General features: G+C 45.2%; 1 protein-coding gene across 1 annotated transcript; it reads right to left on the minus strand.

The window, feature by feature from the left end:
* Positions 1–6,563: 6,563 nt before the first annotated feature.
* Positions 6,564–83,587, minus strand: LOC121003659 (protoheme IX farnesyltransferase, mitochondrial). The gene is made up of 7 exons (XM_040435521.1): positions 83,496–83,587; positions 69,774–69,907; positions 68,780–69,068; positions 67,941–68,065; positions 23,795–23,865; positions 11,515–11,747; positions 6,564–8,861 (listed from the first exon to the last, which is right to left on the minus strand). Exons 1-7 carry the CDS (start codon positions 83,500–83,502, stop codon positions 8,446–8,448), a joined length of 1,275 nt encoding a protein of 424 aa, XP_040291455.1. The 5' UTR covers positions 83,503–83,587; the 3' UTR covers positions 6,564–8,445.
* Positions 83,588–144,179: the final 60,592 nt, after the last annotated feature.

Raw genomic sequence — 144,179 nt, forward strand, 5'->3', positions numbered from 1 at the left:
GCAGTATTTTGTGCTGCACTGTGGTATTTGGTTCTTCTGGGGCGGTATTTTGTGCTGCACTGTGGTATTTGGTTCTTCTGGGGCGGTATTTTGTGCTGCACTGTGGTATTTGGTTCTGATGGGGCAGTATATTGTGCTGCACTGTGGTATTTGGTTCTTCTGGGGCGGTATTTTGTGCTGCACTGTGGTATTTGGTTCTTCTGGGGCAGTATATTGTGCTGCACTGTGGTATTTGGTTCTTCTGGGGCGGTATAATGTGCCACAACATGGTATTGCTGGCCCCACTTGTGTTGGCCCTGCCTTCTGTCATTTTGGACCAGACTACAAATTTGGGCCACTCTTATTTGTTCCCAGGGCCACCTTAGCTTCCCAGTCCGCCCCTGCTGACTATTATTAGCTTGATGCCCGTGGCTATTGTGGCATTGGGGTTCCTCAGGCTTACCATCCGGCTGATCGGATACATGGGACTAAATGAAATAGCAGCAGGAATGATCGTAAGAAGTGAAGAAGCGTTCATGGGTGTGTTCGTCGGGTCCGGTAGCTGACGGTGTAAACGTCCTTAAGCAGAAATCGTCTCGCTATATTATCGATAATTACTGGCTGAAATTTTCTGATCGAAAAGGACCCATGTATTCTGCAGACAAGGGATTGGCTCCAAAGTCAGTTGGAGTTCAGCCTCTGGGACCTTATTATTCCAGACCATCTGGAGGTTCCACATTAAAGAGGACCTTTCATCTGGCAAAACATTGTGAACTAAGTGTCCTAATCTGTATAGCGGCGCCCAGGGATCTCCCTGCACCTACTATTATTCCTGGGCGCCGCTCCGTTCTCCCGTTATGTCCTCCGGTATGTCCGGTCACTTGGTTATAGTAGGCGGAGACTTAGGGGACTTGGTTATAGTAGGCGGAGACTGCCCTTGTTCTTCTGGGCATCTCCTTCTCCCAGGCTGTAGCGCTGGCCAATCACAGCGCAGAGCTCACAGCCTGGGAGTTTTTTTTTCTCCCAGGCTGTGAGCTCTGCGCTGCGATTGGCCAGTGCTACAGCCTGGGAGAAGAAGACGCCCAGGAGAACAAGGGCAGTCTCCGCCTACTATAACCAAGTGACCGAACATACCGGAGGACATAACGGGAGAACGGAGCGGCGCCCAGGGATAATAGTAAGTGCAGTGAGATCCCCGGGTGCCGCTCTACAGATCATGACACTTAGTTCACAATGCCAGATGAAAGGTCCTCTTTAAGCTGAGCATTGGGACTACTTTTCTTTGGTGCCACAGGTTCCTGGACCATCAGATGCTGGAGCTGAAGAATCTGGATTCTTCTCTTTCTATACAGTATATACATTTTTTTTTCATGTTGCGACTTTCCGTCCCGTCTTTCCAGCTCTGTTTTTCATTTAAGCGTTCACCGATGTGCCAAGTTCTGCACTTGAAACAGCTGCTGGAAAAAGGTGCTGTGTATAATGGACTATTCCAAAAATTACAGACATGCCGCGCTCTGTTTAACCTCTCGCTTGCCAGCCAGACATAAGTAGAATTTTTTAAATGTGTGGGACGGTTTTATAAGACTTCTGCTCGGAACCGATGTGTAGAGCATCATCCGCATAGAGTTCAGTGAGAGGTAAGGGAGCAGATGAACTCCATATAGGAACACGGGGCCTGTGCACCGATCGCAATCACCAAGGCCACCCAGACTTCTGTACCTGCTGCGGAATCTAACCCCGGCTGAACTCCAACCAGACACAGAATGTTTAGTTCTCGAAGTTTTAATTGAAATCACCTTACCGTGTAGAAGAACATCCTCTGAAGATTTAGTGATACTTTCCCACAAAACCCAAAGAATCTCTAGATATGAAATCAACGGCAAGTTAGTTTGTAGTCGGGATCTCATATGGATAAAGAGCCACAGAAGACACCATCATAGTCTGGACAATTCTCATAGCCCTCCATAATAATGCAAAATCAGGGATTTCCTTTATTCTGTCATATCTGCTGGCTTACGCTTTGGACTACAACATTTTGGGTGATGTGGTCCAAACCCGAAGAAGACTTGCACCCACCATGATTACTCACAGAGGAGTGCAGTCCACTGCATTTGTATACAGGTCCTTCTCAAAAAATTAGCATATTGTGATAAAGTTCATTATTTTCTGTAATGTACTGATAAACATTAGACTTTCATATATATTAGATTCATTACACACAACTGAAGTAGTTCAAGCCTTTTCTTGTTTTAATATTGATGATTTTGGCATACAGCTCATGAAAACCCAAAATTCCTATCTAAAAAAATTAGCATATTTCATCCGACCAATAAAAGAAAAGTGTTTTCAATACAAAAAAAGTCAACCTTCAAATAATTAAGTTCAGTTATGCACTCAATACTTGGTCGGGAATCCTTTTGCAGAAATGACTGCTTCAATGCGGCGTGGCATGGAGGCAATCAGCCTGTGGCACTGCTGAGGTGTTATGGAGGCCCAGGATGCTTCTATGGCGGCCTTAAGCTCATCCAGAGTGTTGGGTCTTGCGTCTCTCAACTTTCTCTTCCCAATATCCCACAGATTCTCTATGGGGTTCAGGTCAGGAGAGTTGGCAGGCCAATTGAGCACAGTAATACCATGGTCAGTAAACCATTTACCAGTGGTTTTGGCACTGTGAGCAGGTGCCAGGTCGTGCTGAAAAATGAAATCTTCATCTCCATAAAGCTTTTCAGCAGATGGAAGCATGAAGTGCTCCAAAATCTCCTGATAGCTAGCTGCATTGACCCTGCCCTTGATAAAACACAGTGGACCAACACCAGCAGCTGACATGGCACCCCAGACCATCACTGACTGTGGGTACTTGACACTGGACTTCAGGCATTTTGGCATTTCCCTCTCCCCAGTCTTCCTCCAGACTCTGGCACCTTGATTTCCGAATGACATGCAAAATTAGCTTTCATCCGAAAAAAGTACTTTGGACCACTGAGCAACAGTCCAGTGCTGCTTCTCTGTAGCCCAGGTCAGGCGCTTCTGCCGCTGTTTCTGGTTCAAAAGTGGCTTGACCTGGGGAATGCGGCACCTGTAGCCCATTTCCTGCACACGCCTGTACACGGTGGCTTCCGCAGGTCCCCCAAGGTCTGGAATCGGTCCTTCTCCACAATCTTCCTCAGGGTCCGGTCACCTCTTCTCGTTGTGCAGCGTTTTCTGCCACACTTTTTCCTTCCCACAGACTTCCCACTGAGGTGCCTTGATACAGCACTCTGGGAACAGCCTATTCGTTCAGAAATTTCTTTCTGTGTCTTACCCTCTTGCTTGAGGGTGTCAATGATGGCCTTCTGGACAGCAGTCAGGTCGGCAGTCTTACCCATGATTGCGGTTTTGAGTAATGAACCAGGCTGGGAGTTTTTAAAAGCCTCAGGAATCTTTTGCAAGTGTTTAGAGTTAATTAGTTGATTCAGATGATTAGGTTAATAGCTCGTTTAGAGAACCTTTTCATGATATGCTAATTTTTTGAGATAGGAATTTTGGGTTTTCATGAGCTGTATGCCAAAATCATCAATATTAAAACAAGAAAAGGCTTGAACTACTTCAGTTGTGTGTAATGAATCTAAAATATATGAAAGTCTAATGTTTATCAGTACATTACAGAAAATAATGAACTTTATCACAATATGCTAATTTTTTGAGAAGGACCTGTATAGGACAATCCTCATGTCTGTCCTGAGTTAAGGTGTCCATCACATTTTTTGACTTTGCGCACAAATAATACTGGCCATGTAACTAAAATAAGGCCCCCTCCTGATGACATCATCAAACACCCTGTCCAGTGGCTGCACTATTGCAAGTCCACTCTCCAGGGACCCGTCCTTTCCATGGCCTTCCACTAAGGAAGATAGGCCCTTTTTTCCAATGTATTCACACTTTTGGATTCGGCTAAGTCATGGCAAGAGCGGCTCCGAGCCTACGTTGTATGTTCTTGTTGGTCGCCTGGTAGAAGCGCGATTACTGCACTGGTGAAATGTCCTTTCCACCTGTAATGATGCGTTAGTCTATGATTACTGACCCATAGGGCATTGATACCCAACCTGCGGCCCTCCGGCTGTTGCAAAACTACAACCCCTAGCATGCCTGGACAGCCTACAGCTATTAGGGCATGCTGGGAGTTGTAGTTTTTCAACGGCTGGAGGGCCGCAGGATGGAAATCCCTGCCATAGGGTGAGGACATAATACAGATGTGACTATATATATCCCCCTCCCCATGCCGGGCCTGGCGTATGCTGAACACATGAACTCCATCCGTCAGCAGCCGTGTCACATCTGTTTGAGTCTTGTCTCCACTGCAGGCCATTAACATTACAATGGACGGTCCTTTGTGTCCTATATGGCAGGTCAGGGAGGACGAGGGCTGACCTGGCAGTTCAACTGACCGAGTTCAGCTTGGTGTCAGCAGATGTGTTAACATGCCACGATGAGAGCTCTATAAACGGGAGGCGGGACACGCTAATGTGTAATAGATGGGACAATGGGGTCATGCCAACCTGGGGTAGAGTCCCCTCTGTGGAGATGTATAGTACGGGTAGATCGATTTGCTGAGTGGTTTCCATATATTTACATAGGACTCCTCATACTCTATCTGTATTTAATAGTATATAATGTAGTAGATATGTACAGACTAATACCGGGTTTGCATAGATGGTTATCACAGCGCAGCATGCAGCATTATTCCTCCCATCCAAATGATGGACTGGTATGAGCAAACCTTGGAATACGTTGGGTGCCGTTATGGTTTCCGTCGTAAAACTTCCAGCTGTCCTTTTTTGTGACTTGGAGGGTAAAATAATTGAGCGCAGACTATTTCCGATAACCAATCATTGATCTCGGAGACCATGACCGGGGAGACGCTCCACAGCATACCCTGCTCTGGTCATATAAATGGTCCTTCCAGGAGCTGAGAAATCTTCTACTTGGCCAAGTCCTACACTAAAACAAAGGTCCACCCCACATACAGGTCCTTTCTTTTGGGTGCAGGCTATCCATACAATAGGAGTCGGTGACATCACTAGGTTACAGGTGATGTCATCAACAGGCAGTTTATGCTTTCTAATTATGACCATTGTGGTACGCCTGGCAGAGTCCATGCTCTCTAACAATTTCTAATCCTGAAATTAGTTTACATTTAGGAAAAATTGCGCCAAATTTTTTCATAACATATATCATATGACATCAGACACTTCTCTTCCTAATAACACATCATGGCTGAGGTACATGTACACCAAGAGATAGCGCACGTCTTGAATGAATCGGACACAGGTAGGTTGGCACATTTTCCATCATAAACCCCATGCCGGGAGGACTGTTAGCGCCATTCATACCCATCTTCACTACTACTCCCATTATTACAAGTTTAATCCCCATGTGTTGGCTCGGAAGACATAGCCGTGGAATGAACCCCAGCGCTCACATGGTTATATTATTATAGTCCGGTATTTATAAGGCGCGTAAAATCCGTTGGCGTTCCCCCAGTATTACAGCCAGCAGCACATAACTGAGTGCTAAAAGTATGACGCCCCCATCTAACTACTTACAGTATGGGGGGGGGGGGTTGTACTTTATAGGCGAGGGATTTCATCCAAATGACCCTTTCACCGTCTACGAAAAACGATGACGCACCGCTCATTAATATCATATTATGAGCTGCAGGTCATGCCATAGCTGGCCGTGCAGACATCACCTGCCCCTGCACCGCTCCTCTGACTCCATCCTCAGGACTTGCGCAGGGATGACTGATCGGTTACGTTTGTTACAATGTATCAGTGCAGGTAAAATGTATTCTATGTGAGGATTCTGTAGACTGGGATACAGTATTACGTCTGTAGGGCTTTTCAACATTTGGGTGCTTCCATTCCTTGAGAGCAAGCACAAAATTGAAATAGAAGTGTATTAGAAAGTTGCAGATCTCTTCATGATACAGGGATAGAGCTTTACTCCTGGACATCCTCCTATCAGGGGTTAATGCTGAATGATCCTCCTCTGTACACTCATTCTGTGAACCCTCTGGACCGTTCAGGAGCCTAGAGGGGATTCAGTTTATACAAGGGTTCAGCACTGAAGGGGGATCCATGGGGGTGGAGGGGTTTGGTGAGTGACATAGTGGCAGGTAATGAAGGTGCTGGTTAGTTTTATGGTCGGTAGGTCCCCCCGCCGGTATGATGAAAGTGCCCACCGACAAGGCATCGTTATAGGGTGTGCAGGGTAACCTACCTGTGATTTGTGCTCGGTGGACCATGGCCTCTCTCCATCAGCACATCTACAGTGTATACATTACTGCCCTCCCTGGCTCCACAGCCTGGCAAGCTGGCTATCATGGTGACGTTCTCTGGCATGAGCATGTAGGCAGGGGGCACTGATGGGGTTTTACATGGGCCTTGATCACAGGTAAGGCCCCCGAATTTAATATTGTGTAGATGAGTGCGGGACAAAGCCTCACATTGTGTCTACACGTCTTACTGTAGGTCTAATGGAGGAGGTTACAGCAGCAAACAATCTGCAGGACCCACGTGGAGGAAATAAAAAGCAGCAAAACCGGAAGAGTTTTATATTTTTTTTTTATAATCAAAAGCAAAAATGTCCAGAACAGAGCGATATCTTACAGTATCTGAGATTGTGTTCAAGTACAGAGCCCCATAGGCCGAGTCCCTGTATACGTAAGGCAGGTTCAGAACGGAAAATAATGGCGGCTGACTGGATGTTCGCACCAGATACTAGATGGTAGAAGATCCTGCGGCATCACCCATCCTTGCATCATTTAAAGGGGTTGTCCAGGGGGGCAAATGTCTTTAGACTATAAGAAGGGATATTCACACCCGTTTACCAGATCCCCGTTGCTCTTTGCTTCCTGGTCCAGTCTCACCACACAGGATAGCCCGCAGACCCCTGCTCAGCTGTTCACTGCAGGCATCTCCAAGTGCTTCCTGGGTGTCAAGACCAAGGCAGAAAACAGAGACCAGCAGGGACCTGGTGGTAAGCACCGGCTGAGCATCCATCACTGGACACCCCCCTTTTATTTCCCTGGGGGCTCAGACAGCCGTATATTTTTTGCGGTCCGCAAAAATGCGGTTTCGTTTTTTTTGGAGTCAGTTCAGCATGTCCATAAAAAAGAATTAGAAAAAACTGATTGCGTACCGCATTTTTGTGGACCCATAGACTTCAGTGGCACCACGTCCCAATTTTCACTGACAAGTATAGGACATGTTTTATTTGATTTGGGGGCCGTGGAATGGAAGTGTGCTGTCCACATGATTTGGGGCCCCATAGAAGTGAACAGGCCCGCATCTAATCCACAAAATTGCGGATGAGATGCGGAAAGCAACATACGGCCGTCTGAATGAGCCCTAAATATATCTAAATGATGATGTCATCAGTAAAAGGGGAGTTCCACTAACCACTAGCTTGAATGTTTACCTGTATGAGGTAGATGGCAGCAACTTGTCATTTATGGGAGAGTCGGAACTCGGGATTATAAAACCTTAAATGTGGATTCACAATTTTACGCCACAAACAAATCCGTTGGTGAAATCCGTGGCACTACAGATCTGGTGACGGATTTGTCCGTGGCGTAAAGTAACGAGTCCACCCTAAAGTATAAAAACTAAACCGTGGATGATGCAGCAAGGTATTCTGAATGGAGTGCGGCTCTTGTCTGCTTGCAATATGTCACCCGGTAGCGTCCTATGTCATCACCACAGAGTGAAAAATAAATTAGATCTATAAAGCAACATGAAGAGGTCATCTTCTCCTGGTCGTGAGGTGTACAGAGCGATGAATAAGGTCTAATGAAGTGGACATCCAGCAATGAGAAGAACACTGAGAGGAAGTCATGTGGATGTCACCTTGTGGGATCTAGAGAGCAACATGAAGAGGTCATCTTCTCTTGGTCGTGAGGTGTACAGAGCGATGAATAAGGTCTAATGAAGTGGACATCCAGCAATGAGAAGAACACTGAGAGGAAGTCATGTGGATGTCACCTTGTGGGATCTAGAGAGCAACATGAAGAGGTCATCTTCTCCTGGTCATGACGTCTACAGAGCAATAAATACAGTCTAATGAAGTGGACATCCAGCAATGAGAAGAACGCTGTGAGGGAGTCATGTGGATGGCACCTTGTGGGATTGTGTCTGGTTTTCTCTCTCTCAAAATTTCTTGCTATGATTCAAATTCTGAGTTTCTCGTAGACGATGCGTGAGGATCTCAGGAGAAGATGGAAAGTGTTGTTCCCAGTGGACGGCTGAAGGGTTCACTAACTTTCACCGAGTGTCTTATAATGGGTGTCCCTTCTTAGTAATCTCAGGAAGTAAAATTGGCATCCCCATCGACACAGTTTGATTTGTTGTGGACACCGGAGAAGATTTGTCTCTTGGTAATCGTTTTACAGTAATGCCTGATCACAGCTCCTTCTAGGAACCTCAATTCTCAGCTTGGGTTTTGGATGACCTCTGATGGCTCTTTCTTCCCCACTACAGACTTTTTGCAGGTCAACATGAGTAGCAGAAGCGTGGGCAGATGCCAGAGGCTGCAGAAGAACAGTTTCCTGGCACTGTTACGGTCTGCGTCCCGGTAGAACCTGTAGCCTAGGTAGGAGATGTACAAGTTGACCGGAAGGGAGATGATGGGGAAGTTCCATGTGGTGACGTCCAAGGCAGGGGCTAGAGTGGATAGTCCTATGAGCCCCAGGCAGTGGCGCAGGGCCACGCGGCGGCACATGTCCGGATGCGTGACAGACATCATCCGATACCCTCCTCTGGAGTAGTCTTCACGGAGGTTCCAGCTCAAGGCATTGAAGTGAGGGAACTGCCAGGAGTAGAGGATGGCACCCATCAAGAGGGCTCCTGCAACACAAAGAACATAGTCAATAACCTGGAGGGGTCAAAATGTGATAATGGTTCTAGCGTCTGTGGTACTGGGGATCTGCTGCTTCATATAAATTCACTGCAATGAATATGTAATGCCCCCCTCCTCTCCTGCAGATTATGGCTCTCCTGATATTGTATCAGGTCTTATACGGCCACCATGAGCCTTATAAAACTCCCATAAAACCGAATGCTTACGATGTATGGAAATGGCCATTACCAGAACAATAGATCTCTTCTTCCAGCCGGCAACACAATTAATTTTACACGGGGACTTCAGACTGCGAGCCTAATGAATACAGTCCCAGCCCGAGGGCTCGGCGCTCAGAACATGTTATTTAAACAGTCTGTAGAAGAGGCCTCGAACGTCGCTGCGAGTAAACAGGGGGCCGGGCGAGGAGCTGAGAAAATAAATGGTACGACGGGGGGCTCCATCATTCATTCAGCCGAGGATGTTTGTTTCTTTGATACCTAAACAAATCAAAGTGACCCCACAGGAAGGGCCCTTCCACTGCGGGTCCCCGGCATCACGTCAGTGTTTAGAAGAGGGGTGACAGCTATGAGGCGCTGCCTGAGAGTGACAGCTTAATGTTTTAAAGTGTCACCGGGAGAGGTGGGGGAGAGATGGATGTGACCGAGCGCGGGAGGCACATGTTCCTGTGGGGTGCAGAAAAGGTAAAGGGCAGGCGTGACCAGTGGGCACTACAATACAAATATCCCTAGAATATGCCATCACCGTCAGATAGGTGTGGGTCCCGCACACACCTCCATCACTATGGGAGTCCCCAAAACAGCCTCACTTAGCTATTTTTGGAACTTCCATGGCACTTTGAGGAGCCCGGTGTGGATCTCAGGGGTAGGACCTGCACCTATCTGACTCTGATGGTATATCCTAGCGATATCCCATCAAAGTCAGAGATGAGACAAGCCCTTTAAGAAGACCACTTTGCAGCTCTTCAAGTCTGGATACCTGACATCTCTGGTCATTGGGACACGGGCCGTCACCTTCCAGTGAAATGAACGCGAGAAGAAGAAACGGCAAATGCTCGGCGTTGGTTACTTCTGTTGTTCTGCTCCGTTTTGGTCATGGGGTCTGGTATTTTTGATAGAATCTGCAATGAAGCCTCCAATGCAGATGTGACCCTGGCCTGAATGATTGTGTTTAGCTCTTATCATTCACGCTGGGGGAAGCATAAGGTGCGGGGAGCAAGACATGGTGGCCATGACCGCACCTCATAGGTACTATCACACCATATATTACATAATACTACCAGAACCAACCCGTCTCTCCCAGTGACCAGAGAGATCAGTCTTTCCTTTATGGGGCATTTATCTACCTATAGTACAGGTGTGGGGGTCCCCATATCGCCTGCTCTGGAGGTCACACAACACGCTAGGACACACTCGGGCATGTGTGATCTACACCACTCAGTCCTGGTTTCCATACACAGAATATGAGGAGCTTCTCTCTTCTCTCAGAAGCCGTTTGCCTGTCCTCTATTATGTGAAGAGCCGCACTTACCCGCTGTGTCTGATTGAGCTATTGACAGAAGGTCAGACGAGGGGACGGGGTACACAATGCCCACTGATTAAGAGAGGAGCTGCCCGAGAGGCCGGATCTGTACAGTCTAGAGGATGATGAGGGGAGTCTCGTATACAGAGTCACGGAAGACGTGAGACATGTTGGATATATACAGGAGGGGGGCCGGTGAATACGTGCATTGTGTTAAGGGCCACTTATGTATGTTTGTTATGAGGTTGGTCCCCGGCTGTTGGTCTACACAATTAAAGCCTTTCCTATGAAATTAGTATCTGCACAATTAGCCCCCCGGGAAGCGCCGCTGCAGGAGGGTCTTGGGGAATTACTGCGGATGAGCAGTAATGGTGATTAGATTCTGAAGGCCATGGCTGACCGGGGAAGAGTCCGCGCTCCTACTGGGGTCATTGTGGAGGATCATTTTGGGCTTTTTGTATTGACAGGTTCCTGCGGCTCTCCAGCTGCTGCAAAACTATAACTCCCAGTAGTTAGAGCTGGAGACAGCCCATAGGCTGACTGGACATGCTGGGAGTTGTAGTTTTACAACAGTGGCAATGTCACATGTAAGAGCCTACTTCTGTACTCAATGAGAGATTTAAAGATGTAGTTGTCTCATACTCCAATCACAGCCAGAGCTGTATTTAGGAGGTGGCTTTACTGAAAGAAACCTCACCTCTAGTAATCTCAGCTCTCGTAGAGCCGTATTCACAAATGTAAGCTGCTGCAGCCCGAGTGCTGCTGGGATATCAGCAGGATCCTGAGTGCAGCTCTGGATGTAACTGGAGTACATATAATATCAGTGCAAGACAAATAAAGCAAAGTACACATGAACCTGGTCCAACATTATGTGTGGATCTGTAGAGCTGCCTGGTTGTCAGATGATAGACTTAGGTTCTTCTCTTTGGGGGCAGAGGTTGTCCCCAGCAGGATATAGGCCTATCCCCCCGGTACCTCCTCACATACAGGATTTCATGTGGCAGAACAAGGGTCAATATCAAGAAATGGAGAATAACAGACTAAGCCGAGCAGCGGGTGCCCAATCATCAATGCTCAGTGACATCATCAACCCTCAGTCTGCATTATGACATCACTCACCAGCGTCCAGGCTGCCAGTCGCTGCTGTCCAGCCCATGATGGGTGGGATAGCGCCCACCACAGAACCCACCCAGGTATTGGCAATGCTGAGCCTCTTCATTGGGGTATAACAGCAGGTGTAAAGGAAGATGTTGAATGCACCAAGCGCTCCGGTCAGCGGGTTCACCGCAAGGGTTAACAAGGCGATCCCAGGAATAGCGCAGGCAGCAGCGAAGGAGACAGCGATGAGAGGGCTGTGGAGAGACGGAGACATTATATATACGTGAGGGTAATAATACAAAGATTCACCCCCCTGCTACAACTGACCCTGCAAATCTTTTGTAAGGAGTGAACGCCCTCCACCATACCTCCACGTACGAGAGTCACGGGGACTAGGAGGCATCGGCCCCGCATGTAACAACAAGGGACACATGAGATCCTATGTAAGAAGCAAGTGCCCTCCACCGTACCTCCATGTATGAGAGTCACGGAGACTAGGAGGCATCGGCCCCGCATGTAACAACAAGGGACACATGAGATCCTATGTAAGAAGCAAGTGCCCTCCACCGTACCTCCATGTATGAGAGTCACGGAGACTAGGAGGCATCGGCCCCGCATGTAACAACAAGGGACACATGGGATCCTATGTAAGGAGCAAGTACCCTCCACCGTACCTCCATGTATGAGAGTCACGGAGACTAGGAGGCATCGGCCCCGCATGTAACAACAAGGGACACATGAGATCCTATGTAAGAAGCAAGTACCCTCCACCGTACCTCCATGTATGAGTGTCACGGAGACTAGGAGGCATCGGCCCCGCATGTAACAACAAGGGACACATGGGATCCTATGTAAGGAGCAAGTACCCTCCACCGTACCTCCATGTATGAGAGTCACGGAGACTAGGAGGCATCGGCCCCGCATGTAATAGCAAGGGACACATGGGATCTTATGTAAGGAGCGAACGCCCTCCACCATACCTCCATGTATGAGAGTCACGGAGATTAGGAGGCATTGGCACCGCATGTAACAACAAGGGACACATGGGATCCTATGTAAGGAGCGAACGCCCTCCTCCATACCTCCATGTATGAGAGTCACGGGGATTAGGAGGCATTGGAACCGCATGTAACAGCAAGGGACAAATGGGATCCTATGTAAGGAGCGAACGCCCTCCTCCATACCTCCATGTATGATAGTCATGGGGATTAGGAGGCATTGGCACTGCATGTAACAACAAGGGACACATGGGATCCTATGTGAGGAGCAAGTACCCTCCACCGTACCTCCATGTATGAGAGTCACGGAGACTAGGAGGCATCGTCCCCGCATGTAATAGCAAGGGACACATGGGATCCTATGTAAGAAGCAAGTGCCCTCCACCGTGCCTCCATGTATGAGAGTCACGTGGATTAGGAAGCATCGTCCCCGCATGTCATAGCAAGGGACACATGGGATCCTATGTAAGGAGCAAGTACCCTCCACCGTACCTCCATGTATGAGAGTCATGGGGACTAGGAGGCATCGGCCCCGCATGTAACAGCAAGGGACACATGAGATCCTATGTAAGGAGCGAGCGCCCTCCACTGTACTTCCATGTACGAGAGTCACAGGGACTAGGAGGCATCGGCCCAGCATGTAACTGCAGAGAACATACAGGATCCTATGTAAGGAGCAAGCGCCCTCCACCGTACGTCACAGGAGACAAGGACATGGGATTTCCACAATCCATTATAATCCTCAGAACAAATAAACCATCATCTTGCTCAGTAATACAATGCTTCTGAGGCCGGGCACAGATCTGCTCCAGACTATGGGACCCCGCTCACGTTATTACTCCCCATACGTAATCAGCCATACAGTATTCATCAATCATGTGCAACCAAACTGTATAATCTGGAGCAAACTGCAAGCTGGTGCATGTGGCATTGTATGTTTGGTATAAGGTTAGCCCACCTCATGGCTGTCATACATGCATTCTGTGCCAAGAATAGGCGTACACCCAAATATGGACCAATCTGATGCATGGGCTTGAAAATGGTGGCCATCACTAGTGTCGTACTACGTTTCGGTGCTATCATTTGCAAGGCGTTCTCATGGCAGTTAATGGTGCTCTCCTCCGCGACTTTGGCATCCTCATATACTGTGGCAATTCAGTCTAAGAAATGGTCACGACCTTTATAGTAAGAAATGAGTGTTTCCGTTACCAACGACAACACCCGATACATGCAGCTTTCACCTACATCTAGCCATGGACTCATCGAAGACCTCGAGAAATGTTCCCAGAATTTCACACAAATCTGTGTAAGAGATTTCTACCTCTTGACCCCCCCACTCACAGGTTGTTCTCAGCGATGGAGGAGTCTTATCGGATGTGAAGTCTCGGAGATGGCTGCTCATATGAACTGTGACCTGTAACGTAAGGAGTTGGCCCCGGGCTCTGAGGCACCTTTAATGTAACACCTGCGCTCCGCACAGATGAAATGTTACTCCATTCGCGTCAGTCTGACGGATTTCTACAGCAATTGCATTGGGCTCTCGCCTCGCAGTTTGGCAATCACGCTGGTCACCTCTGAGGGCACGGCACGGGCAAGTTACTATATATCTAAAAAATGTGCAGCTAAGGTAATCTAGAATGGCGTGAGGAAATATAACAGAGATCTGCTCTATTGATTACATCATATGAATGACGTCACTGATGAACGTTAACCATAAGTCATGTCATGTAGAAGATCCATCACATCTATGGTAATATCTTAGGAGATAGGTGGGCCATAGACAGCACAACCCAACGACCGGGCAGGAATCAAGATATGGTAGGAAGTGGTCAACCATAACTCTAATGCACACCCTGAATGGCACAGAACAGTCTACCATCCAAGAGGTCCTCCGGCCAGTATCTAGACCTCATGGGTAATAGACTGTTCTGTGCCATCTTCTCATTCAGGGACCAGTTAAAGGATGGGATGGGGCATATTCTAGTGATCCAGTCCAAGGCATGGTCTCTGACTGATCAGATGGTCATGATGTCCCCTCATTACTGACCTATGAGGCCACCAATACTACCATTCGAATGGCATTTTATGGTAGGCCAATAAAATAACTCAGCTCCTCTGGAACATCTGTACGCAGAACGTAGTCCTCCACATTTCAGTCATACGTAACACTCATCATCCTCGTTGTTGCGCCAACATAGTACGTCATAAAGTTCTAAAGAAAATGGAGACTGGACGTTTCCCGCATCACGAATCACATTATTGAGCTCAACTTCTGCTCTTATTGCGTTTCGAAATGAAATTATCCTGCAGTGTATCTTGTTATTGGCGCCACCATTTAATGAAGTTACCGCAGAAGTGATCTGATGAAGCTTTATTAGTCTTATGTATAGCTGGGTGTTTAACAGCGATGGAAGGGGGGCCCAAAAATGATAAACAACTGCGTTCAGTTCAATTTCCATTTTAATTAGAGATGGCTTTGTGAGTCTCGGGGTCGATATGTATAATATCTAATTACAAGAGAAATTGCGGCGTCTGGCGGAGCTCCTACCAAACGAGAAGCTGCGTCCGCCGCTGAGGTCGAGACTAATATAAAAAAAAAAAAATCACAAAGTTAACAAGCAATGAGGAGATGTTATCGGCGCTAATTCCACCATCACCGCTCTTATATCATCCGGACAAGATGATGATTCCCGTCTTATCTCCTTAACAGCTTCATTAAACCCTGGACATCTATCACCAGTTAATGGCAGGATTTCTACTGCTCCGGACACCCAGGTAGAGGATGGACGGGGCATGTTCTAGTGATCCTGTAAAGTCCAAGGTCTCCGGATGATCAGATGATGGTGGTGTCCCCCCAATACTGATCTATGGGGACAACCACTGACATGACCCTGTCCACACACTCCCAATACGACCATTCAAAAGTCATCTTATGGAACCTGCTGGAACATCTAACAGGATCCAACATGAGTGATCCTGAGAACGTTAGCATCTGCTACACATCATGTAGCAGAAATGACTGCAGAACAAGTGGGGCCCTTAAAGGAGAACTCCACTTATAAAACACAATTTTAAATGAATCCATCTAAACATGTAGCAACTCTAGAAACCCTTTACTTCTCCGGGAATGAGTTACATGAGTCGTCCTCCACCGTGATCTACTCTAAACTGTGGAGAGTCGGGAGCTCCTCATACATACGAAGCAGGTTGGGCCGAATAGTCTAATGTGTATGGAGGCCTGTACACTCAGGTGTGAAGAGCCTCCAACAGGGCATTATACAAATCAGGTGCCAGGATCGGGAGCCTTCTCTCTTATAATAGTACAGTTCCTGATATGTCTTTAGTAAGATGAGGTGGAGGTCCAGCCCTGGTGACATAACTTACCTGCACACTTCAGAAGTGAAGATGAAAGCCATGAGAACATCTGTGTAACCTGAGTGGCCACTTACTGCAGTGAATAGACAATCTGTATTGTCAGGTCTTTATTCCTCCATTGTGTGTCAAATGCTTCTCATACGCAGCGCTATAGTCAACGACTAGTCAAACAGCCGCTGGCGTTATCTACCACAGCTTGGAAAATTAAAGGGGTCACTGGGGTTTACAAATACCCTTTAAGGGCTAGGTCCTCAGCCCGTTATCTAGGAACACCTCCAGCTCTGTTCAATATTGAGCTCAGTCTCACTGCCCTGTGCAATACTGGACATAGCCCACATGACAGGGTGGCGCTGTTTCTAGGTTAAAAGAAATAAAACGACAATTAGAAACTCTTTCCCGAACTCTGGTTATTATACAACTCTGCAGACGTCCGCTCCTCAGCACAGGAGATGTATCTACGGTATATCAGACCTGTAGGTGATGTCGTCAGACCTGTCACCGGCACACTAGTGTCATCATTGGCTTATATTTAGATACCAAACTTAAAACTATTTAAAAAATAAAATAAAAACTGCCCCCCCCCCCCCCAGGCTCCAGGTGCCATGTCTCAATTACCTAGATCATTAGCTGTCAGCAGTGAGTGATCATCAGCTCTGCTCCCCGTCAGCGCAGTAATACATCTCTGACCACTGCTGCCACCACCCTGTTTACAAACCCAGCAGCCATGTGTCACTGGCCGAGGTCAGAGCTGTCCACCAGGGGTCACAGGGCGGCTAGTTAAGGGTCTCTGTATAGACTGGATGGATGATTAGGAGAAGATCTCCACTCCTAAGGATTGGTAGAGCAGAAGTACACCCAGATCACTGCTAAGCAGAGGGCACCCGAAAGTGGACATCAGTGTCTCCTCACCACACACCCAGCGGTAACTTCCTACTGACCCCCAACTTATCCTTCAAGAAGGCACAAACCCAAATAATCATATTTCACTGAGACAATTTCCTACATAAAAGTATCCTAAAAACCTGAAATAACCTATAAAAGAGGAAACAGAACCAATCCATGAATTCACCAAATTATCTACCGCTCAATGGAACAGACACCCTGAAAAAGATAACCAGTTACGTTCTTATACGTAGAGGGCAGTATTATAGTAGTTATATTGTTGTACATATGAGCAGTATTATAGTAGTTATATTCTTGTACATAGGAGCAGTATTATAGTAGTTATATTCTTGTACATAGGAGGCAGTATTATAGTAGTTATATTGTTGTACATATAAGGCAGTATTATAGTAGTTATATTCTTGTACATAGGAGCAGTATTATAGTAGTTATATTCTTGTACATAGGAGGCAGTATTATAGTAGTTATATTCTTGTACATAGGAGCAGTATTATAGTAGTTATATTCTTGTACATAGGAGCAGTATTATAGTAGTTATATTCTTGTACATAGGAGGCAGTATTATAGTAGTTATATTCTTGTACATATGAGCAGTATTATAGTAGTTATATTCTTGTACATAGGAGCAGTATTATAGTAGTTATATCCTTGTACATAGGAGGCAGTATTATAGTAGTTATATTGTTGTACATATGAGCAGTATTATAGTAGTTATATTCTTGTACATAGGAGCAGTATTATAGTAGTTATATTCTTGTACATAGGAGGCAGTATTATAGTAGTTATATTGTTGTACATATGAGCAGTATTATAGTAGTTATATTCTTGTACATAGGAGCAGTATTATAGTAGTTATATTCTTGTACATAGGAGCAGTATTATAGTAGTTATATTCTTGTACATAGGAGCAGTATTATAGTAGTTATATTCTTGTACATAGGAGCAGTATTATAGTAGTTATATTCTTGTACATAGGAGCAGTATTATAGTAGTTATATCCTTGTACATAGGAGGCAGTATTATAGTAGTTATATTCTTGTACATAGGGGCAGTATTATAGTAGTTATATTGTTGTACATATGAGCAGTATTATAGTAGTTATATTCTTGTACATAGGAGCAGTATTATAGTAGTTATATTCTTGTACATAGGAGGCAGTATTATAGTAGTTATATTGTTGTACATATGAGCAGTATTATAGTAGTTATATTCTTGTACATAGGAGGCAGTATTATAGTAGTTATATTGTTGTACATAGGAGGCAGTATTATAGTAGTTATATTGTTGTACATATGAGCAGTATTATAGTAGTTATATTCTTGTACATAGGAGGCAGTATTATAGTAGTTATATTCTTGTATGTAGGAGCAGTATTATAGTAGTTATATTCTTGTACATAGGAGGCAGTATTATAGTAGTTATATTCTTGTACATAGAAGTAGTATTATAGTAGTTATATTCTTGTACATAGGAGGCAGTATTATAGTAGTTATATTCTTGTACATAGGAGCTGTATTATAGTAGTTATATTCTTGTACATAGGAGCAGTATTATAGTAGGTATATTCTTGTACATAGGAGCAGTATTATAGTAGTTATATTCTTGTACATAGGAGGCAGTATTATAGTAGTTATACTCTTGTACATAGGAGCAGTATTACAGTAGTTATATTCTTTTACATAGGAGCAGTATTATAGTAGTTATATTCTTGTACATAGGAGGCAGTATTATAGTAGTTATATTCTTGTACATAGGAGGCAATATTATAGTAGTTAAATTCTTGTACATAGGAGCAGTATTATAGTAGTTATATTCTTGTACATAGGAGGTAGTATTATAGTGGTTATATTCTTGTACATAGGAGCAGTATTATAGTTATATTCCTGTAAATAGGAGGCAGTATTATAGTAGTTATATTCTTGTATATAGGAGCAGCATTATAGTAGTTATATTCTTGTATATAGAAGTATTTTATTAGTTGAATAAAAATAGAAGAGCGGTTTCAGAACCTGTTTAGACTCCCTTGTATTAGACTCCCAATACGGTATTCAGTAATGTTTATTGCATGCGGCTTTCTTTCATACTTACAGTATCTGTACTTAATAATGAGAACCCTCTACTCTACATTTATAGTCCTTCACATACAGTTGAATATGAACTTACTCAGCATTTCCCTCACTGATCACAGGGAAGCCTAGCAAAGCAGTTCCCTGTAATGAGCCTATTTATGCAGTGGCTTGTATTCTAGACAACCCCTTTAAGTGTCTGCAGGGTAGCAGACGGCATATTAGCAGCCTGTATGTTCCTGATACATATGATGAAGCTGCTCCCGCTAACACCTCTGACTCTGCACTGTCATCTATCACCTCCTCGGCGGTGACAAACATCTGCTCCAGACAGAGCTGAACAGAACATTGAAATGAGGGCACAACGTGCCGCTCACCCCGGGCATCATCCTACCCAGTCATCCTGACAGGCGGAGGATGAGAACAGTAGTAGTATAAAATCACCTGTGCTGCTGGATTACAGATCACTGGTCTCATATCATGGGTCATGGAGTTTGGGCAGTTCCCCCCTTTATTTCACCCCTATGCCTGCAGACGTGATGGCCTATATAAGACGAGAGGGTCAGTGCTGGTATTTGGCCTCATCATTCTTACCCCCTATAGACAGAACACATTGGGGATCCTCATACCGTCCATGGTCCTGCTCCTGCCCCTCCTTGCAAGCAGATGGAGAAGCTTTTAGCTGAAATCTAGCATGACTCCGTCATTGTATCCTGTCCATCTGCACTGCCTGCTGATGTCAGGGTGGTGCGCTCCTAGATTTATAACCTGCATACAATGAGTTAAACCTCTCACAATGGACGGTGCAAAAACGTTCAACCGGTGGAGAGCAAAGCATTAGAGGGACCGCAGCAGAAGATACTGGGACCTCAGGGTGAGATGCAGCAAAATAGATGGTAGTGACAGCATTGAGGCATAAGGCACTAAGAACCTCGAGCCTCCACGATGTTCCTGGCTGTATTGTGAGCCTCTGGGTGCATTGTAGGTGCACCTCGCTTCAATGTGTAGAACAGACCCCTGCAGCAACCTGGCGATGCCGCCGCTGCCGCCTTGGAAAGCCTTGACATTTCGAAGCACGCGAGCCCCCGCTTTTCTAGGTATACAGCGTGTCACCAAGAAAATATATAGAGGCGGCTCTGATTTTATACCCCGGCCGCTCTCTCCCCCCTCGCTGCATTTCTACTTGTATAATCTTTAGCCAACTTCAATACAGAGCGAGTGAAAGGTGACCTGTCAGAAATATATATTTCGCTAGGAGAACAGGGCATTTATTATTAGTTTTCAGTCTGCAGAAATGAGTCGCTGAAGTTTAAAACACTTCTGACCCGTCACGTCGCAGGAGAACGCAACGTGTAATTCCAGAACTGCATTCACGAACCAGGAGGATCAGGATGAACAAAGGGAAAGCTCTGGATGTGTACAGAGTGATCATTCTACTATGTAATTTTTCAGGGGAGCCCTTGTTTATTCTTTGCCCCCTCCCCCCATTGTGTATTGCAAAGTACGAGCCCCCATTTATGTTTGTGACAGATTTTCAATAGGATCCAAGTCCGATAAAAGGATCAGTCTTACGATGCCGCAGCCAATCTTTGTCACAGCCACCGCAGGATGGAACTTGTGGAACTTTTCCTGACCTGTCGACAAGTGAGATGATAGATTGATAGGTCATTACACAATGGAGGGGGGAGAGCTGACCTTGCCTGTGTCGTGATCCCAAGTAAACATGCCTGACCCTCAGGAGGGTGACTCCAATTATCTGAATTCTGAGGAGGGAAAAATGAAAATCTGCAAAAACGAAAGACGAATTCCAGTTTTTCCGCTTTGGGATCGCTTGCTGTAAGTGTATGGTGGGTGGTCTGGGAACTCTGTGCATTTACAACACAAGTTCAATCCAACTGCAAGTAAATGGGAAGCTGAATGTTGAAGGCCCACTGCCAGAATTGTTATCCACTGGCTGGGCAGCTGATCCATGGTGGAGCAAGAGAGTCAGATCCAGACATGGTGGAGCAGGAGAGTCGGATCGAGACATGGTGGAGCAGGAGAGTCGGATCCAGACATGGTGGAGCAGGAGAGTCGGATCCAGACATGGTGGAGCAGGAGAGTCGTATCCAGACATGGTGGAGCAGGAGAGTCGGATCCAGACATGGTGGAGCAGGAGAGTCGGATCCAGACATGGTGGAGCAGGAGAGTCGGATCCAGACATGGTGGAGCAGGAGAGTCGGATCCAGACATGGTGGAGCAGGAGAGTCGGATCCAGACATGGTGGAGCAGGAGAGTCGGATCCAGACATGGTGGAGCAGGAGAGTCGTATCCAGACATGGTGGAGCAGGAGAGTCGGATCCAGACATGGTGGAGCAGGAGAGTCGGATCCAGACATGGTGGAGCAGGAGAGTCGGATCCAGACATGGTGGAGCAGGAGAGTCGGATCCAGACATGGTGGAGCAGGAGAGTCGGATCCAGACATGGTGGAGCAGGAGAGTCGGATCCAGACATGGTGGAGCAGGAGAGTCGGATCCAGACATGGTGGAGCAGGAGAGTCGGATCCAGACATGGTGGAGCAGGAGAGTCGGATCCAGACATGGTGGAGCAGGAGAGTCGGATCCAGACATGGTGGAGCAGGAGAGTCGGATCCAGACATGGTGGAGCAGGATAGTGGAGTCCGGACAGGTGAGGAGTAGGAGAGTCGGATCCAGCCTTGGAGGAGCAGGAGAGTCGGGTCCAGACATGGTGGAGCAGTAAAGTCAGATCCAGACATATGAAATAAAAGGAGAAGTTGGATCCAGAATTGGTGGAGCAGGATAGTGCAGTCCGGACAGGTGAGGAGCTGGAGAGTCAGATCCAAACATGGGAGGAACAGGAGATTTGGGTCCAGACATGGAGGAGCAGGAGAGTCAGGTCCAGATAACCAAGGAGCAGGAGAGTCAATCCAGACATGCAAGAGTGTCAGGTCCAGATTTCAAGGAGTAGAAGAGATTGGTCCATACTTGTGAGAGACAGGAGAGTCACGTCCAGACAGTTGAAGGAGCAGATGAGTTGGAACCAGACATGGGAATAGCAGGACAGCTGAGTCTAGACATGGGATGAGCAGGACAGCTGAGTCTAGACATGGGAAGAGCAGAAGAGTGATGTCCAGACATGGAGAAGCAGGACAGTTGGGTTCAGACATAGAGGAGTAGGACAGTTGGGTTTAGACAGGGAGGAGCAGGACAATAGGGTACGATAGAAGGGGCAGGAGAGTTGGGTCCAGACTTCGAGGAGTAGGAGAGTTGGGTCCAGACATGTGAGGAGCAGGAGGATTGGGTCTAGATGTGATGCAGACAACAACTCTTTGTATCAAGGATGGGACAGGTGAGCTGATTTTTTTCAAGTTCACCCCCATTTACCATCTCCCACAATGCAGGAGACGTGCAGCCTCCATACAGAAGGTGGCAGGAGCTAGGAGCTGCCTTGGTCCTTCTAATAACCATCCTTGTAATTAACAGTCGGCGTCAATGAAGCATTCAGCATGTATGCAAACCGTAGCCCGGAGGAGCAGCAGTAATGCTACATGCAGCCATTTTCTCCTTCACCTCCTCCGAAAACAAATGGAAAATCAACCGCCCCAGGGTCTGCGGGTAACAGGCATGCTTTATTGTAAATTACCCCCGGTGACGCTCTCCTGTGATACCTCCAGTAACGTAACCAGATTGGTTTTTTAATTGTTAATACTTTTATGTCACATGCCCGGAGGAAGAGCATAAGAATAATGAGCCCAGAAATAAGCCCCTAATGTGGGGGGAGAGGGGCTGCCAGACAATGAGGCCGGTACAAACAACCCGCAGGCTACACGGTGTACACTGCATGGAGGTAAATAACGTTTAATCCCTGCCTTTCCATTGTCCACCGTGTTCAAGATCTCTGCTTGCTGTCCGCTTTACTGGATCTCCCTGGTCAGGAGACGTACACCTGTGTCGAATGAACATGGCCAGGAAGGTTTTCAGCTTCTGGATATGAACCAGAGTTTTACATTGTCTGACAGCAAGCAGAGATCTTGAAAAAGAGGAAGCTAGCACAAAGTGTATTAGAAAGTTGCAGAATTTTTCATTATAAACGTCCTTCAGGCTTGTGGCCTGTACAGCGGTGGAGAAGAGAGGACAACAGACTGCAGGCAGGATTATTATTGCCCGGCAGATTCACGTATGGGGACGACGAGCTGCATCGACCACCCAGGATACATGGCAGCTCTCCGCCTGCACTTGCCAGTAACTTTCCGTCCTGCTGCCAATTCCAGCCTGAGTGCTTTTATTGGCCGGGAATGTCCAGTGCGTCTCAATAAATACGGAAATATGAGTCTCACAGCAGCAGCGCCATGAAGGCTTGATCCCTCTCTACAGGTACCCTGCCCCGAATGCCCCCAGATCCGGGGAATTAACCCCCGACGTCAGGCCCTAATAACTCAGGCGGCTCTGTCTCCCTATAAGGGGACGGATTAGTTTCAAAAATTTGCCCTAAAATACAAACTATTCTGTGCATAGTTTCTGATCTTCCCCCCCACCGATCAGGAGGACACCATGATTCATGAATGGACTGGTGATTACCTATGGACTGGTGAAAAAAGTGCTGCCGCTCTCCGCCAGCATCTAACGTGTATGGGGGCATCCTGACTTTTCCTTGATGACATATCGGTGGCAAATAGGATTGAGGATGTTGGATTTCAACTGCTCGATCCTTTTTTTCCTGGGGGAGATGCCTCCTCCTCTCCCCGCTCCGGACACATGCCTACTCAGCGGAGCATACATGTGTATGGTGGTGGGGGGGTAAGAGCTGGACAGGTATCTCATAGGTATGGCCGGCCTCAGCACCCCGTGACTCTAGGACTGTGTCGGACACAACTATTCTCTCCGCTCCAGCTGCAGCCTCTCTCATGGTGTTTGCAAATGAGGACGCACAGTGCGTCGGGCGTCGTATTTCGCCTCTTACCTGATCTGTCCTCGCACCAGGGGGCGGCTCTTTGTCCTGTTCATGTTCGAATCAAACGGCACCTCGAAAAACTGCAAGTGAAAGAGACAATGAGGAGGTGAGTGACGTACGAGATCGCTGCCAAACCAGATTCTTACCGCTTCACGCGGCGCCACCGTCAGGGGTCACGTGACTATTCTTCAGGACAATTTCACCTTGGAAAATGTTTGCACAATAAATTTCACAGGTGCACGGGACACAAAGAGACAAAATAAACTGCAAGGCCCGTCCCATCAACACGTCCCAGTGCGGCGGTCGCACGCTGCATTGCCTCCCAATGACGCCGCTTAATCCTACACACCGCGGGCGGCTGAACCTGACAACATGAAGAAGAGGTGACACAAACATGGAGAACAAGGGCCCTGATGAAAGGCGGCACCGCCGGGGGTTAATGCAGGCCCTGAGCAGCCATGTCCTACTTTATGATCAGCTATGGGCAGGTGAGGGGCGACCATTGTGAAATGCTCATCCGTCAGGGCTGGAGGCGGCACGACCACTGATCTCGTAGGCACGCTGCATATTACCGAGGCAACACAACCTGCATCGGCAGGAACCCTAGACTGCCATACTCGCTCCTTGGGGGATCCCAAGTGTCTCTGTGTGCCGCCATACACCCTGGACATGTGTCCGACAACATGCTGAAGCTAAGCCGTTGTCTGTTTCCAAGGGCAACAAGCAAAACTTTGAAAATAAAGGCAGTATCTTATTTGTAAAGTAACGTCACTGGGGGTAGTGCCACGTGGCAATTCTTAGCCCATGTTCCAGTCTTGCACCCTCTTAAGACGCTCTTCTGCAATAGGTGGTCTTTGGTCCTCAGATACTCTGTGCTGCTGGGAGACCCTGTAACTCTCAGTCTGTGACCTCCATAAGACCAGCACACTCCTCTCCTGAAATACTCTGTGCTGCTGACGATCCTGCTCCTACTACTGTGTTCCTCTGTCTGTGGCCTCTCACAAGGTCAGTGAACTTCTCTCCTCAAATACTCTGTGCTGCTGGGGACGCTGCTCCTTCCACTATGTAATCTCAGTCTGTGACCTCCCACAAGATCAGCACAATCTTCTCCTGAAATACTCTGTGCTGCTAGGAACCCTACTCCTCCCACTACATTCCTCTCAGTCTATTTTTCTCCATTTCCTCCCTGTCACATTCAGCCCCGGCCTCTAGAACATCATCATCTCATCAGAGGTCAGATCAAGACTGGCAGATGTGCACCCTTAAATACTCTGTGCTGCTAGGTAAAGTCATCTTTCAATAAATGCACACAAGTGTTGCTAAAGTCCATTCATTTACTACAAAAGCCCCTAAAAGGGGTCCAGTTTTCAAATCCCATTTCCACTTACCCCAATAGTGACTTCTGACTAGACCCTGGACGAGAGGTTGCAAAACATCCCATGCTTTGGGGGACCCAGCACGCCTGTCTGTGATTTCAGTAGTAACTGCAATACTTTATTCCACCTGCGGAGGCGCTGCTGGGAAACTAAACACTTGTTGCCAAGTTTCCCTTAGGTTTTGTGCCATGGGACACATTCAGCCTATTGTTATGGGATCACTAAACTGGACATCCCCTTTAAGGGCCAGGTTTGATAACTGAAGCCCAATGTGTCTCTCTGGGAAACGTCCTATGGGGGTACATCCATAGACTATACAAGGGGCAGATGTGGGGGACACACATTAACCTGCAGAGGCGTATTCTGATCCTGAACCTGTACAGGGGGCCGCGCTTCAGTCGCCCCCTATGTCACTATATGAAGGCACACGGTTCTGCTTTGAACCCCGCGGCCACACACCGCCATCCCGCGCGTGTTCACAGCTCCGCTGCCCTCATTACACCCTCTTCCTAATGAAAGGGCTGCATTCTGCATGAATTCGGTGACATAAAAGAGACACACAAAGCACTAATTACACCGCAAACGCCACATCAAAGGGTTAAGTAAGGCCGGCTCGTCATTAAGCAGGATTCATGCCCATGCTGGCTGCACATTTCTTACAGTACGGGACGCCTGCTGCCCCTGATGATGGCTGGGGCCCGGGGCCGAATACAGGGCTACATTGTATCATCAAAACCACCATATACAATGCGATGTATCACATCTGCCCTTTTCCATCCATTTTTATGGCTCCTATGGCGCCGCTGTTCTCTGCGCGGGTTTGGAACTGGGATATAGTATTTCCTAACACTGAACTGATCGTGCGTACAACAGGCGACATCTCTATTGTATCATCCTTAAAGGGGTTGTCTCATCTGAGGCATGGGTGGCATATTGCTAGGATAGGTGTGGGTCCCACCTCTAGGACCTACACTTTTCTCCAGAACAGGACGGAGCATGCGCGGTGTGCTGTCCTTTCTATGGGAGTTCCGAAAATAGCAGAGCGAGTACTATGAAAAGAGAGCACACCGCGCAAACATGGCCGCCGCTCCATTCACTTCTATGGGGCTGCCGGAGATAGCAGAGGCAGCACTAGCCCATTTTTGTCACCCCCCATAGAAATAAATAGAGGGGGACCGCGCATGCGTGTCTGCTCTCTGCTCACTTCAGGTGGCCCGTTCTGGAGATAGGGGCGGGTCCCCACTTATGTGACCCTGGTTGGCATAGCCTACCGATATGTCACCAATGTCTAAGATAAGACAACCCCTTTAAGACCACCTTCCACTGCTATTCCATAGTCAGAATACAGGCTGCCCTCATCAGAGGCCTGTACTCTGCAGTGGTAACAGAGCCGCTGCTCTTTATTACGACGTATATCAGGGGATTCATATTCAGGCCTCTCCTTAAAGGGGTATTCCCATCAACAGTTTTCATACTTACCTGCGGCGAGCGCGACGTTCACTTCCTGGATTCGGCTGGGCGGGCTCAGGCAGCTTGATTGACGTCTTCTCCCAATGTCCTGATCGCGCACGCCGCCGCGCATGCGCCATGGTGACTTATTCCTGGCCTGTATAGTACAGAGCCGGCGTGTGCGTTCGCGGCTCTGTACTATACTGGCCAGGAAGAAGTCTTCATGGCGCACGCGCGGCCCGGCCGGGAGAAAATCTTCAGTCTTCTGTGGAAGCGCGGCCACAGGATTCGACAGGCGAGAGGTGGCGGTAACCAGGGGAGACGAAAGACAACAATCAGGTAAGAGGGGACTTATTTTCTCAAAAAGGGAGAAAAATGGACGATTTCCACCAGAACAAAAAAATTTAATTTGTTTGTTTTTTGGTCCTTAAAAAGGGTTGTCTGACCCCAAAAGCAAAATTTTATTAGGGCTGGTAAAAGAAGAAACACATTCATCTAGTAGTCACCGCTGCTCCCCCGTGGACCATAAGGTACCATGTTCTGTTTGTGCACGTGACATCAAACTTGCGTTCCACAGTGGAACAGACGGAGCAGGGATGAAAGCCTTGGTGCTGAAACGGAGCATCGGTGACTAGAGGAGTGTCTTTTTTATTTTACACACTTTCCTGCCCCTGATTAACTTTACTTTTGAGGTTCGTCAACCCCTTTAATAAAGGTCTTTTGTCCACGAAAGAAAGAAAACTCCCGGAATGAGGTCATCGTCACGTAACGGCCAATATGCACCATGTTGCAGGTGGCTCAGTGGTTCGCTCTGGTGCCTTGCAGCTCGGAGGGTCTTGGGTTTAAATGTGACCAAGGACAACATCTGCATGGAGCTTGTATGTTCTCCCTATGTTTGCATGGGTTTCCTTCCACACGCCAAAGACATTGTGAGCTCCTTTGGTGACAAGGCGATCATTCCTTCAATGGTTGTTCAACCATCAACCTATTTCTCTACCAGACACTACGGATATTCTTGAACATCTAGCTCTGGAAGTGACTGACAGCCCTACATCCATCCACAGGGAAGCTCCGACTTCTCTGAGGAGCAGCGTATGTCTACGAGAGAGAACTGTCTCGCCTTTGGGTTCGACGTTGATTCTCGTAAAGTAATCAGAGCTGGTGTCAGACACTGGATGCTATTAAGATAAAGAAGTCGCGTTACGAGCCGCCTCTTCTCCTCTGATGGAATCTTGTTAATTGGGAACGAGCACATATTGGATTTGTCTGGCCGAGAGAAGAAGGGCCATTGATTGGTACCTATGCTCCCTATCAGAGTGTCACAGGTCTAATTAACCTCTCTAATGTGACACTTCCGTCTCCAGAATGGCGCTTATTTACACCGAGGTGATAGGTCCCGGAGCGCGGCCTCGCCTGCCCGCCCCAGTCTACAGATCTCACTGCAGCTGCCTCGAAGAAGAGCAGGAGATGCGAGAGAAACCGGCTCCATTATACTGAACCAGGAAGGAACCGAGAAGCCACACACAGGACTAGTTAATAGGGCGTGCCGGCGATAATTAACACCAGATGCAAGTGTTAATTGGGGGTTTCCCTCCTGGAACTGAGAGGCTTGGCGATCCGCTAAGAACAGCAATCTGCGCACGTCCGTTCATAATGCTGATTGTAGGGGATGGAAACAACGAACCGGGGTCACACCACATGCACGAGTAACCGTATATTAACTCCGCGTTCCCTAATTACCTGAACGTGACTGATCTATACCTGGATCATCAGATCACTGACTCACTAATGCAGACTGTAAAGACGTCTTAAGTGCAATTCCCTTCTGGGGGAGACAGAAAGGAAAAATACCTTCTGAGTCTACACAACGAGTAGAACTACTTTGCTTCACTCACTGCTATGCTCGCCGGTCCTGATGGGACTGTATGTCATTTATGTCTCCTCTGGCAGTCCGTGCGCCAAACTGAAATCTATGGCAGCTGCTGTAACTTTCAGTCATTATTTACACTAGTTCCTGGCATAAATGATGTTGAATGAGCCGGGGTCAATGGTCCGGCCCACGGACTCAATATAACAGGGGAGTACGTGGCCACTGCCATGGTTATGGGGTTAAAGGTTCCTTCTTGTAAGAAACAGTATAACGGGGATACACCCGGTCTCAGCCATGGTTATAGGGTGAGAGGTTCCCTCTTGTAGGACACTATATAACGGGGGTAAACCCAGTGTCTGCCATGGTTATAGGGTGAGAGGTTCCCTCTTGTAGGACACTATATAACGGGGGTAAACCCAGTGTCTGCCATGGTTATGGGGTGAGAGGTTACCTTTTGTAAGACACAGTATAACGGGGATACACCCGGTCTCAGCCATGGTTATGGGGCGAGAGGTTCCCTCTTGTAAGACACAGTATAACGGGGATACACCCGGTCTCAGCCATGGTTATAGGGTGAGAGGTTCCTTCTTGTAGGACACAATATAACGGGGGTAAACCAAGTGTCTGCAATGGTTATGGGATGAGAGGTTCCCTTTTGTAAGACACAGTATAACGGGGCTACACCCGGTCTCTGCCATGGTTATAGGGTGAGAGGTTCCCTCTTGTAGGAAACAGTGTAACGGGTAGGGTTGTCCCGATACCACTTTTTTAGGACCGAGTACAAGTACCGATACTTTTTTTCAAGTAGTCACCGATACCGAATACCGATACTTTTTTTAAATGTCATGTGACCGTTTTGGGGGATCTGTGGATCTGTGGATGACGCACTGTCATGTGGGGGATCTGTGGATGGCACTGTTATGGGGATCTGTGGATGGCACTGTTATGGGGGATCTGTGGATGGCACTGTTATGGGGGATCTGTGGATGGCACTGTTATGGGGGATCTGTGGATGGCACTGTTATGGGGGATCTGTGGATGGCGCTGTTATGGGGATCTGTGGATGGTGCTGTTATGGGGGATCTGTGGATGGCACTGTTATGGGGATCTGTGGATGGCACTGTTATGGGGATCTGTGGATGGCACTGTTATGGGGGATCTGTGGATGGCACTGTTATGGGGGATCTGTGGATGGCACTGTTATGGGGGATCTGTGGATGGCACTGTTATGGGGGATCTGTGGATGGCACTGTTATGGGGGATCTGTGGATGGTACTGCTATGGGGTGGGATATCTGTGGATGGCATTGTTATGGGGTGGGGGGATCTGAGGATGGCATTGTTATTTGGTGGGGGATCTGTGGATGGTGCTGTTATAGGGGATCTGTGGATGGAACTGTTATGGGGAGGATCTGTGGCTGACACTGCTATATGTCATCCACAGATCCCCCTCATAACAGTGTCCCCCAATACACCGGGCCCCGCCGCTCACCGAAGTATTTATAAACGTGAATCCTTATCCTGTTGTTAAGTTGAACTAACGCTGCCCTCTCCCATGTTCCCCTGTATCCCCCTGTATCCCCACAGCACTTACTTAAGCTTCCATAGCAGGCAGAGCGGACGGCACCAGTAACGTCACTCACTGACGTCGCGCGCCTGCTCCGCCTGCTTCACTCATAAAGGGGGCGGAGCAGGCGCTCTACGTCAGTGAGTGACGTTACTGCTGCCGTCCGCTCTGCCTGCTATGGAAGCTTAAGTAAGTGCTGTGGGGATACAGGGGGGACATGGGAGAGGGCAGCGTTAGTTCAACTTAACAACAGGATAAGGATTCACGTTTATAAATACTTCGGTGAGCGGCGGGGCCCCGCCCATAGTTACGCCCATAGTATTCTATTTATGTATCGGGGCGGGGTATCGGCGGCTGAGTACCGCCGAGAAAACTTGGAATCGGTCCCGATACCGATACTAGTATCGGTATCGGGACAACCCTAGTAACGGGGGTACATCCAGTCTCTGCCATGGTTATGGGGTGAGAGGTTCCCTTTGGTAAGACACAGTATAACAGGGGTACATCCAGTCTCTGCCATGATTATAGAGTGAGAAGTTTCCTCTTGTAAGACACAGTATAACGGGGATACATCCAGTCTCTGCCATGGTTATAGAATGAGAGGTTCCCTCTTGTAGGACACAATATAACGGGGGTACAACCGGTCTCTGCCATGGTTATAGGGTGAGAGGTTCCCTCTTGTAAGACACAGTATTACAGGAGTACACCCGGTCTCAGCCATGTTTATAGAATGAGAGGTTCCCTCTTGTAGGACACAATATAACGGGGGTACATCCAGTCTCTGCCATGGTTATGGGGTCAGAGATTCCCTTTGGTAAGACACAGTATAACAGGGGTACACCCGGTCTCTGCCATGGTTATGGGGAGAGAGGTTCCCTTTGGTAAGACACAGTATTACAATAGTACACTCGGTCTCAGCCATGTTTAAAGGGTGAGAGGTTCCCTCTTGTAGGACACAATATAACAGGGGAGTATCTGGTCTCTGCTATGGCTATGGGGTTAAAGGTTTCCTATTGTAGGACACAACAGCAGGGGCACACCCCTCTCCTTTGGTTATAGGCAGACACCAGGTCTCAGCCATGGTTATAGGGTGAGAGGTTCCCTCTCATAGGACACAGTGTAACGGGGCACACCCCCCTTCTTTGGTTACGGGGTGAGAGGTTAGGCCGGAGTCCTCTCTAAGTGTTTGTTTATGGACTTTATAAACAGTGTCCCTCGGAGGGCACTCCGTGTTTCCCCTCACACTCACCATGCTGTCAGTCCAATGACCTGTCCACAGCAATACCTTCAACACACAGATAGCGGAGAGATGGGAACCAAAAAGTTCAAAAGCAGAGCCAGAGCTGGAGGGTGTTACTCCATATCATACTTCAAGTGGATGGAGATAAGGCTGCGATACCTCAAGAGGAGTGACATGATATAAGTATGTGACCCCTGCCAAACATCCTACTCCTCAACGCCTCAGACATAACATCTAAACCAGTAAGAAACGTACTGAAAAAAAGAGCTCTGCTCTGAGGAGTCCAGCAGCGGACTGGACAGCCACCTGTGCTGCACGAGGCAGGAGCCCTCACATGTCCTCACTCTTTCTGTCTCGGGATGGGTTTTCAGCTTCTCAATTTAGATGAGAACACAGTCGTTTTCTCCGATTAAAGATTTGAGAATCAGTTCTGCATCAAAACCAAATGTCCAAGTCTTGAAGTGAAATGTAGAACTGATTTATATTTTATAAAAATGAATCTGAATCCTGTACTGATCCTGAGTTACATCCTGTATTATACTGCAGAGCTGCACTCACTATTCTGCTGGTGAAGTCACTGTGTACATACATTACATTACTTATCCTGTACTGATCCCGAGTTACACCCTGTATTATACTCCAGAGCTGCACTCACTATTCTGCTGGTGCAGTCACTGGGTACATACATTACTTATCCTGTACTGATCCTGAGTCACATCCTGTATTATACCCCAGAGCTGCACTCACTATTCTGCTGGTGCAGTCACTGTGTACATACATTACATTACTTATCCTGTACTGATCCTGAGTTACATCCTGTATTATACTCCAGAGCTGCACTCACTATTCTGCTGGTGCAGTCACTGTGTACATACATTACATTACTTATCCTGTACTGATCCCGAGTTACATCCTGTATTATACTCCAGAGCTGCACTCACTATTCTGCTGGTGGAGTCACTGTGTACATACATTACATTACTTATCCTGTACTTATCCTGAGTCACATCCTGTATTATACTCCAGAGCTGCACTCACTATTCTGCTGGTGCAGTCACTGTGTACATACATTACATTACTTATCCTGTACTGATCCTGAGTTACACCCTGTATTATACTCCAGAGCTGCACTCACTATTCTGCTGGTGCAGTCACTGGGTACATACATTACATTACTTATCCTGTACTGATCCTGAGTTACATCCTGTATTATACTCCAGAGCTGCACTCACTATTCTGCTGGTGCAGTCACTGTGTACATACATTACTTATCCTGTACTGATCCTGAGTTACATCCTGTATTATACTCCAGAGCTGCACTCACTATTCTGCTGGTGCAGTCACTGTGTACATACATTACATTACTTATCCTGTACTCATCCTGAGTTACATCCTGTATTATACTCCAGAGCTGCACTCACTATTCTGCTGGTGCAGTCACTGTGTACATACATTACATTACTTATCCTGTACTGATCCTGAGTTACATCCTGTATTATACTCCAGAGCTGCACTCACTATTCTGCTGGTGCAGTCACTGTGTACATACATTACATTACTTATCCTGTACTGATCCCGAGTTACATCCTGTATTATACTCCAGAGCTGCACTCACTATTCTGCTGGTGCAGTCACTGTGTACATACATTACTTATCCTGTACTGATCCTGAGTTACATCCTGTATTATACTCCAGAGCTGCACTCACTATTCTGCTGGTGCAGTCACTATGTACATACATTACATTACAGTATCCTGTACTGATCCTGAGTTACATCCTGTATTATACTCCAGAGCTGCACTCACTATTCTGCTGGTGCAGTCACTATGTACATACATTACATTACAGTATCCTGTACTGATCCTGAGTTACATCCTGTATTATACTCCAGAGCTGTGTTTCACTATTCTGCTGTCCCGCTCAGCTGCGTACATGATCACAAGCTTTTGCAGTGAACCTGTGGTTTTCTTTTCCCTTTAGTCCTCACATCTTGAAAGCCGCGCTGCCCTTTGATCCTTAACTGTTCTTCCCGATCACTAGAGCCCAGTTTTCACAACATACAATACTGCTCTGTAGTGTTTAATGCTGTTTGTTCTCTTTAAAGTGAAGACTGTACTTTGAACAATTAGGAGTTACCTATCAGGAGATAAATGTCCATGAGCCGGTGCCTCCATTAATACCCAGAATGAACCTCTGTGATGAAAACCAGTAGCAAGGAGGATTGAAATTGGTTCAGCAGTCGTTAAAAAACTCAAAAAGCTTTAGTAATTCTCAGAACATGACAAAAAAAGAAAAATGAAAAACACTCACGCGTTTCAGGTGAGAACACACTTAGTCATAGCAGTAGGTTTTTTAACGAGCACTGAACCAACTTATGCCTTGTGGTACCGGGCGACCAGCCCTGTGTTCGAGCACCGTTCATGTACCGAGACGAGCTGATCCTTTTTTTTCATATGAAAACCAATATATTGATCCCCCACGCTGCAGAAATCGCAATTTCTTATCCCTAAAAGTACCAACAAGTGCACAGAGAGGAGAAAACCTCATCAACTATCCGGTCACCTCGTGGCATTCCTACAGGGAAGCCACCTGAATCTGCTGCATGGAAGATGAGGCACATCCTGCTGCTGACTACTGGGGGTAAATCACCCGCCTGGCACCTAACAAGATGGATTTCTGCCTGTGGACGACGACACAAAAAAAAGAAAGGGTTAAGCCCTACATAAAAATATGCAGCAATGATATTTGAGACAGACTATCTCTAATAAACGTCGTCCTCTCTACCTACAAGAAACACACAGTGAGGGGCTACAAGGACTACGTGGGTGGGTGTCGTCAGGTGCTGCCATTTCTCCTGGCTGGTGACATGACCCCGGTATGTCCCCTCTGACCCCGAAATGTCACTGAAAACAAACAGAACCACAAGGACCGGAGCGAGGAGAAGTTTACTAAACATGACAGGAGGTTGCTGACCGCTGGGGAGGGGGGGACACGCAGGGCACCGATATACACGGAGAACAGGCCGCTCAGTCCGTAACACTTCACAGACCTCAACCGGAGAAGATCAAATATTACTGAAGTTACACTGCTATATCTAAAAAAACATAAAATGAGTTATTTATATATAAATATTATTTATCAGGATGATACAATCTGTTTATATCTAAATAATATAATAATACCCCGCCGCCTCCATAGACTACACACACTGCCACTATAATAAATCCCAGCCACGATTCTCCTGGTCCTGTCCACCCTCGATCATAACCTGTATGGGTGATCAGATCCGACGAGGTGAAAAGAAGGGGAGGTAAGGGTGGCGATGTGGCCAAAAACCTCAACGGCTGGTTGGGCTGCACGATGTTACTAGAAATCAGGTCTTCAACTGGCACAACTACGTGCCAGGAGGGCGCGCAAGTTTTTGTGGTGAAAAAGTTTCAGCCATCTTCCAGCAAATTTATTTGGCCATTCAGCAAACAATTTCAAATGTCGCCATGGTTTTTGGCCTCATCAGTGCTGTCTGTATGCTCTCACCCCGATGATGCAATTTTGGAGAACCATCAGGACACCGTTATTTCACATTAGTACTTTTTTTTATTTTTTACTATATTTTTATTATTTTATTATAATAGGTTTTTATTATAGATTATTATTATTCTTTGTTTTATTTTTACTATATTTTATTATTGATTTGATTCTATTCTACTAGGTTTTATTATATTTTACTAGTATTCTTTATTTTTTTTCTACACTATTACATCTAATTATATTTTATTATTATTGATTCTGTTCTATGCTATTACATTATTCTATTTTATTCTATACTATTCTATCTTTTATTATATTTTATTATTGATTCTATTCTATACTATTATTATATTTTATTCAATACGGTTATACTTATATTACTATTTCATTATTAGTATTCTTTATTTTATGCAATGGTATTATATCTCTATTATATTTTATTAGTAGTATTCTATTCTGTACTATTATACTTTTATTATATTTTATTAGTAGTATTCTATTTTATTCTGTACTAATATACCTTTATTATATTTTATTAGTAGTATTATTTATTTTATTCTATACTATCAAACATTTATTACATTTTATTACTATTCTTTATTTTACTTTATTCTATACAGTACTGCATTTCAGCACATTTTATTAGTATTATTTATTTTATAACATTTATCTTTATTTTATTAAAATGCTTGTATACTTTATCTTTTTATTTATGTTATTGTATATTATTTTTGTATTATATAAATAATTTAATATTTCATAGCTAAACTACTCCTCAGCAGAAATGGAAAAAGGAACTGGTAGGTAAAAAATTACTAAATATATAAAATATATATATATATATATATATATATATATATATATATATATATAAATGGGACGCCATCCCATAGACTCGTGCACCGCGACTTCAAACAGCAGTGCCGATCTGTGATCATCATATAATATATATTATTATTTATATATATATATATATATATATATATATATATCTCCGTAGATTAAAATTCTCAGGAACAAGTAGCAAAAGTAAAAAATTATATAGTATCTATTACATATCCCTGCCTGTGTTCGGGATGTTCGCACTGTTATGTGCGGTGACATATTTTGGGTTTTTTGTATCAGGCGGGGTTCACATACCAGCACGATGCTATTTTCACATTCTTTTACCCCATACATCTGTATCGCTTTCAATAATGTAATGGCTCAGAGTCAATCTACCGTGCCAAAATTACAACGGACGAGGAACAGGCCCTGCTGTACATTTCCCACATGCATTTCACTGTGAACATGTAATGCACACGTGTGTCTGTACCGTTAACATGAGGATGAACAGAAAATTGTAAAAAGTATAAAAATTAAAATTATACATAAAAAGGAAAACTACCCGTATATAAATGGAATAATAACAGTAATAAGGACGTTTTTCTTCTTCTTTCGGTAGGATAAAATAGGTTTCAGGTTCTCGAGACGGCGGCGAGATGTAAAATAATCTTTTTCGGGAAGGTTCAAGTTAAAAAAGAAAACAAAAAAAACTAAAATGGCCACTATTGTGACTGCGCCAAGGGTTGCTTTGCATTCTAATCCTGTAATTGGCCAATTCTCAGAGAATCCACAATGGTGACCACATGAAAAGAGCAGAGAAGGTAATTTACATCAATCGCTGCTCGCAACCGAAAACTCTCTGAAGGTTTCGCACCAGAGAAAAGCGAGGCCGTTGGGAAAGGGGGAATTTTTCTCTCCTTCTGTTCCTCAAAAAAAAAAAAAATGTTACATCGGATGGCGCAGCAGAGGGATTTGGACATTACGTGAATTTCAGAACTCTGCAGTCTTAAAGGAGCTTTAATAAATAACTTGCTACATCTGGACCGCAAAAGGGTTATCTGAGAACCCTGACAAAAAAGAAGGGGGAGAAAAAACAGCGGACAAAGAAGCGAGCCGGCGCGCAGCGGAGCTGTAAAAGAGTAGAAAAACACGTTAATCCGGGGGGACTGTAATCATTGGCTTCTTAATGATAAAGAAAGGCAGCCCAGAGACATCGGATATCCTCCAAAATGCAGCCATATGGAGCGCCTGCCCACACACTTGGCACCTGTTGCTTTATCGATCACCCCGTTCATCATTCCGACAGTGCAGTCCGGAGTCCGGGGCTCAAATGCTTCTTTATTCACAGAAGAGTGCACGTGCGTCCTGAATTTCAGAGTTATTAGCTCCTCTCTTGAACGAGGATGAGTTGGCAAGTTTACGTCTTGGCGGGTCCTCGCATAACTCAAACATGGAGAAAAGGAATCTGAGGCGAAAACCTGGAGACAATTCTAAGAAAATATTCACGTTCTGTAGTTTCCGTACCAGAAAAACTAACTTTTTGAAGCCGAAGAGCTAGAATTGTAGAAAAAATATCGTCTATCAATAGGGCTGAGCTGCAGCCACCGATGGGTGTCCCAGTGATCAGCCCTGACACCTGCCACAAACGGATGGATGGTCCTAGAGGTGGTCATACACATTAGATGAACATCGGAAGAACGGTCAGTGTTGGCCGGATTGGATGAGGAGTATGGGGTGTCCCGACAGTTCCCCGATAGTAGATGTTGAGGGAAAGACGGTCCGGGTGAGGTGGATCTCACGTGTCAGGAGGCATAGTTGTCTGTGGAAGGAGCCCTTGGATGAAAGCTATCTAAGGTATATGGCTATCGGCGGCAGAATAAAAGACCCCTTTAATAAATTGGCATTCCCTTCAGGTGTTGGCACACAGAAGAGAGTTGTGTGAAGACATATATTCTTTCAGCAGCTACATCTGAGGTGACGAAACCACGCGGGTCGTCCTGGCACTGGTAATATTGGAAGACTCTAATGTTGCTCTAGTGTGCAGCAAATTAAAGTCCACAAAATTAAACTTGCCGTGAAGCCGAATTTCCAAGTGCTTTGTGGTAGCTAATCGACTTTACCTGAAATTGTGTAAAAATACATACCTCATCTATTTGCATACAACGGGCCAGCCGCCAGCATCTTGATTGAAGATCTCGCACGAAATCCTGTGTGCGGTGAAGTATGATGTTACTATGCCGGCTGACGTGATGACGTCATCACGGGCCGCGCACGATTTCATGCTAGGTCTTCAATCAAGATGGCGACTGGCGGCCCATCACCAGAAAATGTATGATGAATTTTTTTTTTTAAATGTACACTCTTATTACGGTCAGATACTGCAGCATCTGAGGTGTACAATGACGGGGGGCAGCACAATCGCACCCACTACTCACAAAGAAATTTGGCTCTTCGCGACAAAGTAATTTTTTGTAAAAAAGTGAAGCAGCAGAACAACATTTTTGAATACTATCAGTGTCGATACCAAGGGTCGGGTCATATGTTGGTGGTAGTCTAGAAACCCTCACATGGGCATTGGGCACCCGGACCTTCCAGCTGTTGCCGTACCATGATATTTCCCATATACAAAACGTTTCGATGGCTGCCGATCTTTTTGTGGGGTCTACGTTTCTACGGGCAAGCTTACAGATGGGGCAACTGCACATCCCTCCTGCCGCTCCGCTTTACAGCCAGCTGATTGGCTCTGTATGTACGTCCATAAATCTGGATGTGACTCTACTAACGATTCCTACGAATCCTAGTAATGATTTCATTTGGACACTCAAAAGGGATAATTCTGCACCGGCTGGAAATCGACACCGGCATGTGGAGTGCGAATCCTTTAATCTTCTGATGTATTACATAGAGGGCTGACGGTCGAGCCCTCGCCTTTAAACAGGAGACGTTCTATTCTTCTCCTCAAGGATATCACATTTCTGTGTCAGTAACACGTAGGTTCTGTGTCAGGACGCTAGCGGTACCTGCTCTGCTACACTGCTTCATTAATTAGCACCTTTCTTTTTGCTGGTTTAGTTTATTTTTTATGTGCAGAGATGAAGCTGCTGGGCAGATCTGGAGACAGGAGCTGACGGGGTCTTCCTTCATAGGGAGGTGGAAGCACCTTGAGTAACACCGGCACAGGAAGCGATAAGAAGGTCTGCGAGGCGGAAACTGATTGTTGGCATCCAGGATAGATAAAGCAGGTGCCTCACAGGATGCAAGCGAAGAACATAGGTCCTTGTGTCTCAGAAGAAGAGGGTTCAAGTCTCAAACCTATAACACAAGGATCCTAAAGTCTTCACGCACATTACTACCTGCAGTGTGACCACTGTGATCGGCCCATGCCAGCTCTTCACCACTCACTGGGGTTACAGGACCACACACCTACTGATTGATCGAAATATACTGGGATTTTACACAGTGAAAAATTCCATTTGAAATGTCTAGATGCCCAACATGCGGTCCTCCAGCTGTTGTAAAACTACAACTCCCACCATGCCCTGCTGTAGGCTGTCCGGGAATGCTGAGAGTTGTAGTTTTGCAACATCTGGAGGGCCGCAGGTTGAGCATGCCTAGTCTAGATAATCGATTGTTCCAGGCTACCAGACACTTCTGTCTGTATTTCTTGGTCCATCCGATGAAGAGGACAATTATAAAACGTTCTTTCATGGTACCATTAAAACAGTTTTTAATTCTAGGCCCGAGATCTCACGTGAACTTAAAGGGGTTACCCGGTCATCAATATTACATCGGCAGGGGTTTTGGGAAGCTTAGGAGCTCACTGGAGATCTGGTGATCGATCTGGCCTCCCAGGCGCTTACCAAGCACAGTGCGGCACATTGCATAGCGGCCGTGCTTGGTATTCCACTCAACAACATTGACTCGAATGGGGCAGAGCTGCGCCTAGGCCATGTGACCGATGTACGGTGATGTCACATGGATTAATAAGAAGCCGCGCCACCCTTGGAGCACCCGACCTCTTCTAACAGCTGATCGTGGGGGTCCTGGGTGTACCGAGGATAGATCATCAATATTAATTCCCAGATAACCCCTTTAAACGCCTAAAGCTGCACTACTGAGACACTTTCACAACATGTCTCCTTCTGATGTGTGGATTCAGATTCCCATCTGTTTCCATGTACACACCTATACCGACCACTCAAGGACATTCAGGATGTAGACATTGATGCATTGGTGGTTTGGGTCCACACAAGGTCTTCATATTATTTAACCTCAGTAGTGCAGCCTCAGGCTTAGAGTCTGTAAATTCAAGCATTCAGATCTTAGCCTAGAAGATACTAAAGAGTGTTTTTCAGATTCGTCAATGTTCTTTTAAGAACGGTCTTTGAGTTCCACCAGGATCCAAACCTATGTTCTCTGGGCAGCGGTTTGCCTTTCTCATGCTGGCTGAACCTGACCATCTAAGGTGTATGGGGCCTCCTGCCAAGGTGTTGGCTTTCAACATGCCTGACCTGTTTGTTCTTGGAGAGAGAATCTGCTGTCAGAGGCCAAGCTGAGCTTGCATATGTATGGAAACATAGAATGTGTCGGCAGATAAGAACCATTTGGCCCATCTAGTCTGCCCAATATACTGAGTACTATGGATAGCCCCTGGCCCTATCTTATATGAAGGATAGCCTTATGCCTATCCCATGCATGCTTAACCTCCTTCACTGTATTTGCAGCTACCACTTCTGCAGGAGTGTTCAGTAGCGAGGGTTGCCGGCTGAATGAGTGTTTATGGTTAGTCTTACTCCCTTCCACCTTCTATCTTCTGATGCCGATCGAGACTTGCGAAGGAAAACTTTGGCCACATTGCCAAGTGCAAGGCCGGAGAAAGGCCTGTGTCATGCTTCTCCTCCCCCATACAGCCTGGCTTAAAGGGGTTTTCTGAGATTTTAATACCGACGACCTATCTTCAGGATAGGTCATCAGTATTTGATCAGTGGGAGTCCGACCCCCACCGATCAACTGTTCGAGAAGGCAGCGATGCTCCTGTGAGCCCCACGGCCTTCTCTCTCCTTTTCCTAGGCCAGTGACGTCACGTTCATCGTTCATGTGGCCTAGGAGCAGCTCAGTCCTGTTCAAGCGAATGAGGCTGAGCTGCAATACCAAGCACAGCCACTATACAATGTACGGCGCTGTGCTTGGTTAACAATGAGATGGCCACGGTGCTCATAGGATCACTGATGCCTTCTCAAAATGCTAAATCGGCGTGGTTTCTGGGTGTCGGACCCCCACCGATCAGATACTGATAACCTATACTGAGGAAAGGTCACCAGTATTAAGATGTTGAAAAAACCCTTTCAACTCATCAACTTTGCCTTAATATATTGTAGCTTGGTCTGAAGTGAAAACTCTCCCATCTGGTACCAAATATACAATCCTATAAGGTGGTGATACCGACTAGACCCCCACTGCCCGCCGGATGCATCCTGCGGGACAAGCACAGATACGGGGATGAATACAGTACACAGCTTGGATATTTGCAGAAAACCAAATGTTTGCAAAATTCCCCTTGAGCGCGGCGGCTGCTCCCAAATCAATCATCTGCCGGCTCCGTGACAATCATGCAGATTCGAGATTAACAAATACCGTCTGCCTCCGCCCGGGGTAAGAAGCTGATTCCAAAATGGGGGAGAACAAAAGTCCCTGGGATCCACATAGGTGTAAGACGGCTGGCGCTCGATTAATTAGTGCTGGTTTCCAGATAAGACCTCCAGACTGAGTATCTGATCCGACACAGAAGAAATCTCGTGCCTACCATCTCCGCCTTCACACAGCAAACAGGGGAAAATGTATTTGTGGCTTTGAGGGCGATGATAAGGAACGCAGCGCTGAGGGGGCCGCGGGACGGGAAGGGGGGGGGGGCTGGGAGTCATTGCTGAGATAATATAACTCTCCGAGCGGCAGAAACGCGCTGACACTTAGCAGATCAGAAGACATGAAGATTATAGATTCCTGCGGAGAACGAACGCAGCAAGGAGCCTCCTGTTCCATGTGGTTGGGTCTCATATCAGTCATGTTCCCCCTATTGTGAGATTTCCCATCAAATATCAAAGGAGCGATACTGTCAAATAATACAACTAAATTCTGGAGACCCCGCCGGTCCAGCCTGCAAGGGAACAATTCTAAACACTGGGGGTGTCAACAAGGTAGCTCAATGTGGATATGGTCTGCTAGTCTGCTATGGTGACCTTATAGGGTAGGTCTACCTTTATATAGACAACACACAAGTCGAGTATTTTCGTAAATGATCTTCAGTTCCAGTCTGTATTATACTCCAGAGCAGCATTCACAATTCTGCTAGTTGCTACCCGAAACAGAGTATAAGCAGACAAATGCCCAGAGGAACAGTTAGATGTTCCTGCATCAGGGGACTATACAATGCCTAATGGAAACACTTCCCAGAATGCAAATCACTAAAGCAAGTTTTGTGCAGACACTGATCCAGAAGGGAATGCTGAGAGATTTTCGCTCTAAAGCTTGCAGAATTTTGACTGCAGGCAGCTCTGCTCTGTAATCTGATATGTCTACACAGTGACTCCTCAAGTAGAATAGTGAGTGCAGCTCTGGAGTATAATACAGGATGTAACTCAGGATCAGTACAGGGTAAGTAATGTATGTACACAGTGACTGCACCAGCAGAATAGTGAGTGCAGCTCTGGAGTATAATACAGGATGTAACTCAGGATCAGTACAGGATAAGTAATGTAATGTATGTACACAGTGACTGCACCAGCAGAATAGTGAGTGCAGCTCTGGAGTATAATACAGAATGTAACTCAGGATCAGTACAGGATAAGTAATGTATGTACACAGTGACTCCACCAGCAGAATAGTGAGTGCAGCTCTGGAGTATAATAGAATATGTAACTCAGGATCAGTACAGGATAAGTAATGTAATGTATGTACACAGTGACTGCACCAGCAGAATAGGGAGTGCTGCTCTGGAGTATAATACAGGATGTAACTCAGGATCAGTACAGGATAAGTAATGTAATGTATGTACACAGTGACTGCACCAGCAGAATAGTGAGTGCCGCTCTGGAGTATAATACAGGATGTAACTCAGGATCAGTACAGGATAAGTAATGTATGTACACAGTGACTCCACCAGCAGAATAGTGAGTGCAGCTCTGGAGTATAATAGAATATGTAACTCAGGATCAGTACAGGATAAGTAATGTAATGTATGTACACAGTGACTGCACCAGCAGAATAGGGAGTGCTGCTCTGGAGTATAATACAGGATGTAACTCAGGATGAGTACAGGATAAGTAATGTAATGTATGTACACAGTGACTGCACCAGCAGAATAGTGATTGCAGCTCTGGAGTAAAATACAGGATGTAACTCAGGATCAGTACAGGAAAATAAAAGCTGTGAATATCTGGTTCTGTCATTGCAGTAACCTGCCAGGAATGAGCACAGGCTCCAGTGAGCATTGCAATATCGAGGATGAAAAATCTCATAAAGACCAGGTTTGGTGGTCTCTAGTGGCATAGCAGCAAATAAAAATATCCGGCCATGGGCCTGGTGTCTATCTGCTCATATTATCTCACAGATGAGGCCGGCTCCACATGGTTTTCTGCTGATCTCACTGTCCTGGGGGAGCATCAATGACGTTCCTGCAGCCCCCAGTCCTCAGTGACTTCGTCTAAACAAGAACTTGAGCATTCCAGCACCGGAATCTGTCAACAATGGGTCTCTCCAGTAGAAGCGCTTGTGAGGTTACGTCTCCGATATATCATGTGCTGAAAACGTGTAGCCCCCTGAGGTAAGGTAGGAGATGCCACCCACCAGGAAACACTGCAAATCTAAAAGTACAGTAGTGTATCGTTACAGGAAAGCCAATTTCTAGATCGTAGCGATTCTATTGTACTTTTATCAGATGAATTATAGTCTAACTTTATAGGTATAATTGCTGGCCTGGACTCTCAGGGCCTTTTTATACGGAGTCATTTATGAAAACAAGTTGGCGATCACCCAACCAATTAGCAAGCATCTCTTTCAAACAAAGCTAGAACCAGCCGTGTACCTCACATGGATCCAGAGATCTCCCCATTCATTGCTCTGCTGGATTTATATCAAGCTGGCAGCTCAAGGGGAGTGTCTTTTCTGCTGCAGCTCAGGGGGCGTGTCTCAGCTCTCCCTATCACAGCTCAGGGGGCGTGTCTCAGCTCTGCCTATCACAGCTCAGGAGGCAGCTTAGGGATGAAACTGAGCACGTGCGGCCATCTAAGTGAGCAGGACAAAGGAATAAGAACAAACAGCAGGTGGCGCTGTACAGATATATTTTATTGAATAACTCTTTGGCTATCCAATAATTTTAATTACATGTAATTACAAAATATATTCAGATCGATGAGCTGGTTTGAAAACTGTAGAATAGTTTTTGTGGGACAACCCCTTTAACAGGAAGAAAATCTTCCCATGTAGAAGAGCCAGCAATGCCATATTCTACAGCTGGACAGGAACTTCAGCCATGTTTACCCCAAAACAATTGATGGTTCTGCACCGCTACCACTTTTTTTGTACCTATGACACTGTCTGACCTGTTACATTACAAGCTGAAGGCATCTGTGTTGGTCCTATGTTCGTATGCGCCCACATTGCGGAGAAAAAAGATTTTTTACTATATGCACATGAGCCTCTAGGAGCAACGGGGGCGTTACCATTACACCTAGATGCTCTGCTTGTTCCTGTCAAACTGGAGAGGGTGCGGCGGTTGCAGACAGAACAGATCCTCTAGGTGTAATGGTAACGCCCCCGTTGCTCCTAGAGATTAATTTGCATATCGTAAACAAGCATATTTCTCAGCAATGCGGGCACATATGAACATGGGACCAACCCAGATGCCTTCAAGTGCACATGTAACAGGTCAGCCAGTGTCACAGGTACAAACCTGTTAAGATATTAAGATATGGCTGCACAGAAGATACCTAAAGTAACTAAATTCCCCCCCTCCCCCCATTAGGGGTCTTCCAGTTCGTAAACCCTTGAGGTTTACCGATCTCCTTCTGCTCCTATTCCAGCACTTTCTGAGTCTATCACTGGTCTCCTCTTCTTTGGTCCCTCTCTATATGGACATATAACTGCTCCGACAATCGTCAAGGTGGGTCAGCGGAGAGAGGGACCAGAGACAACAACCGGAACATGTCGGAACGGGGGCCATTCTGATACTTAAAAAAGAAAACTGAACGATCCCTTTGATTTTGGCTTAGTAGTGTAGAGTTAAGGGGATCAGGAGCTGCATAGATATATAAGAAGTGAGCCTAGAATTGTGGACCGGAACATGAAATAAGGTGGGAGGTAAACGTGAAGCTTCTTCGGCTTTCGATCTCGAGACCATAAATAAGAAAAACTTGCACTTGATTCCTGAGCTCATTAATAACAGGAGGCCTAGACACTTACTACATGCTATAAATGACTATTTCATTATTGCTCAGCAGTGCCCTTTAACGAGGCCCTGTGGTGAGAAATTGATCACAAAATCAATGGTGTTTTTATCCTTCCCCGAGTGCCCCCGCACCGACATAAATCCTCATTTCTAACAATGACATTTGGTAATGTCACCGACTTATGAAAACAAGCCCGGGCCACCTACAGCCACACGTAGCGGCCGCTCTTTCTTTTTAATAACGGAGACAGCGTGTTTGATAAATGCTGGAACTCCGCTCGTAAATCACAGAGCTTCTCCCCGTCTCCTGCCTCGTGAGGAGGAAGTTCTGAAACAGCTAATGACAGGTAGACGAGGACAGAAAAATATATATACGGTATAAATCAGACATGGGAACTTCTACAGAGAAAGTAAGGAGCAAAAAGTACAAAAATATCATACGGGTAAAAACTCTAAAAATGTGCTGTGGGTGCGTTCCAATTTTAACGGACCCATGACCAACATAATGGATCCTGATGGCCAAGGTTTAGTCGGAGATCCAGGGTTGGTCGGTGCTGTTGACAGAGCTTTGAAACAGGAGAAGCTCGTCGGGATGGGACACTGCACCAACGCTTCCAACCATTGCAGGGAAGTTGTCTGTTCCCCTCCCGTTTCAAAAATTGATGTTTTAGCAGTCCATGAAATGGGGTTATTTTTGCTTTGCTATGACCCGACGTCAATGTCATCAGTAAAGGCTGCACACACCAAAAAAATCCAACGGGTCTGTATAAAACACTCCGCTGGATGGAAACCATGAATCCTGGTCTGTTCTTTCCGTGATAGCTTCGTATGTACGCGTCGAGCTCGGAGGGTAATGCTATGATCTGGGCATCTGTCAGATTTCGGGAGGAGGGGGGATTCATCTTATATAAGTACACACTTTTATGTCTCTTTTTTTTTTTCATCTGAAAATTAGCCCAAAAAAAGTAAAAAACGAAACAAAAAAAACAACAAAAAACTAACAAAGGCAGGAGGCAGAGATGAACGTGTGGACAATGAGTGAGGAGCGACAGCATGACTGCGCGGATCTGACAGCGCCTCTCTGCTCCACGATGCCTCCTTAATTGCAGCAGAACTCTTCGAGGGGACACTTTGCGTATTTGCATAAGATTAGCATGAGATCTGCCGGTGAGAAATAGGCTGCGGGTTGTGTGTGAAGCGAGACCCCCTGCTGTTTCCGGGTCCTGTTCACGAGGTGTGGCGAACGAGATTTGGGAAGCGGGTTATGCAGAGCGAGCGTTAAATGGGGCAGAGAGTCTAAGTGGATGAGCGGCGAGACAATGGCGAGATTAGCACACGGAGAACAATGCCATCATTCTGCGGTCTCTGCGAGGTTCAGAGGACGCTCCTTACGTGATTAGGGACGCTGTCAACACCGGTTACTGGCTGATAAGTATTATTTTAAGGCCTGGTGTGTGGTACGGACACTGGCTGTGGTTTAGTGCCAGGACTTAAAGGGGGTTATTCAGGAATCTGATACTGATGGCCTATCCTCAGGATAGGTCATCAATATCCACTCGGCGGAGGTCCCATTCCCCCGACCCAATGAGCTGTTTAGAGAAGCCGCTGCACTCACCGGAGCTTCAGTGAGCTTTGCGGTTTCTTCACAGCTCACCAAGCACAGCGCCATACATTGTATAGTGGCTGCGATTGGTATTGCAGCTCAGCTGCATTCACTTGAATGGGACTGACCTGCGCCTAGGTCATGTGACCGATGTACCGCAGTGTCACATGGCCTAAGCGCTCACAGAGCAATAGTGTGTCTTCAAACAGCTAATCGGCAGGGTCCGGGAGGAGTCAAACGCCCTCCGATCTGATATTGATGATATATCCTGAGGACATCAATATGAAATTTCCAGAGAACCTCTTTACAGGGAATGTGTCAGCCATTTTTTTTTTTTTTTACTAGTTAAAACCAGACTGTGACATGCATCCTCTTATCTAGACTCATTGACTTCTATGAGACAGAGTTGTGGGCATGCTCAGCAGAAGTCACTGTGGAGGATCATCACTGTGAATGGTGAATCCGGTGTTACCTGTCATTGTAATCCTGCCTGTGATGACAGTGAAATGACTGCTGAGAAGTGATCTGTACAGAACAGGCTCAGAAGTCGGCGTGAAAACTGCAGGATTTCAAATTATTTTTAATATAAACTCTTTAAATTTTTTTTTATATAAACATTGATATGGAAAAAATATCAAAAATCCTGAAAAACTTTTAAACAATAGGTCATTTTCTGATGACTCCTTAGGCACATTTATGAATGATTTTATGCCACGAGTTGGGTAAAAGTTGCAAATTAAGGTCCGTATCATATTTGCGGAATAATTCGCGATTTTCACTTCTCTCACTAATTTTCAAAAGTCAAGAAGTGGGCGTGGCCTCCCAAGGACCATCAGATTTACTATAACACTAGAAACTGGTGTAAATTATAGTTCAAATCTATACTGGCAGATCTGGAACATGGAGGAGCAGAAGATGCGTCGTGGTGCGTCACGTCTTACTCCGTTGGCTCCTTAGTAAGTAACCTCTAACATGTTCTACCAGATAACCGCACAAGTGTGGCCACCTCTCCATTTCTACGGAACTGACGGAAAAGCCCAGCCATTTTCGGCACTCCCATAGAAATGAGTGGCGGGCGGCCGCGCATGTGCAGTGTGCGCTCTCCTCGTGGGAAGCTGCGTACTAGAGACAGGTGCAGGTGCCAGAGATGGGACCGGCACCTATCTGACATTGGTGGCATATAGGCATCAAGGTGAGACAACCCCTTTAACATGACCGATTCTTCTGCTACCAGAGGCTTCTATCCTATCCAGAACACATGCATGCTCAGCCGGGATGAAGGGCATAGCTGCCAGCTGACTGAGCATTTGCCATCTAAAATACACTACCAGCTTTACAATCTGATGATACTACGTTTACTGGACCTCGTTCACATTTGACTTGGCGCCTCCGATTAACGCTGAGCAAAGCATGCCGCACTGGTAGAATTGTAGACCCCCCCCCCCCGACAAAAACCCAACAAACCCCATTACAGTCAACAGGGTCCGTCGTGTCATGTGACAGATCAGTCTCTGACCTGTGACGAACAGAAGAGCGGAATGCCCGACGCAGAGGTGTTAATGCTCTGAATAAACAACCGATTCTGCAGAGAAGACCCCCAGAAGACGAGCTGCTCCACCAGTAGATGTGCTGTCTGTGCACAGGGGAGCCCCTCGCCCATCATTCCGGCTGACTAACGTGATAGGGGCGACATAAACGCACCTTGTTTCAGAGCCGTTAAAACCCAATTTGTTTTTGGGTTCTCTGATTGAATCTCACGCTCCGGAGATACTGGCTGCCATTCTCTGTGCACTAGTAAATGAAGAGAGACCACCCGCTGATCGTGGGCCCCCGTAACAGGCGTAGCAAATACGGTTTTGGCTGGCTGAGAATTCAGCGGAGAGCAGTAAATGGCCGGCCGTGGTGAGAAGCATCAATATATTATCTATCCCACAATCCTTCCTTGGTGGCTTCCATCGTCTTTATTACTGACAGCGGATAAAACAGCCGGAGCCGCAATGTTAAGTGTCCTGCCAAATCCGGCCCAGAACAGGAGAGTAATCACCGGCAAGTGTACTGGGAGGAAGGGGGGGGGGGAATTAAAGGAACACTCCAACATATACTCCATATAGGGACCTGAGGGTGGGGCATGACAAAGATTCAAAGAGAGCATTCTGTGGGGGTGGAGCATGACACAAAGGCTCAAAAAGTGCCTCCTGTGGGGGTGGAGCATGACAAGGATTCAAAGAGCGCGTCCTAAAGGGGAGGAACATGACACAAGGATTCAAAGAGCACATCCTGTGGGGGTGGAGTATGACACAAGGATTCAAAGAGCACATCCTGTGGGGGTGGAGCATGACACAAGGATTCAAAGAGCGTGTCCTAAAGGGGAGGAGCATGACACAAGGATTCAAATAGCACATCCTTTAGGGGTGGAGTATGACACAAGGATTCAAAGAGCACATCCTGTGGGGGAGGAGCATGACACAAGGATTCAAAGAGCACATCCTGTGGGGGAGGAGCATGACACAAGGATTCAAAGAGCACATCCTGTGAGGGTGGAGTGTGACGCAAGAATTCAAAGAGCACATCCTGTGGGGGTGGAGTATGACACAAGGATTCAAAGAGCATGTCCTAAAGGGGAGGAGCATGACACAAGGATTCAAAGAGCACATCCTGTGGGGGTGGAGTATGACACAAGGATTCAAAGAGCACATCCTGTTGGGGTGGAGCATGACACAAGGATTCAAAGAGTGTGTCCTAAAGGGGAGGCGCATGACACAAGGATTCAAAGAGTGCCTCCTGTGGGGGAGGAGCATGACACAAAGATATAAAGAGCACATCCTGTTGGGGTGGAGCATGACACAAGGATTCAAAGAGCGTGTCCTAAAGGGGAGGCGCATGACACAAGGATTCAAAGAGTGCCTCCTGTGGGGGAGGAGCATGACACAAGGATTCAAAGAGCACATCCTGTGGGGGGGGAGCATGACACAAGGATTCAAAGAGCACATCCTGTGGGGGTGGAGCATGACACAAGGATTCAAAGAGCCTCTCCTGTGGAGGTGGAGCATGACACAAGGATTCAAAGAACACATCCTATGGGGGCGGAGCATGACAAAGATTCGAAGAGCGCATATTGTGAGGGTGGGGCATAACATAAGGTATGGAGTATGACATAAGGTACATGGAGCCCTCTTACTCTTCCCTGATTGCAGATATTGGGGAAAAGGAAGGGCTGGGGATGTTTGATTCAACATGCCTGATCCCTTTGTTCAAAGGAGTGATAACCAGCCACCAGGAGGGTCTCGTAGCGGCTTATTCCCCTCTCCCCGTTCACACTGCACACGTGTAGCGGGGTTGGGAGAAGTAGCTGTTGACCGAAGGAGCTGACAGATATAGCATACAAATGTTTCTTGTCACTCTGTGTTTTTGGTGTGCGAAGGGTTAACCGAAGCCCATCTGGTTTTGATTTGGCGCACCGTTTCCCGTCTGTAGGTTATTGGTCTTGGTCTGGTTGAAATCTCTGAAAGAAATCCATCCATTTTATTCTTTTTTTTTTCTAAATCTGACATGCACCTGTCCTGCTGCCATATCTAGAAAACCCAGCAGGAAGACGCAGGAGCCCATAAAGCCGAGCCCGCCGCGGATCCCGTTTCACGGCGCTCAAGCTCTGGAACCAAGAGAATTTGTTCATCGATTTTCACCGCTTCCTGGATATAAACCGGTGGAATTAATGAGACAGTCGTAAACGATCTATAAACGTCCATATGCCGAAGCTATAAAAGGAGACAAAAAAAGAAAAAAAAGATCACAAAAGGAGAAAAATGCAGCGTGCGGCTGTCCACAGACGTCCGTGGGATTGAGGTCAGTTCGCGGTGTGAACGGAAAGAAAAAACATTACATTTTTCCTAAATTTTTAATTCTACACAAATAAAGTAAAACGGTTACAATTTATTTTTTTATTTTTTTAATTTCCTAAATAAACAAATGTTACAATTTTTTTTTTTAAATTGTTCTTTCAATAAATTGAAAAATGATGGGGGAAAAAATTAATAAAAATCAAGGTAATAATTAAACCTAAAGTGACAACCAAATCTTCTACGGACTCAAAATCTATATAAAAATCAACATAAAAACTAAAGACAAAAAGGAAGTCGCGTAATGATCGGTTTTCCCTTCTTTCTAAAACTAACAAATTCCAGCACTACGGACCGACGAACCCTCCATCCATTAACAACGCACGGATCAATACCATATTTACTTCACCGGCTACTTCTAAAAGCCTAGTAAAACCGCCTTAACCCGGCTGACCCATCCCCCCGCCAAGAAGGCCGCTCTCAGTTATATCAGCAGGAGAGTGTCAGCTCTGTGGGTAAATGGATTTTTGACCTGACAAAAAAAAAATAATTTAAAGAAAAAAGTAAGGATTGTATAAAAAAAAAAAAAAAAAAAAAAGCAATAAAATTTTTTGGTCATAATTGTGGCCCACACCCTGCTCTAGGCGCTGTTCACACTTCCGCCCCTTCACGAGCGCTGGTTCCGACCTGTGACGGACACGTAGACTTAGAATGGATCCAGGAAAGTTCTCATTTAATTTTTGTATTTCTGTTCACTTTTTGCTGGATGTAAAGATGAACGCCCTCGGCTCCAGGCAATGGCTATGAAGAGACTTGAGGGAATGAGGACCTCGGCAGGCAGGAGGAGGAGAACCAGAGAGGAGTATTTACCCCGGTGAGGATGATAACTACTCCCGGTGGACAGGGCTGGGCTCTGGATGGAGTTCATGGCTATAACCCTATCCAGGGTCCTGACCACCTACATGGTGGAGTCAGTGGCGTCTCATCGACGGCTGAGGAACTACAAGAACTGGTAGCATCACTGGTCCCAGAAAAATGAGTGGCCGTATACTGGTCCATTGCCGCCGGTACCTGGTGCAGGGAACGCTGTACTAATCCACTACAACCACACAGCACTACAACCTCCATCATGTAAACTGACTGAAATTCATTATTAAATCATCTCCAGGCACAATGTGCTGAGCTACGGTATCTAAGGGTACTTTCACACTAACGTTTTTCTTTTCCGGCGCTGAGTTCCGTCCTAGGGGCTCAAATCTGGAAAAGAACTGATCAGTTTTACCCCATGCATTCTGAATGGAGAGTCCGTCCTTCAGGATGCATCAGGATGTCTTCAGTTCAGTCTTTTTGACTGATCAGGCTTTTCAGAAAAACGTAGCATGTTGTATTTTTACCTCCGGCCAAAAATCCTGAACACTTTGACTGAACGCCGGATCCGGTCTTTTTCCCATTGACTTGCATTAACGCCGGATCTGGCGCTGTGTGTTCAGTCAAAACGGATCCGGCTTTTGCATGTTAAACCATAAATTGTTAAGTCCATAAATGGCGGATCCGTTTTTTCCAATGCATTTTTTCATTGTGATCAAAATCCTGATCAGGATTCAAATGTAATCCGTTTTCACACGTTTTTCCGGATCCGGCGGGCAGTTCCGGTGTCGGAATTAAACGCCGGATTAAAACAACGCTAGTGTGAAAGTAGCCTAATCCTATCATGTGTGATACTGTCTGCTGAGCTATGTATCTAATCCCATCATGTGTGATACTGTCTGTTGAGCCATGTATCTAATCCCATCATGTGTGATACTGTCTGCTGAGCTGTGTATCTAATCCCATCATGTGTGATACAGTCTGCTGAGCTGTGTATCTAATCCCATCATGTGTGATACTGTCTGCTGAGCTGTGTATCTAATCCTATCATGTGTGATACTGTCTGCTGAGCTGTGTATCTAATCCCATCATGTGTGATACTGTCTGCTGAGCTGTGTATCTAATCTTATCATGTGTGATACTGTCTGCTGAGCTGTGTATCTAATCCTATCCTGTGTGATACAGTCTGCTGAGCTGTGTATCTAATCCTATCATGTGCGATACAGTCTGCTGAGCTGTGTATCTAATCCTATCCTGTGCGATACTGTCTGCTGAGCTGTGTATCTGATCCTATCCGGTGTGATACAGTCTGTTGAGCTGTGTATCTGATCCTATCCTGTGTGATACTGTCTGCTGAGCTGTGTATCTAATCCTATCCTGTGTGATACTGTCTGCTGAGCTGTGTATCTAATCCTATCCTGTGTGATACTGCCTGCTGAGATGGAGTGTTTAGCCCTATGGTATGATACAGTCTTGCTGAGCTGTGTATCTAATCCTATCATGTGTGATACTGTCTGCTGAGCTGTGTATCTAATCCTATCCTGTGTGATACTGTTTGCTGAGCTGTGTATCTAATCCTATCCTGTTTGATGCTGTCTGCTGAGCTGTGTATCTAATCCTATCCTGTGTGATACAGTCTGCTGAGCTGTGTATCTAATCCTATCCTGTGTGATACTGTCTGCTGAGCTGTGTATCTAATCCTATCCTGTGTGATACAGTCTGCTGAGCTGTGTATCTAATCCTATCCTGTGTGATACAGTCTGCTGAGCTGTGTATCTAATCCTATCCTGTGTGATACTGTCTGCTGAGCTGTGTATCTAATCCTATCATGTGGGATACTGTCTGCTGAGCTGTGTATCTAATCCTATCCTGTGTGATACAGTCTGCTGAGCTGTGTATCTAATCCTATCCTGTGTGATACTGTCTGCTGAGTGTCTGTATCTAATCCTATCCTGTGTGATACTGCCTGCTGAGATGGAGTGTTTAGCCCTATGGTATGATACAGTCTTGCTGAGCTGTGTATCTAATCCTGTCAGGTGTGATACTGCAGCGATCTCGCCCTCTATGGCCTGTAAGCTACTCTTGAAGACACAATACTACAGATCTGCAGCCTCTAATACAAAGGCTCCAGACAAAACACACGAGCTCTTGCCGTGGGAGCATGCAATCAAATCTCCGGTGGTGGCTATCCAGGCCCCATGGCTTTATTCCCGGGGTCTCTAGTCTGCTCCTCCACAGGTCCTGGCCGCAGATCTGAGGAACGGTGGAGCTGGCTTCACGTGCGGAGGTTTATCAGACAGGTGAAGTCCATGGAGGAGTGCTTCCTGTCTACCAGATAACGCGTTTGATGTCTGAGTACGAGAGAAGAGACGGAGAAGATAAAGATCTGGAGGACTTCCAGCACCAGGAGATAAACCTCACGCAGCGCACCTTCTACACAGAGGAGCCAGACATATTAGCATTTCTCCAGGCCGCCTGTGGTCACGAGAGGGGTCTGTCCGCAGCACGAAGCTAATGAGACGCTATACTCACCCCACCGGTCCTCCGCTGATGCTGTTCTGACGCTTACTTTAGCAGGAGATGTCTGCTCAGCCAATCACGACAGAGGCAGGTCACTGCTGAGGCCAGTAATTGGCTGAAAAGGTATGTCCGCAGCCGAGACCAGGAAGTGGACAGCAGCAGAGACCTAGCTGCTGTAAGATCTGCAGTGTCGGGGGATCAGAGAGGTGAGCAATGCTTCTTCTTTATCCCATTCTGCCCCATCTATAAAAAAAATATGTAATCCTGAACAACCCCTTTTACCCCTTAAAGGGTTATTCCAACATGACAGGGAAGGTGGGAGGAGATAAAATAATAAAACCTGTTATACCTGCGGGTTGAAGCCCCCTCCGCTCCAGTGCTGGCGCTCTGATCCTCTCCTCCTGTGCAGTCATGACCTTACACCAGTACATATATCGCACACGACCGCTGCAGCCATGTACACAACACCTGGCGGGGAGGATTGGAGCGGAGGGGGATTGATTTCGGAAGTATACAATCCCCCTCGGCTCCAGCAACACCGCTCCAATCCTCCCCGCCAGGCATTTTTTACATGGCTGCAGTGGTCATGTGCTATATATGTACTGGTGTAAGGTCATGGCTGCACAGGAGGAGAGGATCAGAGAAGATGGGGCTCCAACCCGCAGGTATAACAGGTTTTATTATTTTAACCCCTCCCTTCATTCCCTGCCATGTTGCAATAATCCCACCCCACTCATTAAGCTTTTGTTTTTTTTCAGGGCACCGGATCAGATTCTGCAGGAGTGTAAAGCAGGAGGTGTGAGGGCATGCTGGGAGTTGTTGTCCAAGATCCAGACAATCAAATCTCTCTTGATACAAAGTATCAGTCTATCTGCTGTGCAGATGAAAACAAAGTTGAGGGCCTGCTATAATGTAAGTAGGGGAGGGTCAGAACTGGCACATGGCCTCTGCTTGCTGTCAGGGAATGGAATCGTTCCAGTTTGATTAAATGCTATTTCCTCAGGGGGATAACAGTCGTGGATGTGGGTACTTCTCTGGTGACAAGAAACAGTGATCAGGGGGGCGGCAAGATCTCTGCACTCCCGCACTGGAGAACACTGCAGCCAGCCTGGGCTGATAACAGGGAGCAAAAGAGTGAGTAGCACCAACCAGTGAGTGATATGGCGGCATCATACAGACCGGCTGCCATCCCCACTATTTCATAAAATACTGCAATACACATTCCCGATTCCAGCTGTCGGGTGACTGAGAATGGAGACTAGCACACTTAGAAAGTAATGGATGGAGAAGGAATAACTGCAATCTATGGGAATAGAAACCTGCAAAGATGAGGAATAAAATGCCGGACCCTTCACTGCTGATCTGACCTTTCACTCTGTAAGGGACCTCAGCCTCCTCATTGCTCTAATCTGCTACACACAATGTCCTCATTAATTATACGCTAATTGCCTTTTATCTGTCCAAAAACTTGATGAAAGCAAAGTGGAGAGAGTGTGGAGCCCTGAGATTGTCCAACACAAGAGGATCAGCAGCTCCGGAGAGTCCCCAATAATAATGCTGCCACCGCTGCACTTACCGCTATCTACAGTGCTCAATCACCCTAATAGATGTCCACTCCATGTACTGCCTGCAAGACTCTTATGATCATTAACCTTTAGGGTGACCGCTGGTGTGAGGACACCACTTCAAGGTGCAGTAAGTTCTCCAAGGATCAGCACTATACGGGTTAATTCGACAGACTCAGACTCTTCGTAAATACAGACGTGGCCAAAAGTTTTGAGACGGACACAGATTTTGGTTTTCACACAGTTTGCTGCTTCAGTGTTTTTGGATCTTTTTGTCAGATGGTTCTATGGTATACTGAAGAACAATTAGAAGCATTTCAGAAGTTGTTTACATTTTCTTGACAAATCCATCAAGACTCAATATTTCCAGAGTGGATCCTTCGTTTTCAGAACTTCTGCGGTTCGCCCTCGCATGCTAATTTTCAGCTTCTTGGCCAGATCCTGATCTATGGTGACCCATTCTTGCCTAATCAATGCTTGGAGTTGATTACAATTCTGTATTGTTGTTTGCTCCGCCGCTTTTTGAGGATTGACCGCAGGTTCTCAATGGGACTGAGATCTAGGGGGCTTCCTGGCCATGGAACCGAAATTTTCCATGTTTGGTTCACCAAGCAATTTCCTTATCACTTTTGCAAAATGGTCCTCCAACATGCTCGAAAAAAATCACATTGCTCCTGGATGGCTGGGAGAAGGTGCTCTTGGATGGCTGGGAGAAGGTGCTCCTGGATGGCTGGGAGAAGGTGCTCTTGGATGGCTGGGAGAAGGTGCTCTTGGATGGCTCGGAGAAGGTGCTCCTGGATGGCTTGGAGAAGGTGCTCTTGGATGGCTGGGAGAAGGTGCTCCTGGATGGCTGGGAGAAGGTGCTCTTGGATGGCTGGGAGAAGGTGCTCCTGGATGAGTGGGAGAAGGTGCTCTTGGAGGAGGTTTTGATCCCATTCTTTATTCATGGCAGTATTCTTAGTTAAATTGTTAGTAAGCCCACTCTGAAGAAGAACCCCACACATGAATGGTCTCCAGATGCTTAGTGTTGGAATGACAATCCGGGCAATCATTTTTCCAGATGTCCCAGTCTGAAGGAGGCTTCCTCAGAGGAATCAACTTCCCCTCTCACATCTTCTGCAGTCCAATCCTTGTACCTCATGGAGACTGTCAGTCTGTACTTGATGTTTATCTTGGAGAGAAGTGGCTTCTTTGCCGCCTTTTACACCAGGCCACCTTTCAAAGGCCTTCCCCTCACGCAGATGCACGCACAGTTGTCTGCTACCATTCCTGAGCAAGCTGGTGGTGACCCGATCCTGAAGCTAAATCCTCTTTAGGAGATGGTCCAGGCACTTGCTGGACTTTATTGGGTGCTCTGAAGCCACCGTCACAGCAGTTGAACTTCTCTCCTTAAAGTTCTTGAACTGATATGTGCTACTGTATCTTACAAGCAGCACTGCCCTTGTCTGTGAAGCCCTTTTGATGCAAAGCTGTGATAACCGCACATGTATCCTTTGAAGTAACCATGGTTAACAGAAGAAAACAATGATTCCAGGAACCACCTCTGTAACCAGTCTGCTCAGCAATACAGAATGATATCGGCTGCCTTGTCCTCAATAACACTTTCTCCTGAACTAACGAGAAGATCACTGAAATGATGTTAGCAGCTCATTTTGCGGCAGAGCGGAAATGCAGTGGAAATAGAGGTTTTGTGATCAAGATCACTTTGCATTGCAAAAAATTACTTTACAATTAATTGCAATTCATCCAATCACTTCACAAATTGCCACCATAAAGACTGAAGGAGCAAACTTTGTGAAAACCAAAAATCTGTGTCAATCTCAAAACTTTTGGCCACAACTGTACATTACATTACTGAGTAACATTCGGAGTTATTATACTCCAGAGCTGAACTTACTATTCTGCTGGTGCAGTCACTGTGTACATACATTACATTACTTATCCTGTACTGATCCAGAGTTACATCCTGTATTATACTCCAGAGCTGCAATCACTATTCTGCTGGTGGAGTCACTGTGTACATACATTACTTATCCTGTACTGATCCTCAGTTACATTCTGTATTATACTCCAGAGCTGCACTCACTATTCCGCTGGTGCAGTCACTGTGTATATACATTACATTACTTATCCTGTACTAATCCTGAGTTACATCCTGTATTATACTCCAGAGCTGTACTCACTATTCTGCTGTTGCAGTCACTGTGTACATACATTACATTACTTATCCTGTACTGATCCTGAGTTACATCCTGTATTATACTCCAGAGCTGTACTCACTATTCTGCTGGTGGAGTCACTGTGTACATACATTACTTATCCTGTACTGATCCTGAGTTACATCCTGTATTATACTCAAGAGCTGCACTCACTATTCTGCTGGTGGAGTCACTGTGTACATACATTATATTACTTATCCTGTACTGATCCTGAGTTACATCCTGTATTATACTCCAGAGCTGCACTCATTATTCTGCTGGTGGAGTCACTGTGTACATACATTACTTATCCTGTACTGATCCTGAGTTACATCCTGTATTATACTCCAGAGTACACAAGCAGAATACTGTACAGAATACAGTCGAGTCGCAGGACACATATATAACACATCGCCATCTCACCATTGTATCTGGCTGCACACCGCTCATGAGCTGCATTTTAAGTCAATGGTGTACTAACACAACAGCGAAGACTGAACCTAAAAATATATCACACGACCAAAGCGCCGGCGCTGCTCCAAGATGCTTGAAAGGAGCTGAGTGTCTGAAGACAAATTAAAGTCTGGTCTCAGAGGTTTGGGAAAAGGGATCATAAAGATCTTAGATTAAGGAAAGATGAAAGCGCCTCAGTCACAATCTGTATGTTCCAGTCATAACAATTTAGATGGCAGCACACTATGTAATAATTACTCCCTCCTGAACCAGACCCAATCACTTCCTCCACAATTATCATCAGCATCTTCATCAACCACCACGGTAATCCTCCACCTTCAAAATGTCAGGATCCAGTGCACCAAGTACCTGGAGCAGCCAGAGTGCAGTACAAAGAGAAAATCTATGCAAAATACGGGAAAATAATCAAACAGCATTATAGTAGTTATATTCTTGTACATAGGAGCAGTATTATAGTAGTTATATTCTTGTATATAGGAGGCAGTATTATAGTAGTTATATTCTTGTACATAGGAGCAGTATTATAGTAGTTATATTCTTGTACATAGGAGCAGTATTATAGTAGTTATATTCTTGTACATAGGAGCAGTATTATAGTAGTTATATTCTTGTATATAGGAGGCATTATAGTAGTTATATTCTTGTACATAGGAGCAGTATTATAGTAGTTATATTCTTGTACATAGGAGCAGTATTATAGTAGTTATATTCTTGTACATAGGAGGCAGTATTATAGTAGTTATATTCTTGTACATAGGAGCAGTATTATAGTAGTTATATTCTTGTACATAGGAGCAGTATTATAGTAGTTATATTCTTGTACATAGGAGGCAGTATTATAGTAGTTATATTCTTGTACATAGGAGCAGTATTATAGTAGTTATATTCTTGTACATAGGAGCAGTATTATAGTAGTTATATTCTTGTACATTGGAGCAATATTATAGTAGTTATATTCTTGTACATAGGAGGCAGTATTATAGTAGTTATATTCTTGTACATTGGAGCAATATTATAGTAGTTATATTCTTGTACATAGGAGGCAGTATTATAGTAGTTATATTCTTGTACATAGGAGCAGTATTATAGTAGTTATATTCTTGTACATAGGAGCAGTATTATAGTAGTTATATTCTTGTACATAGGAGCAGTATTATAGTAGTTATATTCTTGTACATAGGAGGCAGTATTATAGTAGTTATATTCTTGTACATAGGAGGCAGTATTATAGTAGTTATATTCTTGTACATAGGAGGCAGTATTATAGTAGTTATATTCTTGTACATAGGAGGCAGTATTATAGTAGTTATATTCTTGTACATCGGAGCAATATTATAGTAGTTATATTCTTGTACATCGGAGCAATATTATAGTAGTTATATTCTTGTACATAGGAGGCAGTATTATAGTAGTTATATTCTTGTACATAGGAGCAGTATTATAGTAGTTATATTCTTGTACATAGGAGGAGTATTATAGTAGTTATATCCTTGTACATAGAAGCAGTATTATAGTAGTTATATTCTTGTACATAGGAGCAGTATTATAGTAGTTATTTTCTTGTACATAGGAGCAATAATATAGTAGTTATATTCTTGTACATAGGAGCAGTATTATAATAGTTATATTCTTGTACATAGGAGCAGTATTATAGTAGTTATATTCTTGTACATAGGAGCAGTATTATAGTAGTTATATTCTTGTACATAGGAACAGTATTATAGTAGTAATATTCTTGTACATAGGAGCAGTATTATAGTAGTTATATTCTTGTACATAGGAGCAGTATTATAGTAGTAATATTCTTGTACATAGGAGCAGTATTATTGTAGTTATATTCTTGTACATAGGAGCAGTAATATAGTAGTTATATTCTTGTACATAGGAGCAGTATTATAGTAGTTATATTCTTGTACATAGGAGGCAGTATTATAATAGTTATATTCTTGTACATAGGGGCAGTATTATAGTAGTTATATTCTTGTACATAGGAGCTGTATTATAGTAGTTATATTCTTGTACATAGGAGGCAGTATTATAGTAGTTATATTCTTGTACATAGGAGGCAGTATTATAGTAGTTATATTCTTGTACATAGGAGGCAGTATTATAGTAGTTATATTCTTGTACATAGGAGCAGTATTATAGTTATATTCTTGTACATAGGAGCAGTATTATAGTAGTTATATTCTTGTACATAGGAACAGTATTATAGTAGTTATATTCTTGAACATAGGAGCAGTATTATAGTAGTTATATTCTTGTACATAGGAGGCAGTATTATAATAGTTATATTCTTGTACATAGGAGGCAGTATTATAATAGTTATATTCTTGTACATAGGGGCAGTATTATAGTAGTTATATTCTTGTACATAGGAGCAGTATTATAGAAGTTATATTCTTGTACATAGGAGCAGTATTATAGTAGTTATATTCTTGTATATAGGAGCAGTATTATAGTAGTTCTATTCTTGTACATAGGAGGCAGTATTATAGTAGTTATATTCTTGTACATAGGAACAGTATTATAGTAGTTATATTCTTGTACATAGGAGGCAGTATTATAGTAGTTATATTCTTGTACATAGGAGCAGTATTATAGTAGTTATATTCTTGTACATAGGAACAGTATTATAGTAGTTATATTCTTGAACATAGGAGCAGTATTATAGTAATTATATTCTTGTACATAGGAGGTAGTATTATAGTAGTTATATTCTTGTACATAGGAGGTAGTATTATAGTAGTTATATTCTTGTACATAGGAGGCAGTATTATAGTAGTTATATTCTTGTACATAGGAGGTAGTATTATAGTAGTTATATTCTTGTACATAGGAGGAAGTATTATAGTAGTTATATTCTTGAACATAGGAGCAGTATTATAGTAGTTATATTCTTGTACATAGGAGGCAGTATTATAGTAGTTATATTCTTGTACATAGGAGGCAGTATTATAGTAGTTATATTCTTGTACATAGGAGGCAGTATTATAGTAGTTATATTCTTGTACATAGGAGGCAGTATTATAGTAGTTATATTCTTGTACATAGGAGCACTATTATAGTAGTTATATTCTTGTACATAGGAGGCAGTATTATAGTAGTTATATTCTTGTACATAGGAGCAGTATTATAGTAGTTATATTCTTGTACATAGGAGGCAGTATTATAGTAGTTATATTCTTGTACATAGTAGCAGTATTATAGTAGTTATATTCTTGTACATAGGAGCAGTATTATAGTAGTTATATTCTTGTACATAGGAGCAGTATTGTAGTAGTTATATTCTTGTAAGTAGGAGCAGTATTATAGTAGTTATATTCTTGTACATAGGAGGCAGTATTATAGTAGTTATATTCTTGTACATAGGAGGCAGTATTATAGTAGTTATATTCTTGTACATAGGAGGCAGTATTATAGTAATTTTATTCTTGTACATAGGAGGCAGTATTATAGTAATTTTATTCTTGTACATAGGAGGCAGTACAAAAAAAGTCTCCTTAGTTTTCCAGACAATAGCTCTTGACAGTCATATATGTGGAGATAACACACGCTCATAGCAGTTGGTTACAGGAGTTCCCTTCTGGGTGGCGGACAAGAAATCCATGTAGTAACCGTCATAATTGCAGCTACCAATATTTACAGACAGTCCTCAGTACGTTTCCTGAGACATATTATAAATTCTGCAGTAGACACTTGAGTCTAGCACATAGACGGGAGATAAAAGCACACTGTGGACACATCATATGGCGCAGCTATACCGGGGTGGCGACAGATTAATGACACTTTTATTTAGTCTACTTTCATTTCTCTATCTGCAGAGACCTGACTGCGGCTACAATAAGACTGTGAGATACAAGGCTTGTTATCGACGAGCCAGGATCTATACAGAGATATGTCACTGCTTACAATGGCCATACGGGGCCCGACTCTTGGGCCGTGTGTCAATGACATGGGGGGGAAACATAACCAAAGGTTCTATGATTGGAAGACAGTCTGCGCCCTACAAGGAGATATCCTGAGATTAGAAAATCTACTTGCAATGAACGGCCTCCTTCTATATGGACGAATGGATTATTTTGCCTGCTTTTGGTGGGACCGGCTGACCATGTCCTGTATGGGGGCTTCCTGACTCCGCTGTGTATGGCCAGCCTATGTGCAGCAGTTCCCTGATATTTGTCTGTAGGGTTTAGCTGCTTGAAGTTTGTAACCATTCATCTCTACTGCCTTATCTTGTGCTTACAAACAGCGGCGAATGTAAACAAGCAAAGCTGCACTATAAAGCATGGGGGGAAGTCAAAGCAACACCCTTAAGAGGTGGATTCAGAATACCTAGCAGTAACACTTTCTTATAGACACGTCAGCCAAAGCCACCAAAGTTTCTCAGAATCAGTCGGCCATCCAATGTAAATGGGAATATAGTCTGGCAGACGTTGGGGGAGAGAAGGATCGGGCTGTTGGACTTGAGCATGTCCAATCCTTTGTTCTCACAGGAGGCGATTCCTCCTGATTACAAGCACATTCGGCCTATGTGAGGTATCATGCGTATAGGGGTCGAGGACCTACGGTGTATGGCCACCTTCAGACTCCAATAGACACTGCAGCTGAGGCAAAGTCACCAGTGCAAAGTATCACCGGAAAAACAAATTTTTTGGAAGAAACTGCACAAAATTGGGTTTCCCCGCTATGACACAGTGCACAGACGCCCATGGAGCGGTCATCCGCGTCGTGCGCTAAATCTGGTGACACCCCCCACCGTGTGTGCCTCCCGCTGACTGCCATCCCGCCTGTCAGAGGACTGACGTACGACTTCTACTTAACAACCTGTCACAAATCACATTTCCTTTCCATACATCGTTATACCCTGTCTGTGTCACCTTGCAGAGAGCCCTGTCAGTATGGCGGTAGATTATAGTCCTCTCAGTGCGCTCACTTGTGTAATGCAGGCAGCGACGGAGGCAGGAAGATCCGCTCACTCCGGGCTCCTACAAACCATAATTATGTATAGGGGAAAAGAGAATATCAGCTCGGCATGGAAGCTGACCTCTAACCCCGCGCACAGCGGGACCCCCGCAGCCGGCTGGTTATCTGCTGCAGACATTGTCATACGGAACAATGATCGCTCCTGATTCAGCCCTTTTAGTGCGTGTGATCCGCGGGACGTCCTCCGATTTCACAGGCAGTTCTAGGCGCGCCACTATACAGTCCTAGATAAATATGGATGCTGCAGCTGCAATCCTGCTGTGGCCGGCGAGGACAGGCGCTGCCCTGATGGGACTTCCCCTTTAAAAAAAACTAAAAAATGGCTGACAATAGAGAACAATACTTTACACTGCAGCACAAGCACAAGATGTATGTAGGGCCTGAGAGGTAAGACCATCAGTGTCTAAAGAAATACTGGAAACTATGGACACGACAGGTGCCGGATTATCAGATGGCTATGATAAAATGTCAAAAATGATTCGAAGGGGTTGTCTAGGTTGAGAACAACATGGCCGATTTCTTCCATGCCTGTTTATGGGTTGTGTCTGGTATTGCAGCTTATCTCCGTTGAAGTCAATGGAGCTGAGCTCCAAAGCCACACAAGTTGTGGATATCGGTGGCGCTGTTTTTGGAAGAAAGCAGCCATCTTGTTCTAATCCTAGCAGCAGAAAAACACCATACCATAAACTGAAAGGAACCTCCGTCAACAGTGTGAGATTCCGGATTATCAGGTAGCTCTGTTCCAGACTGAAGGAAGTATAATGCGTTACTGTCTTAAAGGGGGTTCACCGATGTTGGACAGTCCTTTGTTAGAAGGGTTTCTAGACAATAAGCTGATCCCCCTGCTGGGGCCTGCAACGATCAGCTGTCATCTCTGTGGAACATGGTAGTAAGTGATCAATTTCCCTGCAGCGCCACCGCAGGGGGAATGAAGTATTACACTGCCCTCATTCTAATTAATGGGGGTGTGTAATGCAGGAAAGGACAAGTCCTCCAGGGCGAGAGATGAGGATCCTGAACAGTGGACCCCCTCCAGTAACTGAGACTGTATGACAAAGTGGAAAATTCCTTTAAAGGGGCTTATATTTATCACCTATCCACAGAATAGCTGATTAATATCAGATCATGGGGGGTGCGATGGGACACCTAATAATCCTGAGGGCGATCGGTCCTCTCAGAATGTGCAAATGTCGGTCCACCGCTCCATTTAGGTCTATGTTGGCACTCCAACAGTCCCAAAGAAAGAGTATCGATACCGTCTGTGTTCCATCCGCATTTTTTGCGTATCCGTTGACTTCAGTGGGTCTGGATCTTAACAGCCGAGTATAGGACTTGTTCTACCTCTAAATAATAGGACGGGCCACAAAACAGACCGTGAGGATTCGGGGACCTTTGTTCTTGGACTCCAGCTGGGGGCGGCATCCCATGAAGGAGCTGGATATTTTGCTAGCAGGTAGTGGTATATCTTTTGTGGGACCAGGAACGTGAGGGCGTCCCTCCGATGCTCCTCTCCGGTACCGCGCTGCGTGTCTGGCGGACAGCTCATTAACAGGACAGGTTCTCCAAACATCAGAAGGTGTGTTGTGCAGAGATAATAGGGGAAGGCCTCTCCACTGCCATTATGTCTATGATCTGTCAGGAGACTTATCTGCAGATCTTACGGGGAGATAAGAAATCCTGCAGCTCCTCTTCAGAAGAGCCGTCCTCCCCCTTCCCAACACTTTGATTGTGGCAATCAAAGGGCCCACCTCTGCCGCACAGCATCCCGAGCCCGAGGTGGGGGCTGCGGACACACGGGATATTCTTCTTCCCGGCGTTAAGATCAGCGCGGGGATAACGAGGATTGCTGGGAACTCATCTACTTATCTCTCGTTTGATTCCATGAAAGGTCCTGGTGCAGCAGGCGCTCGGCGCGGCCTTATCTGCGGGGCCCCAGTGTCGCAGGCTAATGAAACGGATGTATTACAACACGAGAGCAAGGAAGAAAAACCCAATTACTATTTCTTTTCTTTTCTTTTTTTGCAAGCAAAAGCAATGTCAGCGCTTAATGGATCAGTTACCAGAAGATGATGGGGGAGTATCACGGCAGCTGTGGACACCGGCCTACAGAGAAGCGCTGGCACAGACATACCGTCACATCTCTGTTGTGGCATAGGACACTGGGTAATCCTATAGAAGCCCCCCATACACTACATACACCAGACAGTAAGGCTACTTTCACACTGCCGTTTCTGGGTCCGCCTGTGAGATCCGTTTCAGGGCTCTCACAAGCGGCCCAAAAACGGATCAGTTTTGCCCCAATGCATTCTGAATGGATAAGGATCCGCTCAGAATGCATCAGTTTGCCTCCGTTCAGCCTCCATTCCGCTCTGGAGGCTGCTTGCAGCATTTTGATGTCCGCCTGACAAAACTGAGCCAAACGGATCCGTCCTGACTTACAATGTAAGTCAATGGGGACGGATCCGTTTTCACTGAAACAATATGGTGCAATTGAAAACGGATCCGTCTCCCATTGACTTTCAGTGTAAGTCAAAACAGATCTGTTTGCATTATCATGAACAAATGGTAATGCAAACGGATCTGTTCTGAACGGATACAAGCGTTTGCATTATAGGTGCGGATCCGTCTGTGCAGATACCAGACGGATCCGCACCTAACGCAGGTCTGAAAGTAGCCTTACTCCTAGTTTCCCATAGTCGGGTCAGTCTCCACTGAAATTAACCCATTAAACCCATCTCCCTGTAAATGTACGGCGCAGGTTTAAAGCTTCTGCAGTCTACCCTATCAGGGGCAGCTAGGAACCCTTAAAGGGGTTTCCCAGCATAACCTAACTGCATTACATAAGTCAGATGATGAAGTTCTGAGTGCATTTTGAGTGTAACGCAAGGATGCTCAACCTGCGGCCCTCCCAGCATGCCCTAATAGCTGTAGGCTGTCCAAGCATGCTGCAACAGCTGGAGGGCCGCAGGTTCGGCATCCCGGCTCTAACGTAATTGCGATTTGTGACCCGCGCCCTGTGTATACATCCCGGCGCAAGACTCACGGGAAGTGTCTGTAGCTTCAGGTCTCTCTTTCCCTTTCCAGCTTGAACATCGGAGATCCAAGCCTGCTTGAAGCCCTGCTGGAAAAGCACCGCCCTAAAACACCGCACCACCGCTGACATCACATCTACAGTGCAGGGTCCACCAGCAGAACACCGCCCTCAGAGGTAGGGTCACTGATGATAGTGACATGATGTCAGAGACAGGGAACCAACACAGTAGAAAATGTCAAACAATCAATCACTATTAAGAAGTGATAATGTGGTGTTTCCTGTCAATTGATGCTGAAAACTGCTAAACCAGAATAAAACTTTAAAGGGGTTGCCCCATGTGGACATGTGTGGCACAGCAGTGAATGGAGAACCAGGGTGGATAAAAATCTATGATTTAAAAAATAAAAAAATATATTTTTTTTAATATAAAATGCTTTTTGAGGAAAATATATTACCATCCAAAGGTTATTCCATCATGAAATAAAGATTTGTTTTTTAATTATGGCTGTATATGTTAAATTTTTTTTGGTAAATAAATTCCATTAATCCATTCACAATGTCAGGCTCTTCCAGAGGTTTTTGTAAGATTATTGGGCAGTTTCTCTGCCTACAAGATATTATCACAGATGCTTGGTTTACTTTTGCAGTTCTCAAAACTGAATTTGACTCAGCAGAGATCACATGCCTCTTCTTCACAGCAAAAATGTTATAACATGAACAGAGTTGAGAAAAAGACCTTAATCCTAACTTCTACAAACCTATGAATGCAGAATCAACCTAATCAAACTAATATGGAAAGTTGTTATTCCAAAAATCTTCATCTACTTGCATAGGCTACTTTCACACTGGCGTTTCTGGGCCCGCTTGTGAGATCCGTTTTGAGCCGCTTGTGAGATCCGTTTTGAGCCGCTTGTGAGAGCCCTGAAACGGATCTCACAAGCGGGCCCAGAAACGCCAGTGTGAAAGTAGCCTAAGCAAGTAGATGAAGATTTTTAGAACAACAACTTTTCATAAGTTATACCAGCAAGAATTGTCCCCATGGGAGAACCCCTTTCAAAGGGTTTTCTCGTTTATCCCCTATCCACAGAACAGGAGATAACTATTGGAGGTCCCAGTGGTAGGACATGAGAATGGGGGCGGCTCAGTACCTTGTGAAGCACACCCAAAATGAATGGAGTGACGGGTCGGGCATGCGCTCAGCTATCTCCGGAACTCCCATAAAAATTAATGGAGCGGCTGCACGCATGCCGACTCAGTTCATTTTGGGGGCTGCACGGGTTATGAGGCCTCTGATCTTGTAAATGGTGGGGGTCCCAGTGGTAGGACCTCCACCGAGCTAATAGTTATTCTCTATCCTGTGGATAGAGGATAACTTTATGTCATCAAAATACCCCTTTAAGGCTCACTAATAAGAGAAAAGTGGGACCGGCCAATATGTATAGGGAGGCCTCGCGACTGTCCGTTCTTTATGATCTCAAATAAAAAACTAAATATAAGTAAATGCAGAATAGTCTCCATATCCGCATTGGGCTACAATAGAATAAAGCCAACTGTACTGCCACCAATCCACATCTTACCACACGATATGTACTCGCCCGACTGCACATAACACACACCCCGCTATATACAGGCATTACCCGCTGTCACCGATCATCACCACATTAGTTCTTCCAAAGGCAAAAAACAAGCACAGGAGGAGCTCAGGGGGGAAAACAAATTACTAAGGGGGGCCATCCACATAGGACATAAGAGTAGACATAACACAGGGACACTTACCTGGTTGATGGTATTGGCAGCACAAGAGGCCAGACCAGTGCCAACAGAGGCCACGAGGAAGCAGCTCAGGTCAAAGGGCACAGGAGCCATGGCATAGCCGGCGGAGGCCGTGATCACCACCAAAGCTGCAAACACCAAGGACAGCGATATTAGGGTATCTGTCCACAGACCCATAACACTGCACCCACAGCCTACCACATCCTGTACCTGCGCGGTTCTGGACGGACCATACAGCTGCACACAGTGTCTACAGGTCCGTAATCTGCACCCATAGGAGTGTATACCTTTGTACAGTAATATGGTAACCACTCAGGACCACCCTCGATGAGTCCAGTAAGAGGGGCTGCCCTTTCTGGAGACTTGGCCACTCCAAGTCCTGCATGGTCGGACAGTCACTTACATGGTATGTGAAGAAACTAAAGATTGCTTTATGCAGTAACATATGCTAAAATAAAAATTTTTGATGAAAACATGACAGTTACCCTTTAAGGGGTCTGAAATGGCAAGAACAGGTGCAGTCCGGCAATTAGTAGTAATCTGCATGCGGAACCTGCCGCCGGGCCACAGACAGGACAAATGCCCGGCGCAGACTTCAGATACCAGCTTCCGCTGACTCTATATCTTTCCTATAATTTAGGGAAAGCGTTAATTACCAAACGCGTCTAATAATTACCGCCATCGCCTGCACCTGCCGCCAGCCCATAATAAAGAGGCAATTACTGCTTTATCTCTTTCTTGAATTAATATCTGTGCCTTACACATTGAGCAGAATGAGAACCTGATTAACCCCTACATGTCCGCATTCACATATGGGGGTGGACAGGGGCGTCCGTACTGACCTGAGAGACGGATTTTGGACAGCCGGGCAAATATTCCGGGCAATGTGGACACATCCACTTTTATTTCCTTCCAGCCCCTCTCCTCGGGGGCGGCTTTGGTCTGCTCGTTGCTTTGGTTGGAGGGTCCTGGTGCTTCATGAGTCGGGGGACCACTGGACGGGTCTGCGATCGGCAGTACGGCCGTTATCGGCTTCACTTCTCGCAGCACGCTCTCTTCTTGCGGCACGGGCTCCCTCAGCTCCTGCTTCGGCTTTGCTCTCTGGTATGAAGCCCCCTGTTGTGTCACATACTGAAAAAGACGAGGGCTCGAGATTAAACTACGCGCCTATCAGAGATTTCCAACTTATGGGGGGACGGAAATCTTAGGGTTCACTACCAAGCCCCCCTCATAAAAGGGGTTCCCCTAACTTTGTCCTCTAAGAAGCCCTGATAGTAATGAATGGTAGGAGGCCACCACTGGGGGAGCCATCTAGAGCAGAGCCCACCATGGCTATTCTATAGGAAAGCAGTCTTCAACATGTTTCTTTTCATACGTCGTGAAACTACAACTCCCAGCAGTTTCTACACTGCATCTCTAAGATCGCTCAATGAAGTGGCCCTCCAGTTCTCTGCATGCAGCCAGCACTGTAAACTGTGGGGGTTTTCTACAGGACATTGTAACTTTGATTCTATAGTGGATTTATATAATGGGGAGACATTATATCTGCATGTATAAATAAACACAGACGTAGCCATGGAAACCAGGGCGAAAACCTCCATTCTTTACACTGCTGGCTGCATCCAGATACATAAAGGTCCCTAGCGCTGTCATAAAGGTGGTTGCACTAACTGGTGCCTGTGTACATTTCTAAATACAGGCACAATGTACTGGGACAAAAAAAAACTCCATGGCGGGATGATTTTTTATTTTTTTTTTTGCAAGAACATGTCCAGCAAATAACAAGAGCCCATACTGCTGTACGGACACAAAAAAAGTGCATACTGGTGCACTTACCTTACGTTTGGCCGGATGAAACATCAGCCATCGGTCACTTCTTCTGCAGTAGGTTCGGAGCAGGCGGCATGCTGCTGCTGGTGGTGACACCACAACGGTCCTGTGAATCTGCGCCAAACATATTCCTGTCACACCTGGAGATAAAGAAAAAACATGGCTGACGTTCACTATGGCTCAGAGAATCCACTAAAATCTGCAAGGACTCCATAGAGCCCCGTTACATTCTGTCAGCCATCACTAGGGGGAGTTCAGGAGCTTGCTGCATACATTGACCTCCATAGTAACACTGTTTGCGGTTAACTCCTGAGCTCCCTCTAGTGGTGGCTGCAGGCAGTCTCTATAACACTGTATGCAGTCAGCTCCTGAGCTCCCTCTACTGGTGCCTGTAGCCAGCCTCTATAACACTGTACGCAGTGAGCTCCCTCTAGTGGTAGCTGGAGCCAGTCTCTATAATACTGTATACAGTCAGCTCCTGAGCTCCCTCTAGTGGTGGCTGGAGGAAGTCTCTACAACACTATACGCAGTCAGCTCCTGAGCTCTACTACTGGTGGCTGCAGGCAGTCTCCATAACACTATACGCAGTCAGCTCCTGAGCTCCCTCTAGTGGTGGCTGCAGGCAGTCTCTATAACACTATACGCAGTGAGCTTCTGAGCTCCCTCTAGTGGTGGCTGGAGGCAGTCTCTACAACACTGTACGCAGTCAGCTCCTGAGCTCCCTCTAAAGCGCTCCAGATGGTGACCAAAATGGTTGCCAGTGCGCCTTAAAATTTGCAGATGGCGACAAGTCTTTTTAGCCTTGTCGCCATTTGCGACAGGGCTGCCGCACTGTAGCTGAATATTGCAGCGGGGCATGGGAGCCAATAATTCCTTGCCCCGCCGCCCCAGCGCAGGCGTTCGCTCAGCAGCACAGGGGAGAAGGAAGCAGTTTCTCCCTTCCCCCTGTGCCACTGCCTCCAATAAAAAGACAGAGGGGAAGGGGAGGGGCTGTGGCCACTGCACCACCAATCATGTTAACTCACCAAATACAGGAGGCGGGTGCTGGCTGCAGAATCCCATAGCCGACACCCAAACTCTATGACAGGGTGCTGCACCTCAGGGGTTAAAGGGATTCTGTCACCTGGATTTTAGTGACAGAGCTTTTAACATCATCACATCAGTCTGCTCGTTTTGTATTAAAATATACTAGTATTACTACCCTAAGTGTTGTCATTTGTCTAGGCCGATTCCAGGGGCTGACATGTGTATCCACGGAACGCGTTCGCTGAGCCATAATCTTGCGCATGCGCCGTGGATATCGGCCTCACAGGACGCACTGCACATGCGCCAGCCGGCAATGAGGAGTGAATAAATTAACAGTGGGGCAGTGCTGGGCTCCAGGAGAAGGGGCGCGTCTGGGCTCCAACGGCCGGAGGGACAGCCCCTAGGAGCCTTACTCAAGTAATTACCATATTAATAAAAGCGATTTTCTTGACAAATGACAACACTTAGGGTAGTAATACTAGTATATTTTAATATAAAACAAGCAGACTGTTAAAAGCTCGGTCACTAAAATCCAGGTGACCGAATGCCTTTAACTGCCGCTGATTGCAGCTACCTGTCAGAGGTCAGGATCCGACTATCAGCCAGCACCCCCCTCCTGTATTTGAATTAATGGGTGAGTTAACATCATTGGTTGCGCAGTGCGCCCCCCCAAATATTAAAGTCATTGGTGGCAGTGGCCACAGGGACCCTCCCCTCCTCCTCCTCAGTGGCCGTTCCCATCGGAGCCCCAGCAGTGTAATCGAGGGGCTCTAATCGGTTACCATGGCAGCCAGGACGCTACTGAAGCCCTGGCTGCCATGGTATCCTTCCTGCTGCTGTGTGCACTATGCACAGGGCAGCAGGGAGAGTGTGCAGTCAAGGTCACCCTAATAGAGCTCTATCGGAGTGAATAGGACAAGGGTTGTAGCCCCTAAGGGGGCTAATTGTTAGTAAATAAAAAGTGTAAAAAAAACACAAACACCAAAATATTAAGTATAAATCACCCCCTTTCCCAATTTTACTTATAAAATATATAAACAATAAATAAACATATTACATATCGCCACGTCCGAAATGTCCAAACTATTAAAAAATATCTCCTATGCGGTGCACGTGGTAAAAGAAAATAAATAATAATCGTATCACCTTGTCTCCCCAAAAAATAGGATAGGACTGTTCTATTATGGTCCGGACATTCCATAAAATGCGGAATGGTGCTTTTTGGTATCGAAACCGAATCAAAATTTTGGTATCATGACACCCCTAATATGTACTGCTGGCTCATTACTGTGACCTGCGTCTCATCTTTTCCAAGTCTATTTTTTTTATTTATTATAATTATATATATTTTCAATTTGGCGGCTAAAAACTTTATTTGGCTCCCAAATTTTTCAGTTTAGGAGCCAATGGCTCCTGTTTATTTTTTTGGTCTGGAGCACTGCTCTAGTGGTGGCTTCAGGGAGTCTATATAACACTGTATGCAGTCAGCTCCTGAGCTCCCTCTAATGGTGGCTGGAGGCAGTCTATATAACACTGTATGCAGTCAGCTCCTGAGCACCCTCTACTGGTGGCTGGAGGCAGACTCTATAAAACTGTATGCAGTCAGCTCCTGAGCACCCTCTAGTGGTGGCTGGAGGCAGACTCTATAAAACTGTATGCAGTGAGCTCCTGAGCTCCCTCTAGTGGTGGCTGGAGGCAGACTCTATAAAACTGTATGCAGTGAGCTCCTGAGCTCCCTCTAGTGGTGGCTGGAGGCAGACTCTATAACACTGTATGCAGTGAGCTCCTGAGCTCCCTCTACTGGTGTCTTCAGGGAGGCTCTATAACACTGTATGCAGTCAGCTTCTGAGCTCCCTCTAGTGGTGGCTGTATCCAATCTCTCTAAAACTGTATGCAATCAGCTCCTGTTCTCCCTCTAGTGGTGGCTGGAGGCAGACTCTATAAAACTGTATGCAGTCAGCTCCTGAGCACCCTCTAGTGGTGGCTGGAGGCAGACTCTATAAAACTGTATGCAGTCAGCTCCTGAGCACCCTCTAGTGGTGGCTGGAGGCAGACTCTATAAAACTGTATGCAGTCAGCTCCTGAGCACCCTCTAGTGGTGGCTGGAGGCAGACTCTATAAAACTGTATGCAGTCAGCTCCTGAACTCCCTCTAGTGGTGGCTGGAGGCAGACTCTATAAAACTGTATGCAGTCAGCTCCTGAGCACCCTCTAGTGGTGGCTGGAGGCAGACTCTATAAAACTGTATGCAGTCAGCTCCTGAACTCCCTCTAGTGGTGGCTGGAGGCAGACTCTATAAAACTGTATGCAGTCAGCTCCTGATCACCCTCTAGTGGTGGCTGGAGGCAGACTCTATAAAACTGTATGCAGTCAGCTCCTGAGCACCCTCTAGTGGTGGCTGGAGGCAGACTCTATAAAACAGTATGCAGTCAGCTCCTGAGCTCCCTCTAATGGTGGCTGGAGGCAGACTCTATAAAACTTTATGCAGTCAGCTCCTGTTCTCCCTCTAGTGGTGGCTGGAGGCAGACTCTATAAAACTGTATGCAGTCAGCTCCTGAGCTCCCTCTAGTGGTGGCTGGAGGCAGACTCTATAAAACTGTATGCAGTCAGCTCCTGAGCTCCCTCTAGTGGTGGCAGTAAGAATGTTATTATGCCGCTCTGTATCAATGCTGGAGCTTTATGGCTTTTAGAACAACAACAAACGGTGGTAGGGTAAGACATCATATTAGAAGGTTTTTAGGGCATAATAGCAGTGACAGGGGCTACTAGGGTGAGGTTTGTCATGCAATATAAGTCAAATTAACATCAGAGGGTCCCGCTAGACCTGTATTATATACTTGGCGGTGGATTGATTATACCACTCCAAGTGGGCACATGTGTGTTTCTGTACATCACCTGAGGTGTTCCGTGTTGTTTTGGTGTACACAACATTTTAGATGTCCGTTTATTGGTTTTAAGGCTCTAATAAAAGCTCTAGTTTAGTTGGATTGGACCCCACCACCTTTTGCCGTTATTCTGTTTGCCATTCTGCGGTGGTCCGTGAGAATTGTCGCTATTGATTTTCCCCAGACGTTTTTGTCATTTTAGATTTGTGGCTTTTAGAAAATCTGAGCTCTGACAGCTATAGAGATATATCAGGAAATGTATCCAATACTGGACCTAAACACAACATCTCCATGAAAGTTGGAAATTCACTTGAAACCTAAGGGCCTCAGAAGGAGAAACCAATAAACCTGATCAGGCAGCAAGAGGACACGAGGGGACCGATCCTAACGAGTATGGAACTTCAATTAGCGCAACGCTAAATGGAGGAACAGTACAAGAACTTCTATTAGTAGAACGGCACATCGGGGGACAGTCTGGGGGTTTTCAATTATCAGAACGATGCCAGAGAGATATGGTGGGAGTGCTCAGTTCTACAATTGTGGAAGACCCTTGTAAAATGGATCAGGAGAGGAGACTGGTGAGCCCGTTCCTAGCAGTCGGGGAAGCAACTCGACTGCAAGCACCAAACATGAAGCCTACTAAAGCCATAGACATTCACAACCCAGAAGATAGCAGGGTCCCTGGACAACATGCAGATCGCAGGATGCATCAGCTAGAGCCTGTGACAGCGCCACCACAGGGGAAATTAGGTATTGCACAGCTTACACTGAACTCAACGAGCTGCCGGAGGACATGTAAGGTCCTCCAGAGAACTGAAAGCCATGGCTGCTACTTAGGGGACTGAACATAGACCCCCCCCCATTCCGTAATAGTATATAAAAAAGTCAACTCCTTTAACTCCTTCAGGACCAAGCCAAACTTCAGGACCTGCGTTACCACAGAAACTTACTGGCACATTTATGTATGGCAGGAGATTGTGCCTGATATGGTCTGGAGATCATGTCTGTGAGGGGGTCCCCCCATGTCAGGTGCCGCGTTAAGGCTTGATCGCGGCAATGAGAGAGTTATCTTGTGGGATTAGAGTTTTCTCCGATTGCAGCAGTCATGGTGGGAGGTCAGCGGTGCATTAGAGTCCTCCTGCCAGTGATCACGCCTTCATCATGTTGTAAGAGCAGAGGCGCTATGCTTGATGGTGACACTCCCTGGCAGAGGCGCTATGCTTGATGGTGACGCTCCCTGGCAGAGGCGCTATGCTTGATGGTCACACTCCCTGGCAGAGGCGCTATGCTTGATGGTGACGCTCCCTGGCAGATGAGCTATGCTTGATGGTGACACTCCCTGGCAGAGGCGCTATGCTTGATGGTGACACTCCCTGGCAGAGGCGCTATGCTTGATGGTCACACTCCCTGGCAGAGGCGCTATGCTTGATGGTCACACTCCCTGGCAGAGGCGCTATGCTTGATGGTCACACTCCCTGGCAGAGGCGCTATGCTTGATGGTCACACTCCCTGGCAGAGGCGCTATGCTTGATGGTCACACTCCCTGGCAGAGGAGCTATGCTTGATGTTGACGCTCCCTGGCAGAGGCGCTATGCTTGATGGTCAGAATCCCTGGCAGAGACACTATGCTTGATGGTCACACTCCCTGGCAGAGGAGCTATGCTTGATGGTCAGAATCCCTGGCAGAGGCATTATTCCTACCAGCACAATACCATGGCAAGTGCCAAGAGAACACCACGGTCCGCATGAGATACAGCTGAGGGCCGCTGGAGACTGTTCTATATCTTGAAGCAATGCCGCCATACTGTAAACTTTCTTGAAAAAATTAAGTGTTTTTCCATCGGAGCCGGGTTCATGGGAGAACGACAAGAGAAAACACTGGGTCCCTCTCTCTCCACTAAAGTAAACTTCCCGTCCGTCACGTGTTCTGCTGTAATTGGTGTGAAAACACGTCAGCCGGGCACCTCCACCAGATCATTAGGCCGGCAGGATACAAACATCCCTTTCACATTTTTCCAGTGGCCGCTTCGAGCTTTGGAGCAGTGTTTATGTGGAACGGTACGGAAATGAGAAGTGACCGGGCAGGTACATAGAGGCCGTTATACTACACATCGGCCACTTACCTCACTGGAAAGACTAAAGGCTGAAGATAGTGGAATGAGGTAAACAAGCGCCGGCCGAGGAAGGTTCAGACGTATATAAATATACCACAACCTACTGCTACCACATCAATCACATCACAAATATACTGGAGACATGAGGCACCCTCACAGCACCAAAGCCTGAGGCTGCACTACTGACAGCAGCATGTGCCATACTGATTCTTGTCAGCAGAACCTTGTGTGAATCCAAATCACCATCAACATGCAGACCAGATACCGAAAAATATACATCTATATATGTAACCACTGATTATGTCATCTACCCTGCACCACATATCATACAGCTGTGACCTCAAGTGTCAGTGTCATTATCCTGTACCCCAAGTGTCAGTGTCATTATCCTGTACCCCAAGTGTCAGTGTCATTATCCTGTACCCCAAGTGTCAGTGTCATTATCCTGTACCCCAAGTGTCAGTGTCATTATCCTGTACCCCAAGTGTCAGTGTCATTATCCTGTACCCCAAGTGTCAGTGTCATTATCCTGTACCCCAAGTGTCACTGTGTCATTATCCTGTACCCCAAGTGTCAGTGTGTCATTATCCTGTACCCCAAGTGTCAGTGTCATTATCCTGTACCCCAAGTGTCATTGTCATTATCCTGTACCTCAAGTGTCAGTGTCATTATCCTGTACCCCAAGTGTCAGTGTCATTATCCTGTACCTCAAGTGTCAGTGTCATTATCCTGTACCCCAAGTGTCAGTGTCATTATCCTGTACCCCAAGTGTCATTATCCTGTACCCCAAGTGTCAGTGTCATTATCCCGTACCCCAAGTGTCAGTGTCATTATCCTGTACCCCAAGTGTCAGTGTCATTATCCCGTACCCCAAGTGTCAGTGTCATTATCCTGTACCCCAAGTGTCAGTGTCATTATCCTGTACCCCAAGTGTCAGTGTCATTACCTGTACCCCAAGTGTCAGTGTGTCATTATCCTGTACCCTAAGTGTCAGCGTGTCATTATCCTGTACCCCAAGTGTCAGCGTGTCATTATCCTGTACCCCAAGTGTCACTGTGTCATTATCCTGTACCCCATGTGTCAGTGTCATTATCCTGTACCCCAAGTGTCAGTGTCATTATCCTGTACCCCAAGTGTCAGTGTCATTATCCTGTACCCCAAGTGTCAGTGTCATTATCCTGTACCCCAAGTGTCAGGGTGTCATTATCCTGTACCCCAAGTGTCATTGTCATTATCCTGTACCCCAAGTGTCAGTGTCATTATCCTGTACCCCAAGTGTCAGTGTCATTATCCTGTACCCCAAGTGTCAGTGTCATTACCTGTACCCCAAGTGTCAGTGTGTCATTATCCTGTACCCTAAGTGTCAGCGTGTCATTATCCTGTACCCCAAGTGTCAGCGTGTCATTATCCCGTACCCCAAGTGTCAGTGTCATTATCCTGTACCCCAAGTGTCAGTGTCATTATCCTGTACCTCGAGTGTCAGTGTCATTATCCTGTACCTCAAGTGTCAGTGTCATTATCCTGTACCCCAAGTGTCAGTGTCATTATCCTGTACCCCAAGTGTCAGTGTGTCATTATCCTGTACCCCAAGTGTCAGTGTGTCATTATCCTGTACCCCAAGTGTCAGTGTGTCATTATCCTGTACCCCAAGTGTCAGTGTGTCATTATCCTGTACCCCAAGTGTCAGTGTCATTATCCTGTACCCCAAGTGTCAGTGTGTCATTATCCTGTACCCCAAGTGTCAGTGTCATTATCCTGTACCCCAAGTGTCAGTGTGTCATTATCCTGTACCCCAAGTGTCACTGTCATTATCCTGTACCCCAAGTGTCACTGTCATTATCCTGTACCCCAAGTGTCAGTGTCATTATCCTGTACCCCAAGTGTCAGTGTCATTATCCTGTACCCCAAGTGTCAGTGTCATTATCCTGTACCCCAAGTGTCAGTGTCATTATCCTGTACCCCAAGTGTCACTGTCATTATCCTGTACCCCAAGTGTCACTGTCATTATCCTGTACCCCAAGTGTCATTGTCATTATCCTGTACCCCAAGTGTCAGTGTCATTATCCTGTACCCCAAGTGTCAGCGTCATTATCCTGTACCCCAAGTGTCAGCGTCATTATCCTGTACCCCAAGTGTCAGTGTCATTATCCTGTACCCCAAGTGTCACTGTGTCATTATCCTGTACCCCGAGTGTCAGTGTCATTATCCTGTACCCCAAGTGTCAGATTGTCACTGCCCTGTACCCCACTTGTGAGCGTGCTGCAGATACTACACGTATATAAGGTCAGAGGTGATTACTTCTCCCACTAGGTCACCAATGTATCAACGCCTGCTCTCACATCATAAATGGCGGTGTAGCTGGTAGCCCGGGCTCTATAAAAACTGCATTTATGACTTCTCTACGTTATGATCTCACAGGAATATTTCCACTCCTGCAAAGAAGGTTTAAGCGAGAAACATTCGCTGCAGTTTTACAGGCGAGCAGATTGTGGCATTGTTTACTCATTTGACAATGGAAAAGTACAAGAGCCGATTTCTAAGACTTCCCATCTTAGGCCTCATGCACACGACCGTTGTTTTTGTCCACATCCGAGGCGGCTCGGATGCGGACCCATTCACTTCAATGGAGCCGCAAAAGAGGCTGTGCAGGACTTACTTAGAGGAGAAGAAGGGGAAGTGAGAGAGGACAAGTCAAAACCAGAGAATACCATCAGAACCAAACACAGAGTAATAAACCGAGAGTAGTCAAAACCAGAACGTAACGGCAGAACCAGAATCAGCAGAGGAGAAGCCACTGACAGATAGAAAGTCAGAAATCCACATGACAAAGTGTGTGAGGAAAGAAGAGCAAACCCGACTGTCCTGGCGTCTCTGCTCCCTGATACGCTGATCAGCCGCACTTTCAGCTGGTCTGGGTGGCACGGTAATGGAGTCACACCACCGGCACCACATAACGGAGGTCAGACTCGCCACAGCAGCACGGATGGGTAAGTCACGGAGGCTGCATATGGCACAACTACAATAACCAAACAGAAAACGCATCACAAGCTGCAATCACACAAGTTAAACATAAAAAAATGATTGTAATAAAAACTACGGCTTCAACACAAATCTTCACTGCACGTTTATCAATACGAAGAATAAAGGCTGAAAACTATAAAATGTCAATACAAACTGCATCAATAAAATGTTACCTTTTGTATTGTCCGTCATCTCATTCCAGCCGACGGAGTAAGAGCGCGTGATGTAAAAACCCAATACGACTCTCTATTAATTAACTGCTGGAATCTATGTCCTAGAGCGAGTCCATTGCGGGAATCGCGCTCCGTGTCTGAGCGTCATCCTCAGTTCTGGACTTACAGGAGCGCGCGGCATTACACTGATTTATAATGCTGTGCGTCTCTGCTTGACCTTACTTCTACAGGATCACAGTGATATAAAGCTGTCAGTATAATGCCTCATGCACACGACCGTTGTGTGTTTTGCGGTCCACAAATCGCGGATCCGCAAAATACGGATGGCGTCCGTGTGCGTTCCGCAATTTGCAGTACGGCACGGACAGCCTTTAATATAACTGCTTATTCTTGTCCGCAAAGCGCGGACAAGAATAGGACAGGTTTTTGTTTTTTTGCGGACCACGGAACGGAGTGCTGTCTGCATCTTTGGCGGCCTCATTGAAGTGAACGGGTCCGCATCCAAGCCGCAAAAACTGCGGATCGGATGCAGATCAGAACTACAGTCGTGTGCATGAGGCCTTATTCACACATCAGTGTTCGGTCAGTGTTTTCCATCAGTGATTTTCAGCCAAAACCAGGTACAGGTCAAAAACAGAACAGGTGCAGATCTTTCCCTTACACCTGATCTCTGTGGAGGCTCCAATCCTGGTTTTGGCTCATAATCACTGATAGAAATCACTGACGTGTGAATGAGGCTTAAAGGGGTGGTCTCATCATGGACAATGGGAGCATATCGCTAGGATGTGCCCCCATTGTCTTATAGGTGCGGGTCCCACCGCTGGGATCCGCACCTATATCGAGAACAGAGCACCGAAAGTTAAGGAGGGCGCACTGCACACGCACAGCCGACCTCGATTCATTTTCTATGAGGCTAGCGAAAATAGCCGAGTGCTGGCCCATAGAAGAGAATGGGAGCAGTGGCCGGTCATGTGTGGTGAGCTTCAATTTACTTCTATGAGAAGAGCGTTTGGCGGTGGCCGGACTGGAGTCCTCCAGCCACCCCCTTGCGGGGCTCCGTTCCCGATATAGGTGCAGGTCACAGCGGTGGGACCAGCACCTATAAGACAATGGGGGCATATCCTAGCGATATGCCCCCATTGTCCATGATGAGACAACCCCTTTAATGCTATAGAAGTACGGTAAAGCAGAGACACATAGCATTATAAATCAGTGTAATGCTGTGGGCTCCTGCAAGTCCAGAACGGAGGATCACGCTCACACGTGGAGCGCGATTCCCGCAATGGACTAGCTTGTGTGAAACAGCCCTTTTAGTATTTGGAATACAATTGATGATGGTTTAAATGGGTATTCCCATCTGTGACATTGATGACATATCGTAAGGACCCGCCTACCACTGGAACGTGCTCCTCTCTCCAGAACAAGGCCCCCAAGGTGAACAGAGAGCAGCCACCCTCCATTCACCATTATGGGAGTTCAGAACAAAGAACAGCACCGGCTCGGCTATTTCAAGCAGTCTCATGGCAGTGTATGGAGTGATGGCAGTGCTTGCGCAGTGCACTCTCTATTCACCACTATAGGACTTCCAAAAACAACTAGAGCTTGTCAATTTTCAAAACTCCCATCTAAATTAATGGAGAGAACATCACACATAAGCGGTGTCTTCTACGATTCGGGGCCCGAGTGTCATTGTGTCATTATCCTGTACCCCAAGTGTCAGTGTGTCATTATCCTGTGCCCCAAGTGTCAGTGTGTCATTATCTTGTACCCCAAGTGTCAGTGTCATTATCCTGCACCCCAAGTGTCAGTGTGTCATTATCTTGTACCCCAAGTGTCAGTGTCACTATCCTGTACCCCAAGTGTCAGTGTCATTATCCTGTACCCCAAGTGTCAGTGTCATTATCCTGTACCCCAAGTGTCAGTGTCATTATCCTATACCCCAAGTGTCAGTGTGTCATTATCCTGTACCCCAAGTGTCAGTGTCATTATCCTGTACCCCAATTGTCAGTGTCATTATCCTGTACCCCAAGTGTCAGTGTCATTATCCTGTACCCCAAGTGTCAGTGTCATTATCCTGTACCCCAAGTGTCAGTGTCATTATCCTGTACCCCCAAGTGTCAGTGTGTCATTATCCTGTACCCCAAGTGTCAGTGTCATTATCCTGTACCCCGAGTGTCAGTGTCATTATCCTGTACCCCGAGTGTCAGTGTCATTATCCTGTACCCCAAGTGTCAGTGTCATTATCCTGTACCCCAAGTGTCAGTGTCATTATCCTGTGCCCCAAGTGTCAGTGTGTCATTATCTTGTACCCCAAGTGTCAGTGTCATTATCCTATACCCCAAGTGTCAGTGTGTCATTATCCTGTACCCCAAGTGTCAGTGTGTCATTATCCTGTACCCCAAGTGTCAGTGTCATTATCCTGTACCCCAATTGTCAGTGTCATTATCCTGTACCCCAAGTGTCAGTGTCATTATCCTGTACCCCAAGTGTCAGCGTCATTATCCTGTACCCCAAGTGTCAGCGTCATTATCCTGTACCCCAAGTGTCAGTGTGTGATTATCCTGTACCCCAAGTGTCAGTGTCATTATCCTGTACCCCAAGTGTCAGTGTCATTATCCTGTACCCCAAGTGTCAGTGTCATTATCCTGTACCCCGAGTGTCAGTGTCATTATCCTGTACCCCAAGTGTCAGTGTCATTATCCTGTACCCCAAGTGTCAGTGTCATTATCCTGTACCCCCAAGTGTCAGTGTGTCATTATCCTGTACCCCAAGTGTCAGTGTCATTATCCTGTACCCCCAAGTGTCAGTGTGTCATTATCCTGTACCCCAAGTGTCAGTGTCATTATCCTGTACCCCGAGTGTCAGTGTCATTATCCTGTACCCCAATTGTCAGTGTCATTATCCTGTACCCCAAGTGTCAGTGTCATTATCCTGTACCCCAAGTGTCAGCGTGTCATTATCCTGTACCCCAAGTGTCAGCGTGTCATTATCCTGTACCCCAAGTGTCAGTGTCATTATCCTGTACCCCAAGTGTCAGTGTCATTATCCTGTACCCCAAGTGTCAGTGTGTCATTATCCTGTACCCCAAGTGTCAGCGTGTCATTATCCTGTACCCCAAGTGTCAGTGTGTCATTATCCTGTACCCCAAGTGTCAGTGTCATTATCCTGTACCCCAAGTGTCAGTGTCATTATCCTGTACCCCAAGTGTCAATGTCATTATCCTGTACCTCAAGTGTCAGTGTCATTATCCTGCACCCCCAGTGTCAGTGTCATTATCCTGTACCCCAAGTGTCAGTGTCATTATCCTGTACCCCAAGTGTCAGTGTCATTATCCTGTACCCCAAGTGTCAGTGCCATTATCCTGTACCCCAAGTGTCAGTGTCATTATCCTGTACCCCAAGTGTCAGTGTCATTATCCTGTACCCCGAGTGTCAGTGTCATTATCCTGTACCCCAAGTGTCAGTGTCATTATCCTGTACCCCAAGTGTCAGTGTCATTATCCTGTACCCCAAGTGTCGGTGTCATTATCCTGTACCCCAAGTGTTAGTGTCATTATCTTGTACCCCAAGTGTCAGTGTCATTATCCTGTACCCCAAGTGTCAGTGTCATTATCCTGTACCCCAAGTGTCAGTGCCATTATCCTGTACCCCAAGTGTCAGTGTCATTATCCTGTACCCCAAGTGTCAGTGTCATTATCCTGTACCCCGAGTGTCAGTGTCATTATCCTGTACCCCAAGTGTCAGTGTCATTATCCTGTACCCCAAGTGTCAATGTCATTATCCTGTACCTCAAGTGTCAGTGTCATTATCCTGCACCCCCAGTGTCAGTGTCATTATCCTGTACCCCAAGTGTCAGTGTCATTATCCTGTACCCCAAGTGTCAGTGTCATTATCCTGTACCCCAAGTGTCAGTGCCATTATCCTGTACCCCAAGTGTCAGTGTCATTATCCTGTACCCCAAGTGTCAGTGTCATTATCCTGTACCCCGAGTGTCAGTGTCATTATCCTGTACCCCAAGTGTCAGTGTCATTATCCTGTACCCCAAGTGTCAGTGTCATTATCCTGTACCCCAAGTGTCGGTGTCATTATCCTGTACCCCAAGTGTTAGTGTCATTATCTTGTACCCCAAGTGTCAGTGTCATTATCTTGTACCCCAAGTGTCAGTGTCATTATCCTGTACCCCAAGTGTCGGTGTCATTATCCTGTACCCCAAGTGTCAGTGTCATCATCCTGTACCCCAAGTGTCAGTGTGTCATTATCTTGTACCCCAAGTGTCAGTGTGTCATTATTCCCCCCTATATCGTGGTCTTTGTGACGTCACTGCCCAGTGCCTCCTACATGATGATGTCACCAGTACTCTGCAGACATGTGGGGTGCAGGCTGCCGGTCTCGCCCATTCCCCTGGGGTGCCATGTCCACGTCTCAGGGTTTATACGGTCTCCTTAGCCCCCGACAACCGCCGCACACCCGTCACAGGACCAGTATCACCCGCGCACCCTTCTCACCCTCACCTGTCATTTTGCGCCCGCTGTGCCCTCTCACTTCATGCGCGCCGCCATCTTGCCCTCTACGTCATCCCGTGGCTTCCGGTGACGCACTTCCGCTCTGGGTCAGCAGGTTACTGGAGGTCATGTGTGAGGCGCTCGGCGCTCTGGAGTTGATGTGATGGTGTGTCTGTGTCTGACAATGCTGGGCGTTGTAGTTTTCTGTCAGCTGAGGATCTCAGGACAAAGACTACCAATGTAATGTAGTACAAGTCTCTGTACGTACTTGAGGACCTGGTGAGAGTAGTAGTCACGTCCACTTCTCCCCCCAGATTCTATATCCCAAACCATTCAATCAGCCTTTCTACATTTTAGACTACAGCTCCCAGCCTGTATGAGACTGCAAGTGAGGGCATGCTGGGAGTTGTAGTTCTTGAATGGTTTGCTGCCTGATTGCCGTTTGGTAAACCATACTGAGAGTTGTAGTCTGTCAGTAGACTGACCGGGCCCAACAGGGGAGGTGAGGCCGGGCATGCTGGGGCCTGTAGTTCTTGTCAGCTGGGAGGGTTCCTAGGCGCGTACACCCCAATATCAAGAGGTTTTTATCTCGTAATATCTTCCAGAGCTGGAATCGCAGTTCTGCTGGTTGTTAGTGGATACCTGATATTGCACAGTGACATCCGGGTCAGATTGATAGTTGCTCGGACCCCCTCCCCTGCAGCAGGGTGCTGTAATATAGGGGTAAATACCCCGTTTGTCCTCTCTCTGGCCCCGCTGTATACTGATGAGATCCCCCTACGGACGTTGTCACCGCGCAGAGAAAACAGTTTGTGGTTTTAAGCCCAGATTTATGGAGATCCTAGCGCTTGGGCTGTGTTCACACCACATTTTACCCCCTCTGGGTTTTCAGTTGGGGGTTTAGATTTGTAAACCAGAAAGCGAAATTCATAGGCATACCGCGACGCGCGTTCGGACTCGGTTTGGCCTGATTTGTTTAAAGGGGTTCAATCATAGTTTGTCAATATCAGATTGGCAGGGGCCCGACTCTGGGACCCCCGCCGATCAAAGAGGCCACTCAGTGAGCACCGCGTTCGCTTCCTAGGCCAGTGACATCACTGCACATTGGTCACGTGGCCTAGTTGCAGCTCAGCCCTATATCAAGTCAATGGAGCTGCAGTACCCATCACTGCCACTATACGATGAACGGCGCTGTCCTTGGAAAGCTGCCCACCAGAGCTCCGGTGAGAGCGGCGCCTCCATGAAATAGCTGATTGGCGGGGGTGGCAGGACTCGGACCCCTCCCAATGTGATAATGTTGACCCATCCTGAGGATAAGACATCATTATATTTACCCGGAGAACCCCTTTACGTTTTTTTTCCGTGCAGATTGGGCTAATATCGGGCTGCAGTAGGCCGACACTGACTGATGGCGTGCAGATCCGTGGGTCTCAGTAATTCCTGGTGCTGATAATTGTACCCTGGATGGGGCTAGTAGAAGACAGCGCCATACATGGTGTAGTGGCCTTACCAGGGTACTGCAGTCCAGCTCCCATTGACGTGAATGGGAGTGGAGTAGAAGTACACTGGCGCTAGAAACTACAGACTGGATGGAGCCTTCTGTTATAGGATCCGTCTTCTGTGTAGTTTCTGGTGCCAGTTGCTGAACAGAACAACTGATTAGTTGGGGTATCGGGTCCCCATGGACTGATAACTGTGTCCTATCTTGTATAAACCTCTCTAAATGACACGGAAGGGATCCTTCTTCTCTATCGCGGTACCAATGCATTGCCATTTGACTGTTTATGGCTACATGTATGCCTACAGGCACAGCCTGAGGCAGCCGATCAGTCTGACCAGTGATGGGTTATGGTGGGCTGGCATACCACCGCAGTATAAAAGAGATCAATGATCGCATTGTGACACCCCCTATAACAAATGCATTACTAAAGGGTAATAAAGTTTAACAAATGTGTCAAACTCATTGACAAAATGCCGGCCCCGGATAGAAATGTTGGATGCTGCAAAACTCGTCCTGCAGTTATGTCTCAGGCAGATTGTAAATGATTACAGGTGAGGTCTGATTAGACACTGGGTTCTGCCACAAGAGGGCGTAAAAGTGCTTCTCCTACTGCCCTATAAAACTGCTTTCAGAGTGTACTTTTGGATAGTGTACCTCTTGATGACAGATCATTAACTCCTAGACATGCCTCTACAACACACACCAATACATTTTGCCCAGTTTCCAGCCATTGAGAGGGGGTGAATCATTACACTGAGATAAGAAGGATGTTCGACTACTTGTCCGCCATCTAGGCTGTTCTGACCGAGCTGTTAGAAGGTGTTGGGAGCAGCAGTTACATAAGGGCACAAACAGTGAATAGGGTCTGGAGGGCCAGACAAACACCAGTAGAGAGGATCGTTTGATCCGCCAGCAAGTACTAGCAGCTCCCACAGTTTTGTTGTCCACTATCCAGACACAGGTGGCCCCTTCATTACACCCCTGTCTCTGCCCGGACCATTTCCAGGCACTTAGCAGTTTGAAGTTTGGTGTCATGGTGCCCAATACATGCCCTGCCATTGGCAGCCTGTCACTGTTATTTTCATTTGCAGTTGTATTGTGAACGAGAATCCAGCACTGCTACCGACTGGAACTTTATCGATGAATCCAGGTACTGTTTAGGATCCCACGACGGTCTGGTTTGAGTATGGAGGCCGGGTGACAAACGCTTCAATCCTGCCTTTGCTGTGGAGCAACGCACTGCCCCAACCTCTGGTGTGATAATCTGGCACCATCAGATACGACAGTCGGTCACGCCTAGTAGTGATACGAAGACAATAACAGCTCAGTGATATGTGCAGGACATCCTGCCACCACATGTGCTACTCTCGTGGCAGGATAATGCTCGCCCACATACAGAAAGGGTTTCCCAGGAATGTCTCCTCCAGATTACAACACTTCCCAGGCTGCCGGTCACCGGATTTATCACCAATCCAGCATTTATGTGACCAGCTGGAACACCAACATCAGCAACCTACAAGTGTGCAGGATCTACAGGCCCATCTGTAACATCTGTGGGCAAATGTGCCGCAGGATACCATACAGAACCTGTATGCCTCCATGTCCAACCGTATCTCATCTTGTATCCAGGCTAGAGGCCGTATCTCATCTTGTATCCAGGCTAGAGGCCGTATCTCATCTTGTATCCAGGCTAAAGGTTGTATCTCATCTTGTATCCTTGCCAGAGGCTGTATCTCATCTTGTATCCAGGCTAGAGGTTGTATCTCATCTTGTATCCAGGCTAGAGGCCGTATCTCATCTTGTATCCATGTTAAAGGCCGTATCTCATCTTGTATCCAGGCTAGAGGCCGTATCTCATCTTGTATCCAGGCTAGAGGCCGTATCTCATCTTGTATCCAGGCTAGAGGCCGTATCTCATCTTGTATCCAGACTAGAGGCCGTATCTCATCATGTATCCAAGCTAGAGGCCGTATCTCATCTTGTATCCAGGCTAGAGGCCGTATCTCATCTTGTATCCAGGCTAGAGGCCGTATCATCTTGTATCCAGGCTAGAGGCCGTATCATCTTGTATCCAGGCTAGAGGCCGTAACTCATCTTGTATCTAGGCTAGAGGCCGTATCTCATCTTGTATCCAGGCTAGAGGCTGTATCTCATCTTGTATCTAGGCTAGAGGCCATATCTCATCTTGTATCCAGGCTAGAGGCCTTAACTCATCTTGTATCCAGGCTAGAGGCCGTACCTCATCTTGTATCTCATGTTGTATCCAGGATAGAGGCTGTATCTGATCATGTATCCAGGCCAGAGGCCGTATCTCAACTTGTATCCAGGCCAGAGGCCGTATCTCATCTTGTATCCCTGCTAGAGGCCGTATCTCATCTTGTATCCAGGCTAGAGGCCGTATCTCATCTTGTATCCAGGCTAGAGGCCGTATCATCTTGTATCCAGGCTAGAGGCCGTATCTCATCTTGTATCCAGGCCAGAGGCCGTATCTCATCTTGTATCCAGGCCAGAGGCCGTATCTCATCTTGTATCCAGGCTAGAGGCCGTATCTCATCATGTATCCAGGCTAGAGGCCGTATCTCATCATGTATCCAGGCTAGAGGCCGTATCTCATCTTGTATCCAGGCTAGAGGCCGTATCTCATCTTGTATTCAGGCCAGAGGCCGTATCTCATCTTGTATCCAGGCCAGAGGCCGTATCTCATCTTGTATCCAGGCTAGAAGCCGTATCTCATCTTGTTTCCAGGCTAGAGTCCATACCTCATCTCCAGGCTAGAGGCCGTATCTCATCTTGTATCCAGGCTAGAGGCCGTATCTCATCTCGTATCCAGGCTAGAGGTCGTATCTCCTCTTGTATCCATGCCAGAGGCCGTATCTCATCTTGTATCCAGGCCAGAGGCCGTATCTCATCTTGTATCCAGGCCAGAGGCCGTATCTCATCTTGTATCCAGGCCAGAGGCCGTATCTCATCTTGTATCCAGGCCAGAGGCCGTATCTCATCTTGTATCCAGGCCAGAGGCCGTATCTCATCTTGTATCCAGGCTAGAGGCCGTATCTCATCTTGTATCCAGGCTAGAAGCCGTATCTCATCTTGTATCCAGGCTCCTAGAGCCTCCTTTCACGTACGTTTTATTCCAATAAACTTCTCCTCTTGCTCTCATATTGTGATCACATTTATCATTTTTATTTATTATCTTTTATTGTGGAAAAGTAGTAAAAAAAAAAGACATAAAACTGTCAACTGGGACCCCCACACTGAGCCAGAGAATCGGGGTCCCTTTTGCCCATCCTAATAGAGCGGCAGGTCGAGGATATGCCTATGGGAAAGAAACAAGAACATTGAGTTAAAATCTATGATTGTCCCTAAATTTGAAGTAATTGCATTTCTCATGTCGGACCGTATTGCCCAGCCCTAGCAGTGACTACCCTCTAATTATATCTTAGGTCTAATAATGGTGTTCAGAGGTGGACATCCCCTTTAAGGCCTCTGTGTGTCCGCTGTCGGTAAGTACCATGAGCGGAGTACATTACACAGTAACCGTTAAACATCATTAGTACAGATGAATTAATTGTGTGTGATCCCTGCGGGACATGGCCGGGCCCTAGAACAATAGGGGCCAGGACACAAGGCGTCTGTATTTGCATATTCACCCCATCACACGGCCCTCTCTTTTTACCGTAGGTGACGCATCCATCTTTCTAATGCAAATTTTAATTTAGGAGAAGATGTAAGGAATCCTGCGCGTCTCATTAAATCCAGGGATGTGTTCCGAGTCATTACACGCTCTGTTTTCTTACATCAAGGGATTTGCAGTGGGAATCGGCATTAACAAAAATGAAAAACGAATGGAATTGAATCTGCTGAGGTTGTCAGGAATACAGAACCACGGGCGAAGAGCGGCCGAGCGCTGGAATAGCAGCACGCAATTAGTGGCTTCATCGTACAGGGAACCCTCCGCTCTGGATGCTGGGACTGGTAGTTGCCCACGAGGCCACTTTTTGACCCATGTGACCTGGCATACGTCCTACATCATTAATCCCTGTCTTTGTCACGTGTGTTTAGATCCTGTCCGGTGAGACATTGTCCATAATGTCCTTGTGGTCACCACCCTCTAGCCTCACAGAAAATGTCATCTCATTTTTGAATCCCAAAAACGACGGCATGGTTTACTATAAATCTGGATGGTTTCCGCCAGCAGAAAGTGCATTTTTGTGCCCTGCCTCAGAGAAGTTTGATGATGGCATACCGCTGATGAATAGGAGGAGTCCGACCTCTAGGGCCTCCACCAATTCTGAGAATGGGGCCACAGTCTTGATTTAACTCTTTGACCCCTTCATAATTAAAGGGGTTGTCTCACTTCAGTAAGTGGCATTTATCATGTAGAGAAAGTTAATAGAAGCCACTTACTAATGTATTGTTGTTATCCATATTGCTTCCTGGATTCATTTTTCTATCACATTATACACTGCTCGTTTCCATGGTTACAGACCACCCTGCAATCCATCAGTGGTGGCCGTGTTTGCACAATTTAGGAAAAAGCACCAGCCTATGTGCGCTCCCATGGTCCCGGCCACCAGAGAGGCTGACGTTTTTTCCTATAGTGTGCAAGCACGACCACCGCTGATGGATTGCAGGGTGGTCTGTAACCATGGAAACGAGCAGTGTTATAATGTGATGGAAAAATGAATCCAGCCAGCAATGGAAGCAATATGGACAATCACAATCCATTAGTAAGTGGCTGGTATTAACTTTCTCTACATGATACATGCCACTTAATGAAGTGAGACAACCCCTTTAACAGAATTAAAGTCGAACCTTGTCACTGTAGGTGGTCCATATCACATACTTACCTATCCAGGCTTCCACATCGGCTTGGTCTCCTTGCAGTGCCATCGACATTGTTGCTTAGCGACCAGACCAGGTCTCCAGGCCTAAGTGCTGGCCAATCAAAGCATGGTTGGCGCGATGAAGTCACATGACTCAACCGTCCCATGAAACCGTGGCGCAGGCTATTTAAATAGGCAGCTGGTGGCCACAGTTGTCTGTGAATCTGGTCTTCTACTTGACTAGCTTCTATCTACAAACTCCTAGATCTGGATTTTTGGCATGTCTTTGACTTTGCTTCTGGGTAATGTTTTTTGGCTTGTGAGACTCCTCTCTGGCTCTGACTCTTGCCGATGCACTAAGCAGGGAAGGGACTGCCGCCCAGTTGGGGGCCGCCACTAGGGGCAGATCGTCTGAGTAGATAGGGGCCGTGGTGTGGTTTGAGACTAGGGGGTGCACAGTTCCCTAGCAAACGTCTGGCACTGACTAAAGTGGGGTACAGAGTCTGAGATCCTTCTACTCTTTACTAGGGCCCCAAAGGGATTTGGACTTTTATAGCCAGGTCCCAAGCTGCGGTCTTCCGTGTCGTCACTGATTAGCAGCTTGAGAGTAGTAAGATGGAGTTGTTGGTGAAAACCAGAGGATCAATCAGATGCTACAATCCAGAAGGAGCAAGAGAAGGTAGAATTTAGGCCAGGAATCAATATCAGGAAATACAAAACGGGTGTCAATCCAAAGGGCAAGGCAATAGGCAGAGTCCAGGAACAGAGCGGGGTCAATCACAAGCAATTAGTATAGACAGTATAGGCTGAAGAACCACTGGTACTCCGGAATTGAGTGAGAGACCTGGCTGGGTGTAAATAGTAGGCCTTGATGACATCATAAGCAGACCAGGAGCATGCATTCTGAGAGCGTTGCTGTAGCAGGAGGTTGTGGTTGTACAGAGCGTTTCTCCACAATGGCGCTCCTGGCCACCCAGCTGTACAGGGAGCTGCAGCCGTCATGAACCCCATCACCTAGCGCTGTGGCCCCTTCATTCTCAGGATCCATGGGGTCCAAGAGTTTGGCTCCTTATCAGTCATAAAGTAATGCCATACCCTGTCGATATGCCATCATTTTTCAAGATGGGAATACTCCTTTAAAGGGGTTGTCCCACAAAAATATTCTGTAGTTTTCAAACCAGCCCCTTGGATCTGAATACTTTTGTAATTTCATGTAATTAAAAATGTAGTTATTTGCTGAAATCTATCTGTATAGCGCCACCTGCTGTTTGTTCTTGTTTATTTCTCTGTCCACGTTGCTGAGGTGGATGCACATGCTCAGTTCCATCCACCCGCCTCCTGATCTGTGATAGGGAGAGAACTGTAGAACAGAGGACATACCCCATGAGCTGGAGCAGAAAGGACACTCCCCCTGAACGGCCAGCTTAAAATAAACCTAGCAGAGCAATTGGAAAAATGCATAGGGAGATCTCCGGATCCATGTGAGGTACAGGGCTGGTTCTAGCTTTGTTAGAAAGAGATTGTCATGTACTAGATCAGGGATGGCCAACCTGCGGCTCTCCAGCTGTTGTAAAACTACAATTCCCACCATGCCCTGCTGTAGGCTGAAAGCTAAAGGCAGTCTGGGAATGCTGGGAGTTGTAGTCTTGCAACAGCTGGAGAGCCACAGGTTGGCCATCCCTGTACTAGATCATGTCGGATTTTCATTTTTACATTAGTCATGGGATAACCCTTTTAAGGGCTTAATGAGATCATGGCTTAAATATTCCAATATATAGAAACTTTTGGATATTTGCTGCATATTTCATGTATGTTAGAGCCAAGTTATGACGTCTTGTGGCGATGTCTTTGTTTTATTAAAACATTATGGAGATTTTAACTCCTAGGCTGTCGTAGATCAGACACTAAATTCAATTCCAGGAGGAGAAAGCAGGGACTTTGCATTTCTATGATGCATGGGTGACTCTGTGACTAAATGATATACAGTCAGGTCCATAAATATTAGGACATGGACACAATTCTAACATTTTTGCCTCTATACACCACCACAATGGATTTGAAATGAAACGAACAAGATGTGCTTTACCTGCAGACTGTCAGCTTTAATTTGAGGGTATTTACATCCAAATCAGGTGAACGGTGTAGGAATTACAACAGTTTGCATATGTGCCTCCCACTTGTTAAGGGACCAAAAGTAATGGGACAGAATAATAATTATAAATCAAACTTTCACTTTTTAATACTTGGTTGCAAATCCTTTGCAGTCATTTACAGCCTGAAGTCTGGAACGCATAGACATCACCAGACGCTGGGTTTCATCCCTGGTGATGCTCTGCCAGGCCTCTACTGCAACTGTCTTCAGGTCCTGCTTGTTCTTGGGGCATTTTCCCTTCAGTTTTGTCTTCAGCAAGTGAAATGCATGCTCAATCAGATTCAGGTCAGGTGATTGACTTGGCCATTGCATAACATTCCACTTCTTTCCCTTAAAAAACTCTTTGGTTGCTTTTGCAGTATGCTTTGGGTCATTGTCCATCTGCACTGTGAAGCGCTGTCCAATGAGTTCTGAAGCATTTGGCTGAATATGAGCAGATAATATTGCTCAAAACACTTCAGAATTCATCCTGCTGCTTTTGTCAGCAGTCACATCATCAATAAATACAAGAGAACCAGTTCCATTGGCAGCCATACATGCCCACGCCATGACACTACCACCACCATGCTTCACTGATGAGGTGGTATGCTTAGGATCATGAGCAGTTCCTTTCCTTCTCCATACTCTTCTCTTCCCATCACTCTGGTACAAGTTGATCTTGGTCTCATCTGTCCATAGGATGTTGTTCCAGAACTGTGAAGGCTTTTTTAGATGTCGTTTGGCAAACTGTAATCTGGCCTTCCTGTTTTTGAGGCTCACCAATGGTTTACATCTTGTGGTGAACCCTCTGTATTCACTCTGGTGAAGTCTTCTCTTGATTGTTGACTCTGACACACATACACCTACCTCCTGGAGAGTGTTCTTGATCTGGCCAACTGTTGTGAAGGGTGTTTTCTTCACCAGGGAAAGAATTCTTCAGTCATCCCCCACAGTTGTTTTCCGTGGTCTTCCAGGTTTTTTGGTGTTGCTGAGCTCTCCGGTGCGTTCCTTCTTTTTAAGAATGTTCCAAACAGTTGTTTTGGCCACGCCTAATGTTTTTGCGATCTCTCTGATGGGTTTGTTTTGTTTTTTCAGCCTAATGATGGCTTGCTTCACTGATAGTGACAGCTCTTTGGATCTCATCTTGAGAGTTGACAGCAACAGATTCCTAATGCAAATAGCAGACTTGACATGAACTCTGGACCTTTTATCTGCTCATTGTAATTGGGATAATGAGGGAATAACACACACCTGGCCATGGAACAGCTGAGAAGCCAATTGTCCCATTACTTTTGGTTCCTTAACAAGTGGGAGGCTCATATGCAAACTGTTGTAATTCCTACACCGTTCACCTGATTTGGATGTAAATACCCTCAAATTAAAGCTGACAGTCTGCAGGTAAAGCACATCTTGTTTGTTTCATTTCAAATCCATTGTGGTGGTGTATAGAGCCAAAAATGTTACAACTGTGTCCATGTCCCAATATATTTATGGACATGACTGTAGCTGAAAAGATGGCTGCTGACCACCTAGAACCAGCTACAAGGGAAGGAGGATAACTGGCTGACATGAAGTATACAGAGCACACTGTGACAGAATGTGTTTTCAGCACAGCTCAGGGCACATTTAAAGTATAAGTCACGATCTCCCAAAATGTAGTTAGAGAAGAACTCACGTGTGATTATCACTAGAAGAATATTCAATCAGTGTGAGATCAGATGTCCAGGGCTTAAACTGTCGAAACTGCCTAGTGACCTTTTAAAGTCGGCTTTTTTTTTAAATTCAAGCTATTATGGGTTTTTGGATTGCATTGTCTGAGCTATGAACTTTCGTTCTGGCTAATGGCTACATGGTAATTAGTCCAATGTAAAATCTTTTTGACATTTTCAGAGAAGTTAATCCTGTGTTATAAATCAGAGAACAAGATTTCAGAGTAGGATAAAAGTGTCCTCATCATTTTATTACAAGTCATCTTTATTTTAAGCGTAATGACCCCACAATCACAAATGTGCTATCATGTACCCTGATGGAATGTCCTAGTGACATTATAGATGACTGCAAATCCTTGGTTTGCTGGCTGGAACTTTGCATTGCCTTGGACTCTTTTTGGCTTATCCCTTGGCATGCACTTCTCTTGGCTCCTTTGCTTGGACCCCTTGTGACTTATTTCTTAGTTAGTTTCTCCTCTTGGCTCATCCACTGGTTTAAACTCCTTTTAGCGTATCTATTTCCTTGGACTCTTGTTTTTCTATTCTTAAGTTTGAATTCCTCTTGGCCTCTTGGAATATCCTTGGCCTGAACTCCTCTTATATTATTCCTTAGGTTGAACTCTTCTTGGATTATCCATTTTCTTGGATTCCTCTTGGCTTATCCCTTGGCTAGGATTATGTTTGGTTTAGCCATGGCTTGGACTCCTCTTAGATTATCTCTTGGCTTGGACTTTTCTCGGATTATCCATTGGCCTGTAATCCTCTTGGCATAGTCCTTGGCTTCCACTCCTCTTGGTTTATCCATTGGTTTAAATTTCTCTTAGGCTTATTCATTGGCTGGATGCCTCTTGGCTTATCCATTGGCTTGAACTCCTCATGATTTATTCCTCGGTTTGGAGTCCTCTTGGATTATACCTTGTCTTTTACATATCTTGGTGTACCGCTTAGCTTGGACATCTATTGGCTTATACCTTGGCCTGAACTCCCCTTGTCTTATCCATTTCCTTCAACTCTCACTGGCTTAGGTACTTTCACACTAGCGTTTTTCTTTTCCGGCATAGAGTTCCGTCCTAGGGGCTCTATACTGGAAAACAACTGATCAGTTTTATCCCCATGCATTCTGAATGGAGAGCAATCCGTTCAGGATGTCTTCAGTTCAGTCTTTTTGACTGTTCCAGACAGAGATAATACCGCAGCATGCTACGGTTTTATCTCCGGCCAAAAAAACTGAAGACTTGCCTGAATGCCGGAGTCGTCATTTTTCTCCTTAGGGATGTATTAGTGCCGTATCCGGCATTCAAAGTACCGGAATGCCGTATCCGTCCTTCCAGTCTGCGCATGCGCAGGCCAAAAAAAAAGGTGAAAACCAAAAATTGCCGGATCCGTTTTTCCGGATGACACCGGAAAGACGGATCCGGTATTGCAATGCATTTTCCGGACTGATCAGGCATTTTTCAGACTGATCAGGATCCTGATCAGTCTTAGAAATGCCATCAGTTGGCATACATTGTGCCGGAATACTCTGCCGCAAGTGTGAAAGTAGCCTTATCTTTTGGCTTGCACTACGCTTGGCTTGTCTATTGGCGTGAACTCCTCTTGGATTATCTCTTGCTTTATTCATTGCTTAGTTTTTTTCCCTGGTTCATTTCTTTGCTTGGATTTCTTTGGACCTACACTGCGTGCAGAATTATTAGGCAAATGAGTATTTTGACCACATCATCCTCTTTATGCATGTTGTCTTACTCCAAGCTGTATAGGCTCGAAAGCCTACTACCAATTAAGCATATTAGGTGATGTGCATCTCTGTAATGAGAAGGGGTGTGGTCTAATGACATCAACACCCTATATCAGGTGTGCATAATTATTAGGCAAAATGGGTCAAAAGAAGGACTTGACAGGCTCAGAAAAGTCAAAAATAGTGAGATATCTTGCAGAGGGATGCAGCACTCTTAAAATTGCAAAGCTTCTGAAGCGTGATCATCGAACAATCAAGCGTTTCATTCAAAATAGTCAACAGGGTCGCAAGAAGCGTGTGGAAAAACCAAGGCGCAAAATAACTGCCCATGAACTGAGAAAAGTCAAGCGTGCAGCTGCCAAGATGCCACTTGCCACCAGTTTTGCCATATTTCAGAGCTGCAACATCACTGGAGTGCCCAAAAGCACAAGGTGTGCAATACTCAGAGACATGGCCAAGGTAAGAAAGGCTGAAAGACGACCACCACTGAACAAGACACACAAGCTGAAACGTCAAGACTGGGCCAAGAAATATCTCAAGACTGATTTTTCTAAGGTTTTATGGACTGATGAAATGAGAGTGAGTCTTGATGGGCCAGATGGATGGGCCCGTGGCTGGATTGGTAAAGGGCAGAGAGCTCCAGTCCGACTCAGACGCCAGCAAGGTGGAGGTGGAGTACTGGTTTGGGCTGGTATCATCAAAGATGAGCTTGTGGGGTCTTTTCGGGTTGAGGATGGAGTCAAGCTCAACTCCCAGTCCTACTGCCAGTTTCTGGAAAACACCTTCTTCAAGCAGTGGTACAGGAAGGAGTCTGCATCCTTCAAGAAAAACATGATTTTCATGCAGGACAATGCTCCATCACACGTGTCCAAGTACTCCACAGCGTGGCTGGCAAGAAAGGGTATAAAAGAAGAAAATCTAATGACATGGCCTCCTTGTTCACCTGATCTGAACCCCATTGAGAACCTGTGGTCCATCATCAAATGTGAGATTTACAAGGAGGGAAAACAGTACACCTCTCTGAACAGTGTCTGGGAGGCTGTGGTTGCTGCTGCACGCAATGTTGATGGTGAACAGATCAAAACACTGACAGAATCCATGGATGGCAGGCTTTTGAGTGTCCTTGCAAAGAAAGGTGGCTATATTGGTCACTGATTTGTTTTTGTTTTGTTTTTGAATGTCAGAAATGTATATTTGTGTATGTTGAGATGTTATATTGGTTTCACTGGTAAAAATAAATAATTGAAATGGGTATATATTTGTTTTTTGTTAAGTTGCCTAATAATTATGCACAGTAATAGTCACCTGCACACACAGATATCCCCCTAAAATAGCTAAAACTAAAAACAAACTAAAAACTACTTCCAAAAATATTCAGCTTTGATATTAATGAGTTTTTTGGGTTCATTGAGAACATGGTTGTTGTTCAATAATAAAATTAATCCTCAAAAATACAACTTGCCTAATAATTCTGCACTCCCTGTATTTTGTTATATATGGTATAGTATATATTATTTGTATACAATTACAGCCCATATGAGCTACAATCTAGCGCTTGCTCCCAATCTCCCTTCCCAGTGGCTGTTGGCAGCCTTCACAATGTTCCTCTTTTCTGCTTGTACCTCCGTATTAGAAAGAAAGGGAAGTTGTTGTGTTAAATTCGCCCACTGTGAGGAATGGAATTAGATTGTCAAGCACTTAGTCCCCATGTCTCAGAATTACAAACATGAAAAGGGTCCTAATAAAGATGTTGCATGAGGGTAGAAGAACAGATTTGCTTTTTCCAGGAGTGACTCCACTCTTCTCTATGGGCTGTGCATAGTATTGCAGCTTTGCCCTATTCATTTGAATAGTGCAGGACCAAGCTACATGTCTGACGGCGGTTCTATTACTGGTAAAATGGACCTTCCTCTCTGAATTCATACAGCTCCTTTAGGTGTAAAACTGTCCGCATAGACTACAATATGACCTTCTCTTTATTGTTTTATTATAACTGGTCCTCTCTGCTCAGGCTCCTGCTTCTGAGACCCTCTTGGAGCTGGTTAATTGTCTATGAACTTCTACATCAGTGAAAAAGCATAAAAAGGGGGGGGGGGGGGAAACATCTGAAGGCTCCTTCCTTGGCTCAATGTTCCTCCATCCGCCCCCTGGTCAGATCAGGTCTCCCCCTATCAGTAAGGCGACAGGCCAGGGGGTGGGGGCTTGGTTTGCCACTTACAGGACCCTCTTTTGTGAAGCTGTCCAACAGCGTGAGGCTTCAAATGATTTTATGGGATTTTTTTTCTTCTGGCACCTACCAAGCTGTTAACAGTGGGTTCACTATGAAGCGATAAAATAAATACGACTGTGTGTCGTCCGGGCTGTTACATGAAGAACCTCTCTGTATTGGGGAGAGGTGTATATGTTCTGCTACTGTTCAGTGCAAGCCAAGTAAAAGCTTATTCTACGAGACGTTTGGATGAGCAGCAGCAAGACGCTAGATAGGAGACTGCCCACCCACAGTGGAAGAATCATACAGGGTGCAAAGGTTGCAATCACAACTGGGTCCCTACACCAAGGGGGGCCTCCTAAGCCCACCCATCAAAGAAGATCAAAGTAGTCCTAAAAGTACAGAGGCCTAAACATAGGTCCTGCTCACAAAATCAGGGCTACCTTACTACAGCGATACAATATTCTGGATAAAATGGTGCTGCCCTGTCAGATGCCACCTGCTAATCATTATAGGGACATTTAGTGCATATAAAAGAGTCCCCTGATTCGATGACAGGTCCTTTGTAATCTAAGAATATATGGATGTGAGACCAAACAAAATTATTGTGGTTGTCTTCTGAATTTTCTGATGGCAAATATTGGGGAAAACATGGACCAGACATGTTGGATTTCCTGATTCTTTTGTTCCACCAGGAAGGTTTCTGGCAGCATGACAAGACTGTATGTTTATGGAGAGGTCAAGGAACATAGCTCAAAGGAGTTTTCCCATCATGACAACCCCTGTACCCTTTTAGCGCATATAGATGTTATCAAGTGGTCTCTGGTGGAATCAAGCCATTCATATATTTCTTGGACAGCTATTAATCTGCCTGGCTGGCTGTAGCTTTCACAGTTTGCCTAGGGATCTGAGAGCCAATCACCTTGAGGACCTCCACAATGAAAGGAAACATCTTTGAGGCAACCTTTTTAAGTATTGTGTATAGATGCCACAGGATCTTCCTCCACCCAACTTCGATCCTTACCAATGTAGCAAATCCTCTTTGACCCAACTTCTATAGTTACCAATTTTGCAAAAAAGCTCACCATACACATTAGATGTATATCGGACAAACCTGCTAATTTCAGTAAAATCAGTCGACCATCTAATGTTTATGGTGGCCTCCTGACTCTTTGGGGATGTTGAAATCTAAATGGCCACCCAACTTCTATTGCTAAAAGTACCAATGTTGTGAAAAGATCACCATACACATTAGGTGTAAATCGGTCGAACCTGCTGATTTCAGCTGTGTCAGGCCTTCATCTAATGTGTATAGTGGCATCCTGACTCTTCAAGCATGTTGAAATCCGACTTTCCAAAGTTCTATCACTATCAATGTTGTGAAAAGCTCTCCATACACATAAGATGTATATCGCCTGAACCTACTGATTTTATTGGCATGAGTTGACCATCTAATGTGTATGGTGGCCTCCTGACTCTTCGAGCATTTTGAAATCTAACTTTACACCCAACGATTCTCTACCAATGTTGTGAAAAACTCACCATACACATTAGATGTATATCGGCCGAACCTACCAAATTCACTCTGATCAGTCAACAATCTGATGTATGGTGTATGGTTGTCTCCTGACTCTTCGGGCATTTTAAAATCCAACTTTCCAATCCTTATCCAATGGCGGAAGTTGGGAGAGATCAGGATTGAGCGGTTGAAATTGAACATAGCCGATACATTTGTTCTTGGAGAGATAATCTGCCACCAGAAGTGGTTTGGCAGAAGCTTTTTTTTTTTCCCTTCCTCTACATTCGGTCTGGCAGGTACGTGTATGGGGAACCAGGAGAGATAGCTGTAGGCTTAATGAGTGTTCGGCCAGCATCTATCTAATGTGTATGGCCAGCCAAAGATCAAGGGCCCACCAGAGGTTTCTTTACAGCAGTCCTCTGTTCTTAGTGCCATCAGAGGAGACAACCAGAGCTGACATCTGATTGGTGGCTACGGATGGCAGCGCATCTGGACTTGGCGGTATTATTAAACAAAGTCTATTGTGTCCTGGCCCCTGTTCATAAATCCATCTTTTTCTACGACGCAGTAAAGATATTTATATCATGTCACTCAATGCCGGAGGGGAAATATCTTGTCACTAGTTAGACAGCTGCCCCGGGTCTGACCCTCAAGGGGGTACGAACAGCACAGCAGCCCTCATAAAAAAAATCCATCTGTGCTTAAAGACAAACAAAGCATTAATACAGCAAGCTGGGATTACAACATATTACAGGCGGCTCTAATGATGGGACACATCTGCTGGAACCGGGTACTTTTGCATTAAGGAATGTGATGAGGATTTAATAAGCTGCAGAGACATCAGTCAGGAGAGCGGGCCTGGGAGCAATGACGTTTAAATGTGAAGTCATTTGTAACATGGAGGCTGCGCCTAAATTTTGACAAAATACGTACAGCGGGATAGCAGAAGTTTTCGGTTATATTGTTATTACGAAGACGTCTTGATGGAAGTGATTAGGAACAATAGTAAAGGCGATATTTCACCATGTCTCCCAGAAATACAGTGGAAAAACCCATTAAAGGGCGATTCCGCTGACAGCTGCTATTAGCATCAACGGTGCGGTAATCATTTCCAAGTTACCCTGGGAAGATATTTTATTTGACAGCATTTCTTAGCTACCGAATCTCCCTCCTCTCATCACGGCTCATATATTTCATGTTTCCGTTACCCTGGGAGGAGCTCTTCCCATGCTCACTGTCTCCCCCTGCTGTGTGATCTGCAAAGGCGGGTAGAGGCAGGAGGTGTCCAATAATCTCACTGCTTTCCGTCTCACAAAAGCGGTTGTCACTCTTCACAATAACAGAGGATAAGAATATTGAAATGCACGGACTGATGGAAGGAATGGAACTCATGGTTCATCTAATGCGTCCAAACATTTTTTCCATTTTCTATTTATTTTAGGGTATATACAGTATATATGTATATTTATCCCAAAGCATGTATAAAGATACTCATTGTTGATTTTCCATCCACATCTGCTGGAAGCTTGTTCCAAGCATCTACCTCATTTTTAGTCAAACAATATACTGTAACGTTGCTTCTGATCTTCCCCTGACTTATTCAGGTTGTGCGCTATTATTCTCATGTTTAGTCCTTTTTTTAAACAGTTCAATACTGAACTTTACTTCAACCTTTAACATATATATATATATTTTCTTTTAAATGCTGGCATTTGGCCTTTTCTCCTCCAGGCTCTACAAATTAAATTCTTCAAGTCTCTCCTGATATATAACTACTATAATACTACCTCCTATGTACAAGAATATAACTACTATAATACTGCTCCTATGTACAAAAATATAACTACTATAATACTGCCTCCTATGTACAAGAATATAACTACTATAATACTGCTCCTATATACAAGAATATAACTACTATAATACTGCCATATGTACAAGAATATAACTACTATAATACTGCTCCTATATACAAGAATATAACTACTATAATACTGCCATATGTACAAGAATATAACTACTATAATACTGCTCCTATATACAAGAATATAACTACTATAATACTGCCATATGTACAAGAATATAACTACTATAATACTGCCTCATACATCTACAAGAATATAACTACTATAATACTGCTCCTATGTACAAGAATATAACTACTATAATACTGCTCCTATGTACAAGGATATAACTACTATAATACCGCTCCTATGTACAAGAATATAACTACTATAATACTGCTCCTATGTACAAGAATATAAATACTATAATACTGCTCCTATGTACAAGAATATAACTACTATAATACTGCTCCTATGTACAAAAATATAACTACTATAATACTGCCTCCTATGTACAAGAATATAACTACTATAATACTGCCTCCTATGTACAAGAATATAACTACTATAATACTGTTCCTATGTACAAGAATATATCTACTATAATACTGCTCCTATGTACAAGAATATAACTACTATAATACTGCTCCTATGTACAAGAATATAACTACTATAATACTGCCTCCTATGTACAAGAATATAACTACTATAATACTGCTCCTATGTACAAGAATATAACTACTATAATACTGCCTCCTATGTACAAGAATATAACTACTATAATACTCATCTTATGTACAAGAATATAACTACTATAATACTGCCTCCTATGTACAAGATTATAACTACTATAATACTGCTCCTATGTACAAGAATATAACTACTATAATGCTGCCTCCTATGTACAAGAATATAACTACTATAATACTGTTCCTATGTACAAGAATATAATTACTATAATACTGCTCTTATGTACAAGAATATAACTACTATAATACTGCCTCCTATGTACAAGAATATAACTACTATAATACTGCTCCTATGTACAATAATATAACTACTATAATACTGCCTCCTATGTACAAGAATATAACTACTATAATACTGCTCCTATGTACAAGAATATAACTACTATAATACTGCTCATATGTACAAGAATATAACTACTATAATACTGCCTCCTATGTACAAGAATATAACTACTATAATACTGCTCCTATGTACAAGAATATAACTACTATAATACTGCGCCTATGTACAAGAATATAACTACTATAATACTGCTCCTATGTTCAAGAATATAACTACTATAATACCGCCTCCTATGTACAAGAATATAACTACTATAATACTGCTCATATGTACAAGAATATAACTACTATAATACTGTCTCCTATGTACAAGAATATAACTACTATAATACTACCTCCTATGTATAAGAATATAACTACTATAATATTGCGTCCTATGTACAAGAATATAACTACTATAATACTGCTCCCTATGTACAAGAATATAACTACTATAATACTGCCTCCTATGTACAAGAATATAACTACTATAATACTGCTCCTATGTGCAAGAATATGGCTACTATAATACTGCCTCCTATATACAAGGATATAACTACTATAATACTGCTCCTATGTACAAGAATATAACTACTATAATACTACCTCCTATGTACAAGAATATAACTACTATAATACTGCTCCTATGTACAAGAATATAATTACTATAATACTGCCTCCTATGTACAAGAATATAACCACTATAATACTGCTCCTATGTACAAGAATATAATTACTATAATACTGCAAAAATAGAGGAAAACGTCCAGCATCCATAAAAGTGAAGACTGTATTGGAACTAGTTAAAATCTGGAGCTGGAGACATTTTTATACTGATGACTTATCCTCATGATAGGTCATCCATATCAGCTCACTAAGCACCGCGCCGTACATTGTATAGTGGCTGTGTTTGGTATTGCAGCTCAGCGCTATTCACTTGAATGGGGCTAAGCTGCTTCTAGACCACATGACCGATGAAGGTGACATCACTGGCCAAGGAAAAGCAGCAAGAAGGCCGCGGCGCTCACAGGAGCTCCACTGCGTTCTGAAACAGCTGATTGGCAGGGGTCCAAGATGTTGGACCCCAACCGATCAGGTACTGATGACCTATCCTGAGAATAGGTAGAAACATGCAAACAGTATCAGCAGCATCTCACATCATCGACTTTATTCGGACTTCAAAGCAGTAATACAAATGGCAATGTTTCAGCTGATGCACAGCCTTTATCAAGGCTTGATAAAGGCTGTGCATCAGCCAAAACGTTGCCATTTGTATTACTGCTTTGAACTCCCGGAAAACCCTTTTAATCATAGTTATTATAGCCTGCTTTTCTCAACCCAGTGATGCACCAGTCATAAAGTGTGTCAACTGGGCAAAGTGTCTTCGAATATGTCGTAAAGGAATGTCAGTGATCCCTCACCAAGGGTTACACTACCCAACTTAACCCTACCATAACATAACACCAAACCTTTTGATACTATCTTAAAAGGGATAATTTAGTGACTGCTTGTTCAAAACAAGTCACTGTGTCTTCTATACCACTGTGTGTGTATGAACACCGGCAGGCATCTGCCCCCCGGTAAAGGACAATTTGTGAAATATAATATCAGAAAGTGCAGTGTGTTAATAAACTGTCTGCTTGCGACCCAGGCCACCCTGCGTTTACCCATAGCTATATATGTCACTGTCACTATGATATTACTAATGCTGTCTTGGCATTATATAGCTTAAAAGGGCTTGGGTACAGTCCTAGGAGACCCCAGAGTGTCATATATGACTTTTCAGGACATTTTCTATTTGGGTCTATTTGCTCAACTCTTATAATTGCGATATTACTGCCCACTACTGATACTGATTCTGACGGTACTGTTCTATACTGACTGAGAAAAGTCCTTTACTTCCTAGTGGGGTCGCTGATTAGAAGACAGTGTACCCCTCAGATGTGGTGACTCAGTTTCTCCTCTTCTTTTCAGATAAATCCTCATTACTATTACTTATAGAACAAGATGGCTGCCGATACCACCCGGCTCTAAGTTATCCATGAAGTGACCGGCGGGCGCAGCGCTCATCATGGTTGTGGGCCCGGTATTTGGGGGATTTTCCTTCTTGAGTCGTTAACACGTTGTCACATATTAATTAGCAGGAGAACCGCTTTGCTCGTGGCTTATGTCTTCTCACATTTTGTTGGGGAAATTGTGCGTAAGCTCCTGGTACTTGGAGCTAATTTGCTGGCGACAGCGGGGGAAGCTCATTAAGTCTCCAATCTCATCACACAGGCATTAGCTGAATTGTAACAATAGTGATTAATTGGCCGCCCCTCCACCGAGAAGGAGAAAACACTGAGAGACATTTATCATAATGTTTCAGCTGCAACAAGGAGGGAACGTGTCAAAATGTATCTCACATGCATCTGATGGATTGCTAAAGCCGACCAAACCCTAGAAGTGTCCGAAAAGACAAATTTACACAATTTTTTCCATGTTGGATTTTTTCGCTCTTATAGTTGAGAAGTTGTTCACGCCAAAAGAGAACCTGCATCCCATCGATGGAAGCTCAGACCAGGTCTCAGATCACGCGAGACCAATCGGTCATTTTCTGTTTCAACTGATGGCGTTTTCATCCAGAATGTGATAGCCACAGATCTACCACAGACAACAAACCACCCAAAAGCTGGCCTCTGGATACGGTCAGCTTCAAAGGTTGTCCAGGTGTTGGCCATCTCACTGCTTCCCCTGTTCCGAAGCTTTCCTGGTCCATGCTGCTCTCCACTTCCTGGTCCTCAACAAATAGCAAATGACCTCTCAGCTAATGACTGGCTGCAGTGGTGACCTGCCTCAGCCTGGGAGGAAGCAGAAAGTGCAGTGGGTGATTATAATTTCTATTATACAGTGGGTATATATTCTAGTGAGGGTAGATCTGGATCAATACAGTATAACTTATGTAAGTACACAATGACTACACTAACAGAATAGTGAGTGCAGCTCTGGAGTATAATACAGGATATAACTCAGAATCAGTACAGGATAAGTAATGTAATTTATGTACACAGTGACTTCACCAGCAGAATAGTGAGTGCAGCTCTGGAGCAAAATACAGGATGTGACTCAGGATCAGTACAGGATAAGTAATGTATGTACACAGTGTCTTCACCAGCAGAATAGTGAGTGCAGCTCTGGAGTATAATACAGGATATAACTCAGGATCAGTACAGGATAAGTAATGTATGTACACAGTGACTCCATCAACAGAATAGTGAGTGCAGCTCTGGAGTATAATACAGGATGTAACTCAGGATCAGTACAGGATAAGTAATGTATGTACACAGTGACTGCACCAGCAGAATAGTGAGTGCAGCTCTGGAGTATAATACAGGATGTTACTCAGGATCAGTACAGGATAAGTAATGTATGTACACAGTGACTGCACCAGCAGAATAGTGAGTGCAGCTCTGGAGTATAATACAGGATGTAACTCAGGATCAGTACAGGATAAGTAATGTATGTACACAGTGACTCCACCAGCAGAATAGTGAGTGCAGCTCTGGAGTATAATCCAGGATCAGTACAGGATAAGTAATGTAATGTATGTACACAGTGACTCCAGCAGCAGAATAGTGAGTGCAGCTCTGAAGTATAATACAGGATGTAAATCAGGATCAGTACAGGATAAGTAATGTAATGTATGTACATAGTGACTCCACCAGCAGAATAGTGAGTGCAGCGCTGGAGTATAATACAGGATGTAACTCAGGATCAGGACAGAATAAGTAATGTAATGTATGTACACAGTGACTCTACCAGCAGAATAGTGAGTGCAGCTCTGGAGTATAATACAGGATGTAACTCAGGATCAGTACAGGATAAGTAATATATGTACACAGTGACTGCACCAGCAAAATAGTGAGTGCAGCTCTGGAGTATAATACAGGATTTAACTCAGGATCAGGACAGGATAAGTAATGAAATATTTTAAAATGTGATTCAATGTTTTTTGGATAATAATTGTATATATAAATTGTATATTTTTGTAACGTGTGGGATAATCTATTATTACAAGATAATCTAGTGCCTTATAATAATTCTCTGGAGAATGTTAAGGTTTAGCAGAAAATAATTACTATTGTGTATAGAAATTCCTCAACTATTTGCCAATTCATATGATAAGGCAGTGTAGATGGAGCGAAATTCTCCCAGTTTGTAATGTATCTGTCATCCCATATATCCCATAATGTAAATTCTGCTTCTACATAAGGTGATGATCCTCCTATGTAGCATTAACCCCCGCAGCATCGCTCCTCCATTGTCCTTTCCTGACAAGCTGCTAATTGTTCTCTTCAGCATTATCTTGATAGATTCATCCTGTAATTCCTTACGATTTTCCAGAAGTCGCTCTCTGACATGAACATGGCCTCTTTCAGCTCTTGAGAAACTTAGCAGAAGAGAAGATTTATTGGTCGGCCTCACCTCCCGGTGCAGCTCACCTAAAACTTTGATGTTAACCAGAAAGCTATAACAAGTGCTTAGTGTAATAATGAAATGCTCTGTGTTTGGGGGCTTTATATCCTGAGCGCTATGGGAGCTTTGACTCATCCGTCTGCAGCGTTATGATACGTCGACCCAAAGAAAACCTCTCAGGTGGGGTTGTTATTCACTTACCAGGCAATTCTTGTAGGATAGGTTAAAAGGAATACTAAATGATACTAAACATTTACTCCCAGCACCTAAATGCACAGGCTCAAATCCTGCAGGTCTGGTGAGCCCATGACAATGTTTCCTGCCTGCACCCCCACAGAAGTGAACAGTGGGTGGTGCACCTTAGTTCACTTTGGGGTCCTGCACCTATCTGACATTGATGGCCTATTCTAGTGATATGCCACCAATGTATCAGATGTGCCAACCCCTTTAAAGACTAACATGGATAAGAAGGTTTAAAGGGTTTCTACCACCTCGTTTGGACATAATTAGCTATCAGACACTTGCGATCCGCTAGTATCTGCTCTACCAAACAATGCTATTATAATAGCTTTTTGTGCAGCCGTTTCCATAAAAAACTAACTTTTATCGATATGCTAATGAGCCTCTAGGTGCTATGGGGGCGTCTTTTCAGCACCTAGAGGCTCGGTCTACCTTCACAAAATGCCGCCCAGCGCGTCCCTCCAGCCCGCCCATCTCCTCTGGAATGCGATCCTCCCTCTGAGTCAGCGGACGAATTCTCGCGCATGCGCCGTGCGCGTCTGTCTTCGGCGCAGGCGCAGTTAATGTCTGACCGCTTTCTGCACAGACATCTCCACTGCGCCTGCGCCGATGACGTCATAGTGCTCCGAGGAACAGGCGCAGTGGAGATGTCTGTGCAGAAAGCGGTCAGACATTAACTGCGCCTGCGTCAAAGACAGATGCGCACGGCGCACGCGCGAGAATTCGTCCACTGACTCAGAGGGAGGATCGCATTCCAGAGGAGATGGGCGGGCTGGAGGGACGCGCTGGGCGGCATTTTGTGAAGGTAGACCAAGCCCCTAGGTGCTGAAAAGATGCCCCACATAGCACCTAGAGGCTCATTAGCATATTAATAAAAGTTAATTTTTTTATGGAAACGGCTGCACAAAAAGCTAATATAATAGCATTGTTTGGTAGAGCAGACACTAGCGGATCGCTAGTGTCTGACAGCTAAATATGTCCAAACGAGGTGGTAGAAACCCTTTAAAGGGGGTTGTTCACTCCTGAAGAAGTTCTCTACAGACCCCCCAGCATGGCCAGACCAGCAGTGGTACTCATACTTACCTGATCTCCACCATCACTGCCCCACCAGCTTTGCAGCTCCCAGGTCTCTCTGCGTCAACATCTGTTTTAACGTGAGTCACGTGAACACTCAGGTTACTGGGTCACATGACGCATGTGTGACACTTCACGGTAGTGGCCAGTCAATGGCTGGAGCGGTCACCTGACCCACATCAAAACAAATGTTGGAGACCTGGGACCTGCAAAGTCAGCGGGGTAGCAATGGAGCCGGAAGACAGCGGTGGGGATTATATAAGTGTGATTACCCCCATGAATCCGGCCAAGCTGGGGGGGGGGGGGTCTTTAGAAAATGTCCCCAGCAGTGAACGACCCTTTGAAAGGTTGTTGACACCTGTGCCGGGGCCAAATGACTTTTCTTCTGTTTCTGGCCATCTACAATTAAAAGTTGCACTCATTTACTTTCCTTTATTTATCTTCGAAGTCCCTGAATATTCAGTTTACAACCTGATCCTAGTTTCAGACTTGTGGGTGTATCCTTCCGAGTCCTAAATGCCAGATCTGTGCGACCAGGATGCTGCTGTCTTCACCTGCAAACTGCCTTCTGTGTGTGATTTCCTTCTTATCTACAGCCTGTGTGATCCTTCGTTCTTGTATCCTTTTCCCCTCTCCACACTCTGATCTGCCAAGTACAACCTCCTTCCCCTCCCTGCTGCTCTCTCTAACACTTAAAGCAGGCATCCTCAAACTGCGGCCCTCCAGCTGTTGTAAAACTACAACTCCCAAAATGCCTTGCTGTAGGCTGATACCTGTAGGCTGTTCGGGCATGCTGGGAGTTGTAGTTTTGCAGTTTGACGATGCCTGACTTAAAGAATGTAGGAGGAGAGCTCTGATGGATTTATGGCAGTCTCAGCAGCAGCTAGGTGCAGGAATTACACACGCTCTGCAGTATCCCTACTGATTGGCTGAAATGCATTTCTCTGCTTGCTACCAGTGAATGGAAACATTCCTGTTCTCAGCCAGAGGCCGAAGACTTGTACATACAAAATACTTCTCCCAGCTGAGGATTTGGTACACTGGTATCTAGTCCAGACAATCCTGTGTGATTTAAACACACCAGTTGCACCAATCTCTCTTCAGTCCTGATAGTTTGCTACAATGTATCAGTGCAGTAAAAATATTTTATTATTTGATATCAAAATGTTTAGCTTGGGCACAATTGTAGCAAAATCTCATCTTGAGAATGATTAAGTGTCCTCAGGTTTTCAACCTCCGTATGTTTCACAGCTGAGGGTTAGTTACAGTTGCATCCAGCCTAGGCAGTGCTCTGTAAACGGTCAGGGTTCCAGACTAATACATTTTTCCTGCACTGATACATTGTAACGAACTATCAGATTTTTTTTTTTTGCTTCTCTTATTAACTATTGTGTGTCCAATGTCTTTGTTTTTATACCCACTCTCCTATTACTGTCCTAGCGTAATCAATAATAATTGCAAGCTCTGCGGGTCAGTAAGTCTGACTGCTCTTTCCTTGTAGGGTATTTGAATCTCAGTAAATTGGGGCCACGGCAGGAGAACGTGCCACAAATCAAACGGCGTAAAAGCAGGCCGAATAGCCGCAATCCTGATCTAATTGAAAGAGACTGTGTGCGGCAGCCCCAGATTGATTCAATAGGGGTAAATTAGGCATTCACTGCCGTGATGACTTCATCCTCTTGATATGCATCGTCCTGATGTGCCTCACATCAAACAGCACCCTAATGCCGATCTGTCTGCTGGCATCACATTAAAGATGACCTGCCTTCTAATTAGAGGAGGATGGAGATGGTAATAAACCCCAGCTTGATCCCCCACCCGCATCATTCTCCTCCTAGGACCCGAAACCTGTCCTGTATCAGAGCCCCGGAAGGATGATCGTAAAATATAATATATTCCTCCCTAGAATTATACTGAGAATTGTAGAAAGAGAGAAGATAGTGTCTTTTTCTCCAGCCATTTTTAGTAGGATGGTCAGGAGAAGAAATGGGAAAGCTGTGGATCTGAGGGACCTTAAAGGGATATTCTGGTTATAGAAAGTTATCCCCTATCCTACTGCTGAGACCCCCGTCGATCACATGGGGCTCCCCTGACATGGACAGAGCAGCTAGTCTGCAAAGGGCGCCACTGCGCCATTCATTTCCATGGGAGTGCCGAAGATTGCCGAGTACAGCTTTCGGCTATCTTCGGCACTCCTATAGAAAGGAATGAGGAGGCGGCACTCCCCTGTGGATAGGGGATACATTTCTATAACCAGAATACAACTTTAAGTGCCAATTTTTCAATTTCTAAGGAGAACATTCAACAGATCATCAGCCAGTCTCTTACTATACCTGTTGACTCAATGCCAAGAAGGCAGCCTGAACTATGTAAAGCTGGTCACTGATGAAAGTCTCCAAGAAGAAATCATCTCAATGGCTTTCGGTAATCAGCCGGTCATTTTACTTGAGGGATCATTACCATAGATTGGTCCAAAATGTTTTTTGGAGGTTACCAGATGATCTTGGTGGCCAGTGACAAACAATCAATGTCTGATGGAGGATTCACTTTGGGATCTTGGCTAAATGACCTATTATGCATGAACAAGGGTTATACCTATTAGGCCCCTTTCACACGGGCGAGTTTTCTGCGCGGGTGCAATGCGGGAGGTGAACGCATTGCACCCGCACTGAATCCGGACCCATTCATTTCTATGGGGCTGTTCAGATAAGCGGTGATTTTCACGCATCACTTATGCGTTGCGTGAAAATCGCAGCATGTTCTATATTCTGCGTTTTTCACGCAACGCAGGCCCCATAGAAGTGAATGGGGTTGCGTGGAAATCGCAAGCATCCGCAAGCAAGTGCGGATGCGGTGCGATTTTCACGCACGGTTGCTAGGAGACGATCGGGATGGAGCCCCGATCATTATTATTTTCCCTTATAACATGGTTATAAGGGAAAATAATAGCATTCTGAATACAGAATGCTAAGTAAAACAGGGCTGGAGGGGTTAAAAAAAATAAAAATCATTTAACTCACCTTAATCCACTTGCTCGCGATGCCCGGCATCTCCGTCTGACTCTTTTACTGTATAGGACCTGTGGAGAGCATTAACTATAGTTTAAGGACCTGGGATGACGTCACTCCGGTCATCACATGGTACGTCACATGATCTTTTACCATGGTGATTCACCATGGTAAAAGATCATGTGACGTACCATGTGATGACCAGAGTGACGTCATCCCAGGTCCTTAAACTATAGTTAATGCTCTCCACAGGTCCTATACAGTAAAAGAGTCAGACGGAGATGCCGGGCATCGCGAGCAAGTGGATTAAGGTGAGTTAAATGATTTTTATTTTTTTTAACCCCTCCAGCCCTGTTTTACTTAGCATTCTGTATTCAGAATGCTATTATTTTCCCTTATAACCATGTTATAAGGGAAAATAATACTATTTACAGAACACCGATCCCAAGACCGAACTTCTGTGAAGAAGTTCGGGTTTGGGTACCAAACACGCGCGATTTTTCTCACGCGAGTGCAAAACGCATTACAATGTTTTGCACTCGCGCGGAAAAATCGCGGGTGTTCCCGCAACGCACCCGCACATTTTTCCGCAACGCCCGTGTGAAAGGGGCCTTAGGGTTTCTAAGGTAGGGTTATGGTCCCCATTCATGTCCTACTCTATGAGCTGTGGTAGAGACTAGTTAGGAAGAGCGTCTTGGAGGACCAAGCACATCCGTGTATTACACTTATACAGTATACATAGATTTAAACTGAAAATTTGCAATGCTTCATTTCCCCTGTGGGGGCACTGTAGGAAAATGGAAGACTTGTAGTTGGACTCTCTTATAGATGAAGTTGATTACTAATTCTTGAGGGACCCTTCTAATATGCAGGGATTGATGGCTAATTCCCATCTGGACATTTATGGCATATCCACAGGTCTAACCTTTGGGACCCACGCCTATCTCTATAGCAGGGATTTCCCAGCTCCCCATCTCGTGGCCACTGTGAGTGGACAGGTGGCTCTCTCCTTTGATTTCTAGGGGAATTCTGAAAATAACCCAGTAAGCAGAGGTGGGACCTTCACCTATTGGACACTTATGACATATCCTGTGGAATAACCCTTTAAAGGGGTTGTCTCATCATGGACAATGGGGGCATATCGCTAGGATATGCCCCCATTGTCTTATAGGTGCAGGTCCCACCGCTGGAACCGGCACCTACATCTACATCGAGAACGGAGCCCCGCAAGGTGGTGGCTGGAGGACTCCGGTCCGGCCACCACCAAGCTGGCTCCCCATAGCAGTGAATGGGAGTGCACCGCGCATGTGCGGGCCCCGCTACCATTCATTTCTATGGGTCTGCCGGCCCCCTAGAAAATGAATGGAGGATTGCTGCGCATGTCCAGTGCGCCCTACTTCACTTGCGGGGCTCCGTTCTCGATACAGGTGCAGGTCCCACCTCTGGAACCCGCACCTATATCGAGAATGGAGTTCGGTCCGGCCACCACCAAGCCGGCTCCCCATAGCAGTGCATGGGAACGTACTGCGCATGCGCGGCCCCCCGCTCCCATTCATTTCTATGGGGCCAACGGAAATAGCCAAGCCAGCTCTCGGCTATTTTTCGCCGGCCCCATAGAAAATGAATGGAGGGCGGCTGCGCATGCTTCACTTGCGGGGCTCCGTTCTCGATATAGGTGCGGGTCCTGCACCTATAAGACAATGGGGGTATATCCTAGCGATATGCCAACATTGTCCATGATGAGACAACCCCTTTAAGGTCTACCCTCCCCACAGACAACATCTTGGGTACCGGGATTGTTTCTTTGGTAATAACAGGTAACATTTCCAGTCCTCATCCAGGCACCTCGAAAACTATGTAAAAACATTGGGTTAACCTCATTATATAAAATCCCTTTCAAACAGAATTTAAGAGAACTGATAGGAGTCCAATCAGACATGTTGGCCCTTCCTATCACTTTTCAGCTTGTGCTGCGTACACTGGGGCAGAGTGAGCAGTCTTCTCATTATCATCGGGGGTCAGGGTTGCAATGAAATGTCTATGGCACAGCTGGGAGGCAGGTACCTTTAACACCCGGTATGTGTCTTGGATGTGATGAGTCCCGCTTATCGAAGACATTTCTACAGCCTTCTACTCCTTTCAGCACAACCATCTCTTTCATCGCAGCAGTGCCATTTACAGCATGCGATCGGCGCTGGCTGCAGCGGCGTACACACTAGGCTGCAGTCCTTCTCGTTCCAGTCCTGCTAAGGACAATTTCCCAGCTCTGGGAAGCAGAAGGAAACGATTACTGGTTATCAATTGCTAACACATTGACTCTCCTGAATGGAGTCTGCTTCCCCCGCACAGAGGAGAGGTGTTTGCAGGGTCGGTGGAGTTGACCCAAGGCAAACATTCCCTCGTCCTGTGCAAGCAGAACTTGCTGATCCTGAAAATGGTGCCTGGGTCAGGGAATTTGTGGATGCAGTAGATAGCTGGAACGGGGCTGCGGCTTCTCCCCCCCCCCCCCCCTCCCAAATTATTAACAGGCCTCAGGGTTTATTTATGGAAATCTCAGCTACTCGTCTCGTGTAATGAATGTTGTCTTTAACACAACGAGGCACTCAGGAGCCGGATCGGCAGGCGATAGTGCGCCTTTATCTCCGCCGCTGTCTCCTGCCGGGTTTATTTGTGTAAAATATGTCTCTGTTATTGCTTATTTTAAAATTATTAGAGACCGAGGACTTGAAAAATAATCCAAAAATACTCAAAAGGCGCTTTCTGTGCAGCAGGTGTCTCCGCGGAGAACTAGCTTAAAGGGGGTTGTCCAGGATTTGCAAAAAGGTGGCGACTTTCTTCCAAAATACAGCGCCACACCTGTTCTCAGGTTGTGTGTGGTATGGCAGCTCAGCCAAACAGAATGTCAATGGAACTGAGCTGAAATACCACAGACGGACAGGTGTGGCGCCGTTACTAGAAATCCTGTACAACCCTTTCCACTTTATCATATTCATGTACCCATCTAGGTGTGCGGGTATAACTGCACACTCTGATACTGTCCAGTCAGTGCTGCCAGTGTCTAACTGTGCAGGGACCCATCCCCAACGGGTAACATTCAGCTGGACCTTCACTACAAACATTCTTAAAGGGGTTTTCTCATCTCAGACAATGGGGGCATATCGCTAGGATATGCCTCCATTGTCCGCACCTACGGAGCCCCGAAAGTGAAAGAGAGCGCACTGCGCATGCGCAGCTGCCCTCCATTCATTTCTATGGGGCCGCCGAAAATAGCCGAGCTATTGCCATCTGCCCCATAGAAATGAATGGGCCGCGCATGCGCGGCACGCTCCCTTTTACTTCTATGGGAGAGGCGGGGATTAGCACTTGGTGGTGGACGGACCCCGGTAAATCTGCGGTCCTCCAGCCACAGCACTCTCCGCTCCGTTCTCGATATAGGTGTGGACCGCACCTATCAGACAATGCAGTATGCCCCCATTGTCTAAGATGTGAATACCCCTTTAACTTCTTACAGGAATAATAGAGGAATGGCACAACATGCTCCATAATTGCTATGACATACTAAAACAGATATGTCAGGAATGGTGAGAGGTCCGCTTCATAAAGCTACATATACGGCGATGGATGCGTGGAGGTGACTAATGATGCATTTTTTTTACTTTTAACCTTTTCTGACATGTATTGTCCCTTCAAACTGTAACTAAACTTCTGACATGTCATAGTGACATGTTGATCGATGCAGGTGCGGGTGCTGAGACTGGAAGGGGTAGAAGCTCTGACCTATGTGTGCGATCAGCTGGTGTATGGGCTGAATAGGACGTCCGTAGACATCTCCCCGATCACACCGCACAGCGCTCGTATGAATGCTTCTGCCCATACATGGGACTGATCGGTGGAGGTCTCGTTAGCACCCAGATCCTCATCGATCAAGACTTTTTTTCAAGTCTAGTTACACTTTACCTTTACGGAACACAAGATGCATTCGACTTGTTTTATACTTTTTGTTACATTTGCTTTTACTATAGTAGAGACTAAAGTTTTGCTGATTTTTGGTCACATATGGGACTTTGCATATTAAATGGTATGGCTCCTGCCTGTCTACCGATGATTCTGAAGGACACTGTTTTGTGACCCCATGTATACTTTATTTTTGGCCGGACATAATGTCTCCTAATGAGTTTATCACACCTCCGAGCGGCCACATTCTCCGCTTATGAAACACAAACAGAAGAGGATTTCCCCTCCATTTCTTTTGGTATGTTCTGACGACACGCCACATATCAGTGACCGAGGACGCTTCAGTCCACCGCTGTATGTCACATTAAATTGTGTGACTTTTTCTTTTTCTTTTTTGGTCGATTGGGAGAATTTTTGCATTTTAACCCTTTAAGGACTGAGCGCTCACTTGGCTGTTTACAGAAATTCCATAGCAGTAAATGAAGAGGATGCTGCTCATGTGTGTCCCACTTTGGGGGGAGATGGGAGGTGGGACCCGCACCTATCTGACATGGGTCTATTGCAGCCGTTCTTCCCCTTACCGGGTCTATTGCGTGTTTCTGCTTCCTGGTTCCTCCTGACACACAGGAAATAACCACTCAGCCAATCGCAGTCCCCCTCGGACTGTGATTGGCTGGGAGTGCATTTCCTACATGTGGAGAGGAAGTAGAGACCAGCAGTAGACACCGTAAGTGGCGGAACAGCTGCAGCAGGGATCGGTCAGGTGAGTATTGTTTTTTTAACCCATTCTGCCCATTTTTAAAGAATGTTTTATTCTGCCGGATAACCCCCTTAACCACTTCCCATCTGGGCCCTTTGCCCCCTTCCTGACCAGGCCAAATTTTGCAAAACGGACATATCTCACTTTATGTGGTAATAACTTTGGAACGCCTTTATTTATCCAAGTCATTCAGAGATTGTTTTCTCGTGACACATTGTACTTCATGATAGTCATAAATTTGAGTCAAAATATTTCACCTTTATTTATGAAAAAATCCCAAATTTACCCAAAAATTTTAAAAAATCGCAATTTTCTAAATTTCAATTTCTCTGCTTTTAAAACAGAAAGTGATACCTCATAAAATATTTATTATTTAACATTCCCCATATGTCTACTTTATGTTGGCATCATTTTGGAAATGTCATTTTATTTTTTTAGGACGTTAGAAGGCTTAGAAGTTTAGAAGCAATTCTTCAAATTTTTAAGAAAATTGCCAAAACCCACTTTATAAGGACCAGTTCAGGTCTGAAGTCACTTTGTGGGGCCTACATAGTGGATACCCCCATAAATGACCCCATTGTAGAAACTACACCCCTCAAGGTATTCAAAACCGATTTTACAAACTTTGTTAACCCTTTAGGCGTTCCACAAGAATTAAAGGAAAATGGAGATCAAATTTTAAAATTTCACTTTTTTGGCAGATTTTCCATTTTAATCAATTTTTTTCTCTAACACATCGATGGTTAACAGCCAAACAAAACTCAATATTTATTACCCAGATTCTGCGGTTTACAGAAACACCCCACATGTGGTCGTAAACTGCTGTATGGGCACACGGCAGGGCGCAGAAGGAAAGGAACTCCACATGGTTTTTAGATGCCATGTCCCATTTGAAGCCCCCTGATGCACCCTTACAGTAGAAACTCCCAAGAAGTGACCCCATTTTGGAAACTAGGGGATAAGGTGCCAGTTTTATTAGTACTATTTTTGGGTACATATGATTTTTTGATCATTCAATATAACACTTTATGGGGCAAGGTGACCAAAAAATTGGTTGTTTTAGCACAGTTTCTATTTATTTATTTTTACAGCGTTCACCTTAGGGGTTCAGTCAAGTGACATTTTTATAGAGCAGATTGTTACGGACGTGGCGATACCTAATATGTATACTTTTTCTCATTTATTAAAGTTTTACACAATAATAGCATTTTTGAAACCAAAAAATTATGTTTTAATGTGTCCATGTTCTGAGAGCTATAGTTTTTTTATTTTTTGAGAGATTTTCTTATGTAGGGGCTCATTTTTTGCGGGATGAGGTGACGGTTTTATTGGTACCATTTTGTGGGACATACGCGTTTTTGATCACTTGGTGTTGCACCTTTTGTGATGCAAGGTAACAAAAATTGCTTGTTTTGACACAGTTTTTTTTTTTTTTTTTTTACGGTGTTCACCCGAGGGGTTAGGTCATGTGATATTTTTATAGAGCTGGTTTTTACGGACGCGGCAATACCTAATATGTATACTTTTTTTTATTTGTTTCACTTTAACACAATAATAGCATTTTTGAAACCAAAAAAATTATGTTTTAGTGTCTCCATGTTCTAAGAGCTATAGTTTTTTTATTTTTTGAGAGATTTTCTTATGTAGGGGCTCATTTTTTGCGGGATGAGGTGACGGTTTTATTGGTACCATTTTGTGGGACATACGCGTTTTTGATCACTTGGTGTTGCACCTTTTGTGATGCAAGGTGACAAAAATTGCTTGTTTTGACACAGTTTTTTTTATTTATTTTTTACGGTGTTCATCCGAGGGGTTAGGTCATGTGATATTTTTATAGAGCTGGTTTTTACGGACGCGGCAATACTAAATATGTCTATTTTACTTTATTTTTTCTATTTTAATTTTTTTATTTTTATTCCTAACTTGGGAACTTTTTTTTTTTTTACATGTGAAACTTTATTTTATTTTATTTTTTCAACCCTTTATTTTTTTTATTTTTTTTTACACTTTTCGTCCCCCATAAGGTCATACAAGACCTCTGGGGGACATTTGCTTCACTTTTTCTTTTTTTTTTCACTGTTGATTTCTCCTGTAACTGGGGCTGAGATAGTAGCCCCAGTTACAGGACAAATGCACCCCTATAGAGGCTGTACAGCAGCAATCCTGCGCTGTACAGCCTCACAGCAGGGCTGATCGAGGTCTCTGAGAGACCTCACACAGCCCCTGCACTCTCCGGTCCCGGCGGTCACATGACCGCCGGGCCGGAACAGGAAGCGCACAGCGCTTCCTGCTCTGCAGACACAGCGCTCGGTGAGCGCTGTGTCTGCAGCGATCGTGAAGGCAGGGACACCTGGGAACTGTCCCTGCCTTGTCTTAGGGTTGCCCTGCTGTCACTGACAGCGGGCAACCCGATCAGCAGCTGCACGATTAGCGTGCAGCTGCTATTTCTGACAGGACGTTTTAAAACGTGCTGTCAGAAATAGACGTCCACCCATAGGACGTTTATAGTCTATGGGCGGACGTGAGGCGGTTAAAGGGGACCCATCAGCTCCCATAGCAGGAGCAGTCTGTCGCTTAGGAGTTAATATGAAGCTTTTGAGCTGTGCGTGGCCAGCAAAGAGTCCAATGATATGCGGGCCCCTCCAGCTGCTGATTGCACGGTAATAGGGAGAAACCTGTTAATCAGCATCTGGTCTAAAAAAAAAAAAATTTTTCCTAATATTATTTTATTACGTTGTTTTTTTTTTACTTTTATTTCTTTTTTATCTTATTCCTAAACATGTACTGGCATATGTCTATACAAGAGAGCAGGGATCAGCAACCCTTTGGTGAAACTACCACACTTGCTTGACTGTTCTCAGAACTCCCATAGAAGTGAATAGAGTATGCTGGGAGTTGTAGTTTCACAACAGCGGGAGTGCCGGAGGTTGCTAATCCCTGGGCTAGGTAATGGGGAACAAAAGGTATGCACATAGCTCTCTTCCAGGAAGAAGGAAACCTGTCTCACTAGTGCCATCTATTGGGGGTAGCTGTCCTATAAGTCAATGGCTGACCCTTTTACAGGCCTTGTAATGTAAAAGGCATCTTTTAGGACATATTTAGCCCTTACTTCCAGGCTTTAGTCAATTCAGCAGGTTCAGCCGACGATAATCTGATGAGTATCATAGCCTCAACGCTCACTTCTAACTGTAATCCCAACCCTACTACTCACCTCATCCTGATCCACCGGCAGGTCCGCGCTAGCAGCCACAGCTGATCGCGGTTTCTTCGAGAAACAGCGCCACCCTCGTTCAAAGGTTATGTCTGGTATTGCAGCTGAGCTCCAAAGAAGTGAATGTGGTTGAGCCGCAATACCACACACAACCTTTTGACAGGTGTGGCGCTGTTTTTTGTTTTTTTTAAAAAGAAGGCAGCCATGTTTCTGTAATCCCAAACAGGTCCTACGTGCTTGAGGAAGCTAATAATCACCGAGGACGGGTTATTATCTCGGAAACGCCACGTGAGCTGTGTGCCAGTGTTTGCTGTCGTTGCATGAAACATCTCTGTTAGATCTGGAGATTCATCAGCAGAATATAAAGGAAGAAAAATAATCCCAATGACGGAGCTAGAAAAGGCCAATTAGAAGATACAGGATGCTTATGCAGCTCTGTGCCTCCAAGCGTTCAGCCCTCGCCCCGTGTGACAATAGACGGGCGACAAGGATCCCACTTTACATCAATACCGAGCGGAGAATTGCCGCTTCCACAGTCTGCTAATGGCGCCATCTATCATATTATTGGGTGATGCCATTAAGAGTGATGGCGCTATGCCTGTTCCTTTTGCGTGTTTAGAAGCGCGCCTCGTTGGCTTTGCAATGCAGAGCAGAAGGATTTAACCGGCAGTGAATGGTCGTGCAGAACTATTTATGATGTGCAATCTGTGCGGTCATCCGCGCCCCCTGCTAAAGGGGGCGCTACAAGAGAACCTGCACCTGAGCCTTGCGACCACCACGAACCTTTAAAGGCATCTGTCAGCAGATTTGTACCTATGACACCGGCTGACCTGTTACATGTGCGCTTGGCAGCTGAAGACATCTGTGTTGGTCCCGTGTTCATATGCGTCCACATTGCTGAGAAAAATGAAGTTTTAACATATGCAAATGAGCTTCTAGGAGCAACGGGGGCGTTACCATTACACCTGGAGGCTCTGCTCTCCCTGCAACTGCCGCGCCCTCTGCACTCTGACCGGGCCAGGCAGTGTAAACTTCATCACTACCTGGCCCTGTCAATCAAATTGGAGAGGACACAGTAGTTGCAGAGAGAGCGGAGCCTCTAAGTGTAATGGTAACGCCCCCGTTGCTCCTAGAAACTCATTTGCATATATTATGCCTTCATTTTTCTCAGCAATGCGGGCACATATAAAGATGGGACCAACACAGATGCCTTCAGCTGCCAAGTGCACATGGAACAGGTCAGCCAGCTTCATAGGTACAAAACTGCTGACAGATGCCCTTTAAAATGTATATAAAGAGAATCTGTCAGTTCTAGAGCCCCTATTCTTATCTCTCTATGTTGTGATGTTCCTTTATTATTCCTGCTAGAAGTTATGAATGAATTACTAGCAGTTTGTAATGAAGATCCAGGCGGGTGTTACCAGTTGGAAGGTGACAGCACCGCATGCTGTGTCAGACACATACACTGCGTGCAGAATTATTAGGCAAATGAGTATTTTGACCACATCATCCTCTTTATGCATGTTGTCTTACTCCAAGCTGTATAGGCTCGAAAGCCTACTACCAATTAAGCATATTAGGTGATGTGCATCTCTGTAATGAGAAGGGGTGTGGTCTAATGACATCAACACCCTATATTAGGTGTGCATAATTATTAGGCAATTATTTTCCTTTGGCAAAATGGGTCAAAAGAAGGACTTGACAGGCTCAGAAAAGTCAAAAATAGTGAGATATCTTGCAGAGGGATGCAGCACTCTTAAAATTGCAAAGCTTCTGAAGCGTGATCATCGAACAATCAAGCGTTTCATTCAAAATAGTCAACAGGGTCGCAAGAAGCGTGTGGAAAAACCAAGGCGCAAAATAACTGCCCATGAACTGAGAAAAGTCAAGCGTGCAGCTGCCAAGATGCCACTTGCCACCAGTTTGGCCATATTTCAGATCTGCAACATCACTGGAGTGCCCAAAAGCACAAGGTGTGCAATACTCAGAGACATGGCCAAGGTAAGAAAGGCTGAAAGACGACCACCACTGAACAAGACACACAAGCTGAAACGTCAAGACTGGGCCAAGAAATATCTCAAGACTGATTTTTCTAAGGTTTTATGGACTGATGAAATGAGAGTGAGTCTTGATGGGCCAGATGGATGGGCCCGTGGCTGGATTGGTAAAGGGTAGAGAGCTCCAGTCCGACTCAGATGCCAGCAAGGTGGAGGTGGAGTACTGGTTTGGGCTGGTATCATCAAAGATGAGCTTGTGGGGCCTTTTCGGGTTGAGGATGGAGTCAAGCTCAACTCCCAGTCCTACTGCCAGTTTCTGGAAGACACCTTCTTCAAGCAGTGGTACAGGAAGAAGTCTGCATCCTTCAAGAAAAACATGATTTTCATGCAGGACAATGCTCCATCACACGCGTCCAAGTACTCCACAGCGTGGCTGGCAAGAAAGGGTATAAAAGAAGAAAATCTAATGACATGGCCTCCTTGTTCACCTGATCTGAACCCCATTGAGAACCTGTGGTCCATCATCAAATGTGAGATTTACAATGAGGGAAAACAGTACACCTCTCTGAACAGTGTCTGGGAGGCTGTGGTTGCTGCTGCACGCAATGTTGATGGTGAACAGATCAAAACACTGACAGAATCCATGGATGGCAGGCTTTTGAGTGTCCTTGCAAAGAAAGGTGGCTATATTGGTCACTGATTTGTTTTTGTTTTGTTTTTGAATGTCAGAAATGTATATTTGTGAATGTTGAGATGTTATATTGGTTTCACTGGTAAAAATAAATAATTGAAATGGGTATATATTTGTTTTTTGTTAAGTTGCCTAATAATTATGCACAGTAATAGTCACCTGCACACACAGATATCCCCCTAAAATAGCTAAAACTAAAAACTACTTCCAAAAATATTCAGCTTTGATATTAATGAGTTTTTTGGGTTCATTGAGAACATGGTTGTTGTTCAATAATAAAATTAATCCTCAAAAATACAACTTGCCTAATAATTCTGCACTCCCTGTAGTAAAGGAGAGAAAGTACAGCTGCATCCCCCTCCTCTCCCCTCCCGTCTTTCATTTACTGTATTACACTGGATAGATTTTTTTTGGTGACTAAGAAGGTTTAGGAGTATTAACAAGGGGCGTGAAAAGGGTCTACATGCTTCTAGGAGGTGGGGAACCTGACGTTTTCACTAAAACCTAAGATACTTCACGTTGAATGATATTATTGTGTATTGTCTTTAGTTCTTTTCCCGCAGCTTCAGGTCTTTGTGACTTTCTGAGTGTCCTTCACAATCTCATTGTTGTCTCATATTTTGGCTAATCCCGCAGGATTGTCCACGTAGCAGGAGGTATGAGGTGCGGTCATTTCTCTGTAAACTGATAGATGTTTTCATAGCTCAGCAATAATTCGATTAGGGCTCAGCATTCGGGTTGGCTCCGAGAGATCTAGAGATTTCTCATCACGGGTGACGGCCGCCTGACAGGTGAGAATATAGCAGGTTATTTTGTAGTTTTTTTGTGATATATATTTTGGAATTCAACTATGGCTGCCATTGCAACACCGACCGGCGTGGCACTCATCTTCCTCAGAAGTCTTTATCTCCATCTCAGGTGTGGCGGAATTCATTGGTAGATTTGTCTAAGGACTAGGGGCCAACCCCGCTTTCCGAAGGAACTGAGCCATAGCCACTCAAAACGTGACCTAAAACAATATCCTATACAAAGAAAGACCAACCACAATGCATAAATGGTTCACCAACTGGAACAAAGGCATAGAGACAGAAAAGTGACCACTTGCCAAAGATGTTGGTTTTTGGTGGGTTGTCATGGTGCTTGTGCCTACTGCACGTAGGCACAAGCACCATGACAACCCACCAAAAACCAACATCTTCGGCAAGTGGTCAGAGTGAGTTGGTCCATTGTGGTCCAAGCTGTATCTGCTTTGGTGGTCTGATATACCGATCATCTTGCCCAACTTTTCTCACCAGGGAAACTCATTGGGGTGTTAGTCTAGGCCCTAGAGTGGCCTCATCCAGTATCTCTAGTGCACCCTCACAATTCCCTAGACTCTAGGGAATTGTAAGGGGGCACTAGGGCTACTGGATGAGGCCACTCGTTTCGAAGCAGGTGCTCTATATCAGTGACTTGAGCACACAGAGCCAGTGTAAGGGCCTGCATTGGTTTTCTGTCCTGGTGCTTTGAGGTTGTCTACTCTACCTGGGTTGGCAGGGTCAGACTGGGGTTCCTTGGGCCTACCAGAGGAAATTATTCTTAGGGTACAACCCGTATATCATCAATAATGTCCAATAGGTTTTGATTCAAAGAAATAGACCCTAGTGGGAAATGTTTAGCTCCCAAAATTTTTTCTCTCTGAACCTTTGAGGTCCACTATGGTATCAGAGCCTGGGCCAACCAGTGAATCCTGCCAGTTGGTACTACTGACTGATTTTTTCCATTGTGGTTTGGTTTTTTTGTAGACACTGAATGGAGCGGCAGTGCACATACTCAACCACCGCACCAATTAAACAAGGGATTACCATTCTGGTCACTGAGATCCCCACTGATCCAACAGTAATAGGGGATAAATTGATAAAACTGGAATACCCTTTAAGGGCTCTATGCCAAAAACAAGGCCCTGTGGTGGACCGTCTTGTCTAGTGGGCCAATCCGACCCTGGTTTCTGCTTTGAGTTGTGTAAAACTGCCTGATCTCCCATGAAATTGAACAGAAAACCCCCGGCTCTATGGATAGAATACTATTATTTGTAGAAGGCTTTGTGACTTCCATCTGGCATCGGCGCTGACCTGACTCATTGCCAAGTGGAAATGCCGAGCGTCTGATTAGCTTTGTGAAAATGTTGTTCTAAGATCTCTATGATCCTTCCTGAATTTAATCCCTGGTTTATGAGCTTCCAGGGGCGGCAGTGATGGGACATGTGCTGAATTCATCTATCGGGATGAAGCGGCGCTCAAGCCTCTTGATAAGGAGATGATGTCTCCTGCTTCTTCCTCCCATGTCATATAGTAAAACTGTCTTGATGTGGAATTTCAGGTTGGATGTAGCAGTCGTGGCGCATGATCACAATGTGCACAAGATGATCGGGTGGGGAGAGATGGGACTAGCACATACCCTCACCCTTGTAATACTAACAGCCCCATTATCATTGGTATTAATATGTGGAAACATCAGCATCACCATAATAGTGTCATCTTCCTTACTACAGTACCCCCATATTAGTGCCCAAATAATACCATCTCCCTTAGTAAGCGTATAATGGCTTCCATGTATAACATCTATAATGTCTGTATAACATCTATAAATATGTCTCCCATCTATAGTGTTATACCCTGAGCCTATATAAAAGTACCAGAATATCTATATAATAGTACTAATCACTGTGCTAAGGTATAGCATTATGGATAATAGTACTATACACAATGCCCTATATAATAGAACCGCCATAGTGCCCATATAATAGTACTAATCACTGTAAAAAGCTATATTATCTATAGTGTCTGTATAATAGTGCCAAAAACAGTGCCTCCATGCAAACCATCCATACAGCCTGCACAATAGTTCTATACATAGTGACTGTATAAGAATACCAACCATAGTGCCCATGTAATGGTACCAATCAATGTCCCCATCATCCATGGTGTCTGTATAAAGTACCAATCATATTGCCCATGTAATGGTACCAACCACTGTTCCCATCATCCATAGTGTCTGTATAATAGTACCAGTCATAGTGCCCATGTAATGGTACCGATCACTGTCCCCATCATCCATAGTGTCTGTATAATAGTACCAGTCATAGTGCCCATGTAATGGTATCAATCAATGTCCCCATCATCCATGGTGCCTGTGTAATAGCACCAGTCATAGTGCCCATGTAATGGTATCAATCACTGTCCCCATCATCCATAGTGTCTGTATAATAGTACCAGTCATAGTGCCCATGTAATGGTACCGATCACTGTCCCCATCATCCATAGTGTCTGTATAATAGTACCAGTCATAGTGCCCATGTAATGATATCAATCAATGTCCCCATCATCCATGGTGCCTGTGTAATAGTACCAGTCATAGTGCCCATGTAATGGTATCAATCACTGTCCCCATCATCCATGGTGTCTGTATAATAGTACTAGTCATAGTGCCCATGTAATGGTACCAACCACTGTTCCCATCATCCATAGTGTCTGTATAATAGTACTAGTCATAGTGCCCATGTAATAGTACCAATCACTGTCTCCATCATCCATGGTGTCTGTATAATAGTACTAGTCATAGTGCCCATGTAATGGTACCAACCACTGTCCCCATCATCCATGGTGTCTGTATAATAGTACTAGTCATAGTGCCCATGTAATAGTACCAATCACTGTCTCCATCATCCATGGTGTCTGTATAATAGTACTAGTCATAGTGCCCATGTAATGGTATCAACCAATGTCCCCATCATCCATAGTGTCTATATAATAGTACTAGTCATAGTGCCCATGTAATGGTATCGATCACTGTCCCCATCATCCATGGTGTCTGTATAATAGTACTAGTCATAGTGCCCATGTAATGGTACCAACCACTGTTCCCATCATCCATAGTGTCTGTATAATAGTACTAGTCATAGTGCCCATGTAATGGTATCAACCAATGTCCCCATCATCCATAGTGTCTGTATAATAGTACCAGTCATAGTGCCCATGTAATGGTATCGATCACTGTCCCCATCATCCATGGTGTCTGTATAATAGTACTAGTCATAGTGCCCATGTAATAGTACCAATCACTGTCTCCATCATCCATGGTGTCTGTATAATAGTACTAGTCATAGTGCCCATGTAATGGTACCAACCACTGTCCCCATCATCCATGGTGTCTGTATAATAGTACTAGTCATAGTGCCCATGTAATAGTACCAATCACTGTCTCCATCATCCATGGTGTCTGTATAATAGTACTAGTCATAGTGCCCATGTAATGGTATCGATCACTGTCCCCATCATCCATGGTGTCTGTATAATAGTACTAGTCATAGTGCCCATGTAATAGTACCAATCACTGTCTCCATCATCCATGGTGTCTGTATAATAGTACTAGTCATAGTGCCCATGTAATGGTACCAACCACTGTTCCCATCATCCATAGTGTCTGTATAATAGTACTAGTCATAGTGCCCATGTAATGGTATCAACCAATGTCCCCATCATCCATGGTGCCTGTGATATAGTACCAGTCATAGTGCCCATGTAATAGTACCAATCACTGTCTCCATCATCCATGGTGTCTGTATAATAGTACTAGTCATAGTGCCCATGTAATGGTATCAACCAATGTCCCCATCATCCATGGTGCCTGTGTAATAGTACCAGTCATAGTGCCCATGTAATAGTACCAATCACTGTATTAATCTACTGTACTATTTCATGTACTATCATAGTGTCTGTGTATTAGTACTAGTCTCAGTTTCCATGCAGACTATTCACATTGTCAGTAGTACCATAGTCCTGTCCATGGTGTGTGTGTAACAGTACCTGTCATAGTGTCCAAGTTATAGTACCAGTATCAGTTAACCCCAACTATACCATCCATATCCCCTGCAACACAGTATAGCAGTATCATCCATAAAATGTCATGGTGGTATTACCTCCACCTGAATGTTTCCATATGGAGGAAGGAGGAGACATCAGGACATGGTTGGAATTCTTGAGATTGTCAAGTTTTGTTACATTTTTGCTCTTATTATTATTAAGTAGCCATTCTGGTCTGACAGGCATTGTAGCTACCAGGTTATTAATCACAGTCAGTTGGGAGGTGGGATGCGGCCCCCCCCCCCACGAGATTACATTAAATCCTTTAAAAATGTGGTCTCCTTACTCAAGAAGCTGTGTGGAATTTTTAGGGTCCCGGGGATGTGAATTAATCATCTCTGTTATTGACTCACACAAAGAAGATGTTTACATCTAATGGGAGACAAAGTGCTGAGGTCTGACTGCAAGGAAGATGAATGGGTGCCGGGTGGGAGTAGTGTATGTGAACGTGTACAAACCACAGTGTAAAACACTTCTAATAAGATGGTGCTGAGGTTGTAGATTCTCCTGCACATCCTGAGTTACATCCTGTAATATACTCCAGAGCTGCACTCACTATTCTGCTGGTGCAGTCACTGTGTACATACATTACTGATCCTGAGTTACCTCCTGTATTACACTCCAGAGCTGCACTCACTATTCTGCTGGTGGAGTCACTGTGTACATACAATACTTATCCTGTACTGATCCTGAGTTACATCCTGTATTATACTGCAGAGCTGCACTCACTATTCTGCTGGTGCAGTCACTGTGTACATACAATACTTATCCTGTACTGATCCTGAGTTACACCCTGTATTATACTCCAGAGCTGCACTCACTATTCTGCTGGTGCAGTCACTGTGTACATACATTACTTATCCTGTACTGATCCTGAGTTACATCCTGTATTATACTCCAGAGCTGCACTCACTATTCTGCTGGTGGAGTCACTGTGTACAAACATTACTTATCCTGTACTGATCCTTAGTCACATCCTGTATTATACTCCAGAGCTGCACTCACTTTTCTGCTGGTGGAGTCACTGTGTACATACAATACTTATCCTGTACTGATCCTAAGTTACATCCTGTATTATACTCCAGAGCTGCACTCACTATTCTGCTGGTGCAGTCACTGTGTACATACATTACATTACTTATCCTGTACTGATCCTGAGTTACATCCTGTATTATACTCCAGAGCTGCACTCAGTATTCTGCTGGTGGAGTCACTGTGTACATACAATACTTATCCTGTACTGATCCTGAGTTACATCCTGTATTATACTCCAGAGCTGCACTCACTATTCTGCTGGTGGAGTCACTGTGTACATACAATACTTATCCTGTACTGATCCTGAGTTACATCCTGTATTATACTCCAGAGCTGCACTCACTATTCTGCTGGTGCAGTCACTGTGTACATACATTACATTACTTATCCTGTACTGATCCTGAGTTACCTCCTGTATTATACTCCAGAGCTGCACTCACTATTCTGCTGGTGCAGTCACTGTGTACATACATTACATTACTTATCCTGTACTGATCCTGAGTTACATTCTGTATTATACTCCAGAGCTGCACTCACTATTCTGCTGGTGGAGTCACTGTGTACATACAATACATTACTTATCCTGTACTGATCCTGAGTTACCTCCTGTATTATACTCCAGAGCTGCACTCACTATTCTGCTGGTGGAGTCACTGTGTACATACATTACATTACTTATCCTGTACTGATCCTGAGTTACATCCTGTATTATACTCCAGAGCTGCACTCACTATTCTGCTGGTGCAGTCACTGTGTACATACATTACTTATCCTGTACTGATCCTGAGTTACCTCCTGTATTATACTCCAGAGCTGCACTCACTATTCTGCTGGTGCAGTCACTCTGTACATACATTACATTATTTATCCTGTACTGATCCTGAGTTACCTCCTGTATTATACTCCAGAGCTGCACTCACTATTCTGCTGGTGCAGTCACCGTGCACATACATTACTTATCCTGTACTGATCCTGAGTTATCTCCTGTATTATACTCCAGAGCTGCACTCACTATTCTTCTGGTGGGGTCACTGTGTAGATACATTACTTATCCTGTACTGATCCTGAGTAATATCCTGTATTATACTCCAGAGCTGCACTCACTATTCTTCTGGTGCCGTCACTGTGTACATACATTACATTACTTATCCTGTACTGATCCTGAGTTACATCCTGTATTATACTCCAGAGCTGCACTCTCTATTCTGCTGGTGGAGTCACTGTGTACATACAGTACAGACCAAAAGTTTGGACACACCTTCTCATTCAAAGAGTTTTCTTTATTTTCATGACTATGAAAATTGTAGATTCACATTGAAGACATCAAAACTATGAATTAACACATGTGGAATTATATACATAACAAACAAGTGTGAAACAACTGATAATATGTCATATTCTAGGTTCTTCAAAGTAGCCACCTTTTGCTTTGATTACTGCTTTGCACACTCTTGGCATTCTCTTGATGAGCTTCAAGAGGTAGTCCCCTGAAATGGTTTTCACTTCACAGGTGTGCCCTGTCAGGTTTAATAAGTGGGATTTCTTGCCTTATAAATGGGGTTGGGACCATCAGTGGCGTTGAGGAGAAGTCAGGTGGATACACAGCTGATAGTCCTACTGAATAGACTGTTAGAATTTGTATTATGGCAAGAAAAAAGCAGCTAAGTAAAGAAAAACGAGTGGCCATCATTACTTTAAGAAATTAAGGTCAGTCAGTCAGCCGAAAAATTGGGAAAACTTTTAAGTAAGGGCTTTTTGACTATGAAGGAGAGTGATGGGGTGCTGCGCCAGATGACCTGGCCTCCACAGTCACCGGACCTGAACCCAATCGAGATGGTTTGGGGTGAGCTGGACCGCAGAGTGAAGGCAAAAGGGCCAACAAGTGCTAAGCATCTCTGGGAACTCCTTCAAGACTGTTGGAAGACCATTTCAGGGGACTACCTCTTGAAGCTCATCAAGAGAATGCCAAGAGTGTGCAAAGCAGTAATCAAAGCAAAAGGTGGCTACTTTGAAGAACCTAGAATATGACACATTTTCAGTTGTTTCACACTTGTTTGTTATGTATATAATTCCACATGTGTTAATTCATAGTTTTGATGCCTTCATAGTCATGAAAATAAAGAAAACTCTTTGAATGAGAAGGTGTGTCCAAACTTTTGGTCTGTACTGTATATTACATTACTTATCCTGTACTGATCCTGAGTTACATCCTGTATTGTAATCCAGAGCTGCACTCACTATTCTGCTGGTGGAGTCACAGTGTACATACATTACTTATCCTGTACTGATCCTGAGTTACATCCTGTATTATACTGCAGAGCTGCACTCACTATACTGCTGGTGGAGTCAGAATAAGTAATGTATGTACAGTGGGGGAAATAATTATTTGACCCCTCACTGATTTTGTAAGTTTGTCCAATGACAAAGAAATGAAAAGTCTCAGAACAGTATCATTTCAATGGTAGGTTTATTGTAACAGTGGCAGATAGCACATCAAAAGGAAAATTGAAAAAATAACTTTAAATAAAAGATAGCAACTGATTTGCATTTCATTGAGTGAAAGAAGTATTTGAACCCTCTAACAAAAAAAGACTTAATACTTGGTGGAAAAACCCTTGTTTGCAAGCACAGAGGTCAAACGTTTCTTGTAATTGATGACCAAGTTTGCGCACATTTTAGGAGGAATGTTGGTCCACTCCTCTTTGCAGATCATCTCTAAATCCCTAAGGTTTCGAGGCTGTCTCTGTGCAACTCTGAGCTTGAGCTCCCTCCATAGGTTTTCGATTGGATTAAGGTCCGGAGACTGACTAGGCCACTCCATGACCTTAATGTGCTTCTTCTTGAGCCACTCCTTTGTTGCCTTTGCTGTATGTTTTGGGTCATTGTCGTGCTGGAACACCCATCCACGACCCATTTTCAGTTTCCTGGCAGAGGGAAGGAGGTTGTCGCTCAGGATTTCACGATACATGGCTCCGTCCATTTTCCCGTTTATGCGAATAAGTTGTCCTGTGCCCTTAGCAGAAAAACACCCCCAAAGCAAAATGTTTCCACCCCCATGCTTGACGGTGGGGACGGTGTTTTGGGGGTCATAGGCAGCATTTTTCTTCCTCCAAACACAGCGAGTTGAGTTAATGCCAAAGAGCTCTATTTTGGTCTCATCAGACCACAGCATCTTCTCCCAGTCACTCTCTGAATCATTCAGGTGTTCATTGGCAAACTTCAGACGGGCCTGCACATGTGCCTTCCTGAGCAGGGGGACCTTGCGAGCCCTGCAGGATTTTAATCCATTGCGGTGTAATGTGTTTCCAATGGTTTTCTTGGTGACTGTGGTCCCTGCTAATTTGAGGTCATTAACTAACTCCTCCCGTGTAGTTCTAGGATGCTTTTTCACCTTTCTCAGAACCATTGACACCCCACGAGGTGAGATCTTGCGTGGAGCCCCAGAGCGAGGTCGATTGATGGTCATTTTGTGCTCCTTCCATTTTCGAACAATCGCACCAACAGTTGTCACCTTCTCTCCCAGCTTCTTGCTAATGGTTTTGTAGCCCATTCCAGCCTTGTGCAGGTCTACAATTTTGTCTCTGACATCCTTGGACAGCTCTTTGGTCTTTCCCATGTTGGAGAGTTTGGAGTCTGCTTGATTGATTGATTCTGTGGACAGGTGTCTTTTATACAGGTGACTAGTTAAGACAGGTGTCCTTAATGAGGGTGACTAATTGAGTAGAAGTGTCTAACCACTCTGTGGGAGCCAGAACTCTTAATGGTTGGTAGGGGTTCAAATACTTATTTCACTCAATGAAATGCAAATCAGTTGCTATCTTTTATTTAAAGTTATTTTTTCGATTTTCCTTTTGATGTGCTATCTGCCACTGTTACAATAAACCTACCATTGAAATGATACTGTTCTGAGACTTTTCATTTCTTTGTCATTGGACAAACTTACAAAATCAGTGAGGGGTCAAATAATTATTTCCCCCACTGTATATAGTAAATTAACCAGCAGAATAGTGAGTGCAGCTCTGAAGTATAATGCAGGATGTAACTCAGGATCAGTACAGGATAAGTAATGTATGTACATTGTAACTCCGCCAGTAGAATAGTGAGTGCAGCTCTGGAGTATAATACAGGATGTAACTCAGGATCAGTACAGGATAAGTAATGTAATGTATGTACACAGTGACTCCACCAGTAGAATAGTGAGTGCAGCTCTGGAGTATAATACAGGATGTAACTCAGGATCAGTACAGGATAGGTTCTGTAGCGTATGTTCAAAGTTGAGAAGGACTATCACTATGTCAAACTTGCATTGATCTTAAAGGGGTTGTCCACCCTAAGCTAAGTGATGGTCTATCCTCAAGATTGGCCATCAGTAGCTAACTGGATAGGGTCTTACATCCGATGCCATTGTGGGAGCAGTGCTTTAGTAACAAACTCCCTCCACTATAAGGTTGGTGGTGCTGTGTAGTTCAGCCTTCGCCAGTCAGTAAGCGATGGTCTCTCCTAGGGGTAGGGCATCATTTAGTAAAGCCTGGACAACCCCTTTAATGTTATGGCATGTTTTAGCAATAAAGTATCACTTTATGAGAAGGAAATACCCCTTTAAGATTGCAGATGACAGTCACATTCTCATTCATTGTATTTGGAGACTTGTGTAACGTTGTATCATTTCCTGCACACAGAATAGTTGTGGAATGATGAGGTTCACCAGAAGTTTGTGCGCCCTCAGACCGCCTGCACTCTGCTCCCTCAGACCGCCTGCACTCTGCTCCCTCAGACCGCCTGCACTCTGCGCCCCTCAGACCGCCTGCACTCTGCGCCCTCAGACCGCCTGCACTCTGCGCCCCTCAGACCGCCTGCACTCTGCGCCCCTCAGACCGCCTGCACTCTGCGCCCCTCAGACCGCCTGCACTCTGCGCCCCTCAGACCGCCTGCACTCTGCGCCCCTCAGACCGCCTGCACTCTGCGGCCCTCAGACCGCCTGCACTCTGCGGCCCTCAGACCGCCTGCACTCTGCGCCCCTCAGACCGCCTGCACTCTGCGCCCCTCAGACCGCCTGCACTCTGCGCCCTCAGACCGCCTGCACTCTGCGCCCTCAGACCGCCTGCACTCTGCGCCCTCAGACCGCCTGCACTCTGCGCCCTCAGACCGCCTGCACTCTGCGCCCCTCAGACCGCCTGCACTCTGCTCCCTCAGACCGCCTGCACTCTGCTCCCTCAGACCGCCTGCACTCTGCTCCCTCAGACCGCCTGCACTCTGCGCTCCTCAGACCGCCTGCACTCTGCGCTCCTCAGACCGCCTGCACTCTGCGCCCTCAGACCGCCTGCACTCTGCGCCCTCAGACCGCCTGCACTCTGCGCCCTCAGACCGCCTGCACTCTGCGCCCTCAGACCGCCTGCACTCTGCGCCCTCAGACCGCCTGCACTCTGCGCCCTCAGACCGCCTGCACTCTGCGCCCTCAGACCGCCTGCACTCTGCTCCCTCAGACCGTCTGCACTCTGCTCCCTCAGACCGCCTGCACTCTTCGCCCTCAGACCGCCTGCACTCTGCGTCCTCAGACCGCCGGCACTCTGCTCCCTCAGACCGCCTGCACTCTGCGTCCTCAGACCGCCTGCACTCTTCGCCCTCAGACCGCCTGCACTCTGCGTCCTCAGACCGCCGGCACTCTGCTCCCTCAGACCGCCGACACTCTTCGCCCTCAGACCGTCTACACTCTGCGTCCTCATCGTGTTAGTAAATAATGACATAACTTGTATCATCTCTGCGGATGTGATCAGCATACGATGTGTTATATTAACAAGAGCGCAGCCATCTGCTGGAGCACATGTTCTGTCTCCGTGTCCGCCCGTCACCCTCTGCTGATTCATCATCTCCAATGTATATACTCTCTGAAGAAAGCAAAGCCGGCCGAGGAGTTATTATTCTAATATGTGGTCAAAGTGCCTTTCAGAAAGTAGCAGAGCTGTGTGTGTGTGAGCAGTGGAGCATTAACATCAGGCCCTCTAATCCTCTGATCATAAACAGTCTGACAACATGGATACACCATCTCATAACTTCTGCTAGAGATTGTCTGGACACATGGTAGCGCTGGAAGTGAGAGGGGGATGATGGCGGCACATTCACTGCAGGGAGGCAGTGGGCGATCAGTGCAGTTGTATACATTACACTATACATTCAGGATATAGGTCGGGAGCGTTTCCTGTATATACTGCACATAAAACTAGGTCTGAACAGGATCTTATCAGTCAGAGTATCTAAGCCAATCATGTGTGATACTGTCTGCTGAGTGTCTGTATCTGAGACCATCATGTGTGATACTGTCTGCTGAGTGTCTGTATCTAAGACCATCATGTGTGATACTGTCTGCTGAGCTGTGTATCTAATCCTATCATGTTTGATACTGTCTGCTGAGCTGTGTTTCTAATCCTCTCACATGCGATACTGTCTGGTGAGTCTCTGTATCTAAGCATATCATGTGTAATACATTCTGCTGAGCTGTGTATCTAATCCTATCATGCGTAATACATTCTGCTGAGCTGTGTATCTAATCCTATCATGTGTGATACATTCTGCTGAGCTGTGTATCTAATCCTATCATGTGTGATACTGTCTGCTGAATCTCTGTATCTAAGCATATCATGTGTCATATTGTCTTTTGAGCTATAGTATCTAAGTATTTTTATGCGCTACTATCTGCCGAGCTGGTGTATCTAAGCCTATTATATTTCATACAGTCTCCTGAGCTGTGTTTCTAATTATCTCATGTGGGATACTGTCTGCTGAGCTGTGTATCTAATCCCCTCATGTGTGATACTGTCTGGTGAGGTGGTATTAGATACACTAGATCAGCAGTCAGTATCACACATAACATGCTTAGATACAGTGGCTCAGAAAACAATATCACATATCATAGGCTTAGAGACAGCAGCTCAGCAGACAGTACTGCACACAATAGGATTAGATACACAGGTTCAACAGGCAGTATCGCACAGTATCAGGCTTAGATCCAGGGGCTCAGTAGACAGTACCACACATGAAGGGATTAGATACACTAGGTCAGCAGTCAGTATCACACATGGCTAAGTCTACTTTCACACTGGCGTTTTGGCTTTCCGTTTGCGAGATCCGTTCAGGGATCAGTTTTGCCCTAATGCATTCTGAATGGAAAAGGATCCGCTCAGAATGCATCAGTTTGCCTCCGATCAGTCTCCATTCTGCTCTGGAGGCGAAAACCAAAACTCTGCTTGCAGCTTATTGCTGTCCACCTGTCGAAGCGGAGCCAAACGGATCCGTCCTGGCACACAATGTAAGCCAATGGGGACGGATCAGTTTTCTATGACACAATCTGGCACAATAGAAAACGGATCCGTCCTCTATTGACTGTCAGTGGTGTTTAAGATGGATCCGCCTTGGCTATGTTAAAGATAATACAAACGGATCCGTTCTGAAGGGATGCAGACGGTTGTATTATCTGAACGGATCCTTCTGTGCAGATCCATGACGGATCCGCAGCAAACGTGAGTGTGAAAGTAGCCTTAGATGCAGGGGCTCAGCAGACAGTATCACACAGGATAGGATTAGATACACAGCTCAGCAGGCAGTATCACACAGGATAGGATTAGATACACAGCTCAGCAGGCAGTATCACACAGGATAGGATTAGATACACAGCTCAGCAGACAGTATCACACAGGATAGGATTAGATACACAGCTCAGCAGGCAGTATCACACAGGATAGAATTAGATACACAGCTCAGCAGACAGTATTACACAGGATAGGATTAGATACAGAGCTCAGCAGACAGTATCACACAGGATAGGATTAGATACACAGCTCAGCAGGCAGTATCACACAGGATAGGATTAGATACACAGCTCAGGAGACAGTATCACACAGGATAGGATTAGATACACAGCTCAGCAGGCAGTATCACACAGGATAGGATTAGATACACAGCTCAGCAGACAGTATCACACAGGATAGGATTAAATACACAGCTCAGCAGACGGTATCACACATGATAGGATTAGATACACAGCTCAGCAGACAGTATTACACAGGATAGGATTAGATACACAGCTCAGCAGACAGTATCACACAGGATAGGATTAAATACACAGCTCAGCAGACGGTATCACACATGATAGGATTAGATACACAAGGTCAGCAGTCAGTATCACACATGATGATATTAGATACACTAGGTCAGCAGACAGCACCACACATAAAAGGATTAGATACACTAGGTCAGCAGTCAGTATCATACATGGTTTAGGTGCAGGGGCCGAGCAGACAATACCACACATGATGGGATTAGATACATTAGGTCAGCAATCTGTATCACACATGGTGGGATTAGGTACACTAGGTCAGGAGACAGTACCACACATGTTTTAGATACAGGGGGTCAGCAGACAGTACCACACATAAAGGGATTAGATACTTTAGGTCAGAAATCAGTATCACACATGATGGGATTAGATAAACTAGGTCAGGAGACAGTACCACACATGAAGGGATTAGATACACTAGGTCAGCAGTCAGTATCACACATGATGGGATTAGATACACCAGGTCAGCAGTCAGTATCACACATGATGGGATTAGATACATTAGGTCAGCAGTCAGTGTCACACATGATGGGATTAGATACATTAGGTCAGCAGTCAGTGTCACACATGATGGCATTAGATACACCAGATCAGCAGTCAGTATCACACATGATGGGATTAGATACACTAGGTCAGCAGTCAGTATCACACATGATGGCATTAGATACACCAGATCAGCAGTCAGTATCACACATGATGGGATCAGATACATTAGGTCAGCAGTCAGTATCACACATGATGGGATTAGATACACTAGGTCAGCAATCAGTATCACACATGGCTTAGATGCAGGGGCTCAGCAGACAGTATCACACATGATGGGATTAGATACACTAGGTCAGCAATCAGTATCACACATGGCTTAGATGCAGGGGCTCAGCAGACAGTACCATACATGATGGGATTAGATACATTGGGTCGGCAGTCAGTATCACACATGGCTTAGATGCAGGGGCTCAGCAGACAGTACCATACATGATGGGATTAGATACATTGGGTCGGCAATCAGTATCACACATGGCTTAGATGCAGGGGCTCAGCAGACAGTACCATACATGATGGGATTAGATACATTGGGTCGGCAGTCAGTATCACACATGGCTTGGCTGCACCATCCGCTCTTTGATCCTGTAGACATGTAAAGCACAGTGCAGACACTGCGGTGATTTTGGGGTCACACCTGCCTGCTGGTTCTCTGAACCCTTCTGAGATTTGAGTATTCCTTCCTGGGCTGCACCACAATGACTTCCATTACAGAGGGGGCTGACTACAGGTTTGAGTTCCAAGATGCAAATCTTCTAATCTAACACAAATTCTGTTTTCCATATATACACTGACACTGGAGGGACTTAAAGGGAACCGGTCACATTGACCATGGTGTCCTCTGTCCAGACAGGAGGATCTGAGCAGATGGATTTATACTGTACTCTTATGGGAAAGATTCAGGAGAGACAGAGCAAAAGATGCATCATAATGTTTAGGCTATAAGGCGGTACAAGGAATGCCATAAGGAAGGTAAAGTAAGGAAGGGTAGTTCAGTGATGTCATCAGTGAAGGAGGACATAGATAGCTTTTCTCCTACTGGAAGCCTGGAACATAAGTCTATTGCCCCCCAAATCACCTGTTGTACCTGACCGTTTTGCTCCCCATGTGTTTGGTGGTGTCTTTAATTGCCTCTTTTCACCAAAAATTCACTTTAATCATCACTTGAGCAAGTTTAGAGTCAAGGAGGTGGAGACTTTCAGAACTGAAGTCAAGCTTTCTGCACTCAAATCCTGCCCCATCAGTCCTGATTGATGTCTCTGAATACAGGGACTGTGATCAGCAGCCTGCCAAATTTGTGTGCATGCGCTGGTCTGGCCAATCCCTGGCGCATGCTCAATGAAGCAGGGTATACTTGTCCCACTGCACATGCACAGAGAATGGAGCATAACGGCACATGCGTGAGATCAGTCAAGATTGATTGGGTGGGATTTGAAGGTTAATTTCGGTTCTCAACGTCTTCACCTCTTTGACTTTAAAACGCTTATTTACATACTCACAAGTAATAATTAAAGAGGATTATTTTTTCAAAATAAGGCATCAGCTGAGGAAATTAGGGATAGCAACGGGCACATGAGCAGTAGAATAGATTTATAGTTTGGGACCAAACCAGGAAAGGAGCATTGTCCATATGGTGTCGACCACCTTCTTCAGAAGCCACAACTTTAACCCCAAACATATTTCTATAAACTGTATATTCTGTAGTGAATTAGAATGGAAGGGAGAGGCGGTCTGTTGACTCGAAGATGACAAATGACTCAGAAGCTCCTGAGATTGTAGCTGCTTCATTGTAAGAGGTCACTGCCATTCCTCAAAAAAGCTCTGCTTTAACACATCCCAAATGAAAACATAATCCTGAGACAATCCCATATAATATCCTTGATGTAAATAATTTACTACTCAAGGTTTAGCTGAAGAAGATTAATGGATGGATGGAGAAATTGTGAGAGATATTGGTTGAGCAAAGCTGGAGGAGATGTTTAACAACCCCCAATCGTGTGGATATTTGGAAGAATATGGCTCCACTTGACCAAGGGATGACCACAATGTTGAAATTTTCTTGGATCTTCTGAAAATACATGTTTGTGTTTGCAGAGCTCTTCACTTTTTTGAGCCTGTAGAATCTTTTTTGGTGAAGGTGAAAACGGATGGTTATTGGTTGCAACGTCTCAGAAGCTCCATTCCATAATGGGCTCTTTGATGATGATCTCCCACCGCTTCTAAATAATTTACTCCTCAACATTTAGCTGAAGAAAATGAATGCATGGATGGAGAAATTTTGAGGGATATTGGTTAAGTAAAACTCGAGGAGATATCCCAAATTTTCAACCACACCAATCTTGTGGATTTTATTAATGGTATGGGTCCTGTTAACCAAGAGATGACCCCAATGTTGAAGTTTTCTTTGATATTCTGAAAATAATTGTTTAACTTTGCAGAGCTCTTCAGTTTTTTTAGTTTGTCAATTTACTCTTTGAGGTTTAGCTGAAGATGATTAATGGTTGGATGGAAAAAGCATGAGAGAGATTGGTCGAGTAAAGCTCGAGGAGATGTCCCAAATGTTCAACAATCCTCATCCCAAGACTATGGTTCTTATTGACCAAGAGATTACCAAAATGTTGAAGTTTTCTTGGATCATCTAAAAAAAATACTTGTTTGTTTTTGCAGAGCTCTTCACTTTTTTTGAGTTTGTAAAGTCTTTTTTGGGTGAAGGTGAAGACGGATGGTTATTGGTTGCAACATCTCAGATGCCTTGTTTCATAATGGGCTCTTCTTTGACTAAGATCTCCCACTGCGTCTAGGATTTATGGCTAGCTGAAGCTTTTATTTGCCATGATTGGGAACTCAATATACAGTATCTACTTGTTACCTGGTTTTATCACTGGCCGGAGAGCCATCGAAAGTTTCAATAATGAATAATTACACTTTTAACTTGCTATCATCATTTGTCCTACAAGCATTGATGTCCTGGGAGAGCGATCACGCTGATGAAAGGACGGCTGCCATATGGTGCATCAGAATCCCACACCTCTGCAGATGTGTAACTTAAAGGCGCAGATACAGAGTGACGATACAGCACACAGAGCAGGTGATACATACAATGTCAGGGCGACAGGATAACGTCTGACAAATTTGGGAAATGCTGAGGAGGAGCATTTCTGTCAAGCCTCCTGGTAGTAAACGATGCAAAGGTTAATTATTTCATGTGGTGCTAAAGTTCTTCATAGATGGAAAGTTAATGGGATGCTATCATAAAAAAATGTCAAACAATCAAAAATCTAAAAGTGATTGGCAAACATCTAATCACACATTAGAAAAATAAGAACGTGGGCACTATGATAAAGGAGAAAAGCACAAATACAGTTTACGTCTACATTCACTCAGTTTTTGGTGCAGGATTGTATACAAAAGAACATATTGTCGGTTGAACCTGCCAATGTCAGAGGGACTGGCCAACATCTAATGTGCATGGACTTGGAAGCCTCCCTGATATTGGGGAGGGAAGGATCTGGCAGTTGGACTTTCCTGATCCTTTTATTTTCTAACTTACCTCTCTCCATTCAGAAAACATGCACCCTAGCCTGCATGTGTGTGAGAAGTGTATGGCTGGCTTAAAGGGGTTTTCTGGGAGTTAAAGGGGTTAGCCACCATAAGTATAAAAACAAATAATGTGCCCCAGACAATAACTAAAGCCAAGAGGAATTTGTATCATGACAGATATCTCTTATATATATAAAAATTAGTTTCTGTCTGTCTGTCTGGACGTTCTTTATGCGCGACCAAACGACTGGACCGATCTTCACCAAATTTGGCACACAGGTACATCAGGTGTCCGGGAAGGTTTTAGACTCAGCTCTCTGGGACGTACCATTACTGAGATATTCCCAAAAAAAATTCTTCCCCCCCCCCCCCCCCCAAATACAAGCCTGCAATTCTTTCTCTTCAATGCCCAACTGCCATAAACACAGTTTTACTCCAGGTTTCCATAACAACCCAGCCATATTTCTTTACTGCTTAAGGCCTCTTTCACACTACAATATGTCGATTTCAGTGTTTTGCATTCCGTTTTTCACGGATCCGTTGTTCCGTTGTGTTTCCGTTTTTCCGTTCCGTTTTTCCGTATGGCATATACAGTATACAGTAATTACATAGAGAAAATTGGGCTGGGCATAACATTTTTAATAGATGGTTCCGCAAAAAACGTTTTTTTTTGCAGACCCATTGACTTTAATGGAGCCACGGAACGTGATTTGCGGCCAAATATAGGACATGTTCTATCTTTCAACGGAACGGAAAAACGGAAATATGGAAACGGAATGCACACGGAGTACATTTCTTTTTTTTTGCGGAACCATTGAAATGAATGGTTCCGTATACGGACCGTATACGGAACGCAAAAAACGGCCCGCAAAACGGAAAAAAAACCTGGTAGTGTGAAAGAGGCCTAAAGGGGCAGTCACAGTGAAAGTCACAGTTAAAGGGGCGGTCACAGTGAAAGTCACAGTTAAAGGGGTGGTCACAATGAAAGTCACAGTTAAAGGGGCGGTCACTGTGAAAGTCAAAGTTAAAAGGGCGGTAACAGTGAAAGTCACAGTTAAAGGGGCGGTCACAGTGAAAGTCACAGTTAAAGGGGCGGGCACAGTGAAATTCAGTTAAAGGGGCGGTCACAGTGAAAGTCACAGTTAAAGCGGCGGTCACAGTGAAAGTCACAGTTAAAGCGGCGGTCACAGTGAAAGTCACAGTTAAAGGGGCGGTCACAGTGAAAGCCACAGTTAAATGGACGGTCACAGTGAAAGTCACAGTTAAAGTGGCGGTCACATTGAAAGTCACAGTTAAAGGGGCGGTCACAGTGAAAGTCACAGTTAAAGGGGCGGGCACAGTGAAAGTCACAATTAACCACTACAGGACCGCCGTACGCAGGATTGCGTCCTGGCGGCGGCCCTGTTATTCCTCCTGGACGCGCCGGCGCGTCCTCTCATGAGAGGCGAGATTTCCTGTGAACGCGCGCAAACAGGCGCGCGCATTCACAGGAACCGAAGGTAAACGAGTGGATCTGCAGCCTGCCAGCGGCGATCGTTCGCTGGCAGGCTGTAGATGCGATTTTTTTTAACCCCTGAAGGGTATATTAGACGCTGTTTTGATAACAGCGTCTAATATACCTGCTACCTGGTCCTCTGGTGGTCCCTTTTGCTTGAATCGACCACCAGAGGACACAGGCAGCTCTGTAAAGTAGCACCAAACACCACTACACTACACCCCCCCTGTCACTTATTAACCACTTATTAACCCCTGATCACCCCATATAGACTCCCTGATCACCCCCCTGTCACTTATCACCCCCCTGTCATTGATCCCCCCCCTGTAAGGCTCCATTCAGACGTCTGTATGTGTTTTGCGGATCCGCAAAACACATACGGACGTCTAAATGGGGCCTTACAGGGGGGTGATCACCGCATATACAGGGAGTGCAGAATTATTAGGCAAGTTGTATTTTTGAGGATTAATTTTATTATTGAACAACAACCATGTTCTCAATGAACCCAAAAAACTCATTAATATCAAAGCTGAATATTTTTGGAAGTATTATTTTTTTTTTAGTTTTAGCTATTTTAGGGGGATATCTGTGTGTGCAGGTGACTATTACTGTGCATAATTATTAGGCAACTTAACAAAAAACAAATATATACCCATTTAAATTATTTATTTTTACCAGTGAAACCAATATAACATCTCAACATTCACAAATATACATTTCTGACATTCAAAAACAAAACAAAAACAAATCAGTGACCAATATAGCCACCTTTCTTTGCAAGGACACTCAAAAGCCTGCCATCCATGGATTCTGTCAGTGTTTTGATCTGTTCACCATCAACATTGCGTGCAGCAGCAACCACAGCCTCCCAGACACTGTTCAGAGAGGTGTACTGTTTTCCCTCCTTGTAAATCTCACATTTGATGATGGACCACAGGTTCTCAATGGGGTTCAGATCAGGTGAACAAGGAGGCCATGTCATTAGATTTTCTTCTTTTATACCCTTTCTTGCCAGCCACGCTGTGGAGTACTTGGACGCGTGTGATGGAGCATTGTCCTGCATGAAAATCATGTTTTTCTTGAAGGATGCAGACTTCTTCCTGTACCACTGCTTGAAGAAGGTGTCTTCCAGAAACTGGCAGTAGGACTGGGAGTTGAGCTTGACTCCATCCTCAACCCGAAAAGGCCCCACAAGCTCATCTTTGATGATACCAGCCCAAACCAGTACTCCACCTCCACCTTGCTGGCGTCTGAGTCGGACTGGAGCTCTCTGCCCTTTACCAATCCAGCCACGGGCCCATCCATCTGGCCCATCAAGACTCACTCTCATTTCATCAGTCCATAAAACCTTAGAGAAATCAGTCTTGAGATATTTCTTGGCCCAGTCTTGACGTTTCAGCTTGTGTGTCTTGTTCAGTGATGGTCGTCTTTCAGCCTTTCTTACCTTGGCCATGTCTCTGAGTATTGCACACCTTGTGCTTTTGGGCACTCCAGTGATGTTGCAGCTCTGAAATATGGCCAAACTGGTGGCAAGTGGCATCTTGGCAGCTGCACGCTTGACTTTTCTCAGTTCATGGGCAGTTATTTTGCGCCTTGGTTTTTCCACACGCTTCTTGCGACCCTGTTGACTATTTTGAATGAAACGCTTGATTGTTCGATGATCACGCTTCAGAAGCTTTGCAATTTTAAGAGTGCTGCATCCCTCTGCAAGATATCTCACTATTTTTGACTTTTCTGAGCCTGTCAAGTCCTTCTTTTGACCCATTTTGCCAAAGGAAAGGAAGTTGCCTAATAATTATGCACACCTAATATAGGGTGTTGATGTCATTAGACCACACCCCTTCTCATTACAGAGATGCACATCACCTAATATGCTTAATTGGTGGTAGGCTTTCGAGCCTATACAGCTTGGAGTAAGACAACATGCATAAAGAGGATGATGTGGTCAAAATACTCATTTGCCTAATAATTCTGCACGCAGTGTAGACTCCCTGATCACCCCCCTGTCATTGATCACCCCCCTGTAAGGCTCCATTCAGACGTCCGTATGTGTTTTGCGGATCCACGGATCCGCAAAACACGGACACCGCGGATCCGCAAAACACGGACACCGGCAATGTGCTTTCCGTATTTTGCGGATCCGCACATTGACAGAACTATATTGAAAATGCCTTTTTGCAATTGCGGACAAGAATAGGACATGTTCTATAGGCTCTACAAAAAACGCAGTGTTCGCCCGATCAGGCCTGATCTTGTGCGCACACTTGCGTTTAGTCCACCCCACCGCAGTGACAGAATTATTTTTTTCTGATCACTGAAAAAACACCGTAAAATCGCTGCAGCGCTATAAAAAGATCACTTTTGAGGGGCATGGCGAGTTCATAGAAGATTTATTTATTTTTTGTCACAAGTTAGCGGAAATTGATTTTTATTTTTTTATTTTTTTCTTACAAAGTCTAATATTCCACTAACTTGTGACAAAAAATAAAATCTCACATGAACTCACCATACCCCTCATGGAATCCAAATGCGTAAAAATTTTTAGACATTTATATTCCAGACTTCTTCTCACGCTTTAGGGCCTCTAAAATGCCAGGGCAGTATAACTACCCCACAAGTGACCCCATTTCGGAAAGAAGACACCCCAAGGTATTTCGTGGGGGCATGGCGAGTTCATGTAAAATTTTATTTTTTGTCACAAGTTAGTGGAATGAGACTTTGTAAGAGAAAAAAAAAATTAAAAATCATTTTCCGCTAACTTGTGCCAAAAAAAAAATATTCTATGAACTCGCCATGCCCCTCACGGAATACCTTGGGGTGTCTTCTTTCCAAAATGGGGTCACTTGTGGGGTAGTTATACTGTCCTGGCATTTTAGGGGACCTAAAGTGTGAGAAGTAGTCTGGAATCCAAATGCGTAAAAAATGCCCTGTGAAATCGTAAAGATTCTCATTGGAATTTGGGCCCCTTTACGCACCTAGGCTGCAAAAAAGTGTCACACATGTGGTATCGCTGTACTCAGGAGAAGTAGGGCAATGTGTTTTGGGGTGTATTTTTACATATACCCATGCTGGGTGAGAGGAATATCTCTGTAAATTGACAACTTTGTATAAAAAAAATTAAAAAGTTGTCATTTA

The sequence above is a fragment of the Bufo bufo genome, chromosome 6 (assembly GCF_905171765.1).
Source record: "Bufo bufo chromosome 6, aBufBuf1.1, whole genome shotgun sequence".
NCBI lineage: Eukaryota > Metazoa > Chordata > Amphibia > Anura > Bufonidae > Bufo > Bufo bufo.

What these genes read in the sequence shown, in the direction of transcription:
- LOC121003659 (XM_040435521.1), bottom strand. An exon ending in GTCCAAAATCCGTCTCTCAG is followed by an intron (nt 68,066 to 68,779) that starts GTCAGTACGGAC and finishes TGGTGTTTGCAG; the next exon opens with CTTTGGTGGTGATCACGGCC. An exon ending in CTGGTGCGAGGACAGATCAG is followed by an intron (nt 11,748 to 23,794) that starts GTAAGAGGCGAA and finishes GTCTCTCCACAG; the next exon opens with CCCTCTCATCGCTGTCTCCT.